This window comes from Mytilus trossulus, chromosome 9 (genome assembly GCF_036588685.1).
Source record: "Mytilus trossulus isolate FHL-02 chromosome 9, PNRI_Mtr1.1.1.hap1, whole genome shotgun sequence".
Classification (NCBI taxonomy): Eukaryota; Metazoa; Mollusca; class Bivalvia; order Mytilida; family Mytilidae; genus Mytilus; species Mytilus trossulus.
Window position 1 is genome coordinate 47,973,494 of NC_086381.1, and position 140,971 is coordinate 48,114,464.

General features: G+C 32.0%; 5 protein-coding genes across 5 annotated transcripts; 2 read left to right on the forward strand and 3 right to left on the reverse strand.

The window, feature by feature from the left end:
• Positions 1-12,368: 12,368 nt before the first annotated feature.
• Positions 12,369-59,808, reverse strand: LOC134684692 (piggyBac transposable element-derived protein 4-like). The gene is made up of 7 exons (XM_063543997.1): positions 59,692-59,808; positions 17,184-17,284; positions 15,938-16,096; positions 15,392-15,574; positions 14,988-15,135; positions 14,050-14,107; positions 12,369-13,462 (listed from the first exon to the last, which is right to left on the reverse strand). Exons 1-7 carry the CDS (start codon positions 59,806-59,808, stop codon positions 12,495-12,497), a joined length of 1,734 nt encoding a protein of 577 aa, XP_063400067.1. The 3' UTR covers positions 12,369-12,494.
• A 15,769-nt stretch (positions 59,809-75,577) lies between these two features.
• LOC134683036 (uncharacterized) lies at positions 75,578-86,471 on the reverse strand. Its single transcript, XM_063542056.1, has 9 exons — positions 86,337-86,471; positions 84,015-84,182; positions 83,401-83,513; positions 80,520-80,682; positions 78,364-78,477; positions 77,787-77,975; positions 76,872-76,988; positions 76,488-76,566; positions 75,578-76,032 (listed from the first exon to the last, which is right to left on the reverse strand). Exons 1-9 carry the CDS (start codon positions 86,401-86,403, stop codon positions 75,696-75,698), a joined length of 1,347 nt encoding a protein of 448 aa, XP_063398126.1. The 5' UTR covers positions 86,404-86,471; the 3' UTR covers positions 75,578-75,695.
• A 1,917-nt stretch (positions 86,472-88,388) lies between these two features.
• LOC134684693 (uncharacterized) lies at positions 88,389-93,778 on the forward strand. The gene is made up of 4 exons (XM_063543998.1): positions 88,389-88,512; positions 92,116-92,286; positions 92,657-92,769; positions 93,704-93,778. The coding sequence occupies exons 1-4, from the start codon at positions 88,428-88,430 to the stop codon at positions 93,776-93,778; spliced, it is 444 nt and encodes a 147-aa protein (XP_063400068.1). The 5' UTR covers positions 88,389-88,427.
• Positions 93,779-103,414: 9,636 nt separating this feature from the next.
• On the reverse strand, positions 103,415-106,300 carry LOC134684694 (uncharacterized). Its single transcript, XM_063543999.1, has one exon. The coding sequence runs from the start codon at positions 106,298-106,300 to the stop codon at positions 103,415-103,417; it is 2,886 nt and encodes a 961-aa protein (XP_063400069.1).
• A 6,501-nt stretch (positions 106,301-112,801) lies between these two features.
• On the forward strand, positions 112,802-120,375 carry LOC134684695 (uncharacterized). The gene is made up of 4 exons (XM_063544000.1): positions 112,802-112,820; positions 113,701-113,928; positions 114,479-114,557; positions 119,991-120,375. The coding sequence occupies exons 1-4, from the start codon at positions 112,802-112,804 to the stop codon at positions 120,343-120,345; spliced, it is 681 nt and encodes a 226-aa protein (XP_063400070.1). The 3' UTR covers positions 120,346-120,375.
• Positions 120,376-140,971: the final 20,596 nt, after the last annotated feature.

A 140,971-nucleotide genomic window follows, 5' to 3' on the forward strand; every position in this document is an offset into this window, starting at 1 on the left:
TGGTGTATGTATTTGTTTTTTTGTTCATTTAGTTATACATAAATTAGGCCGTTAGTTTTCTCGTTTGGATTGTTTTACATTGTCATGTTAGAGCCTTTGTATAGCTGACTATGCGGTTTGGGCTTTGCTCATTGTTAAAGGCCGTTCAGTGAGCTATAATTGGTAATGGCTGTGTCATTTTGGTCTCTTGTGGATAGTTGTATCATTGGCAATCATACCACTTCTTCTTTTTTATATGATAACTTTGAGGTAAACAAATATTCTTATTCTTAATACAAATATACAGTATCCAACACATATCAGAAAAAAATTAAACATTAAAAGTTTGTCCAGATACATGACTTAATTAATATAAAACCACAACATGAATATATAGCTAGAACATTAACTGCCATGACCATAAGACTACTGGTTATTGCGGTTTTAGAAAGAACAAAAATGCATAGTGTAAAAGAATTAGAAACCAAATCAAACGCAGAACAACTAAAAAATTGATAGGATCGACAATACATCAATGAATTGTTGTAAGGTCAGTGCTTGCGTTTGCTTGTGCAGAACAATATTTAATTAACACTGTGTCATCTTTGCGTTTTGTCCTTGCTCGAGGTCTTTATAAATTATATATGTGTACTGCAACTTGCAAATGACACGAAAACTAATATTGAATTTATAGTCATGCGTAACGTGCCAATCATCATCTGGAAGAACGTGGATGTTATTGACGCTGTAAGATTTGAATATCATACGCTTTATGGTGTTTTAAGTTGTTCTATCAAGTTATACATTTAAGGTTTTAATACCAACTAAGTGCTTCCGATAAATAAAACAAGCTAAGATGCTATGTTTTACTGCTTTTGTTATTCTGATTAAGTCACGTTAATCTCCCACGTTCCGGATATTAACAGTCAGCTACGATTTCTAAATTATGCTGACACAGATCTAGACATTGATATACTTGTAATAAGTTGATGACACATATGAAAAAACAACACTTTCAAAATTCGATGTAAATACAGAATATACGCAATATTTTCAAATACCATCATTGAGTTAAAAAAATTATAGTCGTGACAACTATCAAGTGTAAAAACAAGTGACTACACGATTGATATATCTCAGTGTCAAATTCAAGACTTGATATTTTACGTTTGATGCTTATCCACTTTTATAACGGCAAATATATGTGAGAGCAAAATCTGGTCGGCTCAAAGTATTGTTACGTTGACATGTAAGTTTATGTCAACATTTTGTGTTTACTTACTCATTAAAAGCTGTTTGAGTGGGTTTGTCAAACATAATTTTGTTTTGTATTAAAGAACATGTTTACAAGTTCACGTTATAGTATGCATGTAATACTGGTCATGGGCCCCTGAACAGTAACTTATCTTTGTCAACATTATTGTATTTAGAAGTATGATAATTCGGCATTCAAGCGGCTATATTTCGATTAAGGGTACAACTAAAAGATAAAATGGTAGGTGTACTCGCGTGTCGCTCAGTAATCTATACTGATATATAAAACATATGAAATATTCATTAATGTACAAAAGTTTGTTATTTAAATTGGTTATCTATAACATCTCTCCATTTCTAATACAATTTGCTTTGTTTGACTGTCTTTTCAATCGATATAAACAATCGGTAATACAGCTACTCCTGTCTGGTGTACACAATTATAAGCCTGTTATCTTTGCAATATAATCCTCAAATAATATCACAAAAAAAAACAATCATCCGTATTCGTATATTGTCAGAAACAATGCCTCCAATGGTTGTCTTCTTGTTTTTGTTCACAAACACAATCCATAGTTCGTCTACACCTATGTCACGGAATAGCGAGATAGTAGTGACAGCATCATCAGTAATGACTGTTCGAATCATGACTCCTTTATGTTCGTGTTTCACTGCATCAGACACAAACACCATGGTTTTAGGGTCTGCCTCTTAATGTGAACTTGGTGCTGAACTTGAAATACCTCACGTGGTGGATAAGATAAAAAATCCGAACCATTTTTTGCTATAACTACCATACGCATCCAAGACATCATCCACCCGTATTTCAGTTTCACGGTATTTTATTAAGTTAAGAACATAACACCCAACCAGCATACTCGTTAGACCGCAATTCACAATCGGAGAGCTGATTTCTCTCCTTTACAAAGACTATGGTATTGTTTCTCACATCCATAAATTCCAAAAACACATATTTTCTTGCCTTGTTAACACAATCTGGTTTTTTTCGATCTTACAACAAAACCACATATCGTTTTCAATGATATTAAACTTATCAAATCCATATGGTGATGTTGGCTGGTTAATCATCATTTTTAATAATAAAGTCACATCTTCCAACTCCAGTAATGTCACCAACGCAGTTATTTTTCCAGCAAACGTGTTATTTTTTTAATGCCTAGTGCATTTGAAAGGTCATGCATTGATATATACCTTATGCCTTTTTCCCTTCCAAATGCAAACCAAAGTTTGTCTGCCCCTATGTCACGAAATAGCGAAACAGCAATTACATCAGTATCGACTGTTCGAGTCATGACTCAATTAAGGCTGTGTGTCACTGCATCAGACACATCGATCTTGATTCTAGTGTCAGTCTCGTCGTGTAAACATGGTGCTAAACTTGAAACATCATCAAGTGATGGATAACACTGAGCATCTTGATCATGTGTTGCTACAACTACCTTGTACTCAAAATTCTATTGAGCAAGCTGCTGTGAATGAAAACTTTAAAGTTCTTTCTTATTGTCGTCATCTCTCAGAAAACTTTGCCAATTCTGAGGATGTTTTTAATACTGGATTCGTCTGTGTATTCCCTTTCCCCTAAATTTTGCTCTTGCTTCTTTTAGCAGCTTTTAAACTACCATTATTAATAATGTTCGCATCCGACACTACATCCACTATTGTTACAGTTACTACTTCGCTATTCCGTGGCAAAGGGGTAGACGAACTATGGATTGTGTTTGGAGAGGCAAACATCTTTGGATTAATATCTTTCAAATGCAAAAGGCAATGAGTGATCACACAAACTTATCAGATGGAGCTAACATGATTAACGAAACATTATGATAGTAGCATGATAATAACTCATTTTTACAGGCTAGCCTTCGATATTGGACTGATTTAAGCATGACGTCCGCCATTTTGGATTTTACCGGTAGTGACACATTTTTTTCAAATGCCTCCCTATCTTAAATAAAAGAGTAATAGTTGAGGAAGGTATATGCGAAATTTCATGCTTGTAGCAGGATGTGCACAATTTTTCACAAAACTGCCGTACTATATCTGTCATCTAATTTGTAAATGAAAAACATGCCTAAATTGGGGATCTTGCATTTTGCCTGTACATTATATCTGCCTTTACATTTTTGTTTGCTGTTACCGTTGCAGTTTACAGTAAAGACGTACGTTCACTTTGCAATAGGATATTTGTTCCAATATGGTTATAATAAACAAAATTGATAAACTTTTCTAACCATTTATAAAATCTCTCCCTTTATAAATCCAAATAAATATCGACCAGACTTGAATTAGTTTAGGTTCATTGACAAGATTAAGTTCTCAAAAACTATTAAAAATATCAAGGCTTTAATTAGACTTTTACAGATTTTACATAATAATACAAGTAATTTATTTATAAAAAGAAAAATGGGGAAAATTTTAATGGCATTCACTCGATAAAAATAGCGAATTTCGAAAATCTGATAAAAATTCCAAAGCATGACAAGCGAACAGAAAAGCCTATACCGCATAGTCAGCTATAACAGGCCCCGAAATGACAATGTAAAACAATTTAAACGAGAAAACTAACGGCCTTATTTAAATTAAACAATGAACGAAAAACAAATATGTACAATGTAACACATAAACAAACAACAACCACTGAATTACAATATGCTCGTTTGGTGTGAAAATTAGACAAAATTAATGTTAATTCATTTGAGTGAAATTTCCATGTGCGGGACGAAATAGTTCATGTTGCATTACTAAGAGATTTACGACACCCGACAGGGGGAAAATAAAATAAACACCATTTAGATTCCGACACATATTTTGTTTTCCATTTCTCTGAGTAGGAATAACGTTATATTCTGTATTCAATAACGTCACACGTTTTCGGCCAAATTCTAAGGGTATCAATCAACTTTGAAGCCATTTATCTCAAAAACAAGGATGGTGACATATAAGTTTCTATACGTGTATGGATTCAGAATGCAATCCTGGATTTTATGTTAGTTTTTTGTTTTTCTTCGTATATAAGAAGATAGCCATCCATTGGAAAATCTGAAAAGGCAAGCCGAAAAATAGGCATTTCCCCTATATACCTAAGTAAATCTGTCGCCAAAATTGACGTTTTCTTATAAAAATACCAAAAAAAAAAAATGGTGACCCTCATTTTTTATTACATATTCCGATGTAACTTGATTCAAAGAACACGTGTGCCAACAAATTTGGAAATCGGGAGATATGCCATTCGGTATCGTGTTACCTTAAGTCTTACATACTTTTTAATTTAGGTTTATTTATATGTTTTTTGAGTTAAGTATGTACATATTTTCGTTTTTTGACCAGCTTAAGCAACCTCCGGGTGCGGGATTGGCTCACTGTTATGAAGACCCATTGATTGATTTCGGCTGTTTTCTGCATTTTGGTCGGTTAATTGTCTCTTTGACAAATCTACTCTCAATTATATCGTACTTTTGTGTTTAAATGAGTATCTGCCTAACCTAAAAAAGATCTGATGTCACTTCCGATGGGATTCGTATTGGTCAGTTTCTAGATCTGTTTAGCTTATGTTTTGTAGACAGTTGTTTAAATTATATATTTTTTAGTATTTGCTATGGAATTGTCTTTTGTTTCCAATTCATGGGTCTATTATATCATGTTTTGGTAGCTTCATAATTTTTTATGCCACATAATGGAATGTCATTAGTCGTAGTGACAATGAACAACATATACAAAATTATACCATGCTTGTATATTTTTAACAAATCAGAATTCAATAACATTATCATGATTATATTATATTCAAGAAATGAAAGCAATCTAACAGCTGTTAACCAGGAAGAAAAATCAGTGAATTACCCATCCTAGATGTATTGTTTATTGTCTAATGCTAGTCTGTAAAAATAAAAATAGGATGAATCAGGTAAGAGTAAAAAAAGGTGAATTTAAAATTAATATGTTATTTGTCACACAAACACATGTGATCAATAGGACAGAGACTTCTGTTTTTTTACCTGATATCAGACTATTCACCCAAGTAAGAAGGCTAGTTCGGTGTAACCATCATTTACAGTATACTGCTATTAGCATATAATATTTATTGCCACATTCTGTATATCAGTACAAATTCGAACAATAGTAAAATAAAATTCGAAGAATAAAAAAATTAAATGAACGATAGGAAAACATGAAAACATACAGTACATCAAATTAAAGTTGACTACCAAACAAACGGAGAGACAGTTCCGATTGCAACGTGGTATACATAGAAACAATTCATCAATAGAATGTTGTAACGATAACCTGATACTTATCTTTAATTTAAAATTCAAGACTTCTTTTTGTAACTTCATTGAGTTGTTAATGCGTTGACCGAAATACATTTTGTATGAAGCGCAGAAGCGCTTCATTCTAAAAATGTGCGCACTGTCAACGCTTTTACAACCCTATGAAGTTACAAAAAGAATTAATCAATACTTAAAATAACATTTTTAGCTAGGATCATGAAAACGATTTTTATCAAATTTTAGTTTAATTCACCTGTGCATTTTAGTGTTGGACCTCGTGTCATCATGAATGATAAATTTTATTGTGTAATGCAATTGATTAACGAATAACGCGAGATGTGCAGTAAACCAATTAAAATAACGTATTAAAATGAGACATACATCTAATGTAAGCATAAAGAAGGGAAACGCATTAAATATAAGAGGAGAACAACGACACAACACCGAAACGCAACACACACAGAAACGGACCGAGCAACAGACAAAACACCACGAGAATAACAAATTTAACATCAAAACCAAATACATGAATTTGGGATAGACAAGTCCGTGCCACGTCTTATCTCAATATCTCAAAAATAAGAGAAAACACAAACGACTCAAAGTTAAAATGTAACACACACAGAAACGAACAATATTATAACAATGGCCATCTTCCTGACTTGGTACAGGACACTTTTAAAGGGGAATAAAGGTGGTGGGTTGAACCTGGTTTTATGGCATGCCGAACCTCGCACTTTAATGGCAAAGTTAAATATAACATAGACATGACAACAAAATATTACAGGACTTCAATACAAATAAATAGGAGAACATATTAGACAAAGAAAAACATGATTAATAGATAACAAAAAGCATCAGGTTTAAAATTCAATACGCCAAAAATGTGTCTTGTCCACACAAGACTCACCAGTGACGCCCAGATATAAAAGATCGAAAGTGAAAAAAGTACAAAGTTGTACAGCACCGAAGATCAAAAGTTAAAAAGGTTTAGCCAAATACGGCAATATTTGTATGCCTGGGATAAGAACATTCTTATTATATAGAACAATTCATGCTATTGCAAACAGTAAATTTTATCAAATGAATATGAAAGAGATATACATAATGAAACTGAAGTGTTAACTAATTACAGAAAACTATACCCGAATACATAACGCCCAGATATAAAAGATCGAAAGTGAAAAAAGTACAAAGTTGTATACTATTTTTATCTGAAGATCATGTTATGTTGCCTTACAATAGTCTGGATTTCACGAAGATCGTGAACATATTTTTTTAATATATCAGGATTGAAATAGTACACCATCAATCGATGGACGAGTTTTAATTAAAAGATGGACGAAAGACACCAAAGGGACAGTCAAACTCGTAAATCTAAAACAAACTGACAACGTTAATTAAAGATAGTGTCTGTTATCGTTTATTAATCATGTTTATTAAAGTTTAAAGTTTTAGAAAATGAAATTATAGTATATAAATTAGTTGTCTTTTAATTAGTCCGGATTCAGAAATTACAAAATAAGTACTAGTATAGATAAGCTTTACCTTAAAAGCATATCAAAAGAACATTAACTAACCATGAACAACATTGTAATTGGCAGGTTAATGTATCTTAGTCATAACTCAAATGTCTGTGATTTAACATGGAAGATTTTTTACATAACGATTTTGTATGTTTTGACATTTTGAATTTCGAGTAGAACCATGCCAGTCTCATCAAATGATGAACTTGAAAGGTGTTACTGTTGTATATAATGCCTGTTACGGAAATAGTTCTCGGGTTTTTATAATTCTATGGTGAGCATGTTCAGACTAATTAACTCATTTTACATTATGTAGATAATTTTCCCGAATCGAACTCATTTGAGGATCTTATTTTAATAAAATATTTTTTTTAAACCTTGGTACGAAACTAAATTAAAATTTTGATAAAATTATGTGCTTCAAACATTTACAAATGACCAAAACACAGTGACAAATATTTACATATTTTCTGTAGCTACCAAATTTGCTGCATAAAGAACATTCGATTCGCTCTGCAAGTGTTTATCGTTTACAACATGTTAAAGGATCAATATTTTTGAAAATAAATTCCAATCCAGCACACTTTTTTTTTTAACTTGCAGAGGAGTATAACTGCAAATTCAGCAATATTGTAAAAATACAAATAAAAGGACATTTATTCTTTATCATGCTTACAGGCAATGTGTTATTCAATTAAAAGACTATATATAGATATAACAGAAAACTGTTGCAGACAAGTTAATTGTAACTTTGCAAAATTGAATACTTCAACTGCAGAAGTTAAGCAAACTTAACAAACAGTTTGGCGCAGTTTATGTCAAGACGGATTCTTACTGTCATTCTAAGGAGTGACATGATATCACTTACAATGATGACATGGTCTGTTGCCTATTAAGTCACTAACTGTTGTTCATACTTAGGAATAATTACAATAAATTTCATATATACAATGAGTGTGCAGATGCTTTTAATACTTAATATCTAATATTCAAGAGCATTTAAAAAGCAATTTTTTTGGCCAAAATCTTGACAGTTGAAGATATTTAATTTATACGTCAAAAATAAACATCCAAATGTCAATACTAAAATGACCCCAGTTTCTCTGATATTTGACATATGGCCATGAAACTTGGCAAACTATCTCATTATTGGCCAAGCTTAAATAATGCAAAGTTTTATAAAGATTGGTCAAGTCTTTCTGTCTTATTAGGTCCAAGGACACAGTTATCGTCCTTTGGTTTTCGAATATAGTCCCTAGTGTAAACAGTATAACTTGCGTGTTTTATTTGATACCCTTTCCCAATGTATTTCTTGATATTAAATGCATGAAATATTAGGTAGGGGATGTTATTACATGTCAAAAATATTTGGGTGCTGAATCTTTATGTTTAGTAGTGAATTGGTCCAGTTCTAAAAGGTCAAATTTTATCACGTCTGAAGCTGTCAAACTTTTACACCCCCTTAACATAGAATTGTCAATATTTTGAGTTAGAGCTGGTAGCAGTTTCTATAATTTTGATATTATTTGTCTCACTGGTAGTACACTACACTGTAAACATATTTTGGAGAAAGAACAGGTGCGATTTTTTTAATTTGGATTTATTGTCTAAAAGAAATGCACTGTGTTCTCGGGCCATTTGCTTAAGGACTTCTTTTTAGAATTGTCCTCTGAGTTCGTTCTTACTGTTGTTTTACCTTTTTTAACATAAACGATAAAGTAACAAAAGAATAAGTATAATGGATGCATTCTACTTTTTTCATTTAAGAAATCATAATTACGAAAACTACATACTTGTTCGTGCAATGTTCAAAGTTGTAAGCTTGTTATCTTTGTTAACGTAAAAAAGTAGTTTTGATGTTCTTTTAAGACAATTTGTAACTATAATTCGATCCACTCCTGTCTCTAGAAGACGGTTAATTGAGTAGTTAAATTGTTGCAGTGGGAGTTAATTATGATTCAAGATATCATTTGAGTCACATTACATTGAAAATGTCAATTCTTTTTTTACAAATAGAAATAAAATGATGTAAATTTAGATAGAACAAAAAAGAGAAGAAAGGTTAAAAATATGTGATAAAAATTGTTTCAAATGCAAAAGTTCTTTTCAAAAACAACTAATGTAAGACAAATATTTTCAACATGCATTATCATTTGGTCGAACTATAAAATGTGTTCGCTTTTTGTATTAAATTATTACTACGACTGATTGAGGGGTGGATTAGGCTTTAATGGCACTGTTCGAATAATTTTGCTTTTTCGTGATGGTCAACCATTTACCAGACTAGGAAATACGATTTATTTGCATAAATGAATAGAAAAAAATGATCGAATCGAAAATGTCACGTGAAGTGTTGAAATGGTGAATATGTACTAACGACTTAGGAGAAAAAATACTTTAAATGATTCAAACACGATATACATGATATATATTCATTTTGATAATCGAGTTTCACTCACTAATTATTAGTTCATGTCAGTCAAATATAGATAAAAAAAAACATATGTTCACTGTTCTTGACATTTGTTGCATTAGACTAGTATTTCCCATTTGAAGCATGGCGTAAAATTATGAAACTTTGCTGAGGTCCGATTTTCGCCGATTTTTGATATGTCAATTATCTTGTAAGCTTTGTATTTTAGGAAAACATTAATTATGTTGCAATTTGTTTTAGGTCAATCTCCAGATTCCCTGGACTACGTAACATTTTTAATGTTAGGATTCTAGACGCGTTGACGACAATTGATATCATTTGGGCATCATAGCGTTTTCAAATATTGCCTTTGTGTCAATACAGATACAAAATGTATATCAAAATAGAAGAGACAATTACAGCGTAAATGTGATGTTTATAATTTGTCTTTTGAAATAGTCCAAAAGGCAGATAAATGGTACCAAGTCATTTTCAAAAATTAAGTTAAAGAAAACGAGAATGACTGCGTCCATTATTTCTTCATTAGTTTTTTTAAAACACATAACACATCATAAGTGTTGGTATTAGGTACAACATTTACACTTTCGTTTTGAAAGATAAAATTTTCTTTATTTAGTCATGCAGGATTTTGTGTGTAAGCGTTTGAATTATTTTCTTAAGTAATACTGCAGAAGTTTGACATATTTGTGTTCACCTAAACTGTCTTGCTCGCTTTAAATACTTAATTCATCTTAAAAGTGCTTCGAGAATTGTAAAGATAGTAAATACACGTGAAAGGATTCATTCATCATTTTATTATTTCGTTGTGCGTCACGATATTGATATAACATGTTTAATCACAATATTTTTCTTTTTTTTCAGCTAAATTTTGCGTGAATAATAAAGTGACAAGTTTTATAGATAGATGAATCCTTAAATATTGATTGCCATGTCCTTCTAAGATTTCTCAAAAATAAAAACAAATTTTTAGAAAAAAATGAAAAATAAGAGAAACACAAACTCTTACAATTACTGTAAACCGAAATTTATAATACGAAAAAATAGTTACAGGTATGTCTAGAAGCCACTCACTCGTATTTAAACTGATAAAAATGTACATGTATGTTCTTTTTTTTATTCTATGCTGCCTTTAAATGATTCACAATATATTTTCCTCATAAAAATTCCAAATATTCTGTTATACTTTTTTATTATTCATCATGGATTAACAAATATTTATTGATAATGTATGAAATTCTAACACGAATAAAGTTTTCTAAAAAAAAAAAATGCTTTGAGTTATGAATATACGAGTTGGTGCATTCAGCTGTAATATGCATACTTGTACATGTCTTCATGTAAATAATAGTGTAGCACTGATGAATCTTTATGAAAACAAAAGTCTGATGCCGTTTGGACATTAAGTAGCATTACAACTGTGCCCATGGACAAATATACTGTTCCCACAACACCGTGTTTGCATTACGATATAACATTAATTCATAATTTGTTGGTTAAAAGCAAGCATCAGTACAATGATACCATTCAGTGGAGAACTTTAGATAAACGCTCTACTATTTAAGTTACAAATTTAATTGAAAAAAACACAATCGCAGATAAAACTAGCCTGATTTAACAGTGGTGCGTTGTTTTATCAATAACAAACAGGGTTTCCGCTGGCGGTCGCCATTTTCGCAATTTGCGAAAAAATAATAATTGTGGCGATAAAAATTCGTCATTTGCGAAAGAATTCGCCGAAAGAAATATATAGAACGATTTATTGTCCTCCATCTTGTTTTTTTACTTTTTTTCGAGTTTCTCGGACTTTACCCGATCAGACAATACTTGGAATTCACCTTGACCTCATTAACCCCATTCATGCATTTTAAGGCAAAATTTACACTTTAAAAGGTGTTCTTAAATATCACATTTTTTTTTTATTTATAATAAAGCATATATTTTTGTATCCATATATCTCAGAACAGATATGTTGGGGCTACAAAATGAACATATCAAATTAATGTTACCATAGCAACAGATCACGTGACACGTCTCTAAGTATTGAAATTTCCCGCTTTTTCTTGTCATTTTATTGAAATTTTGAATTTCCTGATAATTTCTGAACATTTTTCAAATTGAAATAGATATAACTCTTACCTGTTAAAGTAAGCTTAGAAAGTCAGCTTTCCAAATCATATCAAATTTGATGATTATATTCATAAATTATGTATTTTTTCTGTTGCTAAGCAACATTCCAATTTTATAAAAAAATACCTGATCCCACCATATTTCCTTCATTTTCCAGCTTTTTGAGAGTTGTAAAGATGAACATTCATCAAGTACTTACTAAATATGGAATAAACAATATAAAAAATACAGAAAATATTTAACTGTGTCAAATGGTTCCCATAGCAACGGTAGTCAAATGGGGAAAAAATACGAAAAAATTGCCATACATTAAAGGATTCCGAGATTTTGATAATAAGAATTATATATAAACATACCAAAATGAAGTTTAATAGAATCAGATACCAATTTTAAAGTGTTTCAAAATAATACCAGTTGCTATGGCAAAAGTGTTCTATAAATGATGTAAAATCTCTGATTTTGAGAACTGAACCTTATTTCAAAGGGGAACAACTTTATCAAAATAATTGTTGATGGCAATTGGAGTACCACCTGTATGGATTATCATCACTTGCAAGTGGAAAATTGCTTTAATTCATATACATATATAAATTAACAAATAAACAAAAAGTATCAATTGATAACTGGTAAGTCACTAATGGGGAAACAGCCACATGCACAGTATCCAAATAACCGGAATCAAGTTTCAAGTTTTCTCTTTCTAAATTTTCCATTTTGAGAAACATAGTTTCGAATATTTATTTCTGTGTGCCAATTGTAAAAACAGTTTCTTGTTGCTGAACAACAAAGTGGGACATTACAAGTATTACAAAATGAAAATACTTTGTGGCTTGGTGACGGTAAACCATCCATACTGGCTTTTGCATTACAGTAAACGCAATCCTTTCAGATACTTAGAAAAGATGGCATATGTTTGGCGACAATGTTTTCAACATGAGGTCTCCCGATATTCATTAGCTCGGATGCTATCGACTCTCTAAACTCTAGTTGACCGAACCTAGAAACAAATGTAGTGTTTTCAAACTGGGCAGGATACTTTCCTATAAACTCCTGAAAAACTATATAGAAGTTTACCACCATAATGTCAAAGCAGTGAAAAAATAATACCTTCCACCAATGATTTTGGGTTCTTATATACGATGAATACTTGTTTAAATATTGGTTAGACGAGTCCACTCCGCCCATATTAACATTGTAATCATGAATAACTTGTGGCTGTTTTACATTCTGCCTTTTCCATGCACTACGGTTGGAAATAGTTCTAAAACAGGATGTTACATCAGAACCTCTGTGCAAAGGGGACATAAGTGTAACCGTCTTACAATCCTTCCATTGTATAAAAACAAATGAACCTTCCCTATGCCATCTAAAATCACCTCTGGACACAAGTTTACTCCAGCCTACACTTTGTTTGAAAACTAGAGGCATTGCTGTGCTATTAGATCTGATAGCTCCAATTAAATACACTTTGTTTGTAAGTAAGTCATTTGCTAAACGTAATGTTGTGTAAAAAGAATCAACATATAGCCTAAATCCTTGTCCATATAACTTTTCACACAAAGTGGTAACAACTGTAAATGCTAAGCCCTTTGATTTGTCAACTATGTTTGTTCTCTTTTTACCCAAGTACACAAAGAAATTCCATGTATACCCAGTAACAAAACATGCCAGAACCCACAATTTTATCCCAAATCTTATTGGTTTGTCTTTGATAAACTGTCGAATGCCAGAATATTTATGTTTAGAAGCAACCATCCTTTCATCCGCAGAAATATCTTTGTGTGGAAAATATAAACTTTGTGATATTTCCTTTATATGGTCCAGCAAATACCTCATTCTTGTTAACTTGTCACCTGAAAAAACAGACAGACATGTACACTTTACAATGATTCCATACACGAGAACTGAAACCATATTGCTTACAGTATAAAAGAAACCTAACATAAGAACAAAACTTGTTTACTGAACCATGAAAATGAGGTCAGTGTCGCATTAAACCTGACAATAGAACAATCAACATGTACACCAAATGATCATTTCATTTACCAAATATAGTTCACCTATAGCAAATAGTGTCTGAGAGATACAGAATTGACCAACTGAACTAAGATCTATGAAATAAAAATATCTTGAAATATTAGGCCTTTTACAAAAAGTTTGCAATGTTTCTTTTGCTGCAGATTGTTTTCCATATATATTGCATTATGGACAAAACACATGCTTTGAATTAGTTAACAATTTAATAAAAATAACAATTCACAAAATGCAGTGATGTTATATGATAAAACATATATCTTGAACATGTTTAATGAATAATTCTTTCTTTTAAATTCAAGTAAACAGTTCATTTATTCTATGTTCTTAGTCATTCTCCATTATAGACATAGGCTTTTTTAGGACCCAGATAAACTGGTTGGTAATGTTATATATTAAAATTCACAATCGTCCAGCGATGTGTTCTCCAGTCTATCATCATAATACGTTGATTTTACATCTAACTGAAAATAAAAAAAAAAAAACAGAGAGGACAACAAAAATACAACATCATTTATATTTTACAATACTACATATAAATTTGTAATAAAGTTATATATATATAATATATGAAATAAATGTTTAAACAATTTTTTTTTTTAATCATTTCAGCAAAAACATGTTTGAATCCCACATAAATGTAATTCGTAGATTCTAATATAAAATTTTCATAAACAATATAGTTTTGGAGATTAAATATTTTTCCTGCATTTATTCAACACCTATTTCTAATTTTTGATGTTGTTATTAACAGGTACAAAAAGCTTTCATCTCAAATTAAATTATTCTTAAAAGTTTTATTGTTGATGAAGAATAAAAAGTGAACACATTGTAGGTAATCATGTTCTTCCTTTTGTACATAAATAAGGCCATAAGTTTTCTTGTTTGAATTATTTTACATTGTCATTTCAGGGCCTTTTATTGCTGACTATGCGGTATATGTTTTTTTTGTCATTTTTGAAGGTTGTACAGTGACCTGTAGTTGTTTAAATCTGTGTCATTTTGGTCTCTTGTACAGAGTGGCTGCAATCATACCACATCTTTTTTTTATATTTCAGTTGAAGAATGAAAGTTGGTAGCAAAAGATATATCTATTCTTTTAATAAGACATGCATTCCGCCTATCCATAATAATAATGATACAAAATTTTTCTTTTTGAAAAATCAAGGCCAAATGTTAAATTTTAAATAATGTCTTTAAGCATATATAATGAAAAACTGCATCGCTTGCAACTGTATTTCTGGTTTACAGCATTAAGCAAGCAATATATAAATCTTTTTCAAATATTAAATTATATTCATTTTAATAAAAAATACTTCACCTTTATCAACTTCAGCTGGAGACGTCACTTGAATAAATGATAGTATTGCAATGAATCTTTTCTTTGACATAATCTCGAACTGGACAGCTCTTGTATAATACATCCGATGACCAATATTTATCAACTGTGGACAGCTTTACAACTGACATGTAGATAACAATACCAAGAAATCTGGAAAAGATAACATTAAATAAAAAAAAAATATTATATAATACTCTCTTTTGACTTTTCAAATTAAAGAATACCCTTCTATTATATTGTAAGTGTATATAAAATGTTATCTTTTGATAATTTATCTTTTAATGATTTTCTTATATATAAATGATAACCATATACCAATTATACAACAACCCAAAAGTTTATTTAAAGATCAACAACAAGTTTCTTAAAGGTGCCATATTTTTTTCTTACTTATATTAGGTCTTACCTTAGTAACTCATTTACTGTGAGTAATTCCCAGCCTCCATTATATGTGTATGAAGTGCACGTTCCTGCACTAATTAAAGTTCTTGCCTGGTTATTTGTGGCTATACAAATCTGAGTAAGAAGTTCCACTGTACAAAAGAGTTTGAAGAAATCTGCTGGTGATTTAAGTCCTTGTAGTTGTTTCCTACCAACATAAAATAGTAATATTTAAATCAAAGCATATACATTGTACTGAGAAAATATTACAGGCAAGCCAACATAAGACAAATTAATTTATTGTAAATATTCTAAGACATTTCAATATACTTCTTTAATTCATTAAAATACAGGGTTTTTAACTATAAAGAAATCATAAAAGGGAAAGTTTAACCTGTATTTAAAGTGAAAGTGAATATTTTTACATTTTATGTGATTGAAAAAGGGGCTTTTCAAATGAACTTATTGAAATGAAAACTATCATCTATGAAGATGAAAATATTTCTTTTAAAAATGAATAAGTGAAGAAATATCTATTGAAAGTAAGAATTCATACAGCATATCCATTTACCTAGTGAAGTTAGCAAACTGAAAACCTGGAGGTTTTTCTGGTTTGAATGAATTTGTTCTTTGGTCTGGAGCTGAGTCATCTAAGGTGTTTTCATCTTTCCAATAAACACTCTTGGCAAGTGTGTCACCATATAAACTCTGAGAACTGTCTTGTGATGAACTAGAAAATACTAACATTTATAAGAAACAAAATCCAACTGATAATTACATTTATAATAAGTTAATGTATAATATATAGAAAGTTTTACCAGATTATCAGATACTTGCAAATACAAATTTTCCAATAGCATACTTTCATGATCATAAGTATATTATTTACTGTGAATGACCACTGGACATTCTGAATATACATGTACACATATTGATCTACAAATGTATTGTGTAGAATAGTAAGATATATACTATATTTTGTTTTTTGTTGTTGTTGTTGGACTGCTGGCTAACTGATGTTTACCCCACATGCACATCTGCTTTCATCCAAAAGAAGTTTAAAATATTGATGTCTGTTGCAAATATTGCTCCAAATGTTTTTCTGCATGATTGTTATAAATAATGCATAACCAATCTTTTGAAATAGTCCAAGTCAAATTCCAAAAATGTAATTTAAGACTGCAGCATATGCAATAATATTGCATGTTTACCCCTTTTTTGTTTATCTGTTTGTATTTTGACTCCCAGCTGACCAACATTTCTTATGTTCTGTTTTGTTGTTGTTATTTGTGTGTACCAATGTACATTTGTTCTACACTTTCAGTCTTTTATTGAATGAAACATACTGATGATTTTGTCAAACAATGGTCAATGCTGATATAAATATAAAGGAGATGTGGTATGATTGTCTCTGGGAAAACAAGTATTATTTTTAGCAGATTACAGACTCCTGATTTTGGACAGACACTTTTAGAATACGAAGGGTAGAATATTTATTTTGGCACTTAACTGTGCTTTGACATGAGTATCAGAACAAAATATAAAATCATGAAAAAGAAAATCTACATGTAGTTGCTTTTATTTCACAATATTCAAGCCTAATACTTTATGTTAACCAAAGCTGTGTGACTAAATTGTTAAAGGGTTAATAAGAATTGAGCATGATAAATATGATACTCCACAACATACATGTACCACATAATATTTAGGTACAAATTTGAACGTGTTATTGCTGAACATTGCTGAAGAAAGAACTTCGAATTTGTCACGATTGAAAGCAGAAGACTTTGCGTTCATGGTGTTAATTTGGAACTTACAAAACTTCTTGCTCAGTTGTGTATGACTCAGTATCATCAATGATGTCTCCATCCTGAAGCAACAAATCCAAATAATCCTCTTCGTCTGATGAAATAGACAACTTTCGAGTTCATCCGTCACCGGAAAAAACTCGTCAATTATACGCGCCTTTATCATCGTCATTTGTGCGTTTAGGGGCGTCGTCACTTCCTTCCAATGTTGAGCGAGTGGTTGGAAAACTATAATTCTATATTGTACGAATTATTCGGCAAATTGAATTCTCAAAATTGACAATCAACACTGCTGTCATTAGGGAAATGTCAGTAAGTACCTACAGAGCAACCATTATTTCTAGTTTATCCTGCACAAAGACGATCACTAAGACGCTTGATGAACGTAAATAGTGCAGGGATACAGGCGAGCCCCTCTATCTGGTAAATGACGTCATAAAGGCGTGTATAATTGACGAGTTTTTGCCGGTGACGGATGAACTCGAAAGTGGTCTATTAAATCGGCATCCATTTGTCCTTGATTTTAACACTGAGGTCATGAACCGTAAAATCATAAATTACAAAAAACCCGATATCGGAATGTATCCGGGTGACCATTAAAAAATAAAATTATGTACGAAATTCGAAGAAGTAAAGAATTAATTGATTATTTTCTAAAAAAAACCTAGATTTTAGCAGGTGCGCGCATAAATGATCCATAAAAGAAATGATTGACTATTGTTATAAAAAAATCCATAGTTTTTGACTCATTTTTGACGGCGATCATAAAAAAGTAAAGACTCGTAACTTTTGAATTCCACTGCCGATTTTAATAAACTTTTCAGTTTTAGAAACCCAAAAGTCCCAAGTTTATTCGTGCATAATTACTTTTTCCTATTTCATAGTTTAAGTATTGCTGGTTTTTTTCCGTCGTAAAAAAATTGAATTTCTCAAATTTCTCGTGGTTAAATCGTAAGCAAGAACTTTATAATGGACAAAAAACTATGCTTAATGGCATTTCCCCAAAATAAAACATACATCATTGTAAAGGAAAATGTCGAAATAATTAGCCTGTAATTTTGTAAAGCTAAAATATTTCATACAGTGAAGTTTCGACAGTTTAGTTCCGACATTGACAAAACGGGAAATCCCCGTAAATTTCGACGTAAAATTAAATGTCAAGTACAGGTTCATCTCGCTGAGAAATTTGTTTTTGTTGTTAAACATCCACGATTTTATACCAGATGAAAGCTTTAATTCTTGGCTTTAATTTCATCTAATTATTATTTTCATACACTCAAAAATAAAAACGCTACAACTATTCTCACATAATACACAAGCCAAAAAAACGCTTCACCGGTAAGCTGTACCGGTGTGAATGGGAAGGGGTTAAGGTTTGGACAGAAAATCAATAATCAGCTGATTGCATTTTATAGCTATCGACAACAAAGGACTATATTAATAAAGGTGTTGATTGAATTGTTTGACAAAATGATATGGTTAAATGGCTTCTGCTAAATGTCACATACAGAATTTATTTACCACTTTGCGACGCATGAGTTTGAAGCAAACTTTTGACGTCTCTTCCGCTTTTAAGGTGGCTGGGGCGTCTTAATTAAAACTGACAGAATTTTTTGATAACTTGTCAAGATAAAGCATTATCATGCTTTTTTTAAAACTGTATTAAAAAGTATGGGTCACCGGACTTTTTTTCACGCTACAGGTTGCGCAAAATTGTCAGATTTTGTATAGATTATTCATGGAAATTTAAATTTTGTGTGATAAAACGAAAACGTACTATAAGAACTTTAAGATAAAATGTGAGAATATTGCTCTTATAACATGCTTTAAAATAAACAAAAGAAAAAATGGGGTCACCGAACTTGTTTTCTTGCTACATATCGAAATAGGTAAATTCATAACACTTTCTATTGTAAAATTTACTTTATCGGAGTTATCTCCCCTTATTTGGCAAAGTTTTGAAAAAATCTAATCAAACACAAACAAGGCGTTTTTACAAAATTACAACTAAAGTTATGTTAAAACGCACAATTTTCTATATCTATATCAAAAGTCTTTAACATAATTTACATACAACTCTCAAAATTTGCACATTTCATCAAATATATAGACCAAAGATATCTGCTTATTTAAAATCCAAGATGGAGGAAGACACCCGAGCCACCTTAAAGATAGTTTAGAAAAGAAAGCTGTTGTTGTGACGAAAAATGTCCAAAAGCAAGAAAAATCTCGGATTTAACTTAAATATCGGTAATTGATTAGGAAGACGTTCTTAAAGTCGTTTGAGTGACACACGTGTGTCAAGCCTAGTTTTACGTCTCAACTTTTTCATTTACGATAAAACTGTCGTTATGAAGAAATCTATCCAAAAGGTTGGCTCGAATGAGAGTAGCCCTTCAATGATCTTCAATGTAATGACTACAAATGAAACGAGGGATCAATTGCATGTGATAAAAGCTTTTGTTTTGTTGTAAAAAAAACAACTTCTTAGTACAAAAAGGAACATCAGTATTTTTCTTTTTAAAGAAACTTTCCCTACGAACTATACTGGTATTATATATCAAAACATGTCCATTAATTTTGTTATATTCCAGGACGTATATCTTCTTTATTATTAAAAGTATAGTGGCCAAATCAATTAGAAAAGTTGTTTAAAATACAATGAATAGTTTTCCCTTTTAAATTAAAAAAATCTGTTGTTTTAAAGTAAATTTTTAGTGTTTATTCATTAACATGTAAACTCTAAAATAAGTTTGAGAGCATAATCATAGACACAATGGGCAAAATCAACTTATTTAAGGGAAAGGGGGAGGGGGGTCGAAAAAATGTAAATTTTAAACGAAAAATATAGTTATGTTATTTGGCGAAAAAAATAATAAAGTGGCGAAAAATGAATTGTTTTGGCGAAAGAGGTGGCGAGAAAAATAATTGACCCAGGGGAAACCCTGATAACAAACAAGACATGTCAAGTAAATCATGAAGGGAAAATCGACGGATCCGTCAGATCATTTGCAAATGTGCATTCTGTACAAATATGTATTATTTTTATATTAGTTTCTTGTGTACAATTTGGAAATTAGTATGGCGTTAATTATCACTGAACTAGTATTTATTTGTTTAGGGGCCAGCTGAAGGACGCCTCCGGGTGCGGGAATTTCTCGCTACATTGAATACCTGTTGGTGACCTTCTGCTGTTGTTTTTTTTATTTTGGTCGGGTTGTTGTCTCTTTGACACATTCCCCATTTCCATTCTCAATTTTATTATATACTATACGTTTGTATGGCCGAAACACCATGTTGGAAAAATTAAGTTGAAACAATGTGAAAACAAAATGGTAATGTAACTCAAACAATGTAAAAAAAAATGAATAAAATGAATTTCACATGTGCTTAATCACTTGTATTTTACCTGCGAAAACATGTTTTGGAAACAATTTTGCATTATTGAAACTTCGATTATGTGAGTAGGCGTTTTCCCATATCAGTACCTATACCATTTTTTTGCGGTTAAAAACACACATAAGTCATAATATGTGACATTGAACTTACTTAATTATGTTTTTCAATTATGTTTTTCAAGTTTCCGAGTTCAAATTAAAACAAATTTAAGGATTGGATTTTCCACAAGTCATTAAGTAAACTGCTAATGTTAATTTCAGGAACGGAAATGACTACATTAACCAGAGACAAGATTGTTGCGTTAAATATTAATATTCATATCCCTGGGATATAAAGTTTGTAGAAAACACATAAATTAACGATCTCCTAAAAGGCTTCACAGATCTATTTGAAATATTAATTTTCGTGAAATTGAACTAATGTATCTTTGCATTAGGTTTACTAATATACATTAATGCATAATGGTTTACTTTTTAAATTGTTATTTGGATGGAGAGTTGTCTCATTGGCACTCACACCACATCTTCCTATATCTATTAAAAAGGAAGCACAATTGCAAAGCGGCATGTTTCCGTACTGCTTGACATTGTAGCCACTGTGGGCGGTAGTATGACGTTATATTAGCAAAAGGTTGTATTAATATGAAGTTCGTCTTCTGAATTCAGTTGTGTGCGCTCCACCGCAGGGAATGTGTCAATGAGACAACAACCCGACCAAAGAGCCAACAAACTAAAAACCAATTGATTGTCCATACTACTCAGACAATTAATGAGTATGGATTGCTTTGTGTATTCCAATAATCACACATACTGTCCTATATCTTGTCGACTCTTATTTCATGGCATTCCAAAAGATTCTTGATATAGAATGTTAGTGACATCTTTACGCTTAATCGACAAGCTAAGTACTGATTACTATTATGTTTAAAATACATTATTCATGTTATTGATCCTTTAGTTTGTCTTTGCTTTCATCAACATTGCATCGATGACATAAATTTAGCCCTTCACGATAGTTTAAGTTTGTTGGGCTTTTATATTGCTATCACGTTGGGCTTTTATATTACTGTCACATGTTAGGGAATGGCTGTAAGCCTGCAGGTATTTTAAATCCAACCAACTTATGAACATACCTGTTCAATGTATAGAGCCTTTACTTTAAACTATTACGTGTATTCCTGTACATCATCTTCGTTTTTCGTTTGTGTTTTGTAAAACAGGCGGTAATCATCTTTATTGGATCGTTTTACAGTTTGTGTTTCCTTTTAAACTATGCTATGCGGTATATGTTTTACTCTTTATTAAATTTCAGGCCGTGACCAATAGTCAAACTGAATTAGCCCGTTTCAGTTTGATTATTGTCGCATTTGCAAGCCGACCACATAGCTTTATTGTGAAATGTTGATACATTAGAATTGTTGGTCCTCAATGCTCTTCAACTTCGTACTCTATTGGCCTTTAAACATTTTTTTCATTCGATCGTCACTGATGAGTCTTTTGTAGACGACACGCGCGTCTGGCGTAAATATAAAATTTTGATCCTGGTATCTATCATAAGTTTGTATATAAACGTTGATAAAATTAATTTTCAGTATTCAATTTGTATCTTTCGACCCTTCTTTTTATAATTTTTGTATAGTGTAGCAAGTTCAAGTATATTTTATCACTGAGTTATGCATTGGATCATGATAGCTGATGCTGCATATACAAACGAATTAAAAAGGTGTGAACATGCATACATTTGTTAAGATTCAAGGCAGTCTTGTATGTTTCCAGGATAACCCTAAAGGACTGACGTTTCCATAGGAATATGTACCAAATGATAACGTTAAGCTGTGTTTCGTTTGCTATCGTAATTTTCTAATTTCCTGTCTGTTTTAAATTACATCTGCTTTCAGCTGTAAGATTTCTCAAACTTTCCTTTAGTGCATAGTTAATATGAAATATGTGTTCATCATCAAAAAGTGCATTTCGAATTGTAAAGTGATATTTTATTTACTTCAATTTATGTTTTTTCTTTACATTTTTCCAAGATGGCACCAGATATGTGTGACCACAACAACACATCTCTTATCACGAGTTAAAAACAAACTTGATGCTTTTGCGTAAAAATCTTTGTATGTTAATGTCTTGTTTGTACATCAATAATGTTATGATTACTCCTTAAAATGAGCCGAATGAATTAAATTTGAAATTGAACACCATTACGTTCATAGTTCTGTATTTTATTGAGTTGCTTTGATAAAACGATATCTTACTGATTTTTTTGTAATGTCAAGGTAATATAACTTACTATTGTATGACAATTGTAATGCTATATCACTTATTGTTCATCCATATCAATAAGTAATGTAGCATTAAAGGGGGAATGGAACACATTTGTTTTTAATTACAAATAAAAGTGGAATTTTTCGAAACATTACATTATACATATAAGCACTCAGTTTTGAAAATAATCTCTACGATGTATAATTGGCTTACAAGTGAATAATTCTACCTCATATAAATCCGTAATAATACAAACTTCAATTTAAATATTATATTGGAGATGAGCTACACGCATACTAAGCTATTCAACGTACCGAATGTTAACATTGAAATTGAAACTTTGGTGAACCACATGGTTGAATAATTCGATACACAAAAAAAAATATTTATACTTGTAAAAATGATTATTGAAAAATTGACAAGGCAAAGCGACCTTAAAACTCAAAGTGCAAGTGCTCGCTATCTATTCATATTTTACTGTATCTGTTTGACCGTCTGCAGTCTTCGAACACAAAATGATGATATATCATCGAGACCCTGCATTGTAAATTGCTTATTTTTTGCATTTTGCTATTTTGATATATTCATTTCCTTGAGATTAATTTATCTCACACACACACAGATTTATAGTTCATCATGATATTTTCATCAAGTGATTTTATTCTTTATACTTATCGTTAATAAATACGAATTCTGATTTGTCTAAGCTATTTTTTTTATATAAAAGAAACAAATTGTAATAAAATATGTCTTCTAAATATGTGGCCAAATTCCTAACTAAATATTATGAAACTTGAAATATAAAAATAAATCGCAGACTCCCCCTTACAACTCATTACAAATTAGGAACCTCTCCTTCCCAACCCCGTGTAGTCTTCCACATAAAAATAATCAAACCTTTTCGGGAGTTTGCATGGTAAAGCATGACAAATCTTTTTCTGCATAAACATATCTCTTCTATGAATACTTTTACTATTTTTATAGTAAATAATTTTAGTGACTCCATCCCTGATAACCATATTTGGGGAAAGGGTCTCCATTAATTTCGTTTCTCTTTTGTGTATATTAACAACAATACTCTGTCATACATGACTAGATGGTTGCAACCAGGTTGAAAATCGCAAATATCAGCAACATTGTATAATAGCTATCAAAGGTACAATGATTATAATTGAGTACATCAGACGCTCGTTGCGTTGTTCATACATTGTAAGACTCATCAGTGACGCTCATATCAAATTATCTATAAAGCCAAACGAGTACAAAGTTGAAGAGCATTGAGGATCCAAATTCCAAAACAATGTGCCAAACACGATTTAGATAATATATGCCTGGGGAAAAAATCCTCAGTTTTTCGTAAAATTCAAAGTTGTTTAAACAGAAAATTTATAAAAATGACCACACTACTGATATTTATATCAACACCGAAATGTTGACTACTGAGCTGGTGTTACCCTCGGGGACGAAACGTCCACCACCAGTGGCATCGACCATGTAGTATACAATTGTAAGTTTATAGATTTTCATAAAAAACAAAGCATTGTTGTAATTTTAACAAAATGGTAAACATTGTACGCTGATTGGATAATTATTTATTTTGAAATGTTTGACATGAATGTACATGTTGAGTTTTAATTCATCAATTGATGTTGATAGTTTCATTGAAACACGAATAAAGAAGGTTGAAAGGAACCAAAATGTTAACTTAAGGAAATGATAATTTTTAGTCTTAACGTTCAGTCGTATAACATGTATGCAATGAAAACAAGTTCGTATTTTAATGTGTCATTGAGAAATTCTCGAGCTATGTTAAGAAAATGTCCTCTAATCAGGTCATCAACCCACTTTTAGTTATAATTACAAGACCAAAATTGATACTTTTGTACAGTTAGATAGAAACCGAGACAGCGGATTCACTAGGGATTTCGTATGTTATTAGCTATAAACCTCCATTGCAGGCTTAGTTGCGTAAATCATTTGTTCGTTTGTCTAATACACGTATCGATGAATATGACAATATTAGCACAAGTTTTGCACAAATATATTTAATACTTTGACAGCTAATCACACACTTCATTATAAAAGACCAAACGTCTAGCCAAAAGTACGATATAAAGAAATGTTTTGTTGTGTTTATTTTTAAATGACATCGTGGATAATATTTAATGTTGAATATTTTTATAAGTGCAGATCTAAGCAATTTGTAAATGTCGTTTTGATAAAGTTCACCTTCCATATCTAGTTTGTTTTCAGTGGATTTGCTGAGTTTGCAACGACTCGTCTAGCAATTGAATACATTGTAGCCTTTGTTGAACACCTAATCAGATAAATGAAGATGCTGCCATATATTCCATATGCCATTAATACTCCCCAAAAAATACATCGATAATACATGTATCAAATAAGTATAATAAAATTGAGAATGGAAATGTATTCATCTATATGAAGGGTATACATGTACTTTTATGATAAAGCTCAAAAGCAATCAATAAAGTAAAACTCACTAATAATGACTAGTTTGATGCTTTTGTAAACACAATTAAAGGGGCTGTTATTGACATTGACTCCCATCAACTGTATTGGTATAGTATTAAGTTTCTTTTGAATTAAAACCTTAACAAATAGTGAGATCTTTCAGCGATTTGATCATACATTTGTTTATACGAATGATATCTGTAGGGTTTCCAATTTAGTAGTAAACGAAATGTTGGTGTAAGTATTGAAACATATATGTATCTATACACCTGGAAAAAAGTATTGCAACACCAAATTGAAATTCAAATTTTAAAAACACTTTTTATTTTTTTGTGATATAATTTGGTACAATAGAATAAGTTAAACATTATTCAAGTATCACATGAGTTTAATCATTAAATATCGACTCGATAAGTTCTTATTTGCACATGCAGCTACTGTACCCGTAAACAGCAAAACAAGTGTTTTTTAATCCTCATTGTTTTCACCACTTTAGATAACCAAGTTTCCTCAACAACTCTTAACTGCAGCAAGATGGCAGATTATCAGCATGAGCGAAGCAGGGATGTCGCTGTAACAACTGCATGTATTGTTGGTCATCACCATTTCATTATAAGTCGTTTTAAGAATAAAAATCAGGCAATAAACGATGTTAAAGACCTTCTGAGATAAAGAAGACCCCCTATACCATTTGCTAGGGGGAATTAGGCATAATGAAGGTTGGTCAGAAGGAAACCCATTGAAAACAATACAATCCTAAAAAGAGAGTGGTGGGTATACAGGAGCCTTTTAACAAGAACTGTTTGAGATCGACTAATCGCTACTGGTTATCGTGTGATAAGACAATTTGGGATACCATTGTTTACGAACAGACACACAGTTTTCCGTATCCAATGTAGTGCAGAGCTCGCCAAAGTTGAAAATTTGCATCGTGGAGGAAGATCCATTGTTCCTATAGAATTTGGTTTATCTTTCTTGGCCCAATCGTAGCCCGGATTTGAACCAAATCGAGCATATATGGGACACTATTGGGCAAAAAGTGCGCGAAAGGACACCACAGTTCAAACACATCATGAAATAAGCAATGCTCTTCATCAGAAATGGTTGCTGCTACCTTAGAAACAAATTTAATTTAGTCAAATAATGGTCGGAATCAGAAGACGTTATGATGCGGTTATCCGTTTGAATGGAGGCTGCGCACAAAGTACTAAATCTTTGGCGTATAACGATCACTCATGATGTGAACAGTCAAAGTACTGAAAACGAACACAAATTCAAAATGTTCTGTTCGTGACTTCACATAGAGAAGTAAGACGAGTTTTTAGTAGCTGATGAATTTACAAAATCCTCGATAAAAGAATCGTTTGATCAATAACAATATTAACACTTTTTTGAAAAGACATTTTATCACTATCAGCATCGTTTAACTTCTTAAATAGAAAACTAAAAATCGTTTGTATTACTAATAAAAGGCTTAAATGATACAAGTTATAAATTGTTAATCTTCCATTGCAATATTTTGGATATATATTGAGATCTCGGTTCTTTTTTATTGTTACTTCATTGTAGTTTTACTTAATTCATTACAATGCAATGAAATGATATATCTACTATGTTTCACCCACATCAATAACTAATGAAACATTAAACGACAAATGTGCTATCATCATCAAATTTGTAATCAATTCTTGCGTAAGTCAATTTTGTTAGAGAAATGAATAACTTTTTTTTATTTTAGAGGATATTGATGTGTAAAGTGGGACGTTCAAATAATGCAGCGAATAAGAGTACATGTACATTTATGTTACGTTTGTGACTCATCTGTCCTATTTGACATGAATGTTAGATAACTTCACATGAATTTGAAAAGGTCATTTAATCTAACTGTTCTTCTTGATACTTTCAATAAATAATTCGCCTCAAAATAGAAGCACTTCAATATTACATCTCGGAGCACAATATAAAATGAAAGAAATGAGAAAAATCAAATAGGACATGCCTGAAAAATATTGAGAATAACAATATCATAAATAGATAACAATCCTGACATATATGTTCTGTCATATGACATATATTTGTATGGTCGTGTTAAGAAACTCAGTTGTATTGTAGTTGGATTTATTTTGTTTTTGTAACTAAATAATATCGCTTAAATATCAAATTTTATAAAATACTACATGTAATAAGATATTTGAAACAGGTTCATGTCGTTTTAAGACAACGATACAAACACATTAAAGTCTAATAACCGAGTCGGTTTCCTTTTTGCTATTGTACATGTGACAACCTTAAATATACAACTCATAAGAAATAATGTGGCAGAACCATCCCCATTTAATGCATTCGTTGATGTGAACAGATTGTTTTAGCAGTTCTAGACATTACTTAATGAATAACACTGAATAATATTCTCAGACTATTTATATATTATGTTGCCGTAAATTTGTGTTACTTCTATCCGTTCAACTGTATTTTTATCCGGTTATTCAATGGAATTCACTTCGACTTTTTTGTCCTAGTTAATGTTTTTGATGATCTTAGTAATAATAAGTGATCAGTATTTTCAACAAGATCACTCAAGTAAGGGTAGGCAGCTTAAGCCTTTCATATATTTTTGAATGTCCGCCATTTATCTTCCAATTTTCACTTTTAAAAATATAAATGTAATAGTTGCAAGGGCAAACAATCAGCAAAAAACAATAGGACAAAGAGTTATCATTTCAAGAGTCAAATATCAATAAAAGTCATGAATGATTAGTAGCAATAACATAGATTGTAAAACAAAGAAATTAATCAAAATTCATATAAAAAAAAATCATTTATGATATACATTTGACAATAACGAGGCGTCAAATGAGAATATGATAGGCATGTGTTTTAATATAATTGATAGACACAACAACACAAATAAAATTTATTGTATTATTAAAGCTTTTATCGTTATATTCTTTTTACGGCAATTGCTATAGTTACAACTTTAATTATCAATAATTCGTGGACAACAAAGTGCAAGTAGGACACACAAACGAAATATACGTACATATTTATAAGTCTAATATATATATAAGACCGTTGGTTTTCCGTGTGAATGGTTTTACACTCGTAATTGTTAGGGCCATTTAGCTTGCTGTTCGGTGTGAGCCAAGGATTTGTGTTGAAGGCCATACATTCACTTATAATGGATTATTTTATAAATTGTTACTTGGATGAAGAGTTGTCTCATTGACACGTATACCACATCTTCCTATATCTATGTTTTGGATGTGTAAATAAGTATTTCAAAGTATTTATTTATCGTTGCCTTTCTAATGTTTACAGTCAAGTTGCAGTTAAATTTTAGACTTGACTTTTATATTAGTTGTGCATTGTTTTTTCTATCTAAAAATGTAAAACTAAATTTGTAATCCAAATATTTGCTTTTGTATATAACATTATCCTTGATATTGTTCGTAACTGTTTTAAATATAGTTTATATCATGTCCTTATAAGTAAAAATGTAACAGTTGTTAAGGACTATGTGTGTATTACAGTTAACATATTCGGAATAACACTGTGAATACATATCTTTCTCTTGGAGTAGTTTCAAAGCCCAGTGTATTTGATAATTTATTATATATTTATACGTAAAACTATGTGGTTATGTAAGTTTATACCCGCTCAAATGTAAATAACTGTTTATAAAGATATAAAAAAGAAAAAAAAACAATTTGGAATAAGATAACAATTTGAAAAAAAGCAATTCCAATGGGGAAGTTATTATCGCAATTTAAGAAGAAAATTACAGACTCTCAGCCGGTTCAGTGACTGAACTATACCCGTACTCTTAGCGCAGTTTATCTGATACTAAGTGATTCATTTTCTGTTGACTTTCTTTTTTCTTATTTACGTGATTTTTAAGCTCTAAGCTGGAAGCTATTGAGACATTTTAATTTAATTTAAACGAATAGTACATTACAATGGAACTTGTTAACACTGTAATAATCACCAGACAACCATATCAATTTGACATTACAGTAAATTTAATATTTTCAATTTGAAGGATATTTTGGGTATATTTGTAATTATTACGTAAATATGTAGGATTAAGAAATAATAATGATGCATTTTTCAACAATTTCATGTGTTTTTTATTTCAAAATATACTGTTAAAGCATGCATTTTAACCCTGATTTGCACTTGCGTATGATTATTAAATGGCACAAATTATTTTCTTTTATACTGGAGCCCCTCGAATACATTCAGCATCACTTGCCATATAAAAAAAAAGATGTGGAATGATTTCCAATGAGACAACTATTCACAAAAGACCAAAATGACAAAAAAATTAACAACTATAGGTCACCGTACGGCCTTTAATTATTAACAAAGCCAATACCGCATGGTGAGCTAAAAAAAAGGCCTCGATAAGACAATGTAAAACAATTCAAACGAGAAAACTAACGGCCTTATTTATATAAAAAAATGAACGAAAAACAAATATGTAACACATAAACAAACGACAACCATTGAACTACAGGCTCCTGACCTGGCACAGGCACTTTTGCAAGTTGTGTTCAATGTTTTGCATCAAAAAGGGTCTTACCGTCTAGAACAATACCTTTACCACCACAGAGTATCATTATTATTTAAAATTGTAAACATGTAATGCAAAACTAGTTTAAAAAGTTAAAATATTATTTGACCCTGTAAAATCATAGATCAAAAACAGTCCAGTCTAACAAAGAAAACACTTAAAATTTGCATACGCCATTCGACTATTGATTATCAGTACTTATATTTTAAAGTTTATTTTGTGTATTTGCATTAGGACTTCACTCTTGTTTCATTTACTGAAGAAAGAAAGTGCACAGATTGCTACAATAGTCATATATTAATAAAGAGATTATTTTTCCTTAACCATTTTGAACTCTTCATTTCCATTTATCATTCCAGCAGCGCCGTCGTAATAAGTATACATCTAACAGTTGACACGATATTAAATGGTTTGTATTTTCTATCATGGTTTCCTTTGGTTTCTGATCATAAGGATGCCTATAATTCAAGAGCTATATGAGTTGATGTTGAATTAATCCCGTAAAAATGGTATGGAAGCAAATCTGGAGTTTATTGACCCTCATGAAAATATCTGTTTCAAAGATGACGCATTTTACTTCTCAAATTTAGTAACCACAATCCGGTCATCTTTCCCCAAATGTTACATATGAGAAAATACCTGTCATAGGGTTTGTACTTCAATGAACATCGCGAGGGCTTAAATAGAAAAAAATATTTGACTACTCTTTCAAAATTTCATCTTTCCACAGGATTCAACTGTGTATATTACAAAAAAATGCAAACGTGTGGAAATATAATTTCAGGTAAGGTTGTTCCTCATATCAGAGAGATATTCAAATCATAAGTCGAACATACATTGTGATGATATGGCTAAAACTAGAAAAAGACCAACAAGCATACAATAAAACAAGAAACAAAAAAAAAAAGAAAACTATAGACTACGCAACACGAACCACACCAAAAACTAGGGAATATATTCAGATTTAATATATACGAAACGCATACACAATATATCTATCAGTTATATTTTCATCGTCTTCTTACTATTCATATATACATGTATTCTCTATTTCCGTTGAATGCTTTACTCAATGTATGAGACTGACTAAATGATATATGTGTAATCTTATTGTTCAATTTCAAAGTAATGAACGAACTTCAGTGTTATATGTCACAAGACGATAACTGTTCTATGTTACCGCTTTCTGTGTCATTGATCGATACTCAACATAACGCTACAACCACAATCGGCGCGTCTTACATTCATCATATGAAACCATTTTGATTAAAAAAGAGAACCATCATGTTCGAAAAAGACAATACAATATCCGATGTAGAAGAAAACCCAACAACAGGCGAAAATAAATTTTAAAATCTAGAGGATCACACATATAACGGTTTACTACAATTTTGTACACCATTCCCTTGAAAATAGTTGTATCAATTTCAATAAAGTCATAACTCTTTGTAGTAATCACATGTATACATGTATCAAGACTTTTGGTGCTTGTCTGTTACTTTCTAAATGAACACTAGACAAGGAGTATCATGTTTCTTTTTGAATACTTTACTTGAGTCAGTGCTAATTTAATAACAGTTCTGAATCTATATCATCAACCAGGAAGCCTTAAGAAAACTCGACAGCAATTAACATATCATATGTCTTTGAACTTATTTCTGTACAAACAAATATTTGTATTAATACTCAGTGAAGATATGCCAGACAAGTTGAACAACACTTTATTATAGTTATTTCAAATAACTAATGAAATGAAATGAAAGCATCTAAAGACGTAAACTGCAGTTTTAAACAATGGCAGATATAACTGGACTTTATACGATATTATGTCTGACTATCCAGACTAAAATTGTGTAATGCATGACAATTATATCTAGCATGCAGGTATAAAGAAATGATATCAAGGGGTAGAAAAACTTAAAGGTCAAATATAAACCGACAATGCAACAAACCATTACCAGAAAATAAGGAACAATCACTATGACAAAACAATCTGCGAACCATAGTATTCGAATTAATTAATAACAATTTCATGAATAAGAAGCGAACAAATACAAACCGATAAAAAACAACACATCAAAGCAGTGAAAACACAAGGTTTTGATTCGACCAAGGAAGTCTATTGCATGACAGTAACTCATTAAAGGGAGACCTCAGACTATCATAATACTAATAATATTCAATTAAGACGGTTGATATATACACATACTCCCTTTCCTCACTTGAAACAAATTATTAGACAAATAAAGTTTATTCTGAATGAACGGCTATCAATAAACAAGCTTATAAACGAATTATTGATTTGGGGTCTTTAAAACCATTGGATCTTTTTTTTTCTCTCGAAGACTTTGGACGAATTATATTGCATCGACGTCTAACTAAAACATATTTATTTGCGCAGCAGTATCTAACCAACAGCTCTGATAACTTACCTAGCTGGAAAGTAGGTAGGTAATCAGCACATTATGTTTTTAGAACATTGCTGTCATAGTTATTTGATGTCTGCTATTTCTATTTCTAATTTAGTTCATATTCTTATTAAGCTTTGTACCGTTACAAAAATGCACGATATGTATGATTTTGATCGATAAACTGAAAACATGAACTGATAAAGTAGCTGAACAAATGTGGCTACCTGCAACTAATGTTCTTTTTTCTGCAATATGACTTGTTTCTTCGTTTGGTTTGATTGTTTGGAGTTGGTGTGATTTGTTGTGTTATCCAAAATTTAAGTTTTTTCTCTCATTATATATATATACATGGATAATCTACATTCGAGTAACACGAACTAAACAACAATGAGGAGGTTATGATATAAATTGTTCTTTGCTCTAAAAGGGTAAGCAGATTCTTCTTCAAGAGTAGTATCCGTCAAGTTATCAAGGGTAGGATTTATAAAAAAGACCACTTTGATAGCTCAAAAATTAAAACACATCTTCCAGTTATATATTGAATCGGCTCAGATTTATAAGGTGAAAGAAAATGTATGTATTATTGTAAGGTTCTATCAACTGCATAAGTTTCTTATTAAAATCATTTTTCAGCAGAAAGAAAAATTACTATTGGGACTGGAATTGGCAAAAGAGGTAAATGCTCAGTACAATGAAGATGATTTAAAATTGTATTCTGATGCAAAACAAAACCTAACAAAAAGCACGATATGAAAATAACAAAGAAGAGGCGTAAAGAATGATGATGTAAGATATTTATTTCAGTGTATCCTTAAATTATTATCTGAGAGACTGAATATAAAGATAATTCGATGTTGAATTTAGTTTGCATGTGTTATAATAACTTAACGAATAGGGTTGAATTCAGTAGGATTTGATCTTCTATTGGAAAATGCTGTACATTTATTTCTTTTGTGCCCTTCCTTGAATAAAAAACATAGTAAATAATTCATCTTATCTAGACATTGATTATAAAGTATCTTTAATTTATATTAGTCGGTATGTTTTGGCACAATGGAATCGATCAATGCATCATAACTCATCATCATCTACTCGCTGAAAAAAAGAAATGAACAAGGCATTACATATCAATCAATTATATCTATATATGACCATTTAGAAATTATGGTATTTTAAATTCCATCTATCAACGACCTACATTGTATGTCTGACATGATTGTTCCTAGGCGGGTAAAGTAAAGATAGATTTGGCAAACATTTTCTTGATAATTTGTATAATGAATGAAAGTGGGACTAAAGATACCAGAGGGACAGTCAAACTAATAGATTGAAAATAATCTGACACCACTATGGCCAAAAATAAAAAGTCAAACAGACAAATAATAGTACAGAAGACCTAATATAGGAAACTGAAGACGAAGCAACACGAACCCTACCAAGAACTGGGTTTAGTTGAGATACATTTGGCAAACATTTCCTTGGTAATCGTATAATGAATGGACTAGAAAATTGTAAAGCAATAAAAATGGGACGAAATATACCAGAAGGACAGTCAATCTCATAGATTGAACAGAAACTGACAACACCATGGCTACAAATAAATGGTCAAACAGACAAATAATAGTACAAAAGACACAACATAGAAAACTGAAGACTAAGCAACACGAACCCCTTCAAACACTAGGGGTGATCGCAGGTGCTCAAAAAGGGGATGCAGATCCTGCTCCACATGTCGGTTTGCTTCTGAGATTACAAATCCGGTAAACAGTCTTATTCGGGAGGTCACATTCGTCAAAAGAGAAAGTGTATAATAGTTATGACATAAGGAACATATCCGATATTATCTGTGAACAGACAACCAATGCGTGATGGCGTCCGTAAAATTTACGAAGGGATGATTTAAACCTCACCATTTGGAACTCTTGGTTTAATAGCTTCTATTTGAGCAGCAATCCTCTATCAGGGAAATTATGATAGGAAATGCAAGCCCGGGACTATCGCATACCCCGTATGCAGGCGCTGCTGGAGTGTTGTTACATATAAATAGAAAGTTGACAATTGGGAAGCTGAGATCATCTCCTTTGTCGTAAAGTTCTGTTTTCAACCGACCCTCATTGTCATTTGTCAGATGCAAGTCAAGATATGAGACAGACTTAACTGTATCTGTAGTATATTTAGTTACTAGTTCGATGGGATAGATTCGTTCAACATAGTCACAAAAGATTTATATTTAGTGAGAGAACATCATCTATATAGCGAAACGTAAAGTTAAGGGATATTGCTCACTTATCTTTCTTTCTAAGAGGTTTCTGTATGAAGTCAGTCTCATAATAATTAAAAAAACAAATCGGCAAGAAGAGGGGGGCAATTGATTCCTGTAGAATCCCTATGGTCTGTTGGAACAAACGTCCTCTAAACCTAACATATATGTTGTCAATAAAGAAACCAAGCATCGTGATATTGTCAGTTTCAGAGATTTTTTATGTTTGAATCAGAGTGATCCTTTACAAAGCAAGAATCAGATTCAAGATAAGATACTCGCATCAACGTCCGCCATTCTTTTTAATGAAAAAAGTAAGACCAACTCTTTAAATTTGTCTTTAAGTTTGGAATCGGGAATACTTGTGTAAAGTGTACACAAGTCAAATATTTTAATATTATTGCAAGATAGGAGTCTCAGATTGTATGTACTCTGAAAGATCTTAAGAATATTTTTTTACAAGAATTTCTTAGTATCCACATCTAATTTACGCCACTTCTAGAATAGACAGTTTCATCAAAATATAAAGTGTAAACAACTTCTACATTAAAGAGAGTATATATTGGTAATCTTTTTTAGCGCAAAATGTTTCCTTGTTGACCACATTTGACGGACGGAATATTTGTACATATATTACCCTTTTCTCATCAAAGATAATACCAAAGTCATGGATACTCTTGTTAGTGATTTGATAGAACCCATAAAGTACATGATAAACTCATCATAGATACCAGGAATAAAATTTAATATTTACGCCCGACGCGTGTTTCGTCTACAAAAGACTCATCAGTGACGCTCGAATCAAACATGTTATAAAAGGCCAAATACAGTCCGAAGATATATATCTTTTTTTGTTTTTTGATCGATTTCAAGTATATCTATCAGAATGAATAAAGATATATATCAGGTTAATACGACAAATGGTGATAAATCAGTCCTAGTATGTAAGGGCATGGTGGTATCAGACGATTCCTTGTCAGTTCAAAGAGTGCACGGTGAATATGTAACCAGATTGGTGGTTTTTTTTTATATTTGTTGGCTTGAATACAACAGAATGAAAGCATTGTCATTTTCTTATATCAACATATATTTTACGACGATTGCGATCTATAAACGAGAGGCATAGGTGGTCAAGTGGCCTTCAGTAGTTCAATTGGAAAAGTTATAAGAAAACATCTGCAGTATCTTCAGTCTGTCTAAATTCCTGCACGTTGCACATCCAATCTAAATTGACAACATTCTTTTAATCGAATTTTAAAATCAGTACTTAGTAGATGAACGTAAATTTTCTAACCGGAGACACCATTGTTCTGATTGACATTAACTGTTGATACATGGCTTATCCAATAATGTGACCAATAGTTCTTCACTTCCTTGTCAATTGGTCTAGTTATTGACAGTTATTACGTTGATATATATATGTATACCACATTTCCTGGCTTATACACATATTTCTTTTGACTTTTATATAGCATTGAAGCCAACTGAATTAATAATGGAAGCGTTAGAAGTTATCAAGACTTGATTGGAACGTATTCATTTAACATATTAAATATGTTCTTTATTGTAAAACACTGAATAAAATCTGTGACGGAGTACAAGTTTCAACTTTGTATAAATACGGTGTTCGAAGTTGCTTTGTGATTTGCTTGTGAATTCTGATAAAAAGCAACATGGTATCACGAGAAATGACGCTGTGGTCTGTTCAAACCAGAAACTGTATTAAGAATTGAAATTTTAGCTATATTATAAAATGTGTGTTTAAAAGCGGATCTTCACTAATAAGTTATCATTTAGATTCAATTTTGGTATACAATATCAGTTTTAAAGTGTCATATACATGTACATGTAATCTGTCATAGAACTGTTCTTTATATTTCTACAACAGTTTTCCCTTTCACCAGTACAATCCTACAACTATATTTGTTACATTTATTATATGGAATACCTATTAGGTTCAATTCTAGGGTAGATTTCCTAGATTCAAGTTTAGGATTGACCTGTCACAATCAGTCCTAATGTATAACTGGAATAAGCAGTTGTAATTTATTATTTTCAATATACGTTAATTGAAGAACAGTTTAAAACATGTTATGTATGTGCAGCCGGATGGATATTCTTGTAATTTATGTTTTTCATGTAGATGTATCAAAAATAGTACAACAAATAACAGTCTAGTTCTATGTTATTTCGCTATGTTTTTACCATATAAAATCTCTTTGATGTATAAATAATGTTTTAAGCTACGAGGAAAAACATTTGTGTTTTGCATTTAGAAACAAAAATACAATTGACATTCTATCTAATGTATTGATACAATTGCAATTTTCGATTAGCACATTGGGGTGCAAAACAATAAATTAAACAGTGACCATATTAATTTCGGCAAATATTTTTAACGCCGAATCTAACTGATACTTTACGATCGTTTCGTTAAAACGGATGCTCTTTAGTTTGAAAATGAATTTTCGGTTCACCCTAATGTTCATTAACAACATGTATTGTCGAAACGCGTATCTGGTGCAAGAAAATTGATACCGTTAATTTTATTACTTCCACTGGGTCGATGCCTCTTTGCTGGTGGAATATTAGTCCCCGAGGGTATCACCAGCCCAGTAGCCAGTACTTCGGTACTGGCATGAAAATACGGGTTTTATTTGTGTTATTAAAATTTGCTGTTACAAAATATAAGAACTTATTATAAATTAAGGAATGTATCTCGCTCATGCAAAGCTCTGATTGCTTTCATGGATTTGGCTATACTTTTTTGACCTTTTGGATTATAGCACTTCATCTTTTATATAAGCTTTGGATTTCAAATATTTTGGCCACGAGCATTACTGAAGAGACATGCATCTGGTGCAAGAAGATTGGTACCGTTAATTTTATAATAAGCTATAGGAAACTATAATAAATATCAGGAATGGCCTCAAGCCTGTTATTAGAGTTGTTTGTTATGAAATTTTTCTAACGTTCAGTCGGTTCAGTAACTGCTTTTAACATGTACTCTTATCAAAGGATATCCTATATCTAATAGACACACTTCCTGTAGTTTATTTAGTTTACTTGGTACTTCTGCTAAAACCTGGAAGCTATTTAGACAGTTAAATGTAACACGTTTAAGTTAGACGATCATTTTGTCACGACAGCATTCATAAATAGCGTGACTTATTTAAAAAATAGTAATCACCAAATTGCCATAGAAGCTTTAAAGTATACTTTATACTTTTACATCTTGAAAAACATGACGAATAAGTATATATATTATGTACTTTCATTTGTAACATAGGTCCTTTCGGGTATGGGTAGTTAAAATGATATAATCAAATGTAGCTAGAATTGATTGTGGACTGGTATACACATTACTTTGTTAAAGTATTTTGAGATAGAATTTTAAAATAAGAAATTGTGAATGATTGCCAATGGAAACAATCATCCAAAAGTATTAAATAACATAGAAATGTACAAATAAAGGTCATCATGTTGCCTTCAACAATGATTCAAGGTCATTTGCATGGTCATTAAATGAAATCAATCAGTTACTGGTATCCGAAGCTTAGACAAAACAATTCTATAAATACAAACCAAAGTTATAATACATGTTAAAAAAAATGACAAACGTCGAATTTTATAGTATGTCCATGTTGAATGCGTCTATAGAACATTTTTATAATACTTCCGACTCACCACTTTTATAATATAGTATCGTTTTTTGGGTACAAATTATACCACGATATAATAATTTCTCACTTGCAATTTTATTTTTCCACATGCAAAGTTGCCTTTGTGTGGATTTGTCTATTATATTGATTTTTTTCTTCAAATAACAGCTCCATAATATTGTACTAATACATCTTTCCTGATAAAATAATTTGACTTTTCTGAGCGAAAATATTATCGAAACGGATATGAAAGTAAATTTATTATTATATTAATTAATAGATGTGGTATGATTGCCAATTAAATAAGTTGTATTAGTTATCTGATGTTCATAGTACTATTCATATGAACTTCTTTTTCCTTCCTTGGATGTTCTAGACTATAAGACATACTTAATCGCATCTGTGGTATTTTACATTTCAATTACGACGTGAAAGATAAACATAGAAAACGAACTGAGGATAATTAATTGAGCTGTCAATATATATATATCAAGACATGATATATATATATGTAAATATAGTATACTAGTGTCATTTATTGATATTCTATATAAAGATAAAAACAACAATTCGAGGCTTTAATTCACCAAAAGACACAATTAACACAAGGTGTAGCATATATAAATAATTATAGAGAAAATTCAACCAATTCATAACAATAGAAACATAAAGCTCGAAAGCACATATACTAAATTGTAATTTGCAAAATACTTCAGACAAAAACAACGACTTACATGTATCAACACAAACTAGGGCAGACTTCGGGTATTTGATTATGATGATTTGATTCTGCTCCACATTTTTCATCTATCGTTGCTTGTGGCATTTCACTCGATCATGTTATAAAGAAAGAATAGAGGAACTGATTGTCGCTACAAAAGGAACATGTATCTGGTCATATGTGATACAGATATTCAATAAGTCAAAATATGAATCAGGCTGTTATATACCCCAACAATAGATTACCTTAGCTGTATTTGGTAAAACGTTTAGAAATTAAGTCCTCAATGATCTTTAATTGGTACATTTTGTACTTTATTTGGCCTTGTTAACATTTTTTGAAATTCGAGCGTCACTGGTGAGTCTTTTATAGACGAAACACGCGTCTGGCGTAAATACAAAATGTAATCCTGATATGTATTAAGAGTTCATTTGTAAATATATATGTAATGTCATTGTTATAAGTCGCCGACAAATGAAACGGACAACGTGTGCACATCGTTTGCTAAGCTAGCGTTACAAATGTGAAATGAAATAAGTATGGCTTCTTTTTACATGAATGTGTTTTTCATTTGAAACAAACATTTTGGTAATGCGTTTTATTCTTAGGTTCAAGGAAATACATTTGGTTGGAGTTTTCAAAAACATTAAGATGAAACCTGTCACTCTAACATGTCTAACAGAAAAGTTTTTTGCACATCTGTAATATTGTACAATTACATTGATGAATAGTCTTCTCGTTGAACGTGTGACAACATATATATCATGTGTAATCATGTGAAATTGCCGATACATTTGCCATCGTCTGGGTAGATTTACAATACAGAAAGCAAGAATTACAAAGAAATCAAAGTGTAGCCATAAGTTTCTTGTTTTTCATCAATTTGTGTTAAGGTTCATGTTCCATGCACTTTGTTTCCTTACATTGTAAAAGTTTTTTTTTTATGTTTTGGTGTTCTTTGTATTGCTTCCTTGTGATGATGGTACTGTTAGTCGAACATCACGTTATTTTTTACATGTACAGTGCTGTATACCTTGCATTTAATAGGTGATTCGTCGATTCAAAACCTACGAGTAATTAATCTTTTGGACGAAAGTAATCTTTTTTGAAGATGTAATCCATTTAAATGGTATTATACCTTCGTAGCAAGGAATCTTAACAAATCGATACTTTAGAATTCCCTTTGAGGAGTAAATAATTGTTCTGACATAGACAGTGATAATAAAGTATGGTTAATTAATTAGATACAAGTCATTATTTATTTGGCAGAATGCTTTATCAGAGTGCCATAACTGATGATCAATGTTCTTGTTGAGAATAAATAAGTATACAACATTTAACCTGAATCAATCATAGTAACGGTTATATTTGTCTGGTAAGACACTTTGGTTGTTCTTATATCAATCTGTTAAATATCTTTGTTTGTCATGAATGTTACAAGACGGGTTTTATTAAAATTCACAATAGATGAGAAGAACATTTCTATATATTTATATGATGAAAAGACGCTAGACTTTAAATAGCAATGAGAGTATATAAACAACATATAAGCTACAGACTAGTAGGATCCTATATTATATAATTAACGATGCAATTTCTGCAATGAATGGAGATGGTATGGTGCAATATTTGAACTTGCTGGTCGCTTTTGTTACAAAGAGTTTCGTTTAATCCATTACAGTTTAAAAGACAAAATGTAAACAGAAATTAATGAATGCAATTGCGATTTGTTAGTCCAGTCAAACTAAGATTTAACCTCAAACATATTGCATCAGCAAATGTTTTAATTCTAATCTATAGCATTATGCCCATTATATACACAGAAAAAAGTCCCATAAAATCTACTTTGAGGAAAACTCAAAATCAGCATTTTTAATTTTCTATGCAAAAAAACATTGAAAGGGGAGATAACTCTTGCAAAAATTAGTCTTTTTTGGTCACTTCTTGGTTGTTTTTCTCAAAATTTATGTAAAGTATGATACTTTAATGGGGTTATAAGTTTGTGTTTAACTTAACTATATAATCTCCTGCTCATGAAATGTACAAAACCGAAGAGTTATGGTTAGTTTTATTTTTTTCATGCATTTTTCATTAAAGAAATTGCAAATTTGAAGCTTTTTAACCATTTTGAAAAAATAATGTGAAAATTTGGTATTGTTTATATTTGTATATTAAGATTTTATCTAAAGAATCTTTAAACCACAAAAAGAAGAATACATGCTTTAATTATTTTTATAAAATTTGAAATTCTTTATCTTGACAAAAGTTCAATAAATGGTCAATTGATCAATTACGAAATCTAGATTATAGTTTGATAAAATATATGAAAACACCTTTAGGGTTGTTTGTTATACTCTAAAGACCGATAAAAATTCTGAATCAATTCATTCTGATGAATAGAAGCGGTAAAATTATAATTTTGTATCAATTTTCATTGATATTTCTGCCTTTTTTGCAAGAGTTATCTACCTTCACAATGCAAATCTCCATATGAATTTTAAATGGTGATTTTTTTAGTCTTCACAAGTTAGATTTTATGGGACTTTTTTCTGTGTATATTTGGGGTATAATGCAAAAGATTAAAACTTAAAAATCCTCTGTTGCAATTACTTTCGGGTAAGGGTCAAATTTATGCTAGATTGACTGGACTATGTAGTGAATTGACAAAATCCTTATCGTATACATGGCATATATATAGGTGGTGTCGATGAGCATCACAAATGGTGATTTGTTATAATTTATAGACAATAACTTCTTTTTGGAGAAATATGTATCTGAACATTTTGATGATTCAACTAATCTGTATATCGTGCTTAACGTTATTGTTTTAACATTTTTTTTATTTTTTTTTTATAATAGAAATAAGTAAAATTACAAAATACCGAACTCCAAGGGACATTCAGAACCTTAAGTCCTTTATAAGTCTTTTGTTACCCCAAAAACATTGAAGGGTCTACTGGTTTTAAAATAAAAGTATGCACATATTAACAACTAGTCATGATAACCCAAACTGAATGGAGAAAAAATGTGTTTTTAAATCCCCGATTTTCAGCAAAGTGTGGACACATGATATGAATTTAATCAGATGAATGGTGAAGAAAACCAAAAACGATGATAAGCAATAAGCCACGATATAGTACATGAATTACACCTGATATTCATATGATGAAGACATAATCTTTCAATCAGTTTAATTGAGGTCTGGAGCTGGCATGTCAGTTAACTGCTAGTAGTCTGTTGTTATTTATGTATTATTGTCATTTTCTTTTTTTTCTTTTGTTACATCTTTTGACATCGGACTCGGACTTCTCTTGAACTGAATTTTAATGTGCGTATTGTTATTCTTTGACTTTTCTACATTGGCTAGAGGTATAGGGGGAGGGTTGAGATCTCATAAAAATGTTTAACCCCGCCGCAATTTTGCGCCTGTCCCAAGTCAGGAGCCTCTGGCCTTTGTTAGTCTTGTATGATTTTAAATTTTAGTTTCTTGTGTATAATTCGGAGTTTAGTATGACGTCCATTATCACTGTACTATTATGCATATTTTTAGGGACCAGCTGAAGGACACCTACGGGTGCGGGAATTCTCGCTACATTGAAGACCCATTGGTTGCCTTCGGTTTTTGTCTGCTCTATGGTCGGGAGGTTGTCGCTTTGACATATTCACCATTTCCTTTCTCAATTTTATTCATACATTAGAACATATACTGTCTCATTGAAAACACGTTAAAATTGTCGTCATATTTTTAACTTTGAACCTTGGTTGCCGAGACGTCTCAGTACTTTCACCAGGCTGTCAACACTTAAGTTGTGAGTTTTAACTATGAAAGTTGCAGGTTCATTGGCTAGTGTTTATTGAAATGATACGAACCTATACTGTCTCATCAACACTTTAAAATTGTCGTCATATTTTTAACTTTGGGCCTTGGTTGCCGAGTAGTCTCAATAGTTTCGTCTCAGTAGTTTCGCCAGCCTGTCAACACTTAAGTTGTGAGTTTTAATTATGCAAGTTGCAGGTTCATTCGATTCATATCTTCGTGTTTTATGATTGCCGGTTTTCCAGACGATCGTCGAAGGATCTAACCGGGTTCACAAGCTTTCTTCATACTTACAAACATTTCTTTTCGATGTAGCCAAAAGTGCTGACAGGAGCTTTTCAACCATTATTCTAAAATTACGAGGTCCAATGTGTCAGCCGTTATCACTTAAAAACGACGATTCAAAGAATTAAACTTTATATACAACTAATATAGTACAAAGGTGTAGATTAAAACATCACTCCGGGCCCTTAATTATGTTTTCCACGTAATTAAAATTGCCAATAGTTACGAAGTTCCGGGTCGAGTCCGATACCGATACCAATAGTATAATCACCAGTTAAATACCTATTACTATCTGCACGTTCCGCATCTGACAAGGCGCACCACCAAACGGTGTATTTAGGATTAACATGCTATATACACGGGTCATAATCACAGGATTAAGACTACTATATTGTCAATTTGTTACCTATGTAGTATTTTAATCAGTAAGAATTTCTAAGATAACAATACTAATACTTAAAATCTGGACTAAAAATAAGGTGTATAGGTACAGTTTTCAATTTATTAGCGGGCATGGCGTAAAATAGCGAATCAAAGAATTCAACTTTATTTATAACTAATATAGGACAATGCTGTTAATTAAAAAAAACTCCATTCCAGGACCTTTTGATTTCCAAATAATTAATATTACCAATAATTGATAAATTCCAGTTCGACGGGTTCAAACAGAAAGATTTGAAAGCAGGGAAAACTGTGTATCTTAATATATATTCGGCATGGCTTTATCATATGACAAACCGAGGAAGATTACCTAAACTTTAAATGTTGAATAAACAGAAAATACGTTCTCTTTCAAATCTTTTACTCCCCCTCCCCAAAATGTTGTATTTACTGTATTACTTTTTTAAAACACGTCCATCTAAATGAAGTCTGTTTGATCTCCAGCTAATCTCCCTGTTTTAAAAGAAACCGTTAACATGACCACTTTAAATTAGATCCAAAAATATGGGTAATTGATATTCAAAAAGTCGTTATAATTTCCATTAAGTCTAAAGATAATCCAAATCAGAATTCTTTAATTCAGATATTCTTAGATACATTTCTTTTTTGGCAGACATTACCAAAAAAAATGTTAACCATCTTTCTGAATTTAAAACACTGATTTAAGATTTATCTTGTACACAAAATATGATAATACATTTCGTGTTCAAGCTAAGATGAAAAAAAAGGAATTAGAACCCTTTCATTTTTCCTATTTTGAAACTACGATGTTTGTACAAAGTTCAATTTTGTTGTAACTTCAAGGCAGATGGTTGATTCCGGGGGGAACATGTCGTCATCCTAGTATTGGACAAAGTATCGTGTTTTAGCTCAATAATGTCAATATTGTTCTTGGTCTCTCTACACTCGTCGATTTTTGTTTTTATTTTATAGAATAACACCACTTCAAAATCTAGGAACCGCCCCTAAAGGTAAAAATAGATTTGAACTGTGCAGTATATCTGGGGTAGTTAATGCACACCTTAGCTGTGCATTATGCAGATTATACCACAGTAAGAACAAAGAGATTTTACTCAAGCCATGTGTTAAATAGTAATATACTTTAATTCAGTCACGGACCCGCGATATCACGGGTGTGTTCTAGTATATATAAATAACACACGACGAAGTATTATAAGTGCTGAGTACAGCATATATTGTGCACCACTTTTGTGATGACGATTATAATAACCGTATTCAAAAAAAAAAAGACGTGATGTTCTTTGTATGTGTTTTTTTATAGTTGATATCGACCTTTAAGTTAACTTTATTTCACGGTTTTCTAATAATTGATAATACCTAGTAGGTTGTTGATCAAATTGTTTAACATTGTGACCTACAATTCTTCACTTCCTTGTTATGCGGTTGTTTGCATAACTATTGTGTTGAAGCCATATACTTAAATTGCTAAATCCTTAGAAGATAACATGTTTGATGAAAACTAATTGATTTAAAAAAAACACATTTAAAATTAACCACATCAGTCAATATAGTAGTTAATGAAAATACCTAGGGTGTTTATCAAATTGTTATATACAGTGTGGCTTATAATTCTTCACTGTAATACTATATACATAACGTTCATAACATAAAACAGAGAATGCAATCTGAAGCAAATCTTAACATTAACTCTTGTACTGACTAAATGATGAACTGCATAGAAATAAAAAAAAAGTCATTAGTCACTTGACGAAAAATTGCACTTTTTAAGTAAGAGTATTATAAATAAACTAATTATAGATACCAATACTAAATTTTATTTATATACGCCAGACGCGGCGTTTCGTCTAAAAAAGACTCATCTGTGACGTTCCAATCCAAAAAAGTTAAAAAGGTCAAATAAAGTACGAAGTTGAAGAGGATAAGTGATCAATACCCATTAGTATCATTTTTTGCTATCACAAAAAAAAAACATAACTACACAGGCACTACCTGAACTCATCTATAAGTCATTATTTAAACAACTTGCTTTATTGGAAAACTCAATTTATCTTCAATGACAGAGAGTTAAGATGTTATGTGAAAAAACAACTAAAACATTTTAAGAGTAACGCCCCTGCTAATCTTAGATCTTCAGGTTTCAGCTCTCAGTCGGACAACCGGAAGTCCCTTTTAGGGCAAAATGTGATCCTTCTCTAGTCAGTGACTTTCCGCCGTTTGTGATCTATTACGTGCACTTTGTGAGGAAAATAAGGTAGTCTCGAAAAGTAACCTTTCATCTTTTAGTTACGACTGAAGACTACTCATGCCATTATTTGCAAAGAAAATTAAAAGTACGAATGTTTATATACTCAATTATCTCTTCGTTGCACAAAAGCATAAACAAAATAAAATAAAAAAAAGTTCAGATCATTTCTTTTGCCGAGGACATGAAATGAAAATGTGAGAATAGCCAGTTCAAGTTCAATGCGCTAAATAGGTGCAAAAAATGATATATCATGAAACTCAATGACAATACCCATACCGAAACTACAGAATCTGGACGATAATTCAAGACATGTTCCTATGAGTCTCTCGCGTGAACCTATGTTTTATTGGGGTAAAATATTTGCTGATATTTTCACTCACATCTTTTCCCATTTTAATTTGTCTTTTTTCTTCTCTCTTGTTTTTTTTTTTTTTCATTCTATCGTACATGAAATAACACATGTACTGCATGTTAACATATATATAAAGAAGATGTGGGGTTGTGGGGTTGTCATGTTTGACAGTAACAAAAAGTGTATACGATAAACGTCAATGAGACAATAAGCGAACGCGCAAAATAAAAGACTAGCATGTACAAGTTGGACAGTAAGATGGAAAATAAGGTGTACGTCAAACAGACCACAACCCTTCATCAAAAATATCCAAAGAAATTCAATATGCACGTTTAACGACAGGGAAAACAAAATAATTATTCAGGTATATGGATACGTGCATGGATCGACGTAGATGTATCGGACAGATTTGTTTACAATAATGATATAACCCCGATCTCAATTAAAAATAAATGCATTATTAGATATTTTCACTGGTACCAATTTCACTTTATTTATCCTTTCCTCACATGATATCACGTGATATATACGATACGTCGATACGGATACGCCAGTAAATACTTGATTAATGCAAATGCTCTATTTACAATTTGAACAGAAAGATAGCTCTACTATACGACCAGGAAAGGGAGCAATAATATTTCCCCACTTCCAATTTCTTTTTTCTGATACGTTTTAACATAATGCAACTATATTTGAAGCAAAGATCGGAGATAATAGTTAAGTGGCTGTTATTTTTCCTGAACCTTAGATGGTAAACGGTTGCTGTTTCTTTCTTTTTTCCCCAATAATGCAGTTACATGTTCCAATTACATTTATTGTTTCAAATAATATTTGAGTTTGTTGATGTAATGGCCTGTTATCTGCGATAGTGTTGAAGTTTTGCCGCTAGACATGATTCATCTTTGTCAACCTAAATGTAAAACTTTAAATGTGACAGAATGGTAGAATTGATATATATACGAACATTTTCTAGACATAAAAAATTGGGGGGGGGGGAGATTTTTTACCAAATGACAAGGTGAAGTAGAAGGGTAGCGATTAATGGATTTTGGATGGGGGCTTGCGGTTAGAGACAGCATTGCTCGCCTGTAAAGTTACCAATAGCGTACGCTATAACCATTTGTAATGCCTTGCAAAGGCTATAACATACATAACAAGTCGGACTTTTTTTTTATAGTTAACTTATAGTAAAAAGTTTTACAGTAAGATAAGACAGATAGTTTTCGCCATGAGACAGCAATCCAGCGATTTATGGGATTGAAGAAAATTATTGAAAATATGCATATACGTTCCTTGCTACAAGGAATCAATTTTTAAAAGATACATATATATTTCACTATTTTTATTCCGTTACCCTTCTATAGTACACGAAATAAATATAGCGGACAAATAAAATAATGTTGAGTATTTAATTTTATTAAACCGTCCTGTACATCAAATACAACCGGCCATTCTTAGAATTTGTGAAGTTTTAACTTTGTTGAACCAGGGATCGTTATTAATTCTAGTTTACGTTCTTCAAACGTACGAGGTTTGTAATATTTGCATATTTAACTTCAATTTCAATAATATAACAAACTACTTCATTAACCGTATTTGAAAGGGTAAATGAATGTATGCTTTGCTAAAGGCTAGTGAAAATGACATATTAACTAGTACAATGGAGATATTAGTATTTGCAACAAGGCTTCCCCACTTATCATACTGTAGTAAATAGTTATAAATTGCAGATCAAATTATGAAACATTATATGTGAAGCCAAAGAGTGTTACAAAAACCCCGATGGTATCTGAAAATAAAAGAGTTAATGACTATAATATGCATTGATATTAACACTATAATTTAGGCTGTTCTAACGTTTAAAGCGGCTTAAATTCATTTTATTGAAACAAACTGAAGAAATCAGCATAAACACTGCAGCTGAGAAGCAGGTAGCACAATATATATAATGTTCCGATATATCTTTTCATGAATTCTCCGTTAATCAGTATTTGGAAATTACGTCATTTTTTTTTTCTCTGAATTTCCCATTTTGACGACTAAACAAAGGACAATCGCGCATGGTAATATCACATAGAAAGAGCACATCTTTGAATGGTTTATTAAAAGGAAATAAGGTTGTCTGTATATCGCCTAAAACTCTTGACAGAAACAGATTCCACCACTCAATCTCGTGTTATTATATTATGCATCCACTCCCGACATTCACATTTTAAATGTTTGAAACGCGAGGCCCACCGATATAACTGCTTCGAATGGATACATATCAACTTGCATATAATGTCAGTGACTATATACTGGCATCTTGTTTTACATGCCGTAGAAAATATATACAATTGTTTAGAAATCAAGATTCCAACCACTTCATGCAAAATTTTGTATTTGGCACAACTTTTTGGAATTTTGGGTTCTCAATGCTCTTCCACTTTAAATTTGTTTGGCTTTTTAACTATTTTGATCTGAGCGTCACTGATGAGTCTTATGTAGACGAAACGCGCGTCTGGTACTTTTGATAACTATTGTTTAGATGTATAAGGCTGCATTTTACTAGTCTGTGTCTTATCAAGTCACATATCTCCTCATGCGCTTAAGTTTTCACATCTCTGACTCCGGAAGTGGAATGGTTAAAGGAAGTATTAGCTTTCGTAAACGTGTTTGACTTTTTCACATTATATATGCGCCTAGTCCTTGTTTTGCCATATTGTTCCGTGGTTGTCGTTGGTTTGTGTCTGTCGTATTTGTTTTTCATAATATATCAAATGTGTCCAAAACATTTTGCTTTTCATACTAGTATCATTAGTATGTATAATGGATAGTCCTCATATATAAAGTCTTGGCATTCATAAATGTTACCGTTTTTGAAGCGTTTACATGATGCATTATTAATCTAGTTTATATTGTAGATTAGTCGGTTAACTAATGTAAATACTTAATCGTGCTCTGTAAATCAATTCAATAAATAGATTGAAATATTACAAAAAGGAAAAACTAACATTATTACTCAAGTAAATGAATTGCGAACAACAGCGTGAACATAACGCAATTACAGTATTATATTATTTAATAGCAACTACATGTGTACATGCACAACAAAAAGGAATAGCGCATACTTGCTTATTAATCGCGTAAAAGTCTTACATGCACTTGCAATTACCGAACGTGCTTGTCCGTCTGATTCTGAATTTCTAACATTTTTTTTAGTGTAACAAGCTAAGTCTGCTTTTGGTAAATACCATAAACCGAAAGAGATATGTGATTGTGACACCAACCCAAGGACACAGGCTCAGCAAAACCAGGGAACAGAAAGACATTTGAATGTCAACATAGTTTATGATTACACCACAGGCACAGAGAAGTATAATTATACTTATATGTTGTATGCAGATAATATAACATGATGATTGTCTTACAGTTAATAAGTGATTTTAACTATTGTGATAAGCTGTCTAATTGACAATTAAATTACCTGTCGTTTTATATATGGCGGGTGTGCAATGTCCTTCCGCTCTTTGAATATTAATCAGTATTACAAAATACTATCATGCCAAGAGATCCTCGATAAAAAAATTCCGGTTGACCTCCTACGGCACCCATTAGTAGTAAAAGATTTGATTTCATTCAACAAAATAATTGATGACCTTCGTGTACGTGTCGCTTAGAACACGACCATATACTCAATGGTCAATATTAATCTTCTAGTATGTTATTTTCTCTATGGGGTGTTTGCAGAATTTCAACGGAGGCAATTTCTTGGCATGGATGTGTGAATCAAAGTACACTCTGCTTATGTTTAATAATCCCCTCATATATCTTAATATCGGTAGTAGTAATATGTTGTGGATATATTTTATTTATGTCAACAACAACACTTCGTTCGTTTTGATTTAGTGGTGTGGTGGTTGTCTATACTTTTTTTGCGGTTAAGAAAGATTTTACTATGATTTCAAAAAGAGATGTCAGGAAATCAACAAGTCAAGGGCGCAGAACAACTTACTAATATAGTATTATCATCTGGTCCTCATAGTACACATGCCGCAACAAACCGACAAATTCTTCTTCTAAAAATGTGAAAAATATCTACATATACAGTAACTATATTAAAAACGATTCGTCACCACATCGTTCTTCAAATTATGATTATTATATAACTAACAAACATTTTTTTTTTACATCGACAAAAATCTTCAACGCCAATAATGGTATATTCTTCTGCTTTCATTAAATGAAAGCAAAAGAATATACATGTACCATTTAATAGCAACCTAGAGTTTGACGGCTGAACATATAGTGTACAATTAACAACTGTTACACGACTTTTCTTGAATACGAGGTTCAAAGATAAACGTTGGAGGCAGCCATAGGTTAATAAATATAAGCATGCATCAACCCAATCCATGAATACATGTAATACATTGTGATTAAACTTGTCATATTAACCGTTATTATAATTTTGTACACGAGACGCGCGTTTCGTCGGCTAAAAAGATTCATCATTGACGCTAGCATGAAAAAAGGGGCAAATAAAAGACGAAGTTGAGGAGCATTGATAGATCAACTTCTTGGGTAAACATGTCTTAAGTGCTTCAAAAATTCAAAGTTTAAGAAACAGTTTCGCTACACATACATGTATGCACCTGAGTCCATATGTATTTGAAAATGTTGCATTTTATTTGGTAGACAATTTAATTGTGTTTCCTCCGATCATAAAGTAAGTAGACATGATTCCATTAAAACGTTTAATCCCGCTGCAAATGTTTGCACCTGTCCTAAGTCAGGAATCTGTTGTACAGTATATGTAATTTATACATGTTTCTCGTTTCTCGTTTTTTTTTCAATATAGATAAGACCGTTGGTTTTCCCGTTAGAATGGTTCTACACTAGTAATTGGGGCCCGTTATAGCTTGTTGTTCGGTGTGAGCCAAGGCTCCCTGTTAAAGGCCGTTCATTGACCTATAATGGTTTACTTTTTTTAAATTGTTTTTTGGATGGAGAGTTGTCTCATTTGAACTCACACCACATCTTCCTATATCTATGAATACCTATATCGAATTAAATTAAAGTGTAATTTTAAGTCTTTGAAAAATGCATTGTATCCATTTAACAATTTGTGAATGCTTTATCCTAATTAATTGAATCGAAGGACCTATTGCAGTGTACATGACTACGCTTTATATTGTTGCTGATTTTAAGTAGTCAGATAGCACGTCTGATATCAGTTTAATTGAGGTCTGAAGCTGGCATGTCAGTAACTGCTAGAAGTCTGTTGTTAATTATGCATTATTGTCAATTTGTTTATTTTCTTTTGTTTCATATTCTGACATCGGACGCGGACTTTTCTCAAACTGTGCACTTGTTTTTTCTACATTGGCTAGAGGTATATGGGGAGGGTTGAGTTTTAAAAAAAAAACTTTTTTAACCCCGCCGCAATGTTGCGCCTGTCCCAAGTCAGGACCCTCTGGCCTTTGTAAGTTTTGTATGATTTTTGATTTGAGTTTCTTGTGTATAATTCGGAGTTTAGTATAACGTCCATTATCAGTTAACTAGTATATGTATACACATTTGTTTAGGGTCAGCTGAAAAACTCCCCTGGGTGCGGGAGTTTCTCGCTACATTGAAGACCCATTGATGGCTTTCGGCTGTTGTCTGCTCTATGGTCGGGTTGTTGTCGCTTTGACACATTCCCCATTTCCATTCTCAATTTTAGTTGATACCAAATCTAGACAAACATTTAAGTAATCAAACCCTGCCTTTAGAGATTCATGCCCACGCTTGCTATCAGAGAAAACCCTAAATAAATGTACAACCTTACTCCTAATCCGAAAATCAGATCTTTATTTCAGACTCCTTCTAGAAAACTGTACATACTTTAGTTTCCAAACATGAGATTCCATAAAGGACACGGTGCATTAGGATCAATATTTAAGGAAGTACACCACTAATTCATGGTCCCATTGCTTTCTAGGTTAAATTCCTCCCTTTCAAGCAGGCACACCTCTTTTATTTCAAGTTCAAATAAAGTGACAATCATTGCATGTCAAAGTAACACCTTCTGGTGTCCTGTACTGAAAAAATCAACATACCTTACATGGCATATAAGAAAGAACTGGTTCCCGGAACTTCGGATGTACCAAAACAGGTACTTCCGATCTGACAAAAAGGCAAAATGTACCCTCCTTTTTAAATTTCATGCCATTTTTTATTATTCAAATTTATCAGTCAAAAATTGTTCTACAATGATCACCAGTCATGCAGCTTTCATTTGATACCAAGATTAATAAAATATTCTAAATATTTTGAAAGTTATGTCCATGCGTAGGAACTATTTTGTGTTAAATGTGTACTACTTTCTGGTATGTGCTTTCTGGCCGGGCCTGAATTAGTGGTGTTACACCTTAAAGGCTACACCTAAAAGTTCCTATATCTATTCATTCACAGGAACGTAGTCTTTACCCACACCTTGTTTAATAGAAATATACCACTGAAAACGAAATAAGTTTACAGTCACCATCATGACTTTATTGATCAAAATGATATGCCTGCGTTAGCTATTCTTCTAAAAGAGCCATGGCCAATTTGCCGGCGATTTGTTTCATTCGATTAGATAGGTAAATCATGCTTTAAATAGCCCGATAGATGTTAATTATAGTACATGATAATACGTCACGTCATCTATTTTCATACCTTGAACAGGTATTCCTACATAAACAAGGCCAAGACTATTGATTTTTTAATATTGATTTTATTTTATTATTATCATCCTTTATGCAAGGTGCCATACCACGTAACATGCCAAGGAGCCAAATAACACGGAACAAATTCAAATCTTGATTGTCTCATTCTAAATATATGTATATCTGTACTTTTCCTGGTCTTTTAAGGTTTTATCGTCTATAAGATAAGATACTACATGTTTATATTTTAACCCGAGAACATCTTTAATACCGTCAGTAAGTCATAGATCACCCTGTGTTACTGACACATGTTATATTGCCTTTTCTGTCATTTTAACAAATCGGACCTTCGTTGTGATACAGATGCAATAGCTTCTTGATGTTTTACCTACAATCACGATTTGTAGTGTAATTGATTGTTCTGTTGTGTTGTTTTATTTTCTGATGACTGAAGTACCGGTGTAGGGACGGTGGTAAACATTTCAGAACTGGTATCTAAACAGTTTGTGAATTGGCGACAAAGTTGTTGTTGACTGCATTTGTTACATATGATACCATGTTCAAAAACGGTTTCGAAAAATAGTTTGTGTTGTTTTGAAACTTGTATACAATGGCCTTATTTTAAGTTATGTGTATATAACCCCCGCAATATGTAGGTTTCATTGCTATAGAATTAATTCTCGTGTTATTGGTTATCAGTTTGACGGCAGTTGGTCCTTGAATATATGTAATAAATGTAACCACATTAATAGAAAGTAAGTCAAGAGTATGGATAGTCTAGGAATGCACACAATAAGCAATACATTTTTTTTTCTTTGATACATGTAAAATGATAAACTAGTAAACTATGAGTCAAAATGAGATAGAATGACTCTATGAACTTAGCAAACATCCGAAAAAATATGATAGAAACATTAAAATTTAATACATGTTTTTAACAATACAAACAATGCAAATATTCTGAGCGAGATTCGAACCCTTTCTTTAAAACCATTATTTATTAGTAGTTCTGTGCTCTACTAATGGAGCTACGGCGATGCTTATACATATCTCTCTTATTAAGAATCTATATCGATACAATTTTTTCTTTAAAAAGTTGTTTTTTATGTAATAAGGACACTCTAAACCAATTTCATTTTTGAGTGAACAAGTTGTATGAATAACAACAGTCATAAAAAGTATAACTTTTTTGGGGTTTAAAATGTCCTTCTTAGGGGATTCCATGTTTTTCTCACCTAAAAACACCTGAAAATCCGCATATTGGACTTTCATCCTTTTTTAGGGTCAAATTAACTTTTGATCACACATGTCATAATATATGTAAATCGAGATATTGATCAAAAAGCATTTTTATTTTTTATTTTTATAGTAAATTTTATTCTTTTGGCACTTTTTGAAATTGGCCCTTCTGTGAAAAAAATCATCGATAAATTGGCCATACCTCTTTGAAAATGGAAACCTATTTTGTCATATTATTACTTAGTTATTCATTATGTTTAAAAGACATTCCGGTCTATTTTCAAATATTTTTTATGCAAATCTGACGTGTTACTAACGCCTTGACATACATGTAAGTACATCAGGGAAGAAGAATGTTCTAAGAAGGTATTTCGTAATATCAAGTGTTATTAAATATATGAAAGGATATGTACTAGACTCAATATATCGCAGAACATAATGACAACACTTTCGCAATCACTGAACGTTTTCATAACGTGGACTTTGCGAATATTCCATGTCTCATTACTACATGTTTAGCTTAACTTACTACTTTAACAATGTTTCAGACAACTAGCCATATTAACAGGCCCGAACCCTACTAACGTACCGATGAATATATAAGGTCTTTTTGAGCATTTTTTATTATTAAGTAGAAACACGACCTTTTCAGGTAACGTTAAAACTTTCTCAAAATGGAACATCGTACTTATTCAGATCTAGACTAAAGGCAAGACTAATCAAATGAAACTCATTCTATTTCAGAAACGTTGGGTTGAAATTAAAACAGTCAAGTACAAAATTCATCTTACAGGACGCTCCCTTGTTCAAAGTATATAAAGATAGACTTGTTTTTAAAATACTTATCGCGCAATACTTCCTAATCGAAAAATCATTATCCCTGACTGTAATTAAATTTGAATTGTTCTTGTTCTAAATTAAATTGTTAAATACGACAGACTGTTTCGCTGTATACGGTGTGAATTTTCTAGCAATAAATCCATTAGCTTCTGGCAGCATAATTGATCAATTTGTCAAAGAAAGTGTTTGTTTGACATGGTAATTTGATATTGGTCAGTTCAATTACGTTCCTGTGCTACTTCATTATACTACAAATTATGATGATGAAAGCGTCTTGTGTTAAAAGTGCAGTCTTGTCTACGACACTCATAAATACATTAAAACCCTATGATTCAGCTGGTGGGAATGTTTATGAGTGATGTCAATTTCTCTATGTGCACGAAATGACACCAGTTCTTTATTAGGTGCTAAAGCACAGCAATACTACACATGGTCTAATAGATTATGCCACGAATCGTCTAGAGTTTATAAGTTTGTTTCCAGTAATCAGTAAATTGCAAATGACTATTTTTAAAGAATATCAAAACAAATTGGCGATTGTGACGTAACAGTTCTGTCATGTGCCTCTATCAGTTAAATATATGTATAAACAAACACTTTCTTTAATTAAACATGCATTAGTATAAAGAGACAATTTAAACATTTAGATAGCATCGGTTCGAATCCAGATATACAGTGGAGATCACTTCTAACCTCTCATTAGAACTGTCAGAATAATCTGTCATAGAACTGTTCTAACCTGTCCTAGAACAGTTCTAGCTAGAACTGTTCTACCCTAGAACTGACTTCAAATTATTCCAAGAAGAGAACTTCTCATACATGTACTTTTCATTTTAAAATAAAGTATATGAATCAGTCATGTAGTGTTGGATGATGCCGTTAAATAGTTTTGTTTAAAAAAAAACACATCATGAACTACACTGACTTAAAAAGTCACTTTTGTGACGATTCATTATTTAATAATTTAATTTTGGATGTAACAGGTCACTGATTGGCTGACGTTATTTTGTTACATGTATCAGCCCATAGATAAAAGTTAGTCATGTGACCGTATCGTCATCAACGTTTTTTCATTGTGTGCCAAGTTTTAAATTGGAAGTTAGAATTAAATTATAAGAAATGACTAATATTTTTTTCTGTCTATTTGAAATAACATAAAAAATGTGGTGCATGCACACTGTTAAAAAAACCTGCTACCCACGTTATTCAGTGTGCACCAAATTTTTTATGTTATTTCTTCATAGACAGAAAAAATATTACAGTCATTTCTTAATAAATAATAATATTATCGATACAGAGAGGAAATAAGGGCTCGCTAAATCGTCTTTATCATGCAGTATCTATCCTGACATAGAAATATTATTGGTTTACAATGAGGCCATACATGTATTTATTTACATGATGAAGTATATATGTTCAGTTTTGTTTGATGTAGTCAAATAATGCTGTTATTAAAACAACTCAGTCTGATATATCGAAACTACTGAAATTTGGTAGCAATTCAATATTTTGAATATAAAGAGGACATGCTGTCATTTGAATTATACTATCCATCGTGATCGGTTGTTGTCTGCTCTTTGGTCGGGTTGTTGTCGCTTTGACACCTTTCGCCATTTCCTTTCTCAATTTTATAAGTGATTTACTATGCAGCTATATAATTATCTAATGAAGTGTAAATATGGTCAGTTTTGGTTGCTGCAGACACACAATTTTGTTATACCAGTCTGTCTTCGGTATGAAAACTACTGAAATTTGTTTATGATGCAATATTTTGATTAAAAAGAGGACACGCTGACACTGTTAATTGATGCAAAAGAAATTAGGTGTTCCAATATTTCTATCATTTGTATTATACAATTAATTCTTACATAACAATATAACAGATTTACTATGCAACTAAAAGAGTTAACGGTACATAAAAAAGAGCATATATGGTCATTTTTGGTTGATGCTGTCAAATATGGTCAGGTTTGATTGATGCAGACAAATAATTTCAGATATGAAATCTAAGGATGTTTGTTTCTGATGCGATATTTTGAATAAAAGTAGGAAATGCACTCTCAATCAATGAATTTTTTTTTTTTGTTCTTTTATTTCCAATATTGCAGTTATTTATATACTACAGTCCCTCTTGACCTAAAATTATAACTGAAGTACTGTGCAGCTATATAGACTTGCATAAAAAAAGCAGATATGGTCAGTTTTAGTTGATGCGTCAGTAGATTTTATTACACAACTCAGTCTAAAGTATGAAAATACTGATATTTGTTTATGATTAAATACTTTGAATAAAAAGAGGACATGCTGGCACTATAAATTCATGCGAACAAAGTTTTGAGGTCATCATTGGTCATTGTCTTCCAATATTGCTGTACTGTAACTTGTATATTCCAGTCCCTCTTGACCTAAAATTATATCTGAATTACTGTGCAGCTAAATAGATTTGCAGAAAAAAAAGCAAATAAGGTCAGTTTAGATTGATGTGGTCAAAACATTTTATTACATGACTCAGTCTGAAGTATGAAAACTACTGATATTTGTTTACGATTCAATACTTTGAATAAAAAGAGGACATGCTGGCACTTTAAATTCATGCGAACAAAATTTTTAGGTCATTGTTTTCCAATATTGCTGTAACTTGTACGTGTATATTACCAGAGACATATATGTCTCTGATATTACAGTCCCTCTTGACCTAAAATTATAACTGAAAACTACTCGTAAACAGATGTCACATTTGTTTAAGATTCAATATTTTAAATTAAAAGAGGACATGCTAGTATTATAAATTGATTGCAAATAAAATTTTAAAATCATTAATGTTTGCCAATATAATTGGTATCCTTGCCTTAAAATAAACTGGATTCCTGCAATGTGCAGCTAAAAGTATATAGATTTATATGAAGAAATCAAATATGGTCAGTTAAAGTTTATAGTGGATCGATGGCAGATCCAGAGGGGGTGACCCATTTTTTGGACGATCAATGCATTTGAATGGGGACATATAGTTGGACCCCCCTTTTTTTCCTGGGTTGGGACCCCAACCCCCACCCCTTTTAAAACAGCTGGATCCGCCGGAACAACGTATTACATTATAGATGGTAAGATAATTTTGTTATTTAAAACGAGCCATCCTGACTCCCGGAATGACAAATGTAAAACAATTGAAATAATAATGCCCCCTCCCCCATATTAACGGCCTAATTTATGTTCAAAAAATGAAAGAAAAACAAATAATTTATGTAATACATCAACAAAAGAAAATCACTGAATAACAGTCTCCTGACTTGGAACAGTCACATACATGCAGAATATGGCGGGGTTAAACATGTTCTCTTGCCGACGAAAAATTTGAAATAAAACCGTCAAAATAGCAAAACTCTTTATAATATTAATCTCTATTTTGTTGAAGCCTTTATATTTAGTCAAATATTTCTTAAAAATTATAAATCAATTCTAGCCGTAGAATTTATAAATCAATTTTAGCAGTAGGATTTATAAATCAATTCTAGCCGTAGAATTTATAAATCAATTCTAGCCGTAGAATTTATAAATCAATTCTAGCCGTAGAATTTGTAATCAATTCTAACCGCAGAACTGTTCTAGAAGTAGAACTGACCAAATATTTGGTCAGTTCTAGGTAGAACTGTCAGGATCAGTTCTAGGGTAGAACTGTCAGGATCAGTTCTAGGTAGAACTGTCCAAATCAGTTCTAGCTAGAACTGACCAAGTCAGTTCTAGCTAGAACAGTTCTAACCTAGAACTGACTAAAAGGTGTCAGGCTGACAGTTCTACGTACTGTTCTAGAACAGTTCTCCTGACAGATTCTGACAGATTTAATGAGAGGTTAGAACTGATCTCCACTGTACAATGAACAATACTTAACCGGAATTGCATAGTAGGTTGGCAGTGATGGTCAGTATACGATTGAAATACAACAAAATATGTATCGCGTCTTTCCCATGGTAAACTGTTCATTTTCATTTAGAAATATAATATAAATAATTATTCTGAAGAATACTTCTTACAATTTAGTAACTTTCTGTCACGTGTTTTTATCGCTTAAACATGATTTATGAACATCCACTTTCATGAATAATTTAAGAATACACTGAGATATATTTCAAACATCTCCACAGCCCCAGTTCCAATAACGATATACAATGTATGTTATATATTTATAATTGCATAAATATGTTGCTAGTGATAGGCGGTAGATAATGGAAGTACACAAAATATATGCCTCTTCTCTTTTCCATTGTGCACTGTCCTTTTTCATTTTGCAAAATGCAAGTAACACCTTAATCTGGAATACATATCGTTTTCTTGGAACTTGCAGTGTATTTCTTTTATCTAGAATTGACAGATAAATAAAGTACAGTCACCGTAGAGCTTCTAGTTTATTGGAAAGGGGGGGGGGGAGCAAATAAATGTCCGAATCTTAAATGTACTGGTCATCTGAAAGGTTAAAGATCAGCGTTAATAATTGTTTTTTTCATTATCTATGCGATCGGCGGTGGTAATGAATGATTAGAAATAATCGTTGCTATCGATGCGTTATGGTTCGTTTGTTAGCATGTTAAATTTACACACAAAATTCGAGTTTACGCATGACTAGAACATGTAGAAGGTGATAACGATTCTATTCATGACACACAGTATGCCTTTGTATAGGCAATCTACAGTTTGATGTTACAAATCATTCAGAGAGTAAATTTATTTAGCATAATTTCTTTTCTTTTTTCCGGGATAAGACATTTTCAGTCATTTCCTTACTTTTTGTAAATTAAGGATTTACATAATGATACAACTTGGTGCCGTCATGCATATATAGAGCAAACGTATGACACTCGGAATTCACTTTATATACCTACATTAGGATGTACCCATGAGTCATCTTTAGCAATTACTTCGTTGCTTGATATTGTAAATATACGTTGAACTCCAACATTTTGCAAATCGCCAGCTTTTTTCCTTCTTCTGAGAACCATTTAAAAAAAAACAGGAGGAGTAGTCATCTTTAGAATTCATTATCAATGTCTATATATAAACGAAATGTGCATAGATTTGTTATATTTAGGATTTACCCATTAGTCATCTTTCGCATTTACTTCGGTGCTTGATATTGTAAATATACGTTGGACTCCAACATTTTTCAAATCGCCAGCTTTTTTCCTTCTACTGAGAACCATTAAAAAAACCCAGAGGAGTAGCCATTTTTAAAATTCATTATCAATGTCTATATATAAACGAAATGTGCATAGATTTGTTATATTTTCTGCTCGATTGTATAGGTTTACAATTTAGGGATGTAAACTTGGTGAAGATTTTTTAATCGATTTTTCGTTGGATTTACCTAGCGATTCGCGAGTACTCGCTCGGTAAAACATTAACAAAATTGAAACACAAAATATACCCATTTTATGTATTATGGGTCGTTGTCTTATGATCGAATAACCCTAATATAAATTACTGATACCATTAATCATTTTGTGAGGGTGGACACAGGGTGCAACGAATTTGTTCATATTCAAAAATATTGGACGTAGCGGTTTCCTATTTTTTTAGGTAACTAATAGTTCTGCTGATGACAATATATGCTCTGTTGGTACAGACGTGTTGCAGTGACTACGATTAGCTAAAAGTGTAAGCCTTGAAAAATTGCTCTTTTTCAAATATCCTACATGTACCTCTGTTTGTAGAAATTTCAAATGACATTTAAATGCAAACATTCAAATAGTATTTTAGTTTTTATTCATTTTTATTAATACATGATTTCCCGGGAAGTATTTTCAATCAAACATAGTTTTTAAGCTTAAGAAAGCAACAACATTGTATCAGGAAACCGATTATTCGAGTATCAATAATTTATTAATCGATACTCGGTACTATCGAGCGATGTTCGAGCACTCCAGTTCTCGTTGACATCACTGATTTACATACTAATGATGTTTAGCAGTATGCTGACAAATTGCTGATGCTGGAAGTTAGGACTGTTTGTGCGTAAATGTATTAATATGGATTTAAAACAAATCATGAAATATATATGTTGTACTTAAATTATTGGAGTTTTGTTATTTTATTTATCATGCATGAACTATTTGCCACTGAACGTTTAACAACCATCCAAAACAGAGCAATTATATCACTGTCAACTTAATCGAATTTTTAAAGTACTATTTTTCTACATGGATGAAGCAATGACAACACCATTGTCATAAAAGATGGGGTTAAAAACTCAGTAATTCAAATGAATTACACGTAAAACATTTTATGTTATTTTCACTCGAATTTTACAAAAATATGAAGGTATTTACTATGCTCGTTAAGTGTAAAAATCAGACGAGATTAATGTTAAATTCATGTTAGTGAAATTTCTATGTGTGGGACGAAATAAATTATATCAGTAGAATCTCATCACTAGGAAATTTACGGAAACCTGACAGGGGAAACGAAAATAAAATAAACAGATCCCGACACATTTTGTGTTTTCCATTTCTCTGGAGAATAACGTTACATTCTGTATTCAATAACGTCACACGTTTTCTGTCCAATTCTAAGGGTATCAATCAATTTTGAAGCCATTTATTTCAAAAACAAGGATGGTGACATATGATTTTCTATATATGTTTGAATTCAGTTTGTAATTCTGAATATTATGTTAGTTTTTTGTTGTTCTCCGTATATAAGAACATAGCCATCCATTGGAAAATCTAAAAAGGTTAGCCGAAAAACATGCATTTCCCCTATATACCTAAGTAAATTTGTCGCCGAAATCGACGTTTTCCAATGAAAATACCAAGAAAACAAAAATGGTGACCCCCATTTTTTATTTCATATTTCGATGTAACTCGGTGCAAAGAACGCGTATGCCAAAAAGTTTGGAAATCGGGAGATATGCCATTCGGTATCGTGTTACCTTAATGTCAAAGATTGCAGTAAAATAATTGCACAGTTAAGTTTTGAATTGATAACACAATTTTATGTACACTAAAATAATCCTGTTTTAACTGTAAGACAGCGAGAGATAATAATGTTTCATTAGGGAAATAAGCTAATGCGAATAAGTCTCGTAAATACTATCTAATGTATATTTAAGAGGAAAGATTTATGGTCATTGACATTTAATTATTGCTCATTTGGAATTAAACTTGATTAAGTGTCAACTATTGAATGTGCCTTGCATCAATTTTCTATACTATATAATAAATATAGTGCAAAGCTTAACATATTTCCGTGACATTCGTTATACTATTTTAATGAGTCTTTATACTGCTTGTTCTAGTGACATGAGGACACCAACGCCTACTATAAAGATTATGCAATAAATAGAATGTTTGCACTACTATAAGGTGAACTTATCTAAAATAAGGATTATAGATACCAGAGGGACATTCAAACTCATAAAAAGATAACAAACTTACAACGGCATGGCTAAAAAATAAAAAAAATAAAAAAAGTATGCACAGTATAGAATTCTGTAAATATACATTGTAACTGATGCTTGTATGTTCAGTTTTGATCCCAGTTACTACAAGTAATCGTACGGAAGATCATTTTAGACTTTCAAAAATAATCGAATAATGTCACGTAATTCTAGATTTTTGTTTTATTATTGTATGCAAGAAGAACCTTAAGATAGAACAGCCTTAGCAATGTACCGAAACTTCTATTTTATTAATTTGATTATAAACTTAAAATATATATATTAAGTGCACTTCTGGAAACAAAAGTTTATGTTCATGTCGTGCATTTTCTACTTAACTAGTTTTCAGTCAGTGTAACATTTTCAAATTGCATTTATAATCTCTAAACTTCTTTTTATATGTAAAACAAGTGTGGATACAGATGAGTGTGGATAGTAAGTTTGGATGTTTCACAGTCATGTCTTATGACAAAAAGAAGTTCTGTGTTTTTCCTATATGGTATTAATAACTGTGTTGCACGATGACAACTAATCTGACCAATAGGAGTATTATTTAAAAAAAAATTCATGGAAGAGAGTTACCAAAGGAATATGATTAGAATATGTTCTACATCTTTGATTTTGGATATATACTAGGAGAGCAACACATAATAGGTTTATTTTTTCACGTATTTTTGTTCTAAATGGGAGATGATATCTTGATTTGAGAGCATGATATAAGGAACCTGTAATTCAGTGGTTGTCCTTTTTTATATGTAAAAACAGAAGAAACCCCTCAGAAGTTTCCCTTTACACTGTAAAAATTGTGCTTAGAATTTGAACGTGTTTCAAGACTGATGTGCTTAGGAAAGTGTTTAATTTCTAAACATAAAAAAATAAACATGTTTTGGCTCTCAGCACTTCGCAATAAACATGTTTTGACTCTTAGCACTTCGCAATAAACGTGTTGATGTCCTAAACATGTTTAGCTACTTCATCGAGTATATGAAGCTAAACGTGTTTAAATTCTAAGCACTTTCAATATTTATACACTTTCCTAAACACGTTTAGAATTACAACACATTTAGGCCGAAGACGGCATTCATATCACGTGATAATTTTTGAGCGGGAGGACAAAACAAAGAACACGAAGACAAAGGCCACGCTGTTTACTGCTGACCATAAATGACCATAACTTGACTGTTTCAGAAAGGTAGGGAGTTATGATTATGCCGTCTTTTAAATTTCTGCCAATTGTAAATAATTATTGACAAATATAAGCACTATTTACAAGTACACTACCGTATATGCAATGCAGGAGAAAAAAGGGGGTGGGGTTACCATTTCACGATACCTTGAAGTGCCCGTGGGAGCTTTACGTGTTCAAACTGGATATTAAGAGTTGTTTAATGTTCAATCATGCATGTTTTCGCTTATATTTAATTAATGTGCTTGGAAAAGGAGATGGTGAGGCTAATTTTCGTTCGGTACTCCTCGTCAGAATTTATAATGTAACAGGAAGGGTAAGGGAATCTACAGATTCTCAACAGGATGAGGTGCATCATTTGCAAATCCAGCGTCAATTCGAGTTCGTTGTTTTCATGAGCACGTCCTATATCTAGAATCAGCATTTCAAAATATAAGAATTATGCTTGTTAAATTGAGGTTAAATTGATAAAAGAGGTTTTGTTTTTCTTATAATTTTATTTTCATGTGTTATTTAATTTTAGATTGATAGAAAAGTGCAAAGGGTATTATCGTCTGTCTTGACAAGCTACAAGAGGAGATGCCAATATACATTCAAACAAATTATAGTAATATCAAGCATGAACAGAAATTTTATATTACTAAAAGAGTATATATCAATTGATACATCGCACTCAGTAAATTTATGCTTTTATAATACTTGGACTAAACATATAGTTATCTGGATCATAAATCCTGCTTTTACCCTTTGGTGATGTAGTTATTATACTCACATTTTAAAATTTATTCTACTTATAGTTGCTTATAATTTTTTTCTATATTCCAGGCCAGTGACCAGCAGATGGGTACTACGAAAAGAAAAGTTCGGTCCAGTAAAATGAAAATATGACAGTTTCAAATTGTTTTGTTGGAAGGGATTTAGAAGAAGGAGAGTTCATTGACAATATTCTGTACATGTATCTTGTTATGCATTTATGTTTGATTGTGTTCTTTAATTAACTAGAAATATATGATAACATAGATTCCTTTGTTTTATATGTTGTAATTTTTGTTTTTAAAGCTAGGTATGGAAACCTGTTTTCTTGAGATTTATCATAGGAGTTTGACAGTCTAGCCATCCGGAAAATTAGTTAAATTAGGCCGAATATAGAAACGGCTTCCCACACTAAAATGGTAAACATGTTTCTTCATGAACCTTTATGATCTAAACATGTTTACATTCAATACACTTCACAGCTAAACGTGTTTCCAGACAAAACACTTCACAGATAAACATGTTTCCAGATAAAACACTTCACAGCTAAACATGTCAACAGTCTAAACACGTTTCACCTAAACCTGTCAACAGTCTAAACACGTTTCTGGTCTAAACACTTTACCCTTAAACATGTTTACAGTCTAAGTACTTTAAAGGTTGACACGTTTAGGCTGTAAGCACATTGAATATTAAACATGTTTAGATTTACAACATGTCAAAAATCGGTTTCATAAATGTGTTTAGGAAAGTGTTTAGGCTCTTAACACAATTTTTAGAGTGTAGAGTTCATTGTATACATTATTTTGTACATGTATCTTGTTATGAATTTATGTTTGATTGTGTTCTTTAATTAACTAGAAATACATGATAACATAGATTCCTTTGTTTTATATGTTGTAATTTTTGTTTTTAAAGCTAGGTATGGAAACCTGTTTTCTTGAGATTTATCATAGGAGTTTGAGAGTCTAGCCATCCGGAAAATTAGTTTAATTAGGCCGAATAAAGAAACGGCTTCCCACACTAAAATGGTAAACATGTTTCTTCATGAACCTTTATGATCTAAACATGTTTACATTCAATACACTTCACAGCTAAACGTGTTTCTAGACAAAACACTTCACAGATAAATATGTTTCCAGATAAAACACTTCACCGCTAAACATGTCAACAGTCTAAACACGTTTCACCTAAACCTGTCAACAGTCTAAACACGTTTCTGGTCTAAACACTTTACCCTTAAACATGTTTACAGTCTAAGTACTTTAAAGGTTGACACGTTTAGGCTGTAAGCACATTGAATATTAAACATGTTTAGATTTACAACATGTCAAAAATCGGTTTCATAAATGTGTTTAGGAAAGTGTTTAGGCTCTTAACACAATTTTTAGAGTGTAGAGTTCATTGTATACATTATTCTGTACATGTATCTTGTTATGAATTTATGTTTGATTGTGTTCTTTAATTAACTAGAAATACATGATAACATAGATTCCTTTGTTTTATATGTTGTAATTTTTGTTTTTAAAGCTAGGTATGGAAACCTGTTTTCTTGAGATTTATCATAGGAGTTTGAGAGTCTAGCCATCCGGAAAATTAGTTTAATTAGGCCGAATAAAGAAACGGCTTCCCACACTAAAATGGTAAACATGTTTCTTCATGAACCTTTATGATCTAAACATGTTTACATTCAATACACTTCACAGCTAAACGTGTTTCCAGACAAAACACTTCACAGATAAATATGTTTCCAGATAAAACACTTCACCGCTAAACATGTCAACAGTCTAAACGCGTTTCACCTAAACCTGTCAACAGTCTAAACACGTTTCTGGTCTAAACACTTTACAGTTAAACATGTTTACAGTCTAAGCACTTTAAAGGTTGACACGTTTAGGCTGTAAGCACATTGAATATTAAACATGTTTAGATTTACAACATGTCAAAAATTGGTTTCATAAATGTGTTTAGGAAAGTGTTTAGGCTCTTAACACAATTTTTAGAGTGTAGAGTTCATTGTATACATTATTCTGTACATGTATCTTGTTATGAATTTATGTTTGATTGTGTTCTTTAATTAACTAGAAATACATGATAACATAGATTCCTTTGTTTTATATGTTGTAATTTTTGTTTTTAAAGCTAGGTATGGAAACCTGTTTTCTTGAGATTTATCATAGGAGTTTGACAGTCTAGCCATCCGGAAAATTAGTTAAATTAGGCCGAATAAAGAAACGGCTTCCCACACTAAAATGGTAAACATGTTTCTTCATGAACCTTTATGATCTAAACATGTTTACATGCAATACACTTCACAGCTAAACGTGTTTCCAGACAAAACACTTCACAGATAAACATGTTTCCAGATAAAACACTTCACAGCTAAACATGTCAACAGTCTAAACGCGTTTCACCTAAACCTGTCAACAGTCTAAACACGTTTCTGGTCTAAACACTTTACAGTTAAACATGTTTACAGTCTAAGCACTTTAAAGGTTGACACGTTTAGGCTGTAAGCACATTGAATATTAAACATGTTTAGATTTACAACATGTCAAAAATCGGTTTCATAAATGTGTTTAGGAAAGTGTTTAGGCCCTAAACACAATTTTTAGAGTTTAGAGTTCATTGTATACATTATTCTGTACATGTATCTTGTTATGAATTTATGTTTGATTGTGTTCTTTAATTAACTAGAAATACATGATAACATAGATTCCTTTGTTTTATATGTTGTAATTTTTGTTTTTAAAGCTAGGTATGGAAATCTGTTTTCTTGAGATTTATCATAGGAGTTTGAGAGTCTAGCCATCCGGAAAATTAGTTAAATTAGGCCGAATAAAGAAACGGCTTCCCACACTAAAATGGTAAACATGTTTCTTCATGAACCTTTATGATCTAAACATGTTTACATGCAATACACTTCACAGCTAAACGTGTTTCCAGACAAAACACTTCACAGATAAACATGTTTCCAGATAAAACACTTCACAGCTAAACATGTCAACAGTCTAAACGCGTTTCACCTAAACCTGTCAACAGTCTAAACACGTTTCTGGTCTAAACATTTTACAGTTAAACATGTTTACAGTCTAAGCACTTTAAAGGTTGACACGTTTAGGCTGTAAGCACATTGAATATTAAACATGTTTAGATTTACAACATGTCAAAAATCGGTTTCATAAATGTGTTTAGGAAAGTGTTTAGGCCCTAAACACAATTTTTAGAGTTTAGAGTTCATTGTATACATTATTCTGTACATGTATCTTGTTATGAATTTATGTTTGATTGTGTTCTTTAATTAACTAGAAATACATGATAACATAGATTCCTTTGTTTTATATGTTGTAATTTTTGTTTTTAAAGCTAGGTATGGAAACCTGTTTTCTTGAGATTTATCATAGGAGTTTGACAGTCTAGCCATCCGGAAAATTAGTTAAATTAGGCCGAATAAAGAAACGGCTTCCCACACTAAAATGGTAAACATGTTTCTTCATGAACCTTTATGATCTAAACATGTTTACATGCAATACACTTCACAGCTAAACGTGTTTCCAGACAAAACACTTCACAGATAAACATGTTTCCAGATAAAACACTTCACAGCTAAACATGTCAACAGTCTAAACGCGTTTCACCTAAACCTGTCAACAGTCTAAACACGTTTCTGGTCTAAACACTTTACAGTTAAACATGTTTACAGTCTAAGCACTTTAAAGGTTGACACGTTTAGGCTGTAAGCACATTGAATATTAAACATGTTTAGATTTACAACATGTCAAAAATCGGTTTCATAAATGTGTTTAGGAAAGTGTTTAGGCCCTAAACACAATTTTTAGAGTTTAGAGTTCATTGTATACATTATTCTGTACATGTATCTTGTTATGAATTTATGTTTGATTGTGTTCTTTAATTAACTAGAAATACATGATAACATAGATTCCTTTGTTTTATATGTTGTAATTTTTGTTTTTAAAGCTAGGTATGGAAACCTGTTTTCTTGAGATTTATCATAGGAGTTTGACAGTCTAGCCATCCGGAAAATTAGTTAAATTAGGCCGAATAAAGAAACGGCTTCCCACACTAAAATGGTAAACATGTTTCTTCATGAACCTTTATGATCTAAACATGTTTACATGCAATACACTTCACAGCTAAACGTGTTTCCAGACAAAACACTTCACAGATAAACATGTTTCCAGATAAAACACTTCACAGCTAAACATGTCAACAGTCTAAACGCGTTTCACCTAAACCTGTCAACAGTCTAAACACGTTTCTGGTCTAAACACTTTACAGTTAAACATGTTTACAGTCTAAGCACTTTAAAGGTTGACACGTTTAGGCTGTAAGCACATTGAATATTAAACATGTTTAGATTTACAACATGTCAAAAATCGGTTTCATAAATGTGTTTAGGAAAGTGTTTAGGCTCTAAACACATTTTTTAGAGTGTAGAGTTCATTGTATATATGAAATAAATAGACGATTCCTAAGTTGACATGTTACATCATCTAGTGAATATATAGTTACTGAGGAAAATCATATTCTTTATAATTCCCAATGTAATATTGGGTTATTTTTTTCCCTTCATTGGAAACAGGACGAATGCACAATTACACACAACCAGTTTTCGGATAATCAAAAGTCAATCAATGCAAGATATGAGGCAGACTTTACTTTAGCTGCTGTATTTTCCTTAGAATTTCGATGGGATAGTTGTGTTCATCGTAATCACCAAGCTTTAAATTATTTAATGAGAGAACATTATATATACAATGTATAGCGAAACGTGAAATTAAAGAATACTAGCCTAGCTTGACGTACTTATTCTGATTATGAAGCTCCTGTATGAAGTCAGACTTTTTTGTAAATGAGCTAACCGATAAGAAGAGGATCACAATTGGTTCCCCTGGAAATGGCGAATGCTTGTTAAAAATAGTTTCCTCTAAATCTACAAATATGTTCCCCGTTAGAAAATCAAATATGTTGACAATGTAGGATACAGAGAATTTTGTATTTGAATCAGAGTGATTTTTCAACAAAGTTACAGTTTATCCTGCAGCCAATGTACAATTGTATCACAAGATGCATGTATCTACAATGGCCGTTCTTTTTTTTTTATTAATAAACGTGTGAACCAATAAGACTATTTACCGGATTTCAAATAACATAACACCACGGGTGTCATATGTTCAGCAGGATATGCTTACATTCTGAGGCACCTGAGATCACCCCCATTTTTTTTTAATTGAGCTTGGTCTTTAGTATTTTTCTATGTTTTGTATTATGTGCTTTTATTTGTCTCTTTGTCTTTTTATTTTTACCAATGGCGTTGTCAGTTTTTTTTTCAATCTATGAATTTGAATGCCCCTCTGGTATCTTTTTTTCTCTTTTATATTCTTTTGTATATTCTTATTTTAAACAAAACCCACGGATTGAATAACAAAAAAGGAGTGTTAGAGAGCAATGCTTTCATGGGCAATACATGGATACAACTAGGGGTACCGAATATTGCACAAAAGTTTCAAAACAATTTTTAACTGTCCGGTGAGTTCCGTTTTGGTAAACATGTGTCGTTAATAGTCTTTTTATTTACGTTTATTGTATATAATCTTAAATGTACACGAGCAGTTAAACGAAGGATGGAAACAAAACTATGTTAAAGAGTTTAAAAACAAAAATATTTAAAAATACGAGGCTGCATATTGTGACTCACCAAAAATCTTTGTACGCCACTACTCTAATCTTATATTACTATGCATATTGTTTGAAGTTACATTTAAAACGCCAAGGACAAAACAGGTTTTATTGTTCATAATGATTTACCTAGAAGGTTTCTTTTGTTGTGAATAAGAAATATTTCAATTTATCAGTACCATTATTGCATATATATTACAAAATGAGATTTTGTCTGAGGTAATTAACCGCTGAAAGTGCCCGACTATCTTTTCACTGCTATTTGTCAATACGAATTTGACAATGTCAATAAATTGCCAGAACATATTGGACAAAATTTCAATTCCGGCTATCAAATGTTTTCAAAGGGATTACGTTGCGTCCATTTCAGACAGGACAATTATTTAGAAAAGTGCAACTGTGCAATAAAGCTTAGTTCTCATGTGATATTATTTTATAGTTTCATTTGTTGTTAACGAATTCAGCTGTCAATACCTGTTATAAAATCTATCAAATTTCTGTGCTTGTCTCAGATGAATTCTTCATATCGTCTAGACTTTCAATGATTGGCGTTTGTCCGACAGACTAGTATTCAAATTGTAATTTCAAAACTGTCTTATTTCGAGTACTGGCATGAAAATACAGATTTGTTGTGTTATTAACATTTGCTGTTACAAAAGGATAGAATTTATTATATATTAAGGAATGTATCTCCCTCATGCAAAGCTCTAATTTGTTTCACGGATTTGGCTATACTTTTTGGAAGTTTTGGAATATAGCTCTTCGTCTTTCAAGTTTATATTTTAACTTCCGACTAAAAGACATTTTTCACTTTTAAGTTGACATTTGTTACTTCCAAATGAAACTTTATTAAAAAAGTATACGAAAAAAATGTATGATGATTTTGGTCCATATCCATGTTTTCATTTATATATTCTTTTTCAAATTATTACTTACTGCTAGGAAACGACATGGATGCCTCTTATCTTAAGATAATCACGACCTACTTAGTCATAATGGTTCTAACCTTTTTTTAAATATAAAAAAAAATTAAGGGAATAAAGTTATAAACGGAACGGACCAAATCGATTAGAAACATAACAACCAGCAGAATATTTGATCAATGCAATACAAGAATCAATTTGACAGTCTTAGTCTGAATCGGAATTCAATCCAAAGGAACTATGACACAATACAGTCTGCAAATCACCAAGCTGTTATAAATAAAAAAAAAAAAAAGACTTGTTTACAATTCATTGGATGTTGAAACTGGGATCATTTTTTTTTTTAAAAACCCAATGAAGTGTTTTCTTATGACGGCCGAAGATTTCTGTTAATTATTTTTGTGAAATAATTTTATAACAAGAATGTGTCCATAGTATGAGGATACCCCACTCTTACTATCATTGTTCCTGTTCAATGGACCGTGAAATAGAGGTTACAACTTTAATTTGGCATAAAATTCGGAGAGATCATATCATAGGGAACATTCGTACTATGTTTCAAGTTGATTGGACTTCAACTTCATCAAAAACTACCTCGAACAAAAACTTTAACCAAAAACTTTGACCTGAACTTTTTATTTTCATGTTCTAATCTCAGTGGACCGTGACATTGGTGCCAAATTAAAAAAAAATTGAAAATGACAAAATCGTAAAATGTAGAACATGTGTATTAAGTTTCAAGTTAATTGGACTTCAATTTCAAACTTCATTGACCAAACACTTTAACCTGAGCCAGATAAACGAACGGATGGACAGACCAGAAAACATGATATTGACTATATATCGTAGGTGGGTCTTACAAACAATTACCAGTAATGAGTTGTCCATGTATCACTGGTATTAAGGAGATGATCGTAACGGTATATTTTAGTCAAATCTTTACAGTCATTTTTTCTCAAATGTAGCATGTTTTTGCCAATAGTTATTCCGCTGCAAGGTTTTTCTCTACCATAACATCATATTTGAATCGTAACTATGGACTGGAATTGTCTATGAAGCCCTTTAAAAATCGCCTTTGAAAAATTCGGGATGATAATCGTTTCTCTATGGCATTTTTCTTCTTTGATAATCGTAATTTCTTTATCGGATAATAGTAACCATGGTAACGGAAGTATTATAAATGTGTCTTTCAGCATTTCAAAGGTATTTTGTGTGTTAAAAATGTAAATTGTCGAGTTTAACGATGACATTGATGCATATAAAATAAATGAAGAAACTTACAGGTTTTAAATCTGAGACAAACTTACTTATGTATCTCTATTTATAACTGACAACAATATACATAACATTTTAAAAAATGGGTCATTTTCAAAAATTGTCGAATTTTGAAATTGAAAAATGTATTTTGACAGGATTTAAAAGTTACTTATTCAAACAACCCTCTACATAAGCAAATCGAAACAAACAGTACTTTAAGAACAACATATTAAAAGATGCAATCTTAATAATGACATACAGGAATATCTTTTTTGATAGGTGGTACATTATTTTGTCTCTCCTGTAACCGTTTGTATAAAGTAAATTTGGGTTATTAAGAAAAGGTTTAGATTAAATTTTAAACTTGATTTACGTAGCAAATTAGATGGTTTTATGCCTCTAAAAAATTGTTTTCAAAGGTTGTAAAAATTACCACCAGTAACGCAAGTCTAAGGTAGCAATTCATATTGTTCGGCATTTTTTCTCTCTTTCTAATAAATCCAACATCAAGTAAATCCCTCATAAGTTAGTTTACTTTTCTGTTTGTTTCATTGGTAACAGGAATGTACGTTTATAATGTATCACTATAAAAAAAGTCTACCCTGTTACCTGTTTGTCTATCATGTTAACGATATTAGTATTGCACCTACAAATGCTTTATTGGGAAGGTTAAGACGTTATAACCATCGTAACGGGATAGACAATTTTTTTTCATTATTGAATGATGTTCTGAAACAACTACTCTATTTGATGAAGTGATTAAGGTTTTCTGTTTTGAATTTGGTTTCCAACACGTTATTGCACGTTTTACAAGTATACTGGTGGCGTAATTAATCAAAGTTGTTGGTATCAGCATAGACATGGAAAAAAAGTACCTTTTTTCACTAAACGTCTGTAAATTTCTTTTCTCTACACTGCCGTTCAAGAAACGTGGCGTTTTAAATGTAAGGGTTATTTTGCACTTTTGAAATCAACAATGACTGATTCAATATTCATAAGGAAAACAATTTATCGGCTGATTTAAGTAGCAGTAAAAGGATGAACATGATTTCATGTAAGCTGATTGAATTAAGTTTGTAGATAATATGCTACATACAATGATAAAGAAGCTACGATTTTTTTTACCTTATTTTGTTTGATAATAAAAACAGTACTATAAATATAATTGGTGTGTTGCTCTCCGTTGTAGTTTGTATCCCGGATTTGTTTTCTTTTAATCGATTTATGACTTTTGAACAGCGGTATATATATGAAAAAGAAGATGTGGTTTAATTGACTGACTATGCGGTATGGGCTTTGCTTATTGTTAAAGGCCGTACTGTGACCTAAATTTGTTAATTTCTAAGTCATTTCGCTCTCTTGTGGAGAGTTTTCTAATTGTCAATTATACCACACTTTTTTATATATATATAACGCTGTTGAAAAGTCATAAATCTGTTAAGGAAAAAAAAATCCGAGATACAAACTACAACGAAGAGAAACACAACAACTAATAATACCTATAGCCAGGATGTGAAAAAACATCTGATTGATTTAAAGGTCATAGGGTCAAGTGAAAGTGGCAACACAATTACTAGATAATGAAATCATCATACTTATTCAGTACTAGGTTCTAGAATTGAGTAAAAATACGCCAGACACGCGTTTCATCTTCAAAACACTCATCAGTACTTCATCAAAGAAGAGCAAAAGCCAAATAAAATTCGAAGTGGAAGAGCGTTATGAGCCCTAAATTCCGAAAGGCAAATAAGAGCAAAGCATTTCTCTTCTAGAAAATATTACCTTTTAGTCAAATGTTTATCCTTCAATTAGCCTTAAATAAAGGCTCTTAGAAAAGAAAAACGATCGATTACGATTTGAAATTAGAAGGTCATCGTCTCAATATCATGTAAAATCCCTATAACCTTAATCAAACTAAGTCTTATACTAAATTGTCCCGACAAAGTTTATTGTTAGAATCCAAAGACACAATTTATGTCATTGATGATAATTTAGATAAATACATCTTTGGACATACAGCCGATTATAGACATACAATTAAAATCTGGGTTTCGTAAAGATTCCTTTAATTTTGATTTTGATTTCTATTAGGAATTTGTTTGAAAATATACGCATATCCTTATTGCTATAAGGTACAGCCCTTGGATGGTGAAAACTTCCCCAAAAATGTGTATGGTGTGTTGGTGTATGGCATTTGGTGCAATGGTGTAAGATGTATGGTGCTATGGTGTTTAGTGGTAAATATTAAGTTTCATGGTTTCTGTTTATAAAAAAATGTGTGTTGTTTTGTTTCACCACATTCCCAATAAAGATGGTCTAGCATGAGTTATTCTTTATGTGCGATAATCTGTAATTTGGTTGTTGTCTGTGGATTGTCGTATCACGTCTGGTCACTGGTATTTTAATTTTTATCATGGTTAACTTGTATTGGTGAACATATGACATGTCTTTCAATTCATTTGTCTCAATTGTTATCAAACATATGTACTGTGAGGTACTAATATTTTCACAACAAAAATGAGAAATTATGGCATTCTTAATGTAGTTTTATTAATGAAAACAAAATTATTAGTATTTATACTCTGTGTTATTACTTTATCAAATATGATAATTGCATTTGTTTAATCCTCATTCCCATGTTTGCCGCTGTAACATCCCATCTCTTCATTATACGGCGTTGATATATAATGATGATAGTTGACCCATCGTCTTCACCCACTATGGACTTAATTTCATTTAAACATATACTGACACTTTACTTGCTACAATGCGGTTATAAGAAAGATAACTGGAATTGATATTGTAAACATGTTTTGATCTATTTCTTAATTTAATTCTTACATACTTTTGATTTTTTAACCCTGTATGCTAACATTGCCCATGTGAAATTTTAAAATTGTTTGTATAAATATTCAACGACAAAAACATGCGACGTATAGAATTTTCTGACGTCATACACGCGAATCAAAGAATGTGTTTGTAGATAGATGTTTTTGTGTTCTGTTAAACTGTTCCTTCTAAAATTGTCACACGATGATGACTGCTGTACCCATATTTTGACTATTTTATTTATTATGTCTGTTTAGATCACACATCATTGTAAATATAAAGGAAGTTGATGAGAATGTCAACAAAGTGAGATGTTCAGCGCTATAAAATAAGTTTAATCCACCATTTTCTACATTTGAAAATGCCTGTACCAAGTCAGGAATATGACAGTTCTAGTCCATTCGTTTTTATGTGTTTTGTCATTTGATTTTGTCACGTGATTAGGGACTCTCCGAATAGATTTCCTTTTGATTTCAGTATTTTTGTGATTTTACTTTTCACAATGACGAACTGATTGGCTTTTACCATATGTCTAAGTTTCAACTTACAAGACACCTGCAATTCTAGTTTTTGATTTCATTCAAAGTATTTATGTATAAAAAAGGCAATGTGCCTTATTTGTGAGTATCTTTAGGTAAAAGATAAGCTGGAATGCGAAGAAAAACTCGTGAATAATAGCATTGCACAATGTTTTGCTTAAAAAATGCAACCTTTATTTATGTGAATTTTAAAAAAAAACAAAAAAAAACATAATCAAAATGTAATAACTAATGCTGTATCGAGTCTTCCGCACGTCTCTTAAATTTAAATGTCATCTTCCATGTGGCTGTACTCTACAGAATCATCAACAACAACGGGTTTGTCTCTATCTGGTTCATGGGTTAGATCGTAGTTACTCTCGTCTTCTATTCCTTTTCCTTGCATTGTGTCATAATAACTTTCATTCGTACTCTGATTCTGACTTAATCGATGGTGATTTGTGTGATCGTATGTTTCATCAATATCAGGTTGTCCGGGTGTACGTTTTCTACTTTGTTCCTGATTTGTTGGTGACTTTCGTGGCTTGTTTACAGTAGCATATATTACTTCTTTGCTTGAATCCATCGGTAAATGACCTGTATTTGATCCTCGTTTTCGTAATCTATCAATTAAATGGAATAACACAAGGAAATTACATTATAACATGAATAACTTTTGAGACTTAACAAAGGCATTTAGTATATGCAATGTATGATATTCTATTGAAATAATAAAATAATGAAGTTATTAAATTAAACACTTGATATTCCGGCAAATTCAATCAATTGAGCAGATGCCAAAAACCATACATGTACTATAAATTCAGATTTGTCCCATACCTTATATTGTTAAATATTGATGTTAAATGGTTACTTGTTGATGAATATGTTACGCGCTTATGAAACTGGCATTCTAACAACAAGGGTATTAGTTGTGCTATTGTTTTTTCTTCTTTCATTATTTAATATTTGTGCTATTAAATATTTTTTTTTATGTTATATAATTATCATATTTAATTTGATCAATATGTAAATAAAATTTAATTCGAATGATACAGACAAATAAGTGTACATGTACCTCATATAAAGAACGATGATCACGGCAGTAACTACAACTGTCAAAACTGATACGATAACCAGCAATGTTACCAGTAATTCTGTTACAAACAAATTGTTTAAAAGTTACAATAAGTACAAAACTATTGTCATTTAATTTTTTCAACAAAAGATTGCTCTCGTATGCAGGTATTTTTGTTGTCAAATTGTTTTCCATCTTTTAAAAGATTCTATTAGATATTTTTGAATTGGACTTTTTATGGTATTTGTATTTTACAACATGTTAAAAGTATTAATAAATGGAAATATTTATAGCTGTAAAACAGTTAAAAGCATACAACTTATAATGCAAATTGAGTTAAAATAATGAACTAACACGTTTGTTCCCTAATTACATGTATCTTACCATTGTTAACGGCTTCAGTTCCTAAACATAGAGCAGGTAAACGTGTTTTACAAGGTCTAGGATATTGTATGATTTTACCATTTTTTTGTACTTGTACTGCCATGCAAAATTCTGGATCTTTGAAAACAGAAAACTCATTAAAAAATATTTTGAGTGCTCATTATAATACAATGTAAGTACAACATTTATTAGTAAATATTTATGTTTTCCGAAATATTAAACAAGTAATTTGTTTTGTAAATGATAATACAATGTATGTTTAAAAAGAGAATGCGCATACTTCAATAAGTCAGCAACCCAAGGACACAACTAATTAACAACGGCAATAACCGCATATAGACGGTAAACTTGACGTTTCAACAACAGACACTGTCAATACAATATGTTAAGTTATAAATCCCCCTAGTATATAAAAGTGGAGAGTACATTATATTAAAAGTATGATATAAACACTACTGTCCTTAAATGACAAAACACATTCATGTAGTTCATTAAACATCTGATAAAATATAAGAATATGTATATGTTTTTTAAATACATTTCACTTCTAAATATTGATCAGTAGGAAAATGCATTTAAGAACATACAATGAAACAGTCAGTAAAAGAAACTATTTAACGCAAACATAATACAATATTGACAAACTATAATACCGTATTAAAGAATGTGCATAATTACATGTGGTCAGCGAAATTTAATCGAAGAATTGTGCTTTCATTTCTTTGATAACGCATTACTTATGACTTTACCTTAATGAAAAACTTTCAAGTGTTCGCATTTCAGTTAATGATTCTTAATACATAGGTTCGACTATTCATTTTAAATAATTGAAAAAAAATACCCCTGGTTTAAAATCATCATCATAAAGTAAATCTGGAAAGCAAATTGTATGACTTCCTACTAACGTATACTTACTTCTCCTTGCTGTAACGTGCTTGACAAATCGCCTAGTATTTGCTAACCAGTAACTAACATTGGTGTCAAGTGGCGAGTCATCGAGTATTTGACTACGCCGAGCTAGAATCGTTGATTCACATTCCATGAATGATTCAATCCAAGTTTTTTTTCTTTTTTTCTGCGCATAGAAATAGTTTTTGTAAATATCTAGAAAACAAACATCAATTTGGTTTAGATGGATGCATAGTGTTAGCAACTTTTCTTTTATTACGTAATGAATGAAAGGGAATGCGCCCGATATGTAAACGAAAAGGATGTCAATATAAAAAAAAAAAAAAATTGTAAAAATAAAAGTATCGTAATAATGTCAATGACATGTGAATTGTATAATGGTTATCATATTGAAGAAATAAAAATAAGTCTCACTTGTGTTTATAATTATGCAGAGTTGTTCAATATCTTACTAGCTCTTTCAGTAGCCAGTGAATACAAAATTTATGCCTTTTTAGTAAAATTCTAATTATAGAAGGACGTCCTACATAATACCCTTTTTTTGGAAATTAATAGTTGAAATATTCAGATATGTTTTACTTACCGTTTAAACATATAGCAAACAGTTCTGTCAAACAATCTAGTGCGATATAACTCAAAAAAGAACCTCGGTTCGTTACAGATAAACACTCTCCAACAGTTTGCGTTGCAATGTTAACTAAAAAGGTGTTTATATTAGTTTTGTAACATGTTTCAATGCATCTTTATATCTCAGTATGTCTAGTATAAAATCCTTTCACATATAGTTTGCCACTTTATATTTTTAAAGAACATTAACCCGGTTAACATATCATACACAATCTAGTATTTCCTGAACCTTGTTCATACTTGGACAGAAATGACGTTATTGAATATTCGCATTGCTTTGATTTTTTCGCATTAGAAGGTTAAACATACTGATAATAAGAAAAGAAGGACGGAAGATACCAGAGGGACATTCAAACTCATAAATCGAAAATAAATTGACAACAAATGTTTAAAAATGAAACATAGGAAACTAACAAATAAGCAACACGAACCCCACCAAAAAGTAGGGGTGATCTCAGGTGCTTCGGAAGGTTAAACAGATTTTGCTCCACAGAAGTGTCTATCGACGTTATGTTTTAAGTTTACTCTGACTTATAAATTGCAGGAGCAATATTAAAAATAACGATAAAAAATCAACATAAAAATAAACTTATCATAGAAACCAGGACAACATTTTGTTAATACGCCAGACGCGCGATTCGTCTACAAAAGACTCATCAGTGACGCTCGAATCCAAAAAAAGTTGAAAAGGCCAAATAAAATTACATCAATTTTCTTATAGAACCAAAACATAACAAATGTATAAAATGGATTTGTTATTTTCTTCCTTATCTGTGAATATATTGGTGCAGGGTAAGGTATATATATTAAGCTAGCGACAGCGATATAAATGTAAATTAAAGAATAAGCATCTAAATTACCTGCTTCTGATTACTGTAAATTGGATATTTACAAAGTAAATAAGGACAACACAATTTCTCTTCATACATGATGTGCATTTTTTTTCATAATAGTGTATTTGATTTTTTTGAGTTGATTTGTTAGGTATACTAAGACCTTCAATGACTAGTTACAATGTATGAGGATATCAACTACAAGTTTGTGGTCAATTTGATACCAACTATTGACACAAAATCATTTCAATTCCCAATTTTATGATCTGAATTTGATACCCCTATAATAAAACAAACTTGGTTACAGCTTTCACGCTTCGTTATGAGGCCAAATATATAACGATTTTTTTACTCGATACAAGCACAGACGCTCTAACAAAATTTGTCGTTTTCTATGAATAGATATAGGAAGATGTGGTGTGAATGTTCTTAAACCTAAACTATTGGTAGACATAGAGAGGATTGCAAAGCAGATGTTAAAACAATTCTTACCATGAATTTATGAAAACTTAAACAAATGTTTTTACCAACGGAAATGATAACGAACGGACGGACAGACGTGTTCAAGCGGATAATAGTTCTACTCCTGACTCCTGCAAGTCGGTAAAGAATGGATGTATCACAAAATATATTAACAATAAACATTCGTAAAGGGTTTTGAGGATCGATGTTTTTCGTCTTCTAATTTTTATGTAACAATGTAGTGTTGACAGCAGCAGGCAATGTCTATTAAGAGTGAAGTACAACAAACAGGATATTTTTTTGTGAAAAAAAGAAATGCCTTTCTTACGATGTTATTTCATGATATTGAAGAAGGTCAGGTCCTAAAATCACAGAATTGCATACACATATATGACATTTAATGGTGTTTAAGTTTATCTAGATCTATAAACAAAGTACTGAAAATTTTGGTAAACAATATTTTTAATTTGTTGCTTATCTTTTCCTCCTTAAAATTTCTACAAAAGTTTCTTAGAGCTTATTAGATGGGTGTTAGTGATGTCTTTATAATGTCAATCTCAGCTTGTATATTATTGTAATTGAAATAAACGAATTATCGGTCACATACGAAAAAAAGAAACAAATTGGTTCACAATTTTATTTTACTCTGTCTGAATATTTTCATAAAAACCTTCTATAACAGCATGGAAGTAAATATTACTTCCATGATAACAGTTATCTTCAATATTTACCAATTTTGACAACCTTAACCAGATATGTCAAAAAATATGTAACCACACATTGAACCTTAACAAAATGTTGTACATATATTAAATACCTTTTTTGTAAACGGCGAAGTGTTGCGTGGAGATAACAGTGTCTTCTGATGCGCAAAATGCTCGTCCGTCTTTGAGACATGTGACTAATAAATCATATCTACATTCACTATTTACGCTTAAACTATTCAGTGTAATATTTAGTAAACAAGCACATCGCTTTACCTGGAAATAAAATCAATGCCAATTTGAACAAATTATGCCATTTTTCATTCTAAATCTGTGACTAAACGTTGATCTAGTGAAATCTCATTCGTTGGAGTGTGTATAATTTGTTTTTCTTTTGTATTAAGATTTCCCCTTGTAAATAAACTCATCATAGATACCACGACTAAATTTAGTATATACGCTAGACGCGTATCGTCTACAAAAGACTCATCAGTGACGCTCGAATTCGAAAAGGTTAAAAGGCCAAATAAAGTACGAAGTTGAAGAGCATTGAGAACCAAAATTCCTAAAAGTATTGCTAAATAAAGCTAAGGTAATCTATGCCTGAGGTAGAAAAGCCTTAGTATTTCAAAAAATTAAAACAATTGTAAACAGTTATAAATATAACCATATCAATGACAATTCATGTCAGCACAAAAAGTGCAACGTCTGTTTCATTCTGAAGCAAACTACAGTACACCAAACATATTAGCACAGCAGCCTCTCTATCCCAAATCGGGTCTTTCGTCAGTGATAGTCTATTATTGTTATTTTCAAAGATGTATTGTTATTTTAGTCTTAACAGGGGCGTACCGAATATTTAACCGATGCAAATTCATATACCCCAAAGCACAGCCGAAAGATGGATTCATTTAAAACACAAAAATGTGTTTCTATTTTTAAATATTTTTCTTTTTTATGCTTGCGGTCTTGCTCCATTTTTGATTTTACAATAACATATTATATAGAAAATTTTCCTTCAAGCTTGTCTTCGAAAAGAAACTGAAGGAAATGAGGTTTTTTGTTTTGGTTTGGTTATCTAGTTTTTGAACGTTCACTACAACTTCACTTCAGCGAGCGGATGGCAGAACAAGACAGAGAAAGGTGCAAAAACAGAGCGTCATTCCAAAAGAAGCGAAATTGAAAAATGAAGACAAACCAATGGAGTAATAAAACCAAACAATAGTAAACTTTTCAATTTGACCTAAGACAAACAAGAAACACGGACCACAAACAAAAGTCCGGTTAAAGAAGTTTACTTCAGATCAAATGCAAACTTTTATAAAAACTCGTCGATCCCTACATTTTGCAAAAAAAACACGAAGTTAAAGTCTTCGGAAAATCTGCAAAATGAATATCCAATACGAATCTACCAAAGCGGGTACATATGCTCTTTGTATTTTAATACAGTATGCATAATTTTGAAGTTCTAGAACACATGTCGGGGTAGGCAGGATGATTTGACCAAATGGATAGTTCCCAAGCTTATCTGAATGTTAAACCGCCAACCACACTCACACATGCCCGACTTTTGACAATAAAACAGTTATGCATTTTGTGCAACCCGCTCAAATAAAAAGATCGATCTTCAGGTACCACACACCCCTCATAAATTTAGGGAAAATGTTCGCCAAAGAAAAAAATACCAATTAGTACAAAACAATGTTTACATAACATTAAGTTGTATGCATAAGGATGTACTCAGGAGTTTTTTGTTATTATAATCTCTACCCTTATATCGCGGCTTGCTATCTCTCCTTTCTTTTACTGTTATACGCTTGCCTCAGTCAGTGTTGCAGTTTTTAGAAAACAATGCTTTTGTTTTTCTTTTCGGAATAAATGTTATTGGTTCTATAGGAATATTTATAATGAAATAGTTGATGTTAATATTTCATATAGTTCTTTGAAACGATATTTAAACTCAAAGTATATCTTCAAAACATTATAAATGTGAAATCGTTAGAAAACTGCCGGTAAAATCTTTTACATTTTGTATTCTTAGAAAAATAATGTATTCAAATACCTGGAAAACAATGACGGGGATCCTAATTCATCAAACAAAATACTTATAATAACAGTCGCTCAATTGTAATCGTTCATTCGGCTCAAAGCATTGTGTGAATTATAATGATATATATTAAGTTAAACATTAACAGTAATATGAGCTGATTTCATAATGTTGGTTTAGGATTTTTGTTTTTTTTGTTAAAAATATAACTTTCTTAAAGTTTTTTTAATTACATAGATAAGAACCATTTAAATTTGGCAAACAAGGGCTTCTCAAATTAAAAAGAAAAATTGAAAATCCAGAAAGAATTCAATAACTTGAACAGGCATTTGATTACACAAAACAGGTAAAGTATTTGAATTTTAGTATATATGTGTAGTTACTCTGTAAATTTGCAGTGATCTGAATGAGCAGCTGCACGGGTACTTTATTACACACACTAGTCATCACACTTTGAAAATAAAGAAATAAGAGGAAGATATTAAACTATTGCTTAGAAGCAGAAACACAACTTCAATATTATGCCATCTTTATCGAAGTTTCAGGAATCTAAGTTTTACCTTTTAAAATTTGTCTAATCAAGGCATTGGTTATACAGATTTGATAGTCTTTTGATTGATTGATTGATTGATTGTTGGTTGCTTTACGCCGCATAAGCACAAAAAGGCCAAGATAGTCATTTGTATTTTTTGCTCAAATGTTTTACTTAGAAGATGGACCAAGTAAAAAATTGTCAAAACCTTCTAATAATTGAAAATTAAAGTAAGCACTGACAATATTGGTTCACATTTCAAGTAAATCCATTAAATCAACGATTATTAATTAAAAGTGAAAAACAGAAACTGGTCAATAGACTAAAAGACGAATAAAAACCTACACTATTGTTCCCTGAATGAAAACCTACACTATTGTTCCCTGAATAAAGAAACAACTTATATATATATTACCTGTAAACCGATGAAGAAAGAACCCTGACATGTCTCTAAGCAATCCGATAGCGAAGTCCCGTTGATAAATATTTTCTCAGTAGCAATTTTCAAATGTTTAACGTCAAAACATCCTACAACATTGTTTAATGTCCCATTAAATATTTGCTGGACATCGTATTTATACGTTGGACATTTTTTTTTTTAGCTTGAATGTATATATTCATATCACATGGAACACTGGTAATATTTTGCTTTGTTTTTGAAGACTTGATATGCAAAATTGAGACCTTTCCCTTCAATTAATTATCAATGAATGTATAAATATCATAATTAAAATAACCTAGTCTACATAAGACTCATCAGTTACGCTCAAATCAAAATAGTTATAAAGCCAAACAAACAACTTACAACGACCATGTTTTAGCAGGACCCGATATACGTTTTGCAAGGGATGTATTGCCGCGACTTTCCCGAGTAGAAAAATAACAGAAATTCAATTGTAGAGAGTTGAACCTTGGATCTTGTCTAATTTATCACGAAAAGATCGGAAAAGTTTATCACCACGAAGGTGGTTACAATAATTTCACGCGAGATAACGTATGTCCGCATGATCTATGCTTAATTTATTTTACCTAAATACTCAACCCACGTAGAGTAAGTTCCGGTTACATCGACCCAGCTCAAACCTTTATACGAGGAAGATATATTCTGAGCTTCTTCAAGAGAAGCCATTTGACAATATTCCTTTCCCTCCAGCCAACTGAATGTATGAGAAGATAAGTATGTTGATACGATTCTTCCTGAAATTATAACATCATAATGATAATGTGTCTTTGACTATTATTTATAACTTATTATATTTGATTACTCTGATATGCGTTGTTAAGTACATTTACCACACTGGTACATCTTTTTCTGAAGGAGTAGATTCGGTAAGTGCCGATTTTAGCCTAAAATTATAGGATCATCTAACGAAAGATTTTGAACACTTTTAAACACTTAAATGTCTATTTCAATTGATTCGATTAGTTTTTTAGATTCAAACTAATTTAGTCATAAAAAAAGCTCCGATTCAAGCTAAAATATGACAAATCTATCAAATGTTCCCAAAAAATGTCATTTTTCAGATGTTTTTTGCCAAAAATGAATGTTGCCGCTTCAGTGTTCATCCTCGAGCTGTATATATATTAAGTATTATCATCAATTACATTTAAATATTATGAACAAACACGAATGCGGCAACTTTCATTCAAGACAGAAACCGTCTAAAATTTAGCTAAAATGCTAAATTGTGAAGATTTCAGTAATTTAGCCTGACTTAATGGTGCTAGTATCCGATATATGTGCATTGTATTGAGAGAGAAAAACAGCCCATATTTATGTACAGAAACATTCTACTTTCCAATATATAGCTAAAAGATTACATTTTCACAATTTTGTAAATATACTATATTTTTGAGCTTAAAAAGGGTCTTACCGAACCTACTCCTTTATATTAAGGAGGTACTAAATACATTGTCTGAATTACATTTAGCTCGTTTAATTTTCATTAAATTGTGACAAAATATCTACTTTGACGATTTGACAAAAGCATAAAAATTTCAAAACAAAATTTATCTTATTCTTAACACACGTATCTCCCTGTAGTGTTTTGTTCATTCGAATGACGTACACATATATGACGCCATTATAAAAAAAAAAGGTCTTTCAAACCTTTCAGGTCAATCGAGTTTAACAATCTCATTCATATATTATATGGTTGGTATTTAGAAAACACATGACATAGGCAACATCATTGTCTTCATACTATGCTACAACTTAATAAATCCCAGATAAGATGTGCATTTAGTAATTAAAACATTTTACATAATGAACAGTCCAACTTACTCCTATCTTAAGGGTCGGAATGAGGATTTTTTAACGGTACATATAGCGGAGCAACTCCATACAAATGAAAAAAATAAAATAGTTAGACTACTTTGCACTATGATTTTAGATTCATCTCCCTCGGCGCATATTCTTGAGCGTAAGAAAAGCAATTTCTATATACTCAATAATCGGTTCAAAAACTCACGGATCGTATGTTGTTTTGTTATTCAAGCTTAAAGGAAAGCTAAATTCATTTTATTGTAAGGTCACGAATGTATAGAAAATTCAAATTCAAAACAGAAAACAATTAAAGGCTTTACGAGTGTCCTAAGATGATTGTAAGTCGATCCTAAAATTGTTCTCATGATATGACTTAGGGCGAATCTTATGATACTTTTAAGAACACCACCCCATATCTTTTAGTCAGTTCCAGTTATGTCCGGCAATTTACGCGTTCGTTGAATGGCAACAGACAATGAAATACGTCAAACCAATATTACTCAGAACTATTAATACTGATTATATGTATATATATATATATATTTTACCACATCTATTATAAAATATGGCACATACATTTTATCTTTTGAATGTGTATATATTACGTATCTATATGTAAGTTTTGAACAAAAAGTTTGATTTTTCAATATATTTTTTGAATATTGAAACGTTTGACGTGCAATAGAATACCATACATTAGTCCGTATAGGTGTTAAAATGAAAATAAAATGTCGATAGTTTCTATATTAATTTACATAAATCAAATATTATAAAAGGTGACTATGTGCGTTTATTCCCGCCAATGTTCCGATACTATTGAGAGTGTCCAGTTTAGTGCCAATGTGCTTACTATTTAATGAGATAACTAGACATCTGCTGTCGGTTTGATCAAATAAAGAAATAGTACAAACGACTTATGTTTATATTCTTGCATATCTTATTTCCAAGTTACAAAACGTGCTCCTTAAATTGCTTAAACATACAATATATATTTCCATGATCAATATTTTTGTTTAAATGCATAGTTTGTGGCAGATACTGTGTACCACAAATGAGAAAAAGAAAAGTAGATGACAACAATTTACCTTCTGAATGTGCAATCCATGCAAATAATGAAGCAGCAAAATAGAGAAAGTTTCGGTAATAACTCATTCTACCAACTATCCAAATTCACATTATATATATACAATGAATGTATTTACGACCACCGTCCGGAAATTATGTTGACACATGAAGATCTTAAATGTCTGATAACTTATTTCCGCAATTTTACATTGCACTTGAAATTGTATTAAAAGGCAAGTGGATTGTATTTAGTTTAAACATATTACTCTGTATTATATACATCGCACTTGTCATATTCGTGTGCTAGTGACCTAATACGGGTCAGTAAATTCCATATGGGTTGAAAAATGAGTCCCATGTGGAATTTAATGACACTATATATATCGCATCAATTCAGCTCAGGCATAGATTACCTTAGCTGGATTTTGCAAAACTTTTAGGAATTTTGGTCCTCAGTGCTCTTCAACTTCGTACTTTATTTGGTCTTTTCAACTTTTTTTAGATTCGAGCGTCACTGATGAGTCTTTTGTAGACGAAACGCGCGTCTGGCGTATAAACAAAATTTAGTCTTGGTATATATGATGAGTTTATTCACTAGCACACTGTGTACCGAATTTATCTTACAGAATATCGTTACATGTGGTATTTAGACAAGTTGCCTATCAAAGTGACCAATACTTTACTTTCTTTGGTCTTTGCAATACACGTATGTCAACAATAACATATTGTTAGCAATTAATTTTGTTTTTGTTCTGATTTCAATCACCCATCGATAATTTTCTCGACTGTTGAAACAATTCAGATTGCTCCTTTAACGCCGTGTTGTTTTTAAAAGGGATGCAACACTACTAATAACCTTGGAATTTAGCATGATCTATATGGAATAAAAACAGAAATTATCTTTGCTTCCAAAATTAAATATTTGACAAAAATACAGTTTTTCCTGTCTAGTACTATATAAGTACAAATTGAAAATACAGTTAACATATAAAATAAAAACCATCAAAGGAATAAAATCAATCAAATTTCGTTTTTTTCTGTTACATTTGTGTAACAAGCTTCAGTAACCATGTCATCTCACGTTTCAAAAGTATCTTATATAAAGACCAAATATTAATTTAAAAGAAAAAATATATACGCAGAACTAAAAAAATACTCAATAAAATGCCAAGTTAATTTTGATGAATTAAAAGCAATATTGTTCTTTCTTAATCTCTTTAAAAACGGAAGTGATGTACCATGTTTTGTGACGTACATGTATTACAAAGTCACTAAAAATTGTAAATTGTAGAATAATAAATCTAAGAATTGTAATAAAGAAAAAAAAAATCAATAAGCGACCGAACCCAAAAAACTTCCCAAAATGATTAGTGATGTCGATTTTAATTTTGCTATAGCTTTACTTTAATAATGGACGTAGTCATTCTTTTTATCTCATTGACCACTGACGATTAAATGCCATGAACTATATCATTTTCTACTTAATCGCATTTCCTATGCTGTTACATCATCAACAATGTCTAGCAACATCTATTGTCGCTTTCGTCAGAGGAGTTAAGTTATCAGGTTTATTTCTCATATGATTTGTTTTGCTCATTTAACCAGGAAAACACGATAGTTCATACATGAAGCACAATGTGATCGGACTTCACCAGTTTATCAATAATTGATAAGCAATTACAATTTACAATAAATTAAATCATAATCCTCCTTCTTTCAAACCTATATGTAACAAACATGCTTTAATAAGCAAAACTTTATTAAAAGACGCTATTAAAATTCTAGTTTTTAACAAGGATAGTCTTAATCAAGGATATTTTGACTTACCAAACCCCCAAAAAAGTTTAAAAGTAGAAGAAACACTTTTTGAAAATCTTAACACGGATAACATTAAATGGTTAACCTTAAACAAAAAAAACACTTTTTTTTTTATTTAAAAATGTGTAAACTAGGTCAATTGTATACTACAATTTCTCAATCTACTAAGTAGTTTTGAAGGATTACATATAAAAGCAGCGGACATGGCTTCTTCAATTTACATGTGTTTGATCTATTTCCGTGTTTCAACGAAACTGAAAACATATACACATTTAAATAGGGACATATTAGAAATGGGAACAAAAATTTCCTATGCTGTTTATTCAATCTTTTATGTTAGCATAGTTCTGCTACACATATTGATTATCAATTCAAAAGGTAAGTCAGTATATACATACATGTAGTTAAAGTGACAGACTAATTATAAGAATAAGGAAATCTTTCATATTTCCCAACGAGAAGGCTATCCATCGGAGTAAAAATGACAGGGATTAAATCAATTATAGATCACTGTTCGGCTTTTAACAATGCTGTGCATTTAAATGATAAAAACCATGCAACTGCAACATGTGTCCCATAGAAATTTCAACATATCTCTTTTTAATATAGGCAACAGTAGTATACTGTTGTTCAAAAGTCACAAATCGATAAGTATGTCCTAAAAGCATAACCATTTGGCCCCTACTCAGGGTCTGGGCACAGGGTACACATCGCTGATATCACAAATTATGATAATAAACTAACATGCATAATCATAGCTGTTTAGTGTAACCACTTGAAATGAATTCACTATTATTCTAATTTTATTCGTCGCGGTCTAATCTATATCCACCTTAAAAAGTACATGTAGGGACCAATTGTGTTTTGCAAACTGATGTGTCACCTATTATGATACAATTGCAATATTCTTGAACGTTGATGTATTTATAAATTTGAATTTTTACTTACTCACATATTCACTATTTTCTCACTTCAACCATTTTAAATTATTTTTCTCTCCCATGTGCAAAATTAATCAATTGTTTCTGCAATGGATGGTAGGTCTTAAAAATCAAGTCTGCGTTCACAACTTTTGGGGATTTGGATTTTTTTTTGTCGACAGAGGGTGTAAACAACTTATACTCTAATTTTACCCCATAACTGTTGTTTAAATTATTCACCTCTTCAATAAGAAATGAAATATATGTATGTATCTGAAATGCCAAAACAAGCATTTGCGAATTGCAAATCTATGTTCGTTAAGTTAATCGAAAAACTATCGTGTACATGTACAAAATGGACATATATGTAGTAACTCGCCATTCTGACCTACTGTCATCGATTGAGAAAAATGTATGTTTATGATTAAACACTTTTTTTATATATTTTTGTCATCTGGAGCACAGGAACTCGGTTATGTTAACTATTATAATTTTGTTGATCAATGTTTTTCAAATATTTTTTCGTGTTGCCTTTTTACTTATATTTTATAAGTAACGTTTTTTAACGTTGATATTACTATCTCTATGTTTTCTAGCAATGCGTAGTTTACTATCCATATCCGTATAGTGAAGGGATCTAAGTCGCAACTTTTAATAGCCTACTGTTATTTAGATAACAAATATATAAATCCCCCGGAGAAAGCAACGTAACTCACAAACGTGTCGTTTTTCAAAAACTTCTTTCTTTTTTTCTTCGTTAATTTCTCCGCACTTGAGCATTTTGGTAGTAAACTCTAAAATCCCTATGCTTAAAATATTTGAAATTCACATTAATATAAAAGAAAAGGTAGCAGACGGATATCGATGTATCGGTACGCAATTGAAAAATAACAAAACTTTAAGTGGTATTGAAAATTCGGTGTCAGTTTGCCTCAGTTCTGTCGGAATAAGCGCAAACACAACAATTGTGGCTTTTGGCAAATGTGTAAGTCAATAATGGGAACTTTATTTCGTATTCATTCAAATCTTTATTTCACCCTTGGTAATGCATCTTTTAATAGTTATCAAAGGTACAAGGTTTCTATAACTTGATACACCATACGCGCGTTTCGTCTACATAAGACTCATCGGTGACGCTCAGTTTAAAGCCGTTGTCAGTAATTGAACATACAAGTGAAACAAGGAATACACTTGGTAACCCCGTTTAGTTTACTAATTCGTTCACAGAATAATCATTCTTATCAGCTCAAACACATATTCAAATTACAAAAATGTACCTAGATTAATTGATAAACCGAGATTACAAGTTTAGCATGTGCTTGTCTGTCTTTTTAAGTTTATATAGTTTAGTTAATATCAGTATGAAAGATGGAGAAAGGAAATCCGACATGTGTCAAAGAGACAACAACACGGTCACAGAGCAGAAACAGACTAAAGCCACAAAAGGGTCTTCAAAACAGCGAGAAAATTCCAAACCCGAAGACGGGCTTCAGATGTCCTCTTAACAAAAAGGTGTACAAGTTCAGCGAAATTTGACGTAAAACGTAACTCTGAGACATTAAAATAAAGCGAAAAAAAAATCCTACATGACTTACAAAGGATTCTGACTTGGGACAGGCACAAAAAATGAGGCAGAGTCAAACATGTTTTATAGGATCTTAACCACACCTTGAACACTTAGATACACACTGAATGCTTATACATTAAAACAAGTTTACTTAATGCATTGCTTAATAAACCACATTCGAGTTATGTTCTTCTCCAAACAGCGTAGTCAATTATGCACCTTAACGTCTTCAATAACCAGCTAGAGCAGTTCGCTTGTGTGCATGCACTATTGGAGTTCACCGAGCGTTTTTGTAATGATAAACTAGAAAATATGTTTGTTCCGTAGGTACTTATTCAGAAAGCAATATATGAAAATTGAATTTGCCGAATAATTCGTACAATAAATAAACTCATCATAAATAGCAGGACTAAATTTAGTATATACGCCAGACGGGCGTTTCGTCTACAAAAGACTCATCAGTGACGCTCGAATCAAAAAAAGTTAAAAAGGCCAAATATAGTACGAAGGTGAAGAGCATTGAGGTCTAAAATTCCTAAAATTTATGCCAAATACAGCTAAGCATAATATTTTTTTTAAACTGGCTCAACATGGTAATAGAAAGACGGTGTCCTTATTGCTTTCTTATTGTTAGTTAAAAGTTAAAAAGTACCGGGCTAATAACATTAATACTCCATACGCGCGTCTGGTCTACACAAGACTCATTAGGGATGCACTGATCAAAATGTTTAGAAAGTCAAACAAAGTACAAAGTTGAAGAGCATTGAGGACCCAAAACTCCAAAAGGTAGTGCCAAATTCGTCTAGCCGTATTTGGCACAACTTTTGGGAATTTTGGGTCATCAATGCTCTTCAACTTTGTACAGATACTTGTTTGGCTTTATTACTATTTTGATCTGAGCGTCACTGATGAGTCTTATGTTGACGAAACACGCGTCTGGCGTATTAAATTATAATCCTGGTACATTTGATAACTAGTTAATATATGCCTGAGATATGAAAATACTTAGTATTTCGAATGGTTAATACAATGAACCTTTGCAAACAGTAATTTAAAAAAAATATCATTGATATCCATGTCAACATTGAAGAGCTGACTACTTGGCTGGTGATACTTTAAAGGATGAAAATAGTTATCAAAGGTACCAGGCTTGAAATTGAAGACGCCAGACGCGCGTTCCGTTCTACATAAGACTCATCAGTGACGCTGATCTCAATAGATAGAAAGACAAACAAGTACAAAGTTAAAGTTAAAGTTTACTATACAACTATTTCTTCACAAGAAAATGCCTGTTCCAAGTCGGGAATGTGAAAGTAGTTATTCATTCGTTTGATGTGTTTTGAGCTTTTGATTTTTCTTTTTGATTATAGACTTTCCGTTTTGAATTTTCCTCTGAGTTCGGTATTTTTGTTATTTTTAATTTTTTGTAACTTCGATAAACAAACAGTTTATAGAAAAGAAGAATATATTTGTAATTTTATAATTTATTTTTAGCTGAAATACCAACTGCATATTTCAAAAGACGTAAAAATACATGGAAAGAAGCAAGAAATAGCTGCAAGCTGATTGGTTTATTTGAGAAAATCCAGGTTTCTAATAACATGAATGGACAATATGGATGGGTAGATGCATCTGTAGAATATACACCTTGGGTTGAATATAAAAGTAAGTATGTCTATGAAACCTATAATGTGTATATGTTGATGATAGTACAGTTGCATCACTTGGTGTAGGATTGTTCTGCGCATCTTTTTTTTTTATTGTTTTCAACAATTGTTGCGTTATTTAGAAGTGATTTTTCTTAACGAAAGAACAAAACTGAAATTATGAAAAATGAAAACAGTTTTGTTAACCGTTATTCATAAAAAAAAAATCGTTATATCGGACGATCCTGCGAAATGTCATAGTTAATATACTGAAGAAACTCGATTACGAAAATTGAGGCGTCACAAATCCGGTCGAATATTTCATGATGTTGTCATTTCATGCTTTACTTGAATTTTAAATTTTGTCTATTTGTTCATTTGTACTTCAGAATGCTACCATGTCAAACAGGAAGACATAGCAATAACCACAGTGGTTAGATACGGAAATCAATTGCAGGACTGTTTGATATCTTGTCAAGCCTATGCATATATTGGTTTAAAGGTAGATTAATTTAATTTATTAGACATCGATATTCTATTTATATGTATAACTATTGTTAAAAGAATTTACCACAGAATTACAAAAAAAAACAGTACTCTCCAATAAAAATATCAACAAGTTGTTATAATGGAAAGGAACAAAAATAGTATTCAACAATTGTATCAATTCCATACATACAAGATAAACGAAAGGGATGATATACCAAAAGGACACAACATGCAAACTCGTTAAACGATATAAACTGACAATACCATGGAAAATATTAAAATAAAATAAGCCAACAAACAAACAATAGTACACAAAGCACAACAAAGAAAAACAATCAACGGAGCAACACTAACCCCACCAAGTCCTAGGGGTGATCTCAGGATCTCCGGATCAGCTAGCATGATCTGCTTCACATGTGGCATCCGTCGTGTTCATTACAGCACAAACCTGGTGATAAGTCTAATTCGGTAGGTTACATTCAAGGATAAGGTAACGAGATTGTATTTCGTTTTTGGGAAATCTATTGCGGGAATGTTTGCAATTTTGTGAAGCCTATACATATGTCGTGTTCTTGAGAAAAAGAATATAATATGTGAGATACAAATTAAATATTAGGAAACAGGAAATTATAGTATGTAAAATGCTAAACAAATGATACAATTTTAAATCTTTTTTTTTATGTAATTATGTTTTGTTTGTTTTTTTATTGTCATTTATAAAAATAAATGGGATACTGTTGTTTTGTTTCCTCTGTTGAGGCATATAATATAAATGTTTCATAACCGATGTTTCACATATGGCGTCTTTCTGCCATAAACATTTCATTTGAACTCCATCTGGAGAACTACTCAAATGGTTGAAATATTGAACTGTTATGTTATCCATTGTTGAAGCATATAATAGAAAGACCATAGCATGTCATTTTTCATATTGGATCTATTATCAGCCCTTGGTCAATATAAGCCCTCCAGCCTTCAGTACTTGGGCTGATAATACATCTGCTATGAAAAGTGCCATGTAATAATCTGATACTAATTTAGTATCTTACGCAAACAAGACGTTAATGACTAAGTTTATAATTCTATTTTATGTTTATGTTATGGAGTCGTATCTTGGGTAAACAAATTACTAACTCTGTTCTCGGGTTCCATTGGAGTTAACGCCACAACTTGTTAACAACAATAACATATTCATGAATAATTTAACAGTTTGGTGTTTTTAAAATACAAACATATTAAATTTCACATTATATCACACTTATTAATAGCGAACTACTATAACTTCAATACATTTTAGCAAAAAACTAGACCGATTATGTACAGGGCTTGTACAATCCGAGATGGCGGTATACCCTGAATCTACCTTAAATCAGACTAAAACAATAACAAATTGCACATAAAAATACTTGTGATAATACTATTAAGACAAAAAAAACCACTTTTTTTTTAAGATAAATGAAGCTATGACCCCTTTACTAAATATTATTTGTATGTTATGGTCAATTTTGTTTAAATTTTCAATATTTTTTATAGTTTTTGGCATAATTAACCTTGGCCAACATCCACGATCCAAAACGTTTTTATAATGATGAATTTTATATCAAAATTCGAATCGGTTTCTTACAAACAGTTTTGGATTGCAGGTGGCCAAGATTTTCTTAAAGCTTTTAAGTCTGAAATATTTTGACTACATTTCCAGAATGATCTCACTTGAGAATATTATGTACTTTTATGAAAACAATTGATTTATTTAGCTTAACAGCATCTGCATTAGGTCCATTTACGACTCAAACTTTGTCCTTTTTGGTGTTGTATGATAAAGTTGATATTTTGTGTTATAAGTGATTCTTGTCCTTTGTTTTGTCCACAATGAATGAAAACAATAACTATAAAGGTGTACAGGTAATATAGATTAAGACAATGTCACAAATAGAAATTGGATATATCTTGTGACTGGGAGGTGTGTTGGCCTGGAACCACAATAACACAATACATACACTAGTAGCACGATTTCAGTCTGAAACGGTCATTTTGGTCTGATCACATCTTGATTGACTGGATTTACCGCTAGAAGAAATCGTCGAGTCTTTAGACCGTTAAGACTCCGTTACGATCGATAGCCGCATCAGGTAAATCAGTTCGTTAAGGCATGTCCAGACGGAACTGACTGAATCGTCTAGCGGGCTGTTTAGACCCGTTTAGACAGTGTCAGACCAAAACAGACCATGGATACAAAATTACGTTCAAAATTTTCAGACCCTGTTTAGATCCGTTCAGTATACCGGTTTTGATACCACGAGTTGCGCCCCTTCTACCCGATAATGCATTTTAGAGTAATATGTGTATATTTATTTTAATATTATAATTTGAAGTATATTTTGGTTAATTAAAAAGATAAATAAAGATTAAATCTTCTGTTGATTCTTTATTTCTTTTCTTGTTTTGTTGAGGAACTAATAAATTATTCGTCTATATAATTGTTTATTTTTCAGTAAATGTTAGTTTATATAAATACGTTTGCGCGCATTTGGGGGTTAAAAAGTTTTACGTTTGCACGCAGCTTTTGATTATAATTGCGCGCATTCATTTTACAGGTAAACTCAGGTAAAAATATAAATAAATATTAAATTAAATTAAAAATGACTATATCTTTTTTTATTTTCATGATAAATGTGACTTTGAATTATTAATTTTGAAAATATTTGTTAATTTAAATAATATGTTGTTCATATAGAATTATAAAACTAATAATAAAGTGATCATGATAATCCTCGTTAATGATTAAGGCATATATGTAACTTCATTCAGAAGAAGAAACACTTATTGAAAAAGACCAGAAGAGTTTGACCATGGCTATCTACCGAAAAGGGAACAAGGAATACCCAAACTCTACCAAAGTCAACAGATGACGTTCACAACACCATGGATGTCTTAGAATTGAAAACAAACAAAAAGGAATCATATATGTACATATTTCTAGGGTTTAGTGCGTGTGCATGTGCATAATAAAACAGAGTTATTCTGGTCGAAATCGCACTACCTCCTCCTCGTTTGTGAACAGAGATTTAAACTTACGGAAGAGGTACATATACTTGTGAATAATTAAACAAATTAATAAATAAATAAGTATATTATTACATGTATTTTACCTGAGTTTACCTGTCATAAAAATGCGTGCAAATGTAATCAAAAGCTGCGCGCAAAAGTAATGATTTTTGCGCGCAAATGTAATGGTTATGCGCGCAAACGTAATGCACCGCGTATGTTATTGTATACACACCAAAATGTATGCCATAAATTTAACCTTAAAAAGTTGTGAACACCGGTGAAAATGTTTTTCGTATTTGAAGATTAAAAAGTAACGGAAAATTCTAAACGTTACCTAAAAAAGTTAAGGAAGTATGGTATGATTGCCAATGAGACAAGCCACAGAAATGCAGCGGAGGCAAATCAACACATGCATATTTTTGCTTCAAGTATTACAGTTGCTTTAATTCGTTATCTGTTTATATATGTCATAGTTTACCGTGGAAGCTGTAGCTTTTTTATGTTTATTTTGTTTCGTGCGAGTTACTATATTAAACTTGGAGAAAAATATTCTCGACATCCGGAAATTAAATAAAAACAATGTAGATTATTTAGATCATTCGAACTTGTGTAAATAATGAATATTAAGTTGTTAAGACTCTTTCATATAATTGTTTTTATTTATTGTATTTACAAATTTTATACAAACTTAGGACGATTCAGACAGTGACCTTTTGTATAGACACCTGTTTCTTGTTGAAGACTAAACATGCGCTCTTGATTCATTTATGTGTTTTGCCGTTTGGTTGCTGTCAAATTGAAATATATCCCACATCTCCTGTAGTATGTGTTCCGTTTGATTACTTTAAAATCAGTTTATAAGAATTCATAATTGAAAGGTTCATTTGCATGAGTATATACCAATTCAATACTAGTATATACATTAATTAGGTGTGAACTGTACCACATACTTATATATATATATGATATTATGAACCTCATTAATTTCGATCTAAACAAGGTAATTATAAGAGATAGATATTTTAAACAGTCTTAATAAATTTCAACGATTACAAATCTAATCTAAATTCGATTTCAATTATTTCGTGATTCTAAAATACGTTGTTTTTTTTTTGCGAATTCCGTACACTTCTCTTTTTATTTATAGCATTATTTAAATCTTAATTTTTGTATTCTTGCTATCCTTGCTAAATCCCTTACTGTATATCACAGCTAGTGAATAAGTCTTAATGTCCGTACAGTGTATAGTAAGATCTCTTTTCCACACATGGACATTTCATAAGTATAGAAAGTTCGCTATAATTTTCCATCATGGTCTTTGTGCAGTTTCGAGAGCTTAGTGCACCACGGCGGCCTATGTTGTTTTTAGACGCACCGTAAAGTCCCTGTCACCCCATTGCAACAACGTCCTTTTATAATATTTTTTTTTAATTGCTGGGACCATGATACTAATAGTAAACTATTTCACTTTTAAATAGTAATTGTTGTGAATGATAATATTTTATATGTATGCTGTCTTAGTTTTTTTAAAATAGTTATTTGGTATAATATGGTGTCACGTAAGTCATTTTTGGACAGGATATTGTTTGTTTCATAGTATATGTGTATTCTGCACGAATAATTTTTATCGTTACCATTACATGTATAAAAACTAAACTATGTGGACCTCATGAGATCGCACATAAGACAGCTGATTGGATAAATGTGATGAATTGTTACGCCTACATAAAACTGATATCCAATCGAATGCCAGCAGACACCTGTCAGTAAAAACAAATTGCAAGCGTTGATGGTTAGAGATTTATTTGTGTTTTCGATATTTGAAAAATAAGTTAGATAGTCACTATTCGTTTTTCCTTTTTTCAGCTGGATTCCAATAACTGTTTTTACACTTTTTTTATGCAACAGAAAGGTATTTAAAAAAGAGCGCACCACATGATGTAACGGAGATTTACAAGCATTAAATATAGCGACTTGTGTTTTCGGAACGTTATATTTTCAATAATTTACAGACTTTTGCAATAATATTAAACCTTTATTTTTTAACGAACGCTTCTTTATCTGGTATTTAAGAAATTTATAAATGGCTTTTGGATTATAGACACAATAAAAAAAAATGGAAATCAAACGCACAAGTCTGACAAAAATGAACGGACAATGCTATGACAATAAACAGAAAACGACAAAAGACATACATATACTGTTATAGTTTTTTCCTGTCTTAAGTTTACAATAACTTAAATGAAATTTATATAGAAAACATGAAAAGTTAAATGATAATGCATATTATTTACAATTTTAAAGAAAAGTTACATCAACAATTTAATAAATTAAACATATTAAGAGTGTTAATCCCGACATCCGTAATTTTTAAGGGTATACAAATTATCTGTAACGTCAAGTTGACACATGTTTCCCCACGGCACCAGTCTGTAATTGCATGAATATTTATTGAAAACAACTTGTAAACCATTAAATATAAAGTTTTTGATGTTTATATTCAATGATTAATTATTAAATATAATTTCGGCAATCTGTTGATTTTAAACTCAATTCACCACGGTTTGCGCAGCAGTATGACTTTGAACCACTTATGTTTTTTTTTTTATATATAAAATGTTAGATAATTAAATAGGAAGAGGTATGAATTCGAATTAGAATTGATTATTTTCTTTATTTAATTAAAGCATGGCAGACTTTCAGTTAACATAAACCGTCTTCTTTTTAATTTTAATTATTTTTAAAAGGGGAGCAACCCTTGATAAACACTGGGAAAGTTTTACCCGTTTTCTGTCCAAATTAATAAAATCGGAACACGACTGAACACGGTCTGACAACATCTTAACGTTATTTTGAATCCATGGTCTGGTTTGGTCTGACACTGTCGGGTCTAAACAGCCCGCTAGACGATTCAGTCTTTTCCGTCTGAACATGCCTCAACGAACTGATTTACCTGATGCGGCTATCGATCGTAACGGAGTCTTAACGGTCTAAAAAGTCTCGACTATTTCCTCTAGCGGTAAATCCAGTCAATCAAGATGTGATCAGACCAAAATGACCGTTTCAGACTGAAATCGTGCTACTTGTGATAGTACGACGAGTCTGCACTGACTCTGACACTTTCCCTCGCAAAATGACTCTAGTTAAGGATGTATACTTTAATAACTTCAGCATGGAATACAATTGTACAGAGTTTGAACTTCTCAGTTTAATACTAAATCCAATCTGCCAGATTGACATAATAAAACAGTTTATATAACAAACCATAATTTACTTGAATAGACTTGACAAATATTTCTCTGAATGAGTGCAAATTCTATTAATCGATTAAAAACAAAATATAGCGCATACTAGATAACAATTACCAATAGAACAACATGAAATACGATTAGATTAATCTTATAAACTTGACTTAAATTTTTCACACTAAACAAAAAAACCCTTAGTGAAATGTGGCAAATATAAGAAAAATATTGATTTTACAAAATCTTTTACAAAATGTCAAACAAGTTTTAAAATCAGTTTATGTCCATTTTTCCACTGTGACAACGCACACAATTCTTGCGACTGCCATTTTCAAGTTCTCGTATACATAGACTTGGGTCAATACAAACAGATCAAAATTGACAGCGAAATTATAATGAACAATTAAATACGATACTCTACGTTAAGAAACCTTACGAATATTCATAAACATGATAAAGCACTGTAAAATTTACGTGTTTATTTGCAATTAATAAATATATATGTTTTTTTTCAAAATTCAAGATATAAACTTTTTATAGTAAACACCATTATGATAAAGCAGCTGAATAAAGACAGTTTCACTATCATACAAACAAAAGCAAACATGACACTATTGCTTGTGCATGTGCTCTATTATTTTTTTCTTCTTTTCAATTATTTTTTGGCGTTAATTTTTAGTTTCCTTTCTTTGGTCTGATTTTTGATTGTATGACTGACAACTTTGTAAACTTTGATTGCCCTAACAAGATGTCATGCTATCCGCCAATAAGTATAGAAAGACTTACTTAAAAAAAATTGAAAAACATAGTAAATTACGTTTTGTAATACACATGCGTTTCTGGCCAAATAAGGTTTTAATATTGGTGAATAACGAACATTTTCACAGAATGAGATAGCTCTTTTAAAAAAATACTTGTTATAGAACAGACCATTTTTTTTATCCGATACTGATCATTATGTTAAACTATTTTGACAAGCAGTTTTATTTTTCTTTGTAATCTTGTAACTTATACGAGAGCTTTCCTGATCCAATCGTAATATTTGACCACCATTGTGTATTTTTCACAATTTGTTTACGATTAACCGAATGAGTATACACTCGTTTGGTTATAAACAGACCGGACCATATGAGGATTTGGACCATATCGGTTTTTTTCAAATATGCATTTGAAACGTTTCGATAATACAATAAACTATATCTTTAAAAAAAAATGATGGTAACATACATATGTATTAATTCTATCATTCAAAGGCTACATAAACATATAAAAATAATTATAGATGCCACAGTCAGTTGATCTTAGTTTTTTTCGCTAATTGTATTCTTGCATGTATGCTTAGGATGTCTTTTACTTCCACACGGTACCATAGCTTTTCTTCATTTGCACGTCTTGGTTAAGCACGAACCTTTTCAATTAAATCTTATTCCTGCGAGTGACAAGCAAGACATTTTTGCAGCTGCGTGCAATGCTATTAAGGTCTGGGACAATTCCGATGTGTCTTCGGTGTTTTTTAGAACCTTTAGATTTCCAATATTGTAACAAAACTGCAGTGTACTATTTTCACAACTATCGTCCTTGCCTGTGATGTCATCTACTATTAACACAATACACGTGGTAAATCATCAGACGCCCTCTTTGCGTTCATCAAATAAAATAATATCAAACTTCTTGCTTGAAATCAAGGTAGCAACATGTAACTTGTCATGAAAAAAAAAGTAAAATCACAAAAATACTGAACTCAGAGGAAAATCAATTTGGAAAGTCCATAATCACATGGCAAAATCAAAAAACAAAACGCATCAAAAACGAATGGACAAGAACGGTCATATTCCTGACTTGGTACAGGCATTTTCAAATGTAGAAAATGGTGAATTAAACCTGGTTCTATAGCGCTAACCCTCTCACTTTAATAACAGTCTCATCAAATTCCGCTACATTTACATGATGCGTTAAATAAACAGTCAAAATTAATAAAATAGTCAAAATATGGGTACATCAGTCATCATCGTATAACAATTTTAAAAGGGACAATTTAACAGGACACAAAAACATCTACTATTTACGAACACGTGGATTGATTTGAGTGTCTGACGTCAGAAAAATTATATACGTCACATAAATTTGTCGTTCAATGTGCATACAAACAATTTTAAAATTTACATAGGCAATGAACGCATACAGGGTTAAAAAATCAAAAGTATGTAAGAATAAATTACAGAAATAGACCGAGATTCAAACTAGTCCAAAAGTTATACATAAAATTTATAAGAATCCAAAACTTTTAAAAGGAACAATTTAACAGGACACAAAAAACATCTACTATTTACGAACGCATGGATTGATTTGAGTGACTGACGTCAGAAAAATTATATACGTCACATAAATTTGTCGTTCAATGTGCATACAAACAATTTTAAAATTTACATAGGCACTGTAGGCATACAGGGTTAAAAAATCAAATGTATGTAAGAATAAATTACAGAAATAGACCGAGATTCAAACTAGTTCAAAAGTTATACATAGAATTTATGAGAATCCAAAAGTTATACATAGAATTTATGAGAAAACATTGACATGATTGACTATTTTTAACTTTTTTTCATTTATATAATCAGCAAGACAGTTGTGTGTGTTTAGACATGAATGAAACAGACATTATAAGAGCGAGATCAATGTGCAAACAGAATGAAACAGAGCAATGTAAGAAAGACAAATTCTTATACTGCGCAAATGCCAACATTAGTCCTTACGGTTTTATTATCTACAAAAAAGATGGTAAGTTGTACCAATATACGTAGAATATATATGATAAGCATGTCTAACAGGGTACAACAATACCACATCAAAAGCAAAATACTAGAAAAAAGTATGAATATTTCGGATAACTAATATCCCTCATCAATATCTTGCCATGTGGTAGTCATATGCAATATTAATCTTGATTGTTATTGAAATTATAAGGAGCAAAACGTTGTTAATTGTTGTTCCAATATTTATGATTGGGAACAGTTCTGTACTGAACCCCGAATTGGCATGATCCAGTGATACAGGTTAGTAAAGGCGGGATTGTATGATAAATTAAACGGAACTGTTTCGTCTCTTCTCTTTGTACTGTAATGTGTCATTGCAGCTGTTAGTATTAGCACATACGAACCCATTATCAATATTCAATTTCCTATAATGTCGTTCGGTAAAACCGCAAAGTTCCTGCAACAGTTTCTCTGATATCTTTTGTACGTGATACGCTTTGTACAGTCCTTAATATATGTACATGTAATTGTGTCCACGAAAAATAACGTCGAGTCGGACATGAAATGTGTAAATGGAAATTGGTATACACCTCTTTTGTTAATTTTTATATCCCGAAATGTTTAATATTGATCCTATAAATATGTGGTAAGTTTAACCTTTATATATCAAAGTACGGTCTTAAAAACGGAGACTTGGCTTACACCAAACATCGACATATAAAGGATCACATACATCACTTTTGTAAAACCATTCAAACAGGAAAAAGGTCGAACATATATTATATACAATGCGAGAAACTAGAAACACGTATGAAACACATCGGCAAACGGCAACAACTGAACATTAGGATCCTGAATTAGGACAGGTGCAAACAAGTGCAACGGGTTTAAACGTTAAAATAGGTATCAACATTTACCCTTATCCGACACAATAGTGTAACACTACAACGTAAAAGGACACACTATATAGATTATCTATTAAAATGACTTAGCTCAAAGACAAGATATATTAAATGAACATACATTAAACGAAAAAATTTTATCTATGACACAATGTAAATACAAGACCAATAAAACCATGGAGTATGGAATTTATTTTTACAACATAAATAATTTTGTTGTTTATTCAATGTAGTACGTGAACAGAAGTGAAAATCTAGAGTCGTACCAAATACCTATCAAAGCTGTTACATATTACACATAGTGATACACGATATATGTTTATATTAGGGTATCATCAGCTCAATAGTAAATGATTAAACAAAATAATATTACCATACTTTTCACAAATTTTACATTAATAACAAGGAATAACCAATAAATAGACATGAATACATAAAAAAATCAAATAAGAATCACATTACCTTGTATACATCAAATGAATGCTAATCCAATTCCATCATCAGGTGGGGTCCTCCTTCCTTGGCTGTTTCGGCGCTATTCCACAACAACCTCCAGAGGTGCGCCTGCTCAGGTAATCAATCTGAACCTGGAACTGGATGGCCTACACGGCTCCGATGTCTCAGCTGATGTCATTGCTGTTCTTCTGTAACTGAATGCTGTTCTGTATATCTAAATCTGTCCATTTTCTACACAATAAATGTTCATTGTTCTAACACTTTGTACTTTTCCATACTTCGTCTCTTTTCCTCCAAATCCACTGTGATGCCACTTCTGCTTCTCTACACACTTCTGTAATCAGTTTCTTCCTCTCTGCTCCTACCACTCCCAAGGTCCTAAGTGCCCGCCACATTGACTGTCCTGCAAAGCCCCTGCAACCGACTTCTATTGCCAAACACCACGTCCTCCATCCCTGCTGTTTGCAATCCTCTACTAGCTGCTGGTATTTTGCCATCTTTCTTTCATAAGCTTCCTCTATTCTGTCTTCCCATGGGACTGTCAGTTCCAGCAAGACCGCCTGCCTAGTTCCCTGTGACCAAATGACTATATCTGGTCTTAGCGATGTTGCTGCTATTTCTGCCGGGAAACTCATGCGTTGATGTATGTCTGCTGTCATCTGCCAGTCTGATGCTGTTCCAAGTATCCCTAAACCTTCTGCCTGGTTGTCTTTCTTTTCTCCAGCCCTCACAAAATTTACAAATGTGATGTTCTTCTGCATCTTTCTCTTCTTTCTCCTGGTGGTATCCAACTTTGCTGCTATTGTTTTCAATACACTGTCATGCCTCCATGTATATCTTCCATCTTTCAATGCGACTGGACATGCTGACAACACATGCTGTAGAGATGCTGGTTTGTCTTTGCATAAGGTGCATGTTGGGTCTTCTATCAACCCCCAGGTATAGAGGTTTGATGGGCTTGGTAAAACATCATACACTGATCTTAGTAGAAAACTCAATCTGTATCCCTCCATACTCCAAATCTCGCTCCAGGTCAAATCCCTGCTTCTAGCCCCTTGCCAATTCAACCAACTACCCTGCTGTTTCATTCCAACTGCCTTAACATTCCTACTCTCTTCTTCCATCTGTCGTATTTCCTGTTGCACCAGTTCCCTCCGTCCCTTCTCATTTGCTGTATCCCATCTTGGTTTTGTTGTCATACCAAATCCCTGTCTACCAACTGCTGTTACACCAACGATGACACTGTGCTTTAGTCTAGTATCAGCTTCCTTAACTGCTTCCTCTGCTTTCCATTTTCTTCCTGTCCTGATCTTTACTTTGGCTCCTCTCACTTTAGCATCTTTGCTGTCTCTCAACGTCATAACCTGTCTTGTCTTTGTAACTTTATACTCTTCTGTCAATGCCTTCATTGGTAATTGTAGCTTTGTTCCTGTGCTGTACAATCCAATGCTGCTGAAACTTCTTGGCACACCCAACCATCTTCTTAGGCATGCACTGATCTTTCTCTCTAAGGCCTCCACTTTGGACAATGGGAACTCGTAAACTAGAAATGGCCACAATATCCTTGGTAAGACCCCATGTTGATATATCCAGGCCTTATATCTTCCTGGGAGCCCACTTTTGTCTATCTTCGTCAGCCATTCTTCCAATTGCACTTGAACTTCACCCATGTTTACCGTATCTGCTAGTGTTGCATCAAACTTTTTACCTAGGCATTTCACTGGTTTCTCTCCAACTGTTGGTATCTTTTCACCTGCTAACTCAAATGTCTCATCTTGCACTTTGCCTTTCCGCACTATCAAACTTCTAGATTTACTTGGTTTGAACTTCATCCTGGCCCACTTAATCATCCTTTCCAATTCCTCTAAAGTCCATCTTCCCTCTATGACTGTTTTTGCTGTCACTGTCATATCATCCATAAAAGCTCTTACTGGTGGTTGCCTGACCCCTGATGACAATAATGGTCCTCTACTGGGTTTTTCTACTGATTTTACAATTAAGTTCATTGCTGCTGCAAACAGGACTACTGATACTGTACACCCCGTTAGTATACCAACTTCAAGTCTCTGCCAAGCTGTGGTGAAGTCTCCAGCTGTGAACCTCATTTCAATCTTGTCAAAATACTCTCGCAGCATAGTTCTGATAGTTGGTGGAACATGATACCTCTCCAATGTCAGGTCTACTAGTTTGTGAGGTATGGACCCATAAGCATTAGCCAGATCTAGCCAAAACACTGCTAAGTCACTTTTCTTCTCCTTTGCTTCTCTTAAAATCTGTGTAATAACGCTGGTGTGTTCGATGCAACCAGATACTTCAGGCATGCCTCCTTTCTGGACTGCGATGTCTATATATTCGTTGCTAAGCAGGTACCTCGTCGTTATCCTTGCTAAAACTGCCAGGAATATCTTTCCCTCAATGTTCAATAGGGAGATGGTTCTAAACTGTTCAACTTTCCTGGAGTTCTCTTCTTTTGGTATAAAACATCCTTCTGCCTTGTACCATGACTCTGTCATCTTTCTCCTTCTCCAAATTACTTTTAATAGCTTCCACAACCTTCTGATCAGTCTGGGACAGTTCTTATATACCCTATATGAAATACCATTTGGTCCTGGTGCTGACCCTGCTCTTGCCTTTCTCACTACGTCCTGCACTTCTTGGAACTTCAGGTCTGACTGATCAAACTGTTCTTTTGGCTCCTCTGGTGTTAACAATTTCTCACATTCTTCCAGGTCTTCTCCTCGTCTCTCATCACTGTGGGTCTTCATGAGATGTTCTTCCACTTCTTCCCTCGAGTTTTCCAGTTTTCCAGATCCTCTCGCTCCAAATAATCGCTTCATATACTGAAATGGGTTTGCTGTAAATGTTGTTCTCTCCTTTGCCTTTTTCTTTCTATCTCTTCTATGCGTTTCTGCTCTTGTAAGTGTTTTAAGTTTCTCCCTAGTTTCCTTTCTTAACTGCTGTAATGGTAACCTTTCATTCTCATTGGCGACTTTGTACCTCTTCTTTAACCTTCTCAGGTCTCCTCTCAATTCCTTGATCTTCTTCTGTCTCCGGTTACTATGGCCTTGTTTTGTTGGTTGTTTCCCTTGTGGTACCACTCCAAATCTGTCCTTTCCTACGCTGTAAATAATGGACGTCATTGCTGTTATCTTTCTGTCTACACTGCCTGCTAATGTTGCCTCTAAGATGTTTTCCAAATCTTCGTCAAGCGCTTTCCAAGCTGCTTTGTCTGCATTCGTTGGCCATTTGATCTTCTCTTTGCGTGGCTCATTCTCTTCTCTACGGGTTGTTGGTTCTATCCTGTCTTCTTTACGGACTGTTGTTTCTATCCCGTCTTCTCTATGGACTGTTGGTTATATCCTCTCTATCTCTTTTGCCTCGTCAAGTTGTTCTAACTCTGTAGGCTGTTCCTTGTGCTCATCCTCACCCTGGGTCACAGGGAGGCTATCATCACTGTGGTTTGCTTCCTGGATGGTCTCCTCCTCCGTCTGATCAGATCTCTCTGTGCGTTGATTGCCAGAATGGGGTTGCACACATTTCATTCTACTTTGATGGATCTTCAAACCTCTAGAATTCTTACAGACTTTACCACAAAAACATTTACATCCGTTGTTCTGGTTCGTTGTCCTTGTCGGTTCCATAGTCGTTTCCTGGTTCTGTCCTATGGGCTGTTCATCCTCCCTCGCTCTCGCACAGCCCCGAGGGTGTCTATTACAAACCTTACAAACGAAGCGAGACATGTTTAGGTATACAGGGTAAGTGTGGCAATCGGTGTGAGCAAAACACGGGGCACCATTTAAATCGTCCCAAACATTTTTCCTGAAACATATCGGAAACATATTGGAAAAGATACATGTATAAGGGGTATGAAGATGTCCGTCTGTACGTCCGTCTATGTTTTGCGAACAAAATGTTTCTGGTATAAATGCAAGATATAGAAACACATAATAAATTAAAGATTGAAGTTCGAGGTGATTTTCACAAAAAGATTATATTTTGACAACGTTTTATTCCTGAAATGTTACTTGTTTTAAGTGATACGATTGCTCATGCCCATGGGTGCTAGCCATGGTTCCTGGAACCTCTTCCAATTGTGTTTAAATAGGTTCACTTAACAAAATCGTAATAGTGCGGACCAGATGTAATTATTTTGGTTTTAACATACCTGACTGCAGTGTATTCGGCCTAATGCAAATAGCGGTACGGTGACACCTTAGTATATCATCATGATTTGTCCATAGAGGATCTGCTGGTAATGTCATATTGCTTTCTTGTTTTGTTACGAAATATTTGTAATTTTATTGAAAATTGAAAGAAAAGGGTACTTGTCTGTTTTCATTTCACTTTCATTTGATAATACTCCATATTCAGGAACAATCATCAAACAGGATTCGCCCGGAAATTGTTTGAGAGTTTTTAGTGTTGACGGAAAACGCAATTACTTTCAACCCACAGAATGTCAGACCGCTTTCAAATCATTGTGTAAAACAGGTAAATATATTTAAATCCCTTTTTGTTTCATACATTGTAATATTAAATTTAATGGTATAATCGAAAGCCTTTTTAGTTTGTACGCATTTGTCCTGGATATTTTGTTTCATATTTGTATTTATTCTGATTTGACTTGTTCAGCGTGCGAATTTGAATTTCTGTCATTAGTGCTTGTTTTTGAATGGAACTAACTGACCTTATATCTTATTTGCTACAAAGAGAATCTACAAAGAGAATCTACAAAAGCGTAAGATAAAATTTCACACAGTCATGTAACTTGCAGCATGAAAAACTCTGTGGCTTATACAAGATCGTTTACCCACTGCTTAAGACCTTTTGGGTCGTTCTAATTTCGGGATATAATGTTCACTTTTGATTTTATCTTTTATTGTTTAAAACCAATGTCTTTCCAATAAGAATTTGTCTTTCTAAACATTATGCAAAATTTATCTTTGTTTGAAAGAAATTAATACTTGGCAGGAGTGTTTTCTCCAGTATCACATACCCTAGTATATTAGATAATAACCATTACTGGCAGTTCAGCATTAGAATGTTTACGCCTTTGTTCTTGTGTACAAGCGTTAGTAACCGTGTAACGTCAAATTTCCAAAGTATCTAATAGAAACACAAAATAAAAAGAAGTGGTGCTGTCAAACACCCTAACATATGTTTATGATACAGATTTATTTTACTGAAATAAATGTAAGATTCATTTTCTACAACTGCCAAATTCAACGGATTTGGGTTTTTTTTGTATGCAGCCGACTGTATCGTACTTTGATTTGGTGGTATTACACATAAACACCATCCATAAAATACACCATTGAGTATGTACGTAATATGAATATATTTTTATGTATTTTGGTACAATGTAAGTCCTATTTTTTGTAATCTCAAGATTCAGAACCTGGCATCTCTCAAGTCTTAAAAAGTGATTGGATGAATTCTACCAAACAGTGTTCCCCGCATTTGCCTTTTTCGTATACCGGTTACAAACAGTTAAACAGAATTGATCGAGGAAATTTCTGGCTAGCAGATATACGGAGACCAATAATTCGGAAAGTTGTAGGTATGACTATTTATTATTATTAATAGTATTTTTTTCTGGATTGAATCATTTTGTTTCTATTAGAAAAGGACCTAACATTTTCTGATTATGCACGTATGTTATGTATTACGTATAGTTTACTTTTTTATTTTTCTGTTCATATAAATTTAAGATGATGCGTCATTATTGAAAATGAGATAACTAACTCCACAGAAAGAAAATGCAGTATACTTTTTGTAGATGTTACAAGTAATATCAACAGATAGTCGCCTGGCTTTTAACAACAAACAACACAAGAACTACATTACATGCCATAAAAAGATATATAAAAGGACAAAATGTAAAACAAAACAAATCGAGTAATTATTGGGCATTCTGTTTTATAAACAACACATAGCTGAGAAGGTGATAGAGTAGATTTTTACCCCGCGAAACGTTGTCAACCGCATCGAAGCATTTTCGAGGGGTACCAATCTGCTCTATTATCCTCCCGACTATGTGTTATTTAATTTAGTATACTAAATGTCATAAACTGATTGTTTTTTACAGATGTATTTTTATTAAGGTATTTTCTATGACGTGACTTCCATAACAACGATATGAGTATTAGAAATCAACAGAAACTAAACAAGATGTTTTTTGGTTTTTATTTTTTTTACGGTCAAATGAAAGAATATGAGCCAACTAAGACGTAGAACCTAAGCATTGTCTTTTATTACCGACTGTTAAATGATCTTGACGACAGGGTGACAAAAAAAAATGTTACATAAATTAACAACCTCGAATCAGCTAATATTTTCCCTTCTTTTTTCTATCGTTCAACGTGTTTTGACTAATATTTAAATTAATTGATATGCGGTACTTATGCTGCATTCTCATTATGTTTCCAAGCAAAATTAAAAGATTCGGCTGAACAAAGAATTGAGAATGACAACAGGGAAGAGTTTATTTTGATCTCCAATGAGTAAAAGTCAGAAATGGCAACGTCAATATAGTCTACTTTCCAGTCTACGAGGGATTATGCTGATTTTCATATGATGAAGACATAATCTTTCAATCAAATAAATTGAGGTCTGGAGCTGGCTTGTCAGTGAATGCTAGAAATCCTTTGTTAATTTGTGTATCATTATGCCTTTGCCTAGTTTCGTTTGTTCACTATTCTGACATCAGACGCCGACTCCTGTTGAACTGAGTTGTACTGTACAAATTGCTTTGTGTTCCTTTATTCCGTATTGGCTAGTTGTATAGGAGAGGTGAGATCTCACAAAACATGTTTAACTCCGATATATTTTTTGCGGCAACCACATGTCTGGAGCCAACTCATTTTTTTTCCAAGCAAAATTAAAAAAAAATCGTCTGAAAAAAGAATTGAGAATGACAACAGGGAAGAGTTTGTTTGATCTTCAATGAGAAAAAGTCATAAATGGCGACGTTAATATAGTCTACTTTCCGGTCTGAGAGGGAATGTGTGGATTTTCATATGATGAAGACATAATCTTTCAATCAAATTAATTGAGGTCAGGAGCTGGCTTGTCAGTAAATGCTATTAATCCTTTGTTAATTTATGTATCATTTTCCTTTTGCCTAGTTTCGTTTGTTAACTATTCTGACATCAGACACCGACTTCTGTTGAACTGAGTTGTACTGTACAAATTGCTGTGTGTTATTTTTTTTCCATTGGCTAGTGGTATAGGAGAGTGAAGATCTCACAAAACATGTTCAACCCCGCTGCATTTTATGCGGCTACCACATTTCAGGAGCCTCTGGCCTTTGTTAGTCTAGTATGTTTTTTCAATTCTAGTTTATTAATTTTGTTTTGGAGTTAAGTGTGACGTCCAATTTCACTGAACTAGTACACTTTTTTACTGAGGTGTCAGCTAGGGCCCTCATTTGTTTTCGGGATTTTCTTGCTGTGTTGATATCCCTTGGATGTTATCTGCTCGTATTATTAGGTTGGTTTGTTTGGACATATTCCCCATTTTCATTCCAAATTTTATAGATAAGATTTATTTGACATCCGTAATGTTCCAATTCGAGATCCATTGATAAGTCTTGAGTAGACTACATGCGTTTTGGCATTTTCCAATGAAAGCACGATATCTGTATGTAAACCTTGATTAAAACATTGTTGTGACGTCATTCTATTGTTTTTCCCGTTCTTTATTTCAGTGATTGGACTATCATTTATCTGTACGAAACCATTATGCTACCTTTAACTGTCCAATATTTTTTTAAGAATAGCCCTCCTCTTTCTGAAATACATACTATTAATTCCCCCCAATGTTTTTCATCGTGTGAACAAAAATACAACCAAAGAACAAATGACAATTAAAAATACAACATTTTATTAAAGTCAGCTTCCAATACAATAATTTTGACACTCAACAAAACTTGAGAAATAAAATCACGTTTAAATTGATTTTAACACTACCAATACTAATATCGCAGTCATTTTTTCATGTTGTCTCTGTAATTCAAATAGTTTATAATGCTAGTTGTATGTCTTGTTTTTGTTGCTTTTATGAATTTCTTTTTTCAAAAGATTTGTCCTCGGCCTTCTTTGGTTATTAAAATTGACCTCTGGTGTTGCTCTTATTCTTCCTAACATCATTTTCAACTGCAATTAAAATAAAAAAGCAATAACGTTATGCTTCTAAAATGTGATAGATCCTGCCGCAATACAAAGACCTTAAACAACCTAAACCTTATCCTGTGTACACAGTGTGGATCTAAAACTTGCTTCATAAACTAGGAGACTACAATTATAGATTTTTTTTATAATATTTAGGTTTCGGCGTTGATTTACAATTTATTTAAGTCTGATATTTTTGGTTAAATATGAATATAAAGCAATAAATCTACCGTGTGTTCGATTCGCACTTTGTTCGTACTGATCGTTGTGTAAAAGAAATAAGAAGATTTTTTAAAAGGAAATTGGGAGACAAAATTATGTTACGGTAACAATAAAAAAACACAAGGGACATCAGTGCACAAATAAACGACAAAAGAGCGACACGACCTTATAGAAAGAAAACAGAAAAAGGGGATATTCTGCTGGTACTGTTTGGGTAAAGAATAACAATCTCTTGAAAGTTCCGATGAACAACAAAAGAATTTAACTGATTGCACCACGTTCATTTTTTCATTTGTTCATATTAATATATAAAAAAGAAGATGTGGTATGATTGCCAATGAGACAACTGTCAACAAGAGACCAAAATGACACAGACATTAACAACTATAGGTCACCGTACGGCTTCAACAATGAGCAAAGCCTATACCGCATAGTCAGCTATAAAAGGCCCCGATAAGCCAATGAAAAACAATTCAAACGAGAAAACTAACGGCCTTATTTATATACAAAAATGAACGAAAAACAAATATGTAACACATAAACAAACGACAACCACTGAATTACAGGCTCCTGACTTACGACAGGCACATACATAAATAATGTGGCGGTGTTAGACATGTTAGCGGGATCCCAACCCTCCACCTAACCTGGGACAGTGGTATAACAGTACAGCATAAGAATACATTTTAAGTATACATTTGAAATAAAATCGATTGCGGTGTTTGTTTTTTTTCTATTGTATTTATTGTTTACTTGTTTTCGTCCTGAACATGCACGAAATATTTGCCATTGGACGTTCAGAAACCGACAATAATTTTGTTGTTCATTCACCTAGTAAAAATTAATCCCGAGAATAAACAAGAAACCTAGATGAGAGGACTACATTTCAGTGAAAATATAATATAAATAAAACTAGCCATAATTAGCTGATATAACTATATCCTCTTTGTAATCCACACTGTAGACCAAATTCTTCTGTCCCTATAATGCAAATATTTACTAATTTACTATAACATTAACGGTTCTTATTTGAAATTTTACCTGTATTCAAGAAAAGAGGAATGCATTAAAACTCTCTATAATCCCTACGGGTGTTTTGTTATTTGTATTATTCATCATAGTTGAAATGCAAATTATTATCTGCCAGAAGGTCACTCTGAATATGTGTTTGTTATTATATATATAACAGATTGACATAGGACCGAATGTTTTACTACTCTACATATTATACAAAACAATGACGCTACGATGTTAAGGATTATGATTGGTAACTATTTATTGGTTGTTGTTGAATGTGTATCTACATATATGAGTTCCATAAGGTACAAAATGATGTGAATCTCTGATATTTTGACATTACACAATCGATGTAAATAATTATCATAAAAATTAAAAACTAATCATAAACAATAAAAAAAAAACTTGATCGACATTGCTTACTTTAGACAACAAAATAAAAGACAATTTTTTTGTTAAATATTCAAATGTTCACTACACAGCGTTCAGCAATGATCAAAACGCAAACCGTATAGTAGAAGTCAACTGTAAAAAGGCTCAAACATGATAATAGGTGAAACAAATTCAAACGAAAAAATGGATGCAGGCTCTTGGTTTGGACAGTTTCATATAAAATGTGTTGTATTCTTTGAAAAAGAAAATTTTACCGAAGAAAAGTATAACAATAGTCAAATATCAATTAACTTACAGAACTAATGTAGCATTTGCGAATCTGTTAAGTTGAGAATATTCTGGTAAAACGGGACATACTCCGATGTCAATCTTGTTTGCACGTCTTCAAAGACGGACTTAAATGGGAACGGGTAGTCCGGCCTCGTGTGGAAATTCATACATGATAAATGTTTAGGCTTTTACAAGTATCCCTCAAAACGTTGGCTTACCTATTGACTCACTTCTCGAAATCCTAGATCAGAACCTCCAATCATGTTCACAAAAGATCTTTAGATCTAGAGTCAAGAATACTTCAATATAACTTAATTTATTTTTATCATAAGATTTTCTGTGAACTGTGCCACTAGTCTTTGCAAATACATCCATGTTTACATGACTAAAAATACGATAATTGTAACTATGTATAATAAATGTCAAAAATCCGATTGCCAGTAATGCAACATCTACTTAAATTACAGATTTAAACCAAACATATTGTATAGCTGTATCAATAGAAAACACGAATAAGGTAACTTGGCTTGTGAGGCTATGCACCGAGAAATTATCAGCATTATGCGATGATACAGATATAACATCTCCCCAGGAACAAACATCTACAATAGCGGCGACAACTCCCTATGAAACACTATCTACAACAACGGATAACATTTCTACTGGGTCTGAGAAAAAAGAAAACAGAACCAATGGTTAGTTTATTTTTAAAATGCATAGTCCTGTTCGATAATCCAATGATACATTTCAATGTGACTTTTACGACAACAAATCCTCTATATTTCTCTTATCAAAGGGTGACTGAATAATTATATACACGATTTGATTAATGTTTTGTATTTTTATTTGCTTAACGTTTTGTTATTGTCATTGTCGGCCCCTCAACATTTCTATTAGTTTTCTTTTTGTTCTCGATCATCAATGAAGAGAAATTTATAGTTCTGTGATTTACTACCATTGGGTGAACACATTTGCTGGTGGACTGTAAGTCTGCATGGTTATCACTTACCATCAAGCCGGTAAAATTCATACCACTTTTGTTAATGTAATGAATGATTTTTACTTTTAAACTTTATCGCTGTATTAAATGGTATTCATCATCTTTATTAGCAACTGCAGCATCATCATTTTGTTATATGAATAATGATTAATATAATTGTCAATCAAATATATATATTCTAATTTAGAAAAAAATGATTTTAATAATCATTCAAATGGGTATAAATAAATTTTCCTAATTTACAGAAATTCTACTGATTGCATTGATTATAACAGCCGTACTAGCTTTATCAGTGATTATTGCAGTTATCATTTTCTACAAAAGGTACATTTTCTGTTTAGTGACATGCTTTTTGAATGGCATCGTTGTCCTGTTGTCAAATTTAAGTAAAATGACTCATTTAAAGATAAAATTATGTAAGATGAACTATTAAGATATAGACTTAGACTTATCACCGAGTTTGCGGTAAATATCTATTAATAATTTGGAAAACAGATATACTTCATTAACATGATTATGATGTGAAATGAATCATATCAATCTATTCTGATTAAACTATTACAATCTTGTTTTTTTATAATAACACAGTTAAAATCGAACAAATTTTCGTTCGAAACACCTTAAAAAAACAAATTCTATAAAATACGCATGGATGTACCCCCTTTCCGACCACAGCATTGTTTTGGTAGTTCTTCATTTGTATTTTTTTATGGGTAGGGATAAGAAACTCTGCTATAATAGGCAGGAACTAAATAGCACTTCAACGGGAGGGTAAAATTCTTGGGAAAACATTCTTAAAGGCCGAACATTTCGTCCGAAACTTGGAAATAATGCCACATAAAATACGCATCTGGGGTCATTAACTTTCCAACCAATTGTCTATGTAGTTCTATATGGCTAGGGATTATACACTTTTATTCAATGCTGTTTTAATATATTGTAAGACATCGGGATAGTAAATAGTTTCTGGGGTAAGGTTTCAGAAAGGCCCAAAATGTCGTTCGAAACACGGAAATAAAGCCAAATTCTAAAAAATACACGGGGTTCCCACATCCGATCCCTTTGTTTCGGTAGTTCATTATGGCTAAGGATTATAGAAGAGGGACGAAAGATACCAAAAGGACAGTCAAACTCATAAATTTAAAACAAACTGACAACGCCATGGCTTAAAATGAAATAGACAAACAGATTAAAAAATGTGCGCATATAATATCCATTGGATAGTACTACACCACGAGGTTAAAGAATTTCTGGAGTAAGCATTCTTAAAGGCAAAAAATGTCGGCCGAAACATGGAAATAAAGTAATTCTAAAAAATAATCTCTGGGGTCAACAACTTTCAAACCAATTGTCTGGGAAGTTCTTATTGGCTAGATAACAACGAGTCTGCTTTACTGTATAGCTATTATATAGTAATACATCGTAGTAAAGAATTTCTTGTGTATGCTTTCTTTAAGGCCGACAATTTCGTTCGAAACACGAAAAACAATTAATTCGGTAGTTCTTTATGGCTAAGGAATATAGAATCTGCTCTAATCAATAACTACTACAACGGAAGCATAACGATTTTCTAGGGTAAGTTTTATTGAACATTGTTTAACTTCTTAAATTTAATTTGATACATGGAAATAAACCCAAATTTCGATAAAAAATACGCTCTAGAGTCACCAACTTTCAAACGAATTGTCTTGGTATTTCTGAATGGCAAATGATTATAGACTCTGCTTCACTGAATAGATATTATATAGTTCTACATCGAGAGGGTTAAGAATTTCTGGGGTAAGCTTTCTTTAAGGCCATTAATTTCGTTCGAAACACGAAAAAAGTCAAATTCGATAAAGTACGCTCTAGGGTTACCACCTTTCCAATCAATTTGCTTATTAGTTCTAAATGGCTAGGGATTATAGACTCTGATTCACTGAATAGCTATTCGATAGTACTATATCGTGTGTGTAAATTATTACCTGAGTAAGCTTTGGTAAAGGCCCAACATATCATTCGAAACACGTAACTAAAATCAAAATCAATAAAATACGCGTAAGAGACCCACTGTCCAACCTTTTGTCCTGGTTGTTCTTAATGACTAAGGATTATATACTCTGCTTCAATGTATAGCTATTATATTACTACATAGGGAGGGTAAGGAATTTCAGGGGAAAGCTTTTTTAAATGCCCGACATGTCTCGTTCGAATCATGGAATTAAAGCCAAATTTGATAAAATACGTTCTAAGGTCACTCACTTTCCAACCAATCGTATTCAATTTGGTAGTTTTTAAGGTGCAATACCACCATTGTTTTTCCACTATTAGTCTTTGTTAAATTTGCGCTTTTCACAAAAAATGTCCATAAGTTATCTTTTTTTCTAATAAAGAAATACTTGGCATGAGTAAAGTTTTATCATGTCCAGTACTATAGAAAAAAATCACATATCACTTCATTGCATACAAGAAAATAACCTTTTGACCAATTTCTCCCCTTATCAAACCAATGTACAAGGTTTATGAACCATGTAATCTCAAGTTTAAAAAATATTCTATAGAAATCCCTCATAAAAAAAATTAGTGATTTGAAATACCCAAGACAAATATTTATATGAAACAGAGGTGTTTTACTGCAATAAAATGTAGAATTAATTACCGACAACTGTCAAATTCAAGAGAATATGTTTTTCGACCTATACAACTGGACGACATTTTCGGCCATGAAGAATGCTTACCCCAGAAATTCAATACCCTCACTTTGTAGTACTATCCAATAACTATTCATAAGAGTAGCGTCTGTAATGCCTAGCCATAAAGAACTACCGAGACAATTGGTCGGAAAGTGGATGTCCCCATTGTGTATTTTGTCGAATTAGGGCTTATTTCAATCTTTCTGACGCAATTTTCGTCCTCTAGGATTATTACCCCAGAAATTCTCTGTCCCCGCGTTGTAGTTCTACCAAAGAGCTATTTATTAGAACAGAGTCTATAATCCCTAGGCATACAAAACTGTCGGGGCAATGGGTTTGAACAAGTAGGGTGACCCCAGTGCATACCTTATCAAATTTTATTTTTTATCGTGTTACGGACGAAATTTTCGGCCCTTAAGAATGCTTACCCCAGAAATTTGATGACCTCACGTAGTAGTCATATCCAATAGCTATTCATAAGAGTAGCGTCTATAATGCCTAGCCATAAAGAACTACCGAGACAATGGTTCGGAAAGTGGGCGTCCCCAATGTGTATTTTATCGAATTAGAGCTTATTTCCATCTTTCGGACTCAATTTTCGTCCTCTAGGAATGCTTACCCCAGAAATTATTTGCCCCCTTCGTTGTAGTTCTATCCAAGAGCTATTTATTAGAGTAGAGTCTATAATCCCTAGGCATACAGAACTGTCGGGGCAATGGGATAGAACAAGTGGGTGACCCCAGTGCATATTTTATCAAATTTGACCTTTTTTCCGTGTTACAGACGAAATTTTCGGCCATTAAGAATGCTTACTCCAGAAATTATATACCCTCACGATGTGGTACTATTTCATAGCTATTCATTAGAGTAAGAGGGTGTTATTGTTTAATGTGATTCGTTTTTATTCATTCTCATACTGACGAAGGGTATCTGTTTTCCGAAATGTTAATAGATTATTACTTTAAATGATTTCTTTTTTAACTCTCCTGACCCACTACAGAGTCAATTGAGCTTTTCTTATCAATTGGCCTCCGTTGTCGTCCGTTGTCTGTTGACTATTACAAAAATCCTCTTCTATGAGACTCATTGGCGAAAATCAATAATGAGTTATCCCGTTTCAAAACTGTGTCCGATGACCCGTATAACCAATAAGGATGGCCGCCATGGCTAAAAATAGAACATATGGGTAAAATGATGTATTTGGATTATATCCCTGATACTAGAGCATTTAGAGCAAAATTGACAATGAGTACAAATATTTATTAGGTTAAGATCGCTCTGTCCTGAAATGTTTAGATGAATCAGATAAACTGTTGGAAGGTTGCTGTACCTGCATAAGTAATTTTAATTAAATTTTGCAGTTTCTGGTTAATATCTTGAATTATCTTATAGATAGAGATAAACTCTAAACAGAAATACTGTTCAGCAAAGTTATATCAACAAATAAGTCAACATGGTCAAAATGGGCAATTGACCACATAATGTAAGGATTCATTGTCCGTTTAAGAAATAATTTACAATTTTCGTAATTTTTTTTAATCTTTTACAAAAGTCTTATACTGAAACAACTGAGACAAATCTAACTAAATTTGGCTACAATCAGCATTATGTTATCTTGTTAAAAAAAAATGTGTTCGATCACCCCAAAATAACCCCATCTAAATTATATGCGTTCAAAGTTCTCTTTTAGTTTTACCTTCATAAGATTGATAAAGGATGATTTTGAAAGCCAAGATGCATCAAAACACATGAACAGCTACTAGTATATGATTGAAAATGGATCAAAATTAATAAGCATATCAATATAAGTTCAACTTTGCCTCGGGGACAATTAAACAATATACGTATAGTGTCTTGAAATATGAAATTTATTTGTATGAGGCTTAGAAACGGGAAAATGCGAGGTTCTACCGAGCATTTTCACGTTTCGTACCGAATACAAATAAATTTCATATTTCAAGACACTATTCGTATATTGTCTTTATACTGAAATCGAAAAAAATATTTAAAAATGAAAAAAATATATAACAAAATTGTTAAAAAAAGTGTTTGGAATTTCCCTCTTGGGGTACCATTTAGGGGTATTTCCCTATGAGCGTAGTCCAGGCGATAAGACATTGACATATTAAGGAATTAGAAAGGGAAAATGAACTTAATTAATAACATTTGATAATCATGGTATATACATAACCAATTTGAAAACAAAAAAGTTTAAATTCATAAAAGTTTGACCATTGTTACATTACGTTGTCATGGTCGTGACGTGACGTTGTTGATGAAATACAATAAGGAGGCGGGGCTTATAGGTTAATTGGGGTCATTGACGTATAAAGGTAACGTTTATACGTATAGCTTTATATGTATAGTAAAATAGCTGATTGCAGTATAAACAGTCTTATTTTATGAGTATAAATTCCTTAATGGATAATTTAAGAACAGAATGTTATGAATCATGTCAGTACTATAGTACTGATAACTAAATTTATTTTATCATCGGAAACATATAGTTCTCCATAAGTGATATCGACTTAGTGTTATTAAGTATGAAACACACGTTATACATAAGTTTGTCTGGATTGATCTAAATCAGTAATGAACATGGCCAAAACACTGAAAGCTATAAAAAAAAAAAACGGCCGTCCCGAAACATGTGAATAGTTTTATACTCAAAGTGGAACCTAAAGTAATAGCCGGATATTTCGGGTGTGGTTTTTTTGGAAGAAATTAAAACCTTGGTTTGCTTTTGACTTCTTAATTTAATTGATATGCAGATGATTTCAGAAATGTATGTCAATAAGTATACTGTAAGTATCAAATGACTAACTTGTGAGAAGATGATACCATCGGGAACCAATAGCTAGCCAGCAGTAGTACTGACACAATGCTTTTAGAAATAAGAATAATTCAATAATTGAAAACACACTATTCATGATGTATTCTTTTTATTTAAGGCATCACTACAAACACAATATATGTGTCAATGCGCGTCTGTTGAAGTTAAATGTGTACCGTAATGTTATTTAGTAGATGTCTATTTTGTGTATTTATTAATCCTTATTCATTTCGCATGTATTTTTTTTATCAGACGGACCTCATTGAGATCTAGACATCTCCCATTGGTTGTTCCAATAAATGAAGTGACATACGCTCAGGTCAACAAGCCAACAAAAGAGAAAGCACCTGATCATGCTGGCGAACCGACTAGAAACAACCCAGCTGACGACACCTATGATCACATGGAACATCATCGACTAAGTCAGAATCAGATTCCAACTGAGAGCAATTATGATACCATGCAATCTGTTGGAATTGAAAAATTGGAGAATGACTATGACGTCACAAGTGGAACAGACAGACCAAGACAAATTGTCGTTGATGATACTGCAGAATATAGTCATGTACAGGTAGAACATCATGAAATAAAAGATGTGTCGACATAAGGAAAACAATTGTAATACACGAGTACTCAAGTCTGCATTTGTATTTCGTTAGCCAGATAATGCAGCAGTTCTGGTATAAGTTGGTAATGCTTCACCATAGAACTTTGTACAAATAACCATGCTTTGCTACTTTCTTTTAATGATACAAAAATTAAGAGACTAAATTAGTTTGTTTTTGGGATGTGCGGAATGTGTATTCAAAGGATGTTGTAAGAAGTTCAATGTGTGTGAACACATATTGTTATCACATGTACCAATGTGATGAATATGTGAGTTGGGTTGTGAAAAGGAACATTTATCTGGTGAATTTTTGTGTGCACAAATGAAACAACATCTAAAATACCTATTGTTCGTATTTATATAATCACCTATTTGTGATTTTTTAATGTACAGATGTATATATATTTATGTTAGATTTGGCACTCTTAAACTTTATCTAATCGCCATGTGGAGAATAAATATGTATGGATTGTATGCCTAGTGTAGGGCAACTGCACCAAGCTCTATGTACGTTACGGAATTTTGCAGAATTCTGTGAGAGGTCACACATATGGCTCTTATTCAAGGAATGATGTTTGACCTCACAAGCCCGCGTTTTTCAGTCACAATTACAGTGATTGACGACACTCTAAGAATTTTTTTTTAATTTGATTCATTGTAACGCAATAAAAAGATGTCATTTACATTATAAGTGCCTTCAGTCAAAAGTAACTGTATGGTCATTTACCAATAAGAAAAACGAATACCGTACATGTATATATAAATTCAAACAATGGTGTATCAAAACAGCATCATATACAAATGAGAAAATCAGTCTGGAATTGCTTGGACCGTTTTAACCATTTCTAGTACTAAATATGCAAAAAATGATTGTCAATTGATTTTAAGCAAACGGCAACATATCTTGAAAAGTTAATTTGTTTGTTCTAATGTACTGTTACACAATTGTCACAGTAATGAGGTAAGTCTTATGATTTTGCGCCAACACGCATGGTTTACCATGTCACATTCTGTATGTGCCTGTCATAAGTCATGAACCTGCAATTCAAAGATAGTCGTTTGTTGTTATATATCATATTTGTTTTCATATATTTTTTTTATTATAAATTATGTGGCAAGTTTCCTTTTAAACTGTTGTACATTTGTCATTTTGAGGGCTACCACATTCTATATATGCCTGTTCTAGGTTAATTATTCAGTTGTAGTCGTTTGTTGTTTTAATATGTTTGGTTTCGTTTATTGTTTTGATCATAAAACGGGCCGCTAGTTATTTCATTTAAATTGCATGTTTTATATATGTCATTTTAAGGCCTTTATTTTATGGTATTGGTTTTTCTCATTGTCGAAGGTGGAATATTGTGTAATAGTTGTTTTTAACATCTATGTTTTTCGGTCTCTGCTGGAGTTGTAACATTTGCAATGATACCGCATCATTTTATTTTATATTAAATTTTATCAGGATGTTTTCATTTTATTTGTAACAGTTAAAGAAAATATAGTCAAAATAAATATAATTATGCTGTATTGGTGGGTTTTTTTTACAAACTAAAGGTCGTATAACATTGTCAGTTTATATAAATTGTACATGGAAAGAAGGGAAACTCGATTTGTTTAATTGGAACAAAAAATGATTTTAAGATATATATGAGAAGATATGTAGCTCAGACTCATACTTTGGTTGAATTAAAATAGAACTAAAATAGGTTTATGTTATGTTTTTATAACTGTGGTATACTAACACAGTAAAACTATATAAAGAGCATCAGTTAAATCGATATTATTTTTCTGTGATATTGCGGCGTGTTTTTTTTGTTGATTTTTTTTTTGTTGTTACTTGTATACCGAAAAGTTGTATATAAATTGTAAGAAAAGTTATTTTTATCCTTCAATCAGCCAACTATTTATGAAAACAGGTACACACATATACTGTAATTGTACAAATGAAAACTCATGTTACTCCGCTTACATATTGACCAAGCGGTCATGTTAATATTTCGTTTTTTTGGTGGTCCGCGCTCGAACTACATTGTATGTTGATTTCTTTAAAACACCAGAGACAACTTTTGGGATTTTTAGTTAAAGTGCCTGATTTAAATTGCAGGATAAACACAATACAGGTACAGTGTCGAAAATATAAATCCAGTTGTAATCGCTACGAAACAGAAAAGTCTCGAATTTCGTCCTACTTCTAAAACTCGAACAAATAAATGGACACTTTATTTCGACAAATATGACAATGTTCATAATATATTGCATAGTATGTATTTGATATGTTTTCAAACTGTGTACTCGAGTATGAGTGAGTCTTGTTTCGGAATCTTGTACAATTTAATTTATACTTTTTGACAAGGTTTAAATATTTGTTTATGTAATTGATATGTGTTTTTAACATTAAATGCTTTATACTATTTTGTTTGTTCGATGTTTTTTTTTATACACTGTCATTATCATAAAATATGTGTACCCGTTTTGTGAAGGTCTTTTCACTCTTAAAACAGAGATATATACAAAAACTATCTTTAAAAAAGATATCCGACGTATTCAAATTTGAGTATATGTTTAAAACTATCATTTCGATAACCTTCAGAAGCACATTGACTTAATGATGCAGGACCTCTTTAAAAAAAATCTCCAACTGAATTTAACTACAAGAAATTCTTTACTAAGTCTCGTTATATTAAGGCAATAATATATAATAATATTGTGATGACACCTAAAAAATATATTTGTCAAAAAATCCAGTGCAAATAACAAGAAACAAATATACGTTTACTACTGTTTACATTAAAGTTAATTCATGGTAAACCAAGCTAGAAACTATTGGTAGTATAAGTAGTATCTTTCTGTTTACCTTCACCAAAACCCCGCGGAAATCTCACATGCGTAGTTGCGTTCTAAAAGTCATGTACGTTCGTACAACAAAGTTTACTTTAAAAATTAAAAAAATGTACCGAATAAACAGCCGTCATGGATGCATAGAGCTATTGGAGAAACAATTATTTTAATAAAAATATAAATCTTTGTAAGATCTAGTTCAACTATTTATAGTTTTTCACTTGCTTTCCATCACGATATAATTTTTGAGACGTTTTTTTCAAACACAACCAAATCACCCACTATGACAGCATTTTGTCCAATCACAGAAAGGATTTTCGAGCATGCGTATTCTGTTGCCATAGTTCAGCGTCTTAAAGTTCAAAGAGCACAAACCGAAACTATACCGACTACGTCGGAAAAACGTACTTAAGGGCATACGATACAGTTACAGGGGAGGTAATGACGTTGCTAACGTAAAATGTTATTTTCGCGACGTCAAACTGTGATATATCGGGAAAAGATGCATTTTTCGACTGATTTTTATCATTCAAACTGATTTAATTTGAAAACGAGTTCATGGACCCCTATTTTTCAAAACGGCGGTTTGTTTCATTTTGCAGGGAGGTTATATGACTCAAATTTTATAAAACTGTAAATAGAGGATTTTTTTTAATTTTGATAAACATGCAGTAAAAAATGACGTTTTTTCCTCAATTCATGAATATTTGATAAATATGAGTTATTTCTGAATAAAAATTTGCATATTTTTTAAGGAGAGTTGACTTATGAAATACAGAAATTACCGATTATTTAACAAAAATCAATTTGTGTTTATCTTTTATAACAAAAAAGTTATGTCTTTCTTGCAAAAAGAAATTCCAGCCACAAATCTGAATTTTGAGCAAATACACAAAATTTCGACCACATTTTACTAAAAAAGTAGCACATGAAGGTATATTTTTTATACATATTTGATTTAATCAGGTAAAAAATAGCCTATATGCAAATTTTCATGAACTTGTAAATACAGAATCAAAACTGTATCGTATGCCCTTAATCAGTATCATTATATTAAACTGACTTAAACTGTTTTATACTTATTTGTACACAGTGATGAACCAGTTGGCTAGAAATTCAAGTAAATAATAATTAATATAAAACGCGATCACCTTTTTATCCCTAATTTTAACAATCAAATCCAATCTTAAAATATACAGAGGGATACAATATACATTTTTTTTTTCATGAATAACCAAACATCCAGAAATGCTGGAGGTGTGGAGGTGAAGCAAACATAGATACAACTTTTTATGTTGTTTTTTTTTTTACAAGGTAGAAAATAATGTCAATGAGCTGGGTTTACGTTGCGGTCAATACCATAGCGGCTACATAGGGCTACGTAGATTTATAACTTTTGGACGTGTAGCTAGCCTAGATGCTACATAGGTATTGATAGAAACTAGGCTAGTACTCGTGCAGTAGACAAAATAACTACATAGCACTACGTAGCCTCTACGATATTGAACGCAACCTAGATTAACAAAAACAGTCAGCTGGTCCGAGACCACAATTGTCGTCCCTTGATTTTAGTTGTGTCCCTAGTGTTAACAGTGGGTTACTTGCCAATAATTTTTATACCACTTCCAAATTTATTTCTCCATGTTTAATGCCTCAAATTGTAAGTAGGGGGTGAAATTACACCGTAAACAAAATTTGGGTCCAGAATTTTACAAGAAAGTAGTGATTTGGTCCAGCTGAAAAAGGTTAAAAATTAGAACTTCGGATTCTGTCAAAAGATTTCAAGACACCCTAAACACAAAATTGTCCATATTTTGAGTTAAAGGCGATGAAGCTTTCTATAATTTTGATATAATTTGTATCAAAAGTAGTACAACACACTGTAAAAATTTCATTGAGAAAGTGCAAGTGGGATTTTTTTAATTTTCATTTATGTTCTAAAAGAAATGAACTACGAATTAATTGTGTTCTCGGACCAGCTAATCAGAAGACGTGTTACATTCATAATTATTGTTTTAAGGAATGTAATCGGTTTTTTTTTCTGTTTTTTTCCGCAATCGAAAGAAACACAACAGATATGCCCTATCTCAATTCTCAATACAGATTACTCAATTAAAGTGATTGCACAACAGATCAACAGGATAACATGATCATTGAAATTAATGACGGTCCGGTACATTATTTGGAAACCAGGATCACAACGAGCTCGTTACATTAACACGTTTCACATGGTCATATTTTCATTGGACTTTATTCTACTTCTTACTGTTTGTATGTTTAATATTTATGACCTCTGGAAACAAGTATTTAAATTTAAAAAAAAACAGTAATGTAATGTTTGTCGCTGGACCGGTTAAAGGGATTGAGTGTGTGAGACGAGAGGTCGGTAATGACTGCAAGTACATGTAAGGGAGACAGAGAGACACCTGCTAGTGATATAAATAGACTACTAGAGCATGTTTATTCTGCGACATATTCCTAAGAGTAAAGGCTAAAATGCTGTATATATTTGCACCTTACATTTAATAAAAAAAAAAACGTATATTTAGCAGTTTTCTTAATATCAATATAAATGAAATTCCCCATTTTAACACGAGGTCCCGCAATAAAGTGCACAGGTGAATTAAATAAAAAAAATTAATAAAAATCGTGTTTTCATTATCCTAGCTAAAAAATGTAATTATAAGTATTGAATGCTTTTTTTTTGTAACTTTATAGGGTTGTAAAAGCGTTGACCGTGTGCACATTTTTAGAATGAAGCACTTTCGCGCTTCATACAAAATGTACTTCGGTCAACGCTTTTACACCCCAATAAATTTACAAAAAGAAGCATTCAATTCTTAAATGCAAAACCTTTGCGTTATAACGCAAACATTTGTTTTATCTTATTTCTTATTTAAGATTCAAAGGAAACAGTAGTTATTAATGGAGGAGGCTGTATATATTAAAATCTATCACCTTTGTAGTCATTGCAAAGTAAAATGCTTGAATAATTAGATCATATCAATGACTAAAAGAGAGCAGATTGTCTTTCAATGTCCATAAAATTCAACTAAATCATATATATAAAGGTTGTATCAGAGGGATTTCGAAAAATACTGTCAACTTCGATATCTACGGAGGGCTTAGATTGTCACTTTTTAGCTAAATATTGTCAAAATTTTAGAACAAAGGACACAGAGCAATGGTGAGAGCCCCCTGATCTCTCAATCTTTCTAATATTATGTAAACATTTAGTAAATAGGTACATACAAACGTGACTAAAAGGAATTTGGGAACACTTCCTGTCTCCTATGTATACGGAGCGCCCAATGTGCCAGTTGGATATTCAAAATTTATAGTGAAAATCTACCTGAGATCGCTTAAATGAGGGCGAGACCCCCCTGGTCTTTCAATGTCCATAAATTCAACTAAATCATAGACTCTGTATATATAAAGGTTGTGTTAGAGGGATTTCCAAGAAAAATGTCATCTTCGATATCTATGGAGGGCTTAGATTGTCACTTTTAAGCTAAATATTGTCAAAACGTAAGAACAAAGGGCACAGGGCAATAGTGAGAGCCCCCTGATCTCGCAATCAGACTCACCAGTGCCCTGTGCCCTGACGTACTATACCTAGTTTATTGAGATCTATTGAGTGTGTGTGTGCGATGAAATGGAATAGCCTAACCAATGACAAACTACAAACAAATAGACGGACGACAGAACAACCATAGCTACTACAACACTACCATCGCTTTATAAGGTACAGGCGGCACCAACCATGAATACATACGTATGTAAAAGATCATCCGTGTTGAGCTAAATATGTTAACATTTCCTTTTGTCTTTGAAATTGCAGTTTAAATAAATCCAACGATTTCCATAACCTACAAGAATAGCAGGAACACAAAATAATTATGCTTACAGTTCCTCAGAGTATAGCCACTACATATTAACAGCGGCTTATCCATACAAAAAAATAAACGTGCCCACATAGATAGACAACAACGAACAGCGAATTGACCTGACATGGTATAAGCGCACTATGAGTTTTAATGTGTTTAAACATCCTTTTGACGATGATATGCCATCCTGTCAAACAATTAATACAAACAGTAACATTCTGCACAGTCCAGCTACGCAAATCATTTTTTTTTAAATAAATGAAAGACGGCTCATAATTTGAATAGCAAGATCAAAAGACATTACAACTGACATATTACATATACATGTAAAACTATATGGTAAAGTGTCAAGATTATTATCCATTTTACTCACCCACCAAGCTGACAGAACTAAGACATATTTAGACGATTTAACTACTGGACTTTCAGCGATCAGATATAGCGGCTATTAGAAAATGTGTTTTTCTTTCTTTTACTCGCTTTGTTTAAAATTGACAGAATTGATTTTAAATCAAGTTACCATTGACGCTAAAGTAACATTTACTTAAATATCACGCGTGTAGCATGCCTTTCTTGAATCTTTTTTTTTCATAACTTAGTTCTATTTAATATGTAAGAAAGTAGGGCGAGAAACAATAACTTGAAGAAGGAAGCTAGTGATTGTTAATATTTAAAAAGCATCAACAAATGGGTTGCAAATGTAATCTTGCAAAAGTTTGTGTAAGTTCATGTAAGGTTATTTAAACGGCAGAACAATGTATTGTTCGAGAAAAGGGAAATCCCTTGTTGTTTGAAGTGATCCTGTCGAATAACTATTAAAAGTATTATCTGTTATGTGCTTAGTTCAAAATGTAACATCCTGTCATATACTATAATAGTATTGTTTGTTATGAAAATTTATTTTTTCAGGATTCACATGAATGTGCATGTATTTAGTGATAACGATGTTATAAAATACTGCCTGAGTCGTTTTCAGGTTTTAATGTTCCCGATTTTTTGTTTTGTTTTGTTCAATTCGGTGCTTTGCTTTTGCACCACTTTGGTTTTCATTTGCGCCACAAACCATATTCAATTTGATACCTGTGTTACATTTCTTTGTACCTGTGAAATCATGGAAATGGCGCAAAAGAAGTTTTTATATTTTTGCGCAAATGCAGTATAACCTTGTGGCGCAAATGCAAGATTTTAAAACTTTGGCACAAATACAATGCGCACGTTCAATTTCTCGCAAGTTATGTCCTCTCTGTTGTGTATACCCAATATCTATGAACTATTGTTCAATTAATTTAATACTCAAAAGTAACATGTATATGAGTGGCCGTTCATGTCATTTGCGCGATTATATACGCGTATATAATTTTCAACGCGTATATATACGCGTATATTGTGGTTTTCAACGCGTATATTGTGGTTTTCAACGCGTATATTATCGTTTTATACGCGTATATTGTTAAAATAAACACTTTTATACTTTATTCCAATTTATTTATCATATACGCGTTAATATACGCGTTATTTGCATAAATATACGCGTTAATAAACGCGTTAATTGTGTTAATATACGCGTATGAAATCATTATATACGCGTTAATAAACATTCGTTTGTCTTATTGTTTTAACCAATGAAAGCTGTGTAAACGAAATTCGGGGTATTCATATTTTAAGGTAGGGAAATCGGGCTTTGTGTTTATTGGGATGACAATTTTCCTTAAATTCGGCAAAAACGGCGAACCCTACAGTGATTAATTGAAACACAAACTGGGTGAATTTTTAAAAGATATGTTTTACCTGTTAGTAACAGAAGAAAAATACAGATACCCCCCCCCCCCCCCCCCCCCTAAAAAAAACAACAACAAAAACAACAAAAACAACAAAAAAACCAACAACAACAAAACAGCGATCTCTGATCAACTAAAAAGAAATTTAATTTGAAGACGAAGCATAATTTCCACGTTGTGACGGCCGTTCACAGTTTCAACATTTTCAGGACTTGTTTCAGGCACACAAAACATGCGACGGGGTTTTACTAATCTAATTAGGTATAACAGAAACTGCCTTATACATGTTCCTAGCGAAATTTAAAAAGAATCAATTTAGTACGAAACAAAAAAAAAAGATTATTCGTTTTTCCTTGACAAATCTTTGAAGAAACAGCGAAACAATTTCTGACCCGTAGACAACATAATAAAATAAAGCAATGACATACAAAACCAACGATACTTAATCAACACAGATCCCTTTAAACTCTATAATATTGTTAAGCAATTCCCGCTTACCGCAAGAAACTCAGAAGTAATTTTCGAGAACAGGGGAATGGCTCTACGATTAAAAGAACAACGTCTGTTGTTTAAAAATAACTATTGCACTGAAAACTATTTGCAAAATATTACATCTTTAATGCTAAATTTAGATGTGGGATAGCTCCACTAAAACTAGAAACTGGAAGATATGAAAAGAAAGAAGTCCACGAGAGGACATGTTTTAACTGTAGCTCTATTGTTAGTTTAAACAATATTTATTCAGATAAATTCATCATGATACGATATAATACAAATATATTCAGGATTCAGAAACAAGCAATTTGCTTTTACAAATCTGTCTCCTTTACAAAGATAATACACTTATTGAACAATTATTATACATAAAATATATAACTGGCATGCTCTGTAATAAATATACGAAAGAAGAATAAGAAGGAAAAAAAATTATTGAGAAAAAAACAAAAAATAAATAAAAATAAACATGAATTATTGTACTGTATACAGTGTGAAATGCTTTGGTTCCTAATGAATGACGAAGCATTAACATCAAGGGTTAAAACGTTTACTTTTAATAATATATTTCTGCACCAAACTAAATAAAAGACTATTTTGCTCATCTGAGAGTACCGTTGATCCAAAAAGCAAAGTTGTTGTGTTAACTTGGACAGGAAGAACTGAAACAGAATCTAATAGTTCTTGTCTTAGATTAGTATATAAAGGGCAAGATAACAGGAAGTGAGAATTTGTTTCTACATCACCACAACGACAATTTGGAGAGTCTACTAAGTTACGAAGGAAAAGGTGAGAATTCAATGAACTTGAATCCATTCTTAAGCGAGCATGAAGAATTTGACCAAAACGATGTCCTATATAATTATACGCTGGGATCTTACTATTTTGGGTACTAATTTGTTTTTTGAATAATGATAGAGATTCACATTTTCTTATGTTTAAGTTAAGAGTGTTCCATAGTTTTGTTGTTGCAGGGATGAAATATTCAGAATATAAACGGGTCCGTGTGTTGACTTGTGAAATATTATTTCTCTGTCTTGTATTATGATCATGCCTACTGCCTACTGAATCAGGTAATAAGTCTCTTAAATACTCTGGAGTTTTATTATTCAAAATTTTGTGATACTGAGTTAGTCTGTGATTGCGTCGTCTTTCAGATAATTTTTCCCATCGAGTTTCAACATATAAATTGTTTATACTGGTAAGTTTAGTACCCCCCGTGACGATACGCGCTGCGTCAAGCTGAATACTTTCAAGTTTAGCAATCAAATTCTGATTTTGAGAGTCCCAAACGACATCGGCATATTCAAGAATTGGGCGAACAAATGATATATAAATTTTTTCAAGTGTAAATCTATCAAGGACATTTTTCATTTTTCTCATTATATTTATTCTTTTGTAAGATTTAGAAACTATATATTCAATATGATCGTTCCAGGATCCGTTATTAGAAAAGAGGACACCTAGATGTTTGTGTTTACTTACTGTTTGTAACTCTTGGGTGTTCATATTTAATGGAGGATGAAAGGGTCTATTTATTTTTTTTGAAATTATCATACTTTCAGTTTTTTGGGCACTAAAGTTCACAAGCCATTTTTTGGACCAATTATAAATCTTATCTAGACCATCATTTAAAATTTTAGCTGTTTCTGTTGGATTGTCAACCATAATATATAATGATGTGTAATCTGCGAATAGCTTAATTTGAGCTTGAATATCTTCTACAATATCGTTTATAAATATCAAAAATAGGAGAGGGCCTAGAATGGACCCTTGTGGGACGCCTGCATTTACAGGTAACCATCCAGAACTTGAACCGTTAATAACCACCCGCTGGACTCTATTTGTAAGATAATTTTCAAACCACCTTAGTAAAGAACCCGATATACCCGCTTGTTGAAGTTTAAATAGCAGTCCCTTATGCCAGACTCGATCAAATGCTTTACTTATATCACAGAATACTACCCTTATTTCTTTACCGCTATCTAAAGCCTTCCCAAAATCATTCGAAATGTTAATTAATTGATTAACCGCTGAATCCCCCCGTGTAAAGCCCGACTGATTTTTCGTTAAAATATTATTGCGCATAAAGTGATTGTAAACATGTTTGTATACACATCGTTCCATACACTTTGATATTACACTCAACAAGGAAATAGGTCTATAGTTTTTAACGTCATTCGGTTTATTATTTTTATAAACTGGGGTAACATTTGCTCTTTTCCATTGATCTGGAAAAGTAGACGTACTTAACGATAAGTTAAATAGTTTACATAGTGGATACTTTAAAACAGAAGATGCTTCTTTTAACAATTTTGGACTTGTGAGGTCAGGGCCAGAAGCTTTTGTGGGATTAACAATTTTCAATATATCTTCAACTTCAGTAACAGTAAGTTCTATATAACTAATATCATCACTAATATTATGAAGTTCTTCAGGTAACACAGCACTTGAATCATCAATATTTGACTGGGAAGAAAAAAATCGATTAAATTCATTTGCCTTTTCGATTTCATCAAATATTAAGTTGTTATTAACCATTAAAGGAGGTATACTTGCGTCGTTCGTTTTTAATCCGGATATTTGTTTAACCGTTTTCCACCAGTTAGTAGTGGACGGGTTACTGTTCATGATTTTTTTAATTAAATTGTTGTTATAATCATCCTTCGATTTTCTTATTAAACTAGTAACTTCATTTCGTATTTTCTTAAATTTTGTCCACTCCGATGGGTTATTATATTTTTTAGCCTTTCTGTGGATTCTATTTTTTTTCCTTATCTTTTTTTTAACATCATTTGTTAACCATGGAGGTTCATTTTTACGAACAGTAATTATTTTATTAGGAATACATTTTTCAGCAGCTTCTATGATAGTTTTTGTTATTTCGGTTGTAAATTGTTCAACGTTGTTTAAGTTAATTACGGAATCCCATTTTTTTTCAGATAAAATGTTACGATATCTGTCATAGTCTCCTCGATCATATAGCCAAATTTTACGCTTAAAAGTTGTTTGACGACATTTTGGAAAGTTCAAAAGACTAATTATAGGACAGTGAAAACGTATTTGGTCTAATAAAGGTGGCCCGACTCCACTGTAATTTATTATGTGAGCATCGTTTGTTATAAAAAGATCTAACAACGATGACGACGATTCAGTAAAATCTATCATTTGAGTAAGACTAAATTGGCTTAACAAAGGTGTAATTTTTGAATTAACAGGAGCTAGTTGGTTATCGTTAAAATCGCCTGTGGCCATTATGTAATTAATAGTATTATCATTAGACGCCATATCAAGAGAATATTCAATTTTTCCCCAGATATCTGATCCACTATTAGGAGGAACATAAAAGGTCCCGAGCAAAGCCTTTTTATCTTTAAATTTAAATTCTAACCATGTTGCTTCCAAGCTTTCGCTTTCGAGGTCAATTCGACGTTGAACATGTATATCATTTTTTACATAAACAATTATCCCCCCTCCAACCTTGTGTGGACCTCTGTCACGACGGAATGGGTGCTGGTAATTTAGGATTTCAATAGATTCGTCGGTATGATTATTGTTCAACCATGTTTCACTAAACGCTAAAATGTCGAAATCAGAATATTCAGCTTGAATCAGATCTATTTTCGGGGCTAGGCTTTGTACATTTAAGTGAAGAATTGAGACTGATTTTGAAGAAAGTTCACCGAAATCCGACATGTCAATTGAGTTAATTGAACTTTGAGAAGAATCGATATCGTCACTGGGGCCTGGATTTACCTCTATTCCTGCTAGGATAAGCAAAATTTGAATAACAAATAGTAAAAATAAAATAATAAATAATCTAAGATTAACATTTACACTTGTTGTTTTTTGTACATTTGAGTCTACATGTTTCATCTCTGAAGGTATTAGGCATACGCCTAGTTGGTGCGACAACGTGAAAATTAAAATTGATAACACCAGTGCCTGTGAGACACTTTTACAAGTGAGAAATAAGTTGATACAGATAAAATCAATATAATTTAGTCTTTGTTTGATGTTTTTGCCTGGTGAGTATTGGCCAACTCTCATACGATATAACTCGATTCCTACCCCCATGAGTTATGTTACATCTGGCTGAAACTGGTCAAACTGAGAGCGGCCATATACAAAGTTTAATAAACCATAGCATTTCATCTGTTTTGTGAAAAAAGTGAAAGTGAAAAATATGAAAAAAATGTTAGAACTAAAATTGAATAACAATGTGTTGTATGCCTGAAGCAAAAGAAAAAGTATGCACATGTGCATGGATTTAACGAGTAGTTTGGAGGAATGCGTATACACATGTATAAATGATTGGTGAATGGTACAACTTTATCTATACGTAGTAATTCAGTACAACTGTTAATACCAGCCGTGTCAAATCATCTCGATTTAATTTGATTGCCTAATTGATTATTTGATCGCTGAGAGGGTATGTCTATACAATTTAAAATTTATAATAAGCATACACGTTTTAAGCAGTGCAATTCACTGTGCATGTTGTTAAGGTTTGCGTGTATAAGATAAAATTTACAAATTAAAATTAAGATCTAGTTTTATTAGTTTGAAGTTAGCCATGAAAATTTCCTTACCATGGAATTTAACATCATGTAAAAACAACCGTTAGTTTTACCATTTTCACGCTTGAGTAATTAATTTTACTATGAGAGGTTGTGTTTTGAAAATCAATACGTTAAAATTTGTCACGTGACAAATCAGCGATCAAGGTAAGTATTCCCGTGTAATTTACAGGAATGCGGATGAATTACAAATTAGATGTATTATGTACAAGAATTGTGTAGCATATGATTGTAGTAAAATTTACAAAAAAAAATACATAAACAAGAGAAACAAACAAAAAAAAAAAGAAACAAAAGTCAATTGCAGACTATATGACATCACTATATTTAGTCAGAATACAGTTGTTTTTGCGAGATTCTGAAACAAGACTGTTAGTAGTCTAAAAAAAAATGTAGTAATATATACAAAAAAAAACAAATAAACATATTGTCAATATATATATATATATATATATGCAGTTTTATTCAAAGTTAAATCATGACATTTTGACACTCGTGTTTTCAGCTGATGTATTTGAAGATGCTCTCTCTGTTAATTCCTTCGCTTGTGCTTCCGCATATGTTATGAGTTGTGGTGGTGTGTACTCGCGTCTGTTTAGTTTGTTGTTGTAGTCTAGCCTATCAAGGAAGTCCATGGAACCAGGACAGCAGTATATCGATACAAAACGTAGGAACGCTGGCATTGTGTTGACAACATGGACTTGCATTTGATTGTCCTTTACATAAATTTTCCCATCAACTGTCCACGTGTCTCTTAGATGACGCTCAATACTGAGCTGTCTGGCTTTGTTGAAGATGAAATGCATGTCATTTAAAAATGTCCATTATATGTGGATCTAAGACAAATCATGATACATGAAGCTTTACATTTTAATGAACATTTTAACCTTTTATCAGATAATGAAAAAATTATATTTTTATTTAGTAATGACAATGTTGCTGCTATAGTTGCCAAAACCTGCAACAACATTTTATTAAGAAGAAATAGTATTTTATTTCACTAGTTTTTAAAGAAACACATGTTTTAATATCATTTAGTAAAAATGTATATTGTGTCAGAATTTTTAATTTTAAATGTGTAAAAATATGTTTAGATGTATATAGTATATCTTTAAAGTCTCTCATAAATCTTTTTAAGATTGGTACATGCAATGCAAATGTTTAAATGTTTTAAATCTATGTATGTGAATCTCATTTTATGTTTGTATGTGGTGAGACTATAATAAAATATTGAATCTGAATCTGAATCTGTTATTTTTTCGGAACACGGCAGACATTGGACAATCAGTTCGTGAGGGCGATTATATAATGAAATGAGGGGAAAACAATGAGTCATTGGACTCCCAATCCCTGATTAGCACTATCTAAAAATAATTTACAATGACAAAGCTCTATAGTATGCTGAATTGTAAATTACATACGCAGCTACATGTATGTAATGCTTAAATGTTGATACATTTCTCCGTATTCAAGAAGGAATTACACAAACTGTAAAAAGATATCTTGATCTTTTCCTTCGACCTTTGAAATTACTATGTTTTTACCCCTCCCCAAAATGTACATAATTTTTCAGAATTTTAAGAAATGTTCAGGAAAACTTTTCCTATACAGGTTTGTTCTTATTGGCATGCGACATAATCATACAGTTGAAGAGACAAAGAAATGGAATGATTGCAGGTTTTTTTTTAATAAATTCAACGGGAAATGTCGTGTTAACACATGTGATAAGAATATTGTATGATAGAGAAATATTTTTATTTACTTTTTATATTTCTTATATCTTCTGTAGCTATATATAACCGTCAAACTGAAATTATATATCGTAATGATAATCAGACGTTTTTTGTCTTTTAGACTGATGACCCCTCGATTTTACCTGTAAACTGTAGGTATCATTAGTCGGTGTCGAGAGTTGTTGAAAAATGTATAATACTTATGGTACGGTTGACGAGCTTAAGATGAAATTTGCTAATCACTGATAATTCAATTATCCATTCAAACAAAGAGGAAATTTAGTCTAGCAACTTCGACAACATATACTGAAATTCTCCGATTTGGTTTGAGTGCTTAACCTCCCCCCGAATAAGATCCCCAAGTAATTTCGACTTGGTGTCCACATGCTTTCATTTTCTCCGTTTTGATTTACATCAGCCTACTTCATGAAAGACTATGAATCCACCATAGACACACATGGTTTGATCACTTTTCTTCTTACTATTTATCTTGCAACGTAATGATGTCACAGCTAGCTTCTAGTTTGTCACGTTTTTAAAATTAGTATCAGTATATAAATTAGATTACTTCTGGTGTTATACAGCGATAATAGAATTACACGGGTTAGGAAAGGATACGATCATGATGATAGTAACAATTTGTACACCCCAGTTCTATTGTTTTATTTCATAGTTTCAATTTATGAAACAAGTGTTAATTGAATAGATCTATTTTAAAGAATAACAATGGATTTTGACCACAGGCAATGACGAGCGGGGAAGCACCTGCTTTTACAACCCGTTAACAAAGTCCATTGTTATTCGTAACAATAGAAGTTTGTTATTTTTTTCTAAAAAGCATGAAAATATGAAATTACTAATATGTCTTATGTAAACGAAACGCGGGTCTGGCGTATTGAATTATAATCCTGGTACCTTTGATAACAATTACTCACTTGAGTAAATTAATAACTTTGTCCTAAATTAAGTAATAACTTACGGCATTTAGTAAAATGAAATTACTTAGATTCAGTAATATATTTAAAGAACTAAACATATTTATATTTTTCTTTTTGCCAAAATGCAGTATAAAAGTTAGTTAAATTACTCTTAATAAATGGAAATAAAACTCCGTATTCCTAAGAAGGCTAAGGCACTACATAATGTCGCAGTTTTTCATAATGAGTGCTTCCTTTGAAATTTAATTCTATATTCTAATAACTTCAACGTATGTATGTTTCAGATTCTGAAAATTGCATAAGTTTTGATAACTTTAGCAAAGCTATGTAAGTTACTTTGAAATGCTTAAACATTAGCTTTGCATTACTTGTTATTAGAATTTTACTTTAAATTACTAAAACTTAGCAGAAATCAAATGACTAGCCTTTACTAAACTTATGTTCATATCAAATATCTTAAAGCTATCATTTTTTCTTTTTGCTATAATTTTTAAAATGTGATATCTGTCTTACTAAATGTGCTATCTTTAGACTATGTTTTATAAATGTACAAAATAGTATCATATTTCCTGTATTTAATAAGTAGTGTTTGATTTGAGATTGAATTCTTACCAGCCAAGCAAAATAGTATCATATTTCCTGTATGTAATAAGTAGTGTTTGATTTGAGATTGAATTCTTACCAGCCAAGCAAAATTGTATCATATTTCCTGTATGTAATAAGTAGTGTTTGATTTGAGATTGAATTCTTACCAGCCAAGCAAAATTGTATCATATTTCCTGTATGTAATAAGTAGTATTTGATTGCTACTGATTTGTTTCCAGCCAATCAGAATTAAGGTTTCATTTGACTTTGGTAAGCTATTTTTGATAATTGGCTGGAACTCATTCCGAATTGAACTTGAACAGAAAGTTTGTGAATTTTTTTAAATACTTGCACGATTGAAAATAATGAAGGAAAAGGAGAAATACAAAAACAAACAATGAAACTCAGCCGTTGATCTTCTTGTAAGAGGGGGGGCGAAGATGCTGAGACGCAAGAGGACTAGTTATTTTTGATCATATATTTTATTTTATAACTTGCGTTAAAAATTATTCTCACAATCAGACGCGATAGTTTGAAACAGAAAAATGCAATAGTTACATGTAATACTTTAAAATACCCCAATTTTAAACATATAAATGCTATGAAAAGTAAACCATTGTTTTGTCCCATGTCGTACAGTAGTTCTTTTGTATATCTGTTTGCTGACAATGATAGGTGATTAAAAATCAATAATTACAATTATAACGGCAATCATCCTTTATCACACACATCTTCTAATAGACTTTCCTTATGCAAATTGAAAGGTAGGGCCACCCGATCAGTTGAAATAACATTGGTAATACCTATGTGTACAAAATTAACATATTTGTAGTATCTCACGATTAGAAATAATTATATATCTTTTTGATATCTAAAGCACAGGAACTCAGTTAGGTTAACTTAAAAAAAAATTATCAATGTTTTTCACTTTTTTTTTGGCGAATTGCCTGTCTATATATATTTTATTGTTTTCTAGCAATGTGCAGTTTACTATCCATATCTGTATAGTGAAAAATCCTAAAGGGATCTTATTAGTAGTCATTTTGTATGCAATTGCTTAATGCTTGCTCCGTTTTGAAGACCGTACCTATAAAGTTTTAACATATTTTGACTGCGATGGAGACATGTTCCATTTTTAAAAGCCTACTCTTGTTTATATAACCAATATTTAAATTTAACGGCAAATGTGTCGTTTTTTCAAAAAATATTTTAGACTTTTCTGCGGTAAGTCCCCCGCATTGGACCATCTATGTCATTTGGTAGTAAACTCTAAAGCCCATTCTTTAAAACATTAAAAAAAAACATTGATATAAAAGAAAAGGTGGCAGGGGCTATTGAAAAAAAAAACTATAAGTGGCTTTGAAAAATCGGTGTCAGTTTGGTCCAGCTCTGTCGGAAAAAGCTTAAACATCGTTATTGTGGCTTGAAACTAATTTGAAAGTCAATAATGGAAACATCATTCCGTATTCATTCAACTTTTTACCCTTGGTTATGCATCTTCAAATAGTTATCAAAGGTACCAGGTTTATAACTTGATACACCAAACGTGCGTTTAGTCTACGTCACAATTATCAGTAACGCTGAGTTCAAAACTGTTGTCAGCTATTAATAACAAAATCGAAACAAGGAAGTCATTAGGAAACCCCATTTTTGTTTACTAATTCGTTCCACAAAGTATTTTTTATCACTTATCCGCTAAAACAAATAATCAAAAATACCTAGATAAACAGAGCAGTAAACAATTCAAAACCACAAATGGGTCTTCAACACAACGAGAAGACGGACTGCAGATGTCCTCTTAACAACAAAAGTGTACTAGTTCAGCAAAAATGGACGTCACAGGTAACTCTGAGACATATAAATTAACCAAACTAAAATAAACAAAAACCTTACATGACTTACAAACGATTCCGACTTGGAACAGGCACAAAAATGCAGCCGCTGGTAAAATATGTTTTATAAGATATTAAACAACGACTAAGCCATTATGATACACAGTAAATGCTGATACATTTAAACAATTTTACTTAATGCATTGGTCAATATACCACTTTTGAGTTATATCCTTCCCCGAAAAACGCAATCAACTATGCACCTTAAAGTCTCCAATAACCAGATATAGCGGTTCGCCAGTTTACCCATTATTTAATCAGAAGGCAATATATGAACACTGAGTTTGCCTAATGATTCATACAATATAGCATAGCATTTTTTCAAAAACTCCTTAGATAACCTTAGCCGTATTTTGGATCCCCAATGCTTTTGAGTTTAATACGTTTTCCTTGGAGTTTAATAATTTTCACATAGTGCATCTCAAATTATCTTATATAAGTAATATCGTAAAGATATATTTAGTAAAATAGGAAACAAATTTCAGTTGATATGGGCAAAGGTTTGGGTCAATCTCGTAAACACGAAATTGACTGTTTTTTACCCATTATGTCTGTTTCATTTGTTCACAAATCGATTTCAATATAATCGAATTTTATGCGACTGTAACACAAGTGAAGGGTTTTGCTACCTGCAAAACCAGGTCTAATCTTTTATGTTCTACACATATTTCCGTTTTGAATTTCTCTAGAATTTTTTTTATGGTTTTGTGTTTGTTTTGTTATTATATTTATTTGTCAAAGCATGTCAACATGGTCAACTTGTACATGATAAATTGAAAGAAAATTGTAATTAGATGATATTTATACATACATTTGCATTCACGTGTACTAAGATGTTACTTTTGCCGTTTTGTATAATAAGTCCTTTTCAAACCGTAGATCCTTTCCAAATACATGGATTAACTTACTTATATTTGGAAAGCATGACAATCCGAAATTTGCCTGTCATTTGCAACAAAATATCTAAACATACTTATTCCCCTTTGGCCGACAGGCTCGTAATCCAACTTCATAGAAAAGATACATTTGGCAATAAATTACGCTGTTATTTTGAAAATATAAACGTATTTTTAGCTCACCTGGCCCGAAGGGCCAAGTGAGCTTTTCCCATCACTTTGCGTCCGTCGTCCGTCGTCGCCGTCCGTCGTACGTCGTCCGTCGTCGTCCTCCGTCGTACGTCGTACGTCGTCGTCGTCCGTCGTACGTCGTCCGTCGTCGTTAACTTTTACAAAATCTCTCTGAAACTACTGGGCCAAATTATACCAAACTTGGCAACAATCATCATTAAGGTATCTAGTTTAAAAAATGTGTCCGATGATCCGGTCAACTATCCAAGATGGCCACCATGGCTAAAAATAGAACATAAGGGTAAAATGCAGTTTTGGGCTTATAACTCAAAAACCAAAGCATTAAGGGCAAATCTGACATGAGGTATAATTGTTTAGCAGGTGAAGATCTATCTGCCCTGAAATTTTCAGATGAATTGGACAACCCGTTGTTGAGTTGCTGCCCCTGAATTGGTAATTTTAAGGAAATTATACTGTTTTTGGTTATTATCTTGAATATTATTATAGATAGAGATAAACTGTAAACAACAATAATGTTCAGCAAAGTAAGATTTACAAATAAGTTACATGACTGAAATGGTCAGTCGACCCCTTTAGGAGTTATTGCCCTTTATAGTCAATTTTTAACCATTTTTCGTAAATATTAGTTATCTTTTACAAAAATCTTTTCCCTATGAAACTACTGGGCCAAATTATACCAAGTTACGCCACAATAATCTTTAGGGTATCTAGTTTAAAAAATGTGTCTGGTAACCCAGCCATCCAACTAAGATGGCCACCATGGCTAAAAATAGATCATAGGGGTAAAATGCAGTGTTTGGCTTATGACTCAAAAA

What these genes read in the sequence shown, in the direction of transcription:
- LOC134684694 (XM_063543999.1), bottom strand. Translation starts at nt 106,300, where the DNA reads ATGACGTCCATTATTTACAGCGTAGGAAAGGACAGATTTGGAGTGGTA.
- LOC134683036 (XM_063542056.1), bottom strand. Translation starts at nt 86,403, where the DNA reads ATGAGTTATTACCGAAACTTTCTCTATTTTGCTGCTTCATTATTTGCA. An exon ending in GTTTGCTATATGTTTAAACG is followed by an intron (nt 77,976 to 78,363) that starts GTAAGTAAAACA and finishes TTTGTTTTCTAG; the next exon opens with ATATTTACAAAAACTATTTC. An exon ending in GCACGTTACAGCAAGGAGAA is followed by an intron (nt 76,989 to 77,786) that starts GTAAGTATACGT and finishes CTGTTTTCAAAG; the next exon opens with ATCCAGAATTTTGCATGGCA.
- LOC134684695 (XM_063544000.1), top strand. An exon ending in AAAAGAAAACAGAACCAATG is followed by an intron (nt 113,929 to 114,478) that starts GTTAGTTTATTT and finishes CCTAATTTACAG; the next exon opens with AAATTCTACTGATTGCATTG. An exon ending in GTTATCATTTTCTACAAAAG is followed by an intron (nt 114,558 to 119,990) that starts GTACATTTTCTG and finishes TTTTTTTATCAG; the next exon opens with ACGGACCTCATTGAGATCTA.
- LOC134684693 (XM_063543998.1), top strand. Translation starts at nt 88,428, where the DNA reads ATGGGAACAAAAATTTCCTATGCTGTTTATTCAATCTTTTATGTTAGC. An exon ending in ACCTTGGGTTGAATATAAAA is followed by an intron (nt 92,287 to 92,656) that starts GTAAGTATGTCT and finishes TTTGTACTTCAG; the next exon opens with AATGCTACCATGTCAAACAG. An exon ending in ATGCATATATTGGTTTAAAG is followed by an intron (nt 92,770 to 93,703) that starts GTAGATTAATTT and finishes ATCTATTATCAG; the next exon opens with CCCTTGGTCAATATAAGCCC.
- LOC134684692 (XM_063543997.1), bottom strand. Translation starts at nt 59,808, where the DNA reads ATGGTTCTCAGAAGAAGGAAAAAAGCTGGCGATTTGCAAAATGTTGGA. An exon ending in ACAGTAAATGAGTTACTAAG is followed by an intron (nt 15,136 to 15,391) that starts GTAAGACCTAAT and finishes TATCTTTTCCAG; the next exon opens with ATTTCTTGGTATTGTTATCT. An exon ending in CTATCATTTATTCAAGTGAC is followed by an intron (nt 14,108 to 14,987) that starts GTCTCCAGCTGA and finishes TTTTATTTTCAG; the next exon opens with TTAGATGTAAAATCAACGTA.